The sequence below is a fragment of the Phycodurus eques genome, chromosome 7 (genome assembly GCF_024500275.1).
Source record: "Phycodurus eques isolate BA_2022a chromosome 7, UOR_Pequ_1.1, whole genome shotgun sequence".
In the NCBI taxonomy this organism is placed as follows: Eukaryota; Metazoa; Chordata; class Actinopteri; order Syngnathiformes; family Syngnathidae; genus Phycodurus; species Phycodurus eques.
The window spans coordinates 8,385,156-8,514,895 of NC_084531.1; the positions used below are offsets into that span (position 1 = coordinate 8,385,156).

Below are 129,740 nucleotides of genomic sequence, written 5' to 3' on the forward strand. Positions count from 1 at the left end.
CAAAGTCCTCAGGATGGAAGAGGGCCAGGAAGGGGAGTTCTCCTCCGGATCCGACGCAGAGGAACTGGGACGAGGGAGGAGCAGGAAGAAGAAGGACAAGGACGGAGCCAATGTGGACATTCAGGTCACAGACCTCCGCCAAGGCACTCACTGACTCATTCATCTGTTTTCTATAGCGTTTGTCCTCATTAGTGTCACAGGTGAGCTGTAACCTATACCAGATGTCTGGGTTAAAGGCAAGATTATACATCCTGGAATGGTCGCCAGTAAATGGCAGGGCACATAAAAACAAACAACCATTCACACTCACGTTCACATCATTCATTCCGACAATTTAGTGTCTTCATTGAACCTAGCATTCGTGTTGTAGTAGCCGGATTAAACCCCCGCGAGCACAGGGAGAACAAGGCTTAGATCCGAGGTTCTGGTGCAGTACTACCCGCACTGGTTGCCAGTCAATCACACATATACACATTCACACTCCTTCGACCCTTCCTTCCTCTCACCCATCAGTGATACTTGCTTGATAAAGTGGCCTCTGCATTAGGCTTTATGGCATAGTCAGTCAGGTTCACGTTTTAGCCAAGCAAACCACAAGTCGTAAAATCGGCTAATTAAATCTGACTCGAGTCAATTCATGTGACTCAAGACACATCCCCCCACTGTTGGTTGATTCATGTTTTTTTGAGGTACAAATAACAAGAGATTTGGGTATACAGTACATACGTCATTTGCTGGTTCCTCCAACAGGAAGTGAAGTTCAAGCTGCGCCACAACGTGTCAGAGTTGCAAGACGCTGTCAACATCAGCCAGGATTTGTCGTCCCGGCAGCAAGCTCTCCTCAAGCTTCTTCTCTGCCGGGGTCTCTACCCTCAGCTGTCTCTGCCCGATGAGCACAACGGCACCCGCAAGGATACCGAGCAGGTTGAGACCTGCCATTGCACCCCTGTATTTTCTCTGAGTTGCCCTTAATATTTTTGTTTGACCTTTACCCTCAGGTGTTCCATACGAAAAATAAGCAGGGGATCGTGATCCATCCCACGAGCGTGTTTGCCAGCGACCCTGAGGTGTTACATGTGCGGGATGATGCCCGAGATACGGGTAAGCCTCCCAAACAACCTCATAGGTGTAAATGGTCCCCACCTCCTCAGCTTTTATTAACCATAGAGGATGTGTTTTAGGTAACATTTTTACATTCCTAGCCATCATACAAGCGTACAAAGAATTTTACATGCTTCATAAAACTACACCGTGTCCCGGCCAGTTCCATTTCCTGTTCTATGGTTCCGTTTTTGTAAAAAAAAAGGATGATGATTGATGTCAAAAATGTTAGATTCTCTTTTTCTTTGTCCCTGACAAAAAGGACGAGACAGCAGCAAACATCAGCTGCTGGCCTTCGTCACCTTGCTGGAAACCAACAGGCCGTATTTGTCCAACTGTGTGCGTGTTCCTGCACTGCAGGTTAGTACTCACTGTCACCATAAACTACCTGCCCAACAATAAGGAAGAAGGATTCAACTGTTGTTGTTAGTATTATACTAATTATCGCTTTCTTGTTGTAACAGCGTACCGGTAATGTAAAGCAGGGTGAGTTGAGGGCAGGATAAATGAATGTAGTGAGCAGCATGTAGGTCATTGTAGCGGAGCAAAAGTACTGTTTCTTCTTAACATAAATATTCAATTAAAAGTAAAAATTCAAATTTTTCAGTTCAACTTGAATAAATTCAATTCATGTATTTATTTGTTTATTTTTGCATAATTTGGCCTTCCAGCTCATAAAACCCACAAAATCAGGAGTTCAATTTTTTTTAATGCTGCGAAGAATTCAGCCCAAACTTTGCAGGCCATAAATGTTTTAAACTGAGTGTCACACACTAATCATCCACTAAACCCAAAGCACCTGCACATGTTTCCCCAGGTGTCATTAAATTGCTTCAGTTTGGTTCAGTTGTCTCAGTTGGGTTCAATATGGGGAAGACTGTAGACTTGACAACTGGCCAGAAGATCATCATTGATGGTGGGTAAGCCACAAAATTTCATAGCTGAGGAGGCTGGCTGTTCACAGAGTGCTGTGTCCAAGCATATCAATGGAAAGTCTAGTGGAAGGACAAAATGTGGGAGGAGAAGATTCACCAGCAAGAGAAATGACCGTGGGCTTCAGATTATCAAACAGAGAAGATTCAAGAATCTAGCAGAGATCCAGAAAGAGTGGAACGAGGCGGGAGTCACAGTTTAAAAAACCACCACATTCAGACGCATCCGGGAGATGGGCTACAACTGTCGGGTTCCTCGGGTGAAGCCACTTCTGAGCCTGAGCCAACATAGGAAGCATCTCAACTGGGGCAAGGAGAAAAAGGACTGGACTGTTGGGCAGGTTCATGAACCTCTTTTCCGATGAAAGTAAAGTGTGCCTTTCATTCAGGAATCAAGGTCCAAGGGTTTGGAGGAAGACGGGTGAAGAACAGAACCCAAATTGCTTGAGGTCCAGTGTGAAATATCCAGGCAGTGAGTCATGATTTGGGGTGCAATCTCCAGTGCAGGTGTTGGTAAACTGCTTTCTTAAATCCAAGGTCACTGCAACAGTCTACCAGAATGTTTTAGAGGACTTCATGATTCCTTCTGCTGAGGATCTGTATGGAGATGCAGATTTCATCTTCCAGCAGGACTTGGCCCCCGCCCATACTGCCAGGAGCGCCAAAACCTGGTTTGATGCCCATGCCATCACAGTGCTTGATTGGCCAACCAACTTGCAAACCCCATTGAGAATCTATGGGGTATTATCAAGAGGAAAATGAGGGGCATCAGACCCCAAAACAAAGAAGAACTGGCATCAAAGAAATCTGGGCTTCCATAACTCCCAGGTAATGCCACGGCGTATCGAGGCAGTGATTAATTAAAGCAAAGGGATTCCCAACCCAGTATTGAACATTAACATATCGTTTTGACAATATCATATTTTGATTGATTTAATTTGACCCTAATTTCTTTGTTTGTGTCTACAAATACTGAGAAGAGAATGATGATTTCTTCACAGTATTCTAATTTTTTTAATTCCTGATTTCGTGGGTTTTATGAGCTGGACGCCCAAACTATGTAAAAATAAACAAATAAATACTTGATGTTTAAATTGTGGGCTCTGAATCTATAATCTAGGAAAGTTAACCTTTTGAATGGAATTATGGAAATAAATACTTTTCCATGATTTTCTAATTTTTTGGAAAGGGTCTGTGTATATATATTTGTATATACATATGTGTGTATGTATATATAAATAGAGAGAGAGAGAGGGACAGAGAGAGAGGGATTAGATTACATTTTGCAAGTAACTTGATAATTGTCAAAATTCTGTCAACAGGCTCTGCTGCTGGTGGCCAACTCACTGGACAGCAACGCCGATTGCTCCCGTCTGGTCGTGGATGGCTGGTTGGAGCTTCAGGTGAAGGTGCCCGAGGAGGCCCTCAGGGCACTGTCCACAGCACTCAATCTCCGGGCCGAATGGGAGCGCCTCCTGCAAGCCCAGCTGGGGCAGAGTCCCACTGCAGAGGTGTCCCGAAAGTCCATGCAGAAGCTAAGTGAGCGCCTTGTTCGCTTCCTGCTTTATACAGAGGTACAGTAATCCCCCACAGATTCGCCTATTCGCTTATTTTTTTTTTTTATAGCTCCGGTCCTCTGTTATTTGCTGAAAGATTCACCTATATGTGGCTTTCGGGCGTATTTTTATATTATAAGACCCTAAAATGCCACAAGATGTCGCCAAACCCTTGATAATAAGAAAGTAGTATTGCTGTGACAGTGTTGATGACCTTTGTATATCAGGGAGGAGCTAAGTTTAGCCTGGGTTGTTAGCCGGAGTTCTGGAGAGTCTTCACCGCATTGTTTTCACTGTGCTGAAATCCAATCATCTTTAAGCTATTTATTTTTATGGGTAACATTGTAAAATTTATTAGAAATTATAGTGAGGTCTTTTGCATTCACAGTTTGTTGTATTATTTACGGTTTAAATTATTAATACAGTGGTGGCTTGAGATATGAGTTTAACTAATTCAGTGACCCTGCGCTTATCTCAAAACACTTGTAAACTTGTAAAATGAATGGAAATACAATTAATCTGTTCCAGTCACCCTAAAAACACCACCATTTTTTTAAATGTTTAAAAAAACACACACAAGAAACAGTATAACAGTTGTCAACATACTTGGGCGCTGTTGTCAACATTTATTCATACGCACAAACCAATGTTTACCAAAGCTTTAGAGCATGATTGGGCAGAACGTCGGCATGTTAACGTACAAACGTTAACGTACAAGCTTTTTTAGGCTACATAATAGTATGTTGCCTGCTTGGGAGCAGTATGAAAGGTATGTGAACATACCTCAAGCTCTTCTTTAATGGACAGCCCACTCCAGTACATGTTTTTCCTCTTTTTTTCTTTTTTTTTTTTTATCCCAACACGATACATTGGCGCGATTCATTGTTGTTATTGTCGCCATGGTAACGGGTGTATCCGATCACGTTGACCGGTGACACGTTTTCTGGTCCCGCCTTGATTTGACAAGTTAAAGCCCAGTAATTGTAAACGATGGGATACAGAGGTATCGTAATAAATGTTGTGTAGTGTTGCCAGCGGCTGACCACGATATGGCAAGATTTTAAAGCAGTAGTCTGACATAGTGCTATTGTGAAAGACCAAATTTGGCATTATGTGTGCTGATCGATCTCCTTTCGAGTGAATCCTCTACATCAGTGGCTCTCGTCTTCTGCAGACATATCTCCTTGACTTCTCCGGTGATTTCTTGTCCACAGCTTCACATTGTTTTCAACATCCAGTTGGAATTATTGTGTTTTATTTGGGGATTTATGTTTGTTGTTAGCCCGTGTGGATGTGGTGTTTTCCATCGTATGCTTGATGGAGGCGGAGGTTGTATGAAACACTCAACGTGTCATTCTCTTTGTTTTATAGTTAATTTTCAAGTAAATTCCAACTGGTAGTATAAACGAAAGCGGTCTCCTGATCGGTAGCTAATTTTGTTCTCCCATTCTCTCACTGGGCACTGTGCAGCCTGCAGGCGTGTGTGCATGCACGTTATTGGTCATTGCAGTGGGGAGTCATACAGCAATGCCAATGTTCAATATTCCTTAGAATTAAAAGTGAATTGCTCTTAAAAGTGTGTACCGACTTGAATTATTTAGAGTGGAAATGGTCACAGATGATAAGATGAAAAGAATGATTGACAAGTTCTTTGTGAAGAATGTTAACTGAAGGCCTGATTCGTCCGAAAGTCCTATCCAGTTCTCTGACACGGAGCACTTTAAGCACCAACACTTTTCAGTAAGTTACCAGTCTTGTAGAAGTGTGCTTCAAATAAAGAACTTTTTGTTAACCAGATTGTTAGTTAATCATTTACCAGTCAATACTGCCTAAAAAGATAGGCACCTATTATAACTATGATTATTTGAAGTATTATTATTTGACTGAACCTGTAAAACTGCATTGCAGTCAAAAATTTGAGTGCACCTAACTTTTGTGCTGGTGTACCCACGGTGCAACTAGTGCAGAAAGTTAGTCTAGAGCCCTGATGTATTGCACATAAAGCTTAAATGAAAATTTTAGCGAAAGAACAAATTCAAAATGAACCGTTTTTAAAGATCAAGACCAAAATCCATACTTTCCTATTACGACTTGGAATATCAAATATTTAGGCATCAATATCTCATCAAATATTTAAATAATTTAAATCACAGCCCACCTATCTCACTTTTAGGGCGTATAGCTACAGTAAAAATGAAAACGCTCCCACAAATTAACTATTTACTTTCAATTATCCCATTCAAACCCAGATTAAAATTGTTCCAAATGTTAGACTCTGCCATTTAAAAATTTTACTCTAAAAATAAGAGAAAATAGAATCGGCCTGGCTACCCTTCAGAAAGGTAAAACAGAAAGGGGACTTGACGCTCCCAACTTCAAACACTATTACTTAGCTAGCCAAATACAGTACCTCATTAAATGGTTACCTACAAATGTTGCACAACAATCTTGGCTGAAACTAGAACAGATAGACTGCAATAGCACGAAACTTTCAGACCTCCCATTTATCAGCACAAGTCTCAAACGGCACAATTGTTTTAAGAATCCGATTATTGCAGCCAAAAGTCTAGAAACCACGCAATCTCAGTCAGCACAATATCATTCCCCCCCCAATCTGACACAATCTCAATTTTGAGATTAACAAAATACCCCTTTACTGCAGCACATGGCAAAAAAGTGGAATTGACTGCCTATATCACTTATTCAAAAATAATGCATTCATGTCAACATGAAATCTTATTCCAATAATTTCAAATTAGAGGTGGTAACTTCCTCGAATGCTATAAAGTTAGAACAACAATCCTAAAAAGATTCTCAGCACACGTGAATACTTTAGAACTACCCGTTTTTGTGTAGAAAATTGTAGAACTACTCCCACAAAACAAAAACCACCTTTCAAAAGTATACCAATTAAGGTAGGGTGGGGAGGGGCTTCCCCCCTTTTCTCTGTGGTCTGTCGGTCAGGCCGGGCCAGACCCGCAAGAGTCTAGCCTCTTACTTCACACATACTACAAATTTTTTTGTACTCACTCTGTACATACTCCGCACATTTGGCACACTCATATCTCATTCAGGGTCCCCTGGAGGACTGGCACTAGGCATGAGGGGGCGGGCGCTGGCGCATCTGTGCTGGGTTCCGGTCTGGTCGCCCTCACGCCCCCTTCTCTGTTCTGCCGGTCCTCCAGTTTTAATACATACTATACCCATCTGTGGGGGGAGGGCAGTGTTGGGCTGGGGAGGACACTGCCAGGTGTCCCGGCACTCCGGCCTGCTCTCTGGTCGGCAATGCCTTTCTCCTGCGGATTTTTAATGCACTACATACATTCGCACATCCTCTGGGGTGCTGGTTGGCCTGGGTGGGGGTGACGGTTGCGGGTCTGAATTCCCCTGTGACCATCTCGCCTCACCCCCACCAGTCTCTCCGTTTTAATGCCATACACCCCAACACACACAATCACAGTACAGGGATAATGGTGACCAATAGTATTGGTCACCATTATCAATAGTATTAGGGTGGGTGGTAGGTTTTCACATTTCTCTTGGCTTGACTCTGACACGAAACATTTTGAGGGGCGTCAGTTGCCTACGTTTTTTCACAATCCGCAGCAGGACTCTGTTTCTTGTCTTTCAGGAAACAACTCTTTCCCTGTTCTCATCTTCAGATCAATTACAGTCTGCAGCGCCTCTCTGCACTCCACACTCAGAACCTGTACGTCGGACCTCAGGCCGAGTTGGAACTTTCCCTCGGCGTCAGTGCCGGTGTCACGCAGCTGTTTCCGGGCGCTGAGGCCAAGCCAGACCCTATCAAGGGAGGCCTGCGCGTCACCAACTTCTTCACCTACAACTGTCTGACCGTAAGTAACGTATTGTGTAGATTCTGTCACACGGAGAACGCGCCAAATTGTGGCGTCAGAGGTGAAACAAAAGATTTGCCTGATTAATTTTTCATTCATTCATTTAGACATACTGTAAGTAGTGCTTTGCTGTTGTCGCATGTTAATTAACAGACGTTAACCTATATTTTACAGTTTTATGACAGTTAAAAATGATACTGAGAACATAGCCTAGACAGACATACATAGCCTAGACAGACATACGACCCTGGAGCAGGTTATTCCTACTTCTTTAATTTCCTATAAGGAAAATTGTTTCAAAAATACAATTGGAGGTTAGAGGTTCCAGTGTCAACAATAATGAGAGCAAATACAGATTAAATACTATTGACACTATTGGTCAGGATTCCAGGGACCTGTACAGCGATTGCCTGCGTACATTCTGGAGCTGTCCCAACTGTGACCTCTACATGCCCCTGACACCTCTGGAGCGAATGCAGCATGAGACGACCTGCAGGCCAGCAGGAGAACAGTCGGAACAGGATGAAAGGTGGCCGGCCTCTGTTAAACACGTTCCTTGTTTAAACACAAAACTAACCTGTGCGCACCAGACAATGTGCGCGTACCTGTTAGTATCTGGTTGTATCTGTATCTGTACTTAATGGTAATCTGGTTCACACGCATTGGTATCTGGTGCATGAGAATCTAATGTGCATGTGTTAGTGTCTGTTGCGTTAGTATCTGGTGTGCACATTTTAGTATCTAGTGAGCACGCTTTAGTATCTGGTGCGCACGTTTTAGTATCTGGTGTGTTCGTATCTGGTGCGCCACATTAGTATCGGTTGTGTTATTATCTGATGTACTAGTATCTGAAGCACACGCATGAGTATCTGGTGCATTTGTATTTGATGTGTTCGTAACTGTTGTGCAAGTATCAGTATCTAGTGCGTAAGTATCTGGTGTGCATGTTTTAGTATGAAGTGCATAAGTATCTGGAGCACATGCTTCATTATCTGGTATGTTAGTATCTGGTGCGAGTCCAATAGTATCTGGTGTGTTAGTAACTAGTGCACATGCATTGGAATCCAATGCACATGCAATAGTATTTAACCTGTTAGAATCCGGTGTGCACACGCTTGTCTAGGGTGCCCACAAGATACTAAGATTTTTCTACTAAATGAAATAACAATTGGTTAATTTTTTTTAATTTTTTTTTATTTTAATTTTTTTTTTTAGGGACGGATGTCGTCATGCCAAACTCGTCCTCCTCCAGTCTCTGCCGAGTCTACCACTGTGACATTTGCGACCAAGACTTGACGCTCACATCAACGGAGATCCTCAAGCACAAAAGGCAGCATATGTACTCTGTTAAGTAACTCATTAACATATTGATTCTCTTTAAAAAGCAGTCATGGTTTCACTGTGGTGAAGAAATGAACTTCAAGCAAGAGAGGAGCATTTAAAATATAGAGTGAGGGTTTAATAATGATACAAACCCACGATATATAACACCTCAAAGCAGCACATTGGCACAAAGTCAGAAGACAGCACGAAAGATAAAAAAAAAAAAAAAAAAAAAAAACCTGCCTCATAGGAGAAAAAAACCCCAAAAGAATCTGAATAAATATCTCAATAAATAAATAGTAACACAGGTCATGTCTCATTAATTACTTTGAAAATCATAGTAATAATAAATACTTTTGGAAATATGCACATAGGAAGAAATGAAATAAGAGAAATGGTACTGAATACAGAGTTACTCAGGTAAATCATAAGGTATTGATTACTCAAATCAAAAGGCACATTTATTAAGATGTAAGAACGGGGAGCCTGCAAGAGTGTGGACGGGAACGCCATCTGTGCGTGTGAAGCGGAAGTAACAAACGTGTGTGTGTGTGTGTGTGTGTGTGTGTGTGTGTGTGTGAGTGCGTTTGTGCACAATGGCTTCTTTTTACGGCTTTGGTCCATCTGCGTCTTCAAGTCAACCAGTGGACCTGCGTGCAATGTTGTGTGGAGGAGGATGCAAAATGGCTGTTTAGGTTCCTGGGGCAAACTATTATTTTTTGTAGTGAGTTGATTCACTCACAAAATGGATAAGGGTCAACTGTGTCAATGGAGGGACACAACTACAGTAATTTGAATTGGACCAAAATGTCGCTGTGTTCCATTTTGGTCGAGAGAGATAGAACTTTCTGAAACCATCTGAGATCTCAGTTTTCATTTTCAAGACTTTGCAGCTGCAAAGGAGATAGAAGAAGGAGAAATGCATAGTGGCTATATTTACGTGACTGACAGTATTTGTAAATGTTACTGACATTTTCAGTACTTTTTCATAACCCAAACAGAATGGGGGGACCAATTTTCAGGCTCGGGGGCTCACTGTCCTGTGTGTAAGGCAGGGGTTCTCAAACTTTTTGGGTTCAGGGACCCCCTTTACAGGGCAGAATTTTTCCAAAGATGACCTAATAATCCTAACGCTAATTACACATGACTACCACTTGTCAAAAGTTGTCCTTTTATCATCCATCCATCCATTTTCTGTACCGCTTATCCTCACTCGGGAGCCTATCCCAGCTATCTTCGGGCGAGAGGCGGATTATAATAAAGTTATTTTTCTACAAGAAATTAAGTAGTAATCTTTACAAGAATAAAGACATTTTGTTGTGCTGGCTCTTCTATTACATTTCCGATGCAGCCATTTTGGTGGGGTGTGAAACAGTCTAGAAAGTGGTTCAGTACCGTTTGCATTTGATTCCGTTTTAATTATAAAGGGTCCCAGAAATTACGTTCCACAATGTCTCACCCGGCCCACTTTTCAGTACCACTTTGTGGAAATTTTGTTTTAGTGGCTACTGTATATACAGCGGCATCTCAATATATTAGAAAATAGTGGAAAACTTTATTACAGAAGTTCAATTAAAAAAATGAAACTCATATATAATATTGATTCATTACACACAGCGTAAAATATTTCGTGATTTTATTTTTTGTAGTTTTGCAGTGATTTGCCATCTCAGGAAATCTGAATATTGCAAAATAAATTACAATAACAATTCTATTTGCTCCATATATTAGGTAGGAATTGGCCCTCTGAAAAGTATTTTCCCATGTGTTCAATTAATGTTTAATTTTTTGTAATTGAACTACTGAAATAGATTTTAATTTATTGAGATGAATATGTGAGCAGAAAATAATAACTTAGAATTTTTTTTTTTTTTTTTTTTAATAAAACTGTCATGCAGCTAGAATAGCGATGGCATCACCCAAAACTAATGGAGATTCATCCGTCCAAAAGTCTTATGGTCCCGTGAATATAGCCAGTGTCAGCTAAGGATGACTATAATGTGTTACAGTGGCGATTAAAAAAAAATACTTTTTTTAAAAAGAAAATGAGCACAAGGTGGAGCGGGAGTTTGAAGTAGCAGCTTGTATGTCTCTCTCAAAGCTCTCGTGAAGCTGTCATTTGCTGCTCACCAAGCCGCTAAATTAGGTACGCCAGTAGAAGTGAATGTAATCGAAATAGATAAATAATGGTTATTATTGTGGTTCCAACTAATGATTTATTTACTACTAATAATGTATTGTTTCAAATAATGTATTGTTTCAAATAATGTTTTGTTTCTATGTATGCCAGCAATGTATACAGGCAGGACAATGAAATGATCCTCCGTGAGATGGCATATGTCCATTTAATCTGGGTATGCACTTGTTGCCTTTCAGACAACAGAATATTAGCTTTGTCTTCAACTATATTTCACACCGAGTGAGTAACTTTGTGAGTAAATTGTGACGAGGTCGTCATTATTTTAGTATACAGTGAACACCAACATATTCGCAGGTCGGCATTTGCAAATTCATCTATTTTGTGGTTTTCTTTCTTCTGTTATTTGCTCAAAAACTGTGCTCAGCCCAAAGCTATAAAAGTATTACTTTGGCGCCATCTTGTGGCATTTTGGTGCCAAGGTGAGTATGTTGACGTGAATTGAGGAGCTTCATTTTGACAAAAGTAGTACTTTCTTGCCATTTTGTGGCATCTTGGGTCCAAGTAACTACCGGTATGTTGAAGTGTATTGAGGAGTTTAATTTCAACAAAAGTGCTTTGATGCCACCTTCTGGCATCTATCAGCAGTTATAATAATCCTTACCGGGGGGCATCAATTACTCTGGGATTTTCGCTATTCATGGCAGGGCTTGGTCCTTATCCCCCGCAAATAGGTTGTACACCTTTGGGACATTTTTGTTTGGTGGGGTGCTGTGAGATTTTTCTAATGGAAATATATGTCATGTCTCAATAGAGCTCTTGTATTGGATCTCATTTGATTCTCTGGGCGTAGCGTTGCGGCCTCTACCTATTGGTCACAACAACACATGACAGGAGTTGGTTACCACACTTTTCCCCTAACATGACGTACAAAAATATTCTTTAAGACAGTGTTCATTGCACTAGTTTTTTTTTGTTTTTTTTAAATCTTTTGGGTGGAGGTGTTGACGCACGCGTCAATGGATTAAGTTGGTTACGTTTTGGGGCGAGGTGATGGGAAGATGTGAAGGTGTTTTAACACGCTTTCTTTATTCTCATTACAGTGACGCATGGTGTTACGTCCAGTGGTTGTCATTGCCACTTCCGCCCTACTAATAATTGTCCTCATGCGTTTGTCAAATACATTTTCTCCAAGGCTTGGTCTCTCGTAGTTTTGTTTTTTTTCAGCCGTGAGGTAAAGTCAGAGGTAAAGGGCAACGTCTGTCATATGACACAGGCTAACACCGAACTCCTCGAGGACCTGTGAGTTTGTTTGTGCCACTGGAGGGGAGGACTCATCGTCATATTTGATAAAATACTAACCAATTACAGACACTCCCCAACTTACGAACATTTTGGGCACGCTTCCACAAGTCAGGATTTAAGGTTTCGCACCTTCAGTTTAGTACGAAGTTTTCCCACAACCCTTGCCAGGCAGCACTGAAGTCAATTGGAAGATATTAAGTGTAGTGAAGAGCAAGAAGAAGAGGAACCTGTTCCGTCCAAGATGGCCGAGACGAAAGTCATGGCTGAAGCATTTTCTCTTTTGGAGAGTCATCTATGTATAGTTGAGCATCAGTACCGGACCAGGAGTGGAGAGATTTTTGCTAAGGACTCCATATAATGCTACCAATGTATTTACAATGAGAAGAGGAAAATGATGCAAATTTCCTTGGATCATTTCTTCAGACCTCAAAAGGTTCCTTTAACAATAAAGAACCCCCCACTGAAGAAACCCTGACTGAACAAGCATTAGATGATGATGAGTATAAAGTTGACAACCCTGTCAATTGTAATTTTAAAGGTAGGACCATTTTACGACCGTCTTCATCCAAGCTTCCTATTCGAGTTTGCTGGTTTTGGATGAAGTTTTGGCTTGGGTAACTAACTGACTAAATGACTGGCGTAGGTACTAACCAGGCTTGAACATGCTTAGCTTCCGAAATCAAACAAGATTGGTCGTTCTCATGTATGGCCTCATGTTAAGACGATTTCATTACCATACAGTACAGAACTGAACTGTATTGCACTATCCATCTTCTCCTCACTAGGGTCGCGGGCGTGCTGGAGCCTATCCCAGCTATCATCGTGCAGGAGACGGGGTACACCCTGAACTGGTTGCCTGCCAATCGCAGGGCACATACAAACAAACAACCATTCGCACTCACAGTCACACCTACGGGCAATTTAGAGTCGTCAATTAACCTACCATGCATGTTTTTGGGATGTGGGAGGAAACCGGAGTGCCCAGAGACTACCCACGCAGGCACGGGGAGAACATGCAAACTCCACACAGGCGGGGCCGGGGATTGAACCCGGGTCCTCAGAACTGTGAGGCTGATGCTCTAACCCGTCGTCCACCATGCCGCCTGTATTGCACTATTTATTATTAAAACATTTTAATATTAGGAACCGTACACTACTGCAGTGATTCCCAGCCACTGTGCCGTGAGAGATCATCTTGTGGCATCTTGGTGCCAAGCAACTACAGCGGCTGAACTAAGTATTTAACACGTAACCATTTTTCTCATTAAATATATTTCCAAAGGTGCTACTGACCTGGAAATTTCACCAGGTGTCGGGAACAACTCAAGTAATCCATACATACAAACGAAAGTAGAACAAATAAGATCAGAAATTAGGTTGTGTGTAATAATGTGAAATGACACAGGGAAAAAGTATTGAACACACCAACTGGTCTTTATTTAATACTTTGTACAAAAGCCTTTGTTTCAATGACAGGTTGAAGATGCCTCCTGTATAGAGAAACTAGTCGCAGGCATTGCTCTGGTGTGATTCCATTCTAGCAGCTTTATTTTTTTTCTTTGAAACCAACAGAGTTTCCTTGGCAGTATGTTATGGATCATGATCCTGCTGAAATGTCCACCCTCGTTTAATTTTCATCATCCTTGAAGATGGCAGCAGATTTTTGTCAAGAATGTCTCAGTACATTTGCCCAGTCATCCTTCCTTCAATAATGTGAAGTTTACCAGTACCATTTGATGGAAATCAGCCCCACACCATCAGGTTCCCACCTCCGAACTTCACTGTTGGTATGGTGTTTTTAGGGTGATGTCCAGTGCCATTTCTCCTCCAAACTGGTGTGCATTATGGCTTCCAAACAGTTACATTTTGCTCTCATTCGACTAGACTATATTCTCCTAATATTTAACTAGCTTGTCCAAATGTTCTTCAGCAAACTTTTAACAAGCTTTGACTTTTTTTTTTTTTTCAGCAATGGGGACTTGCGTGGTGAGCGTGCATACAGGCCATGGCGGCGGAGCGCATTACTCACTGTTTTCCTTGTGACAACAGTACCTGCTAATTCCAGGTCTTTTTGAAGCGCTTCACAGGTGGTCCTTGGCTCTTGGACAACTCTTCTGATTATTCTTTGCAATCCTCTATCAGAAATCCTGCGAGGAGCACCTGATCGAGGCAGATTTATCGTGGTATGATTGGCTTTCCACTTACTACTCATTATGGCCCCAACCGTGCTCACTGGAATGTTCAGAATCTTAGATCTGTGCCTGAAACCAATGCCATCGTTATGTTTTGCAACAATTAGTTTGCCCATCATGAGATGTGTCTTGACTCGCAGATTGGCAATGAGACGTTTTTGCAGGCCATCAATTCGGACTGAACCAGCTGATAGTCATGTGCACTGACAAGGGGCTGGATTGCTCTTTGATTATTGATAGATTTTAGGTGTTGTCTTGGCTTTCCATGCCTTTTTGCACCTCCCTTTACTCATGTGTTCAATACTTCTTCCCGGTGTCATTTCACATTTTTACGCACTTAATTTCTGATCTTATTTGTTCTACTTTCTTTGTATGTATGGATTACGTGGGTTGCTCCCAACATCTGCTGAAATGTTTAGGACGATAGCACCTTTGGAAGTATATTTAGTGAGAAAAATGGTCACATGTTAAATACTTATTTCAGCTGCTGTATGCTGAAGTGAATTGAGGAGCTTAATTTAGACAACAGTTGTGCTTTGCTGCTATCGTCTGGCATCTACAGGCGGTTAACATTTTTGGCGAAGTGGTTTTTGAAAAAAACTCGCTGGTTTTTGCTATTTGCGGCAGGGCCTTTTCTCTTGCCCCAATCAAATAGAATTCACTGTAATAGCTTTGTGTTCAACTAAGCAGGCCGAGATTTCACAATAAGTACATTGGTGAGTAAATTGACATAGAATCATTATTTCATTTTCCTTACTTTTTGTGACATTTTGTGAGAATTTTGTAGTACAAACCCCAATTCCAATGAAGTTGGGACATTGTGAAAAAAGTATATAAAATGAGAATAGAGTGATTTGCAAATCCTTTACAACCTACAGTGCTGTGAAAAAGTATTGGCCCCCTTCTAAATTCTTATATTTTTGCAGTTTCCCCACCTTAATGATTAAGACAACCCAAAAAATGTAAATATCAGACAAATATAACCCAAGTGAACTTGTGCTTGAACAAGTGCTGTTTTTAAATGGTGATTTAATTTATTAAAACTATTCAACGTTACCTGGCCCTTTATGAAAACGTAATGGCCCCCTAAACCTAATAACTGGTGGGCCATGCTCAGCAGAAAAAAACTGAAATCAAGCGTTTTCTATAATTGGCAATGAGTCTTTCACATCTCGGTGGAGATATTTTGGCCCACTCTTCCTTACAGAATTGTTTCAATTCAGCAAAAATTAAGGGTTTTCAAGCCTAAACAGCCTTTTTAAGGTCATGTTGCTGCATCTCAATTGAATTCTGGACTTTGACTAAGCCACTCCAAAACCTTTTTTTTAATTATTTTTAAGGCCATTAAGCAGTTGACTTGCTGGGGTGTTTCAGATCCTTATCCTGCTGCAGAACCAAAGTACGCCAAGCTTGAGGTCGCAAACTAATGGCTGAACATTGTCCTTCAGGATTCTCTGTTCAATAGCAGAATTCATGGTTCCATCAATCACAGCAAGTTGTCCAGGTCCTGGAGGAGAGAAGCAGCCCAAGACGGTCACACTACGACCACCACGTTTGACTCTTGGTATAATGTTCTTTTTCTGAAATGTTTTGCTACATTTACGCCAGATGTAACGAGACACACGCCTTCCAAAAAACTCTACTTTCGTCTCGTCAGTCCATATAATATTCTCCCAAAAGTCTTGGGAATCATTCAGATTTTTTTTTTTAAGATGAGCCTTTGTTCTTTTTGGTCAGCAGTGGTTTTCTCCTTGGAACTCTGCCATGGATGCAATTTTTGCCCAGTCTCTTCCTTATTGTTGTGTCATGAACAATTACCTTATCTGAAGCAAGTTGTCCTGAGTTCCTTTGTGGCCTCCTGGATGAGTTTTTGCTTTTTCTTAGGGTTATCTTTGTAGGCCGGCCATTCACTCTCTGAATGTTTTGATTATATTATGCACCGTCGATGATGAAATCCCTAAATTCCTCGCAATTGTACATTGAGAAATGTTTTTATACTGTTGGAGTATTTGCTCACACAGTTGTTGACAAAGTGGGGAACTTGGCCCTATCCTTTCTTGTGAACAACTGAACCTTTTGGGGATGCTCCTTTTTATACCCAATTATGACACTCACCTGTTTCCAATTAACCTGTTCAACTGTGGAATTTTCCAAACAGGGGATTTTTGCGCATTCGTCAACTTTTCCAGTCTTTTGTTGCCCCCCAAAAAAATAACGTTCATCAGTTTGAACATTAAATGTCTTTGTAGTGTATTAAATTGAAGATAGGTTGAACACGATTTGCAAATCATTGTATTATGTTTTCCACAACGTCCCAACTTCATTTGAATTGGGGTTTGTATAAAATATATGCCTTGGCACAATAAAGGTTGAGAAACACTGTGCTACTGAGACTGTATTGACTAAGTTTTCAATAGGCACTAAGGAATACGTAGTGACAATATAAAAATTGCAAAATAACGTGTTACAAACAACCTTATGGAGCTTCATAAATTGGGCAGTGTCTGTAAAATGTTTAGTTTTTTTCTTTCCAAACTGGCATTTCAAAACAACATACACGTCATTATTACCAACCCTCATTCTTGCGTTAAGTCTCGGGGTCACCAACTGGACATCGGCTTGGATCCACAATGAAAGGCTCCGTGAAAGGTGGTCCGAGTGCGACACACCCCCAGTCCAAGAAGGCCCCCCCGGGTTGAAAAGAGAAAAAGCGGAATGCAGTGGAAGGCTTTGGGGGGCTTCAGAAAATAACATTGGGCCCCACGTCAGGGGTGCCCCTTTCACTTCTCGCCCGAAGCCTGGTCTCATCGGACCGCCTTGTGCTTTCCCCCGCAGCAGCCACACCGCTCGCCGCAACGCAGGCAAGCGTGCAAAGGCAGGTAGCAGCACATGCAGGGCACGAAGAGCGACAGGGCCACAAGGGCCAGCCAACGAGCACAGCATAGGGGGTGCAGATGGCCCCCCATGGAGTCGTCGCACGAGCACGGCTCCCAGAACTCGCCCTCGGAGTCCGACATGCAGTGGTAGAGCAGGCTCTCTGCACACCACACGCAGGTCCACTGGCGGAGGCAGTGCAGGGCCGGGTCCGGGGCATCCCTGCAGCGGCCCCGGCCGTTCTCCGAGGCGCTGAACACCGAGCGGCAGTACACACAGCGGGACGAGCACGACGACGATCCCTGCGGGCACGGGCTGTCATCATCGGGAGAGATGGCGCCCGGGTCCCCACAGGTCCCGCCGCCCCTCTTACGAGTCCGCGAGCGGGGCGTGGCCAGGGAGGTGTGTATGCAGCAGGGCGAAGGGGAGCCTTTGCCAGTCTCCTGGGGGGAGCCGGCCCCTGAGGACACGTCGGACACAATGTTGGGGATGGACATGCAGGTGGGTGAGGACGAGGACAGACGCTGGGCCGCCTTGCTGTCCAGACTCACCGTAACGTCGCAGCCCCCTGTGCCCACCCCGGACATCTCCTTCTCAAAGCGGACCACACACAGCTCGGACTTGTCCTGCAGGCTCCCCCCGCTACCTACAACGACGCCTCCAGTCAGCCCCCCAACCATAGTCCTAGTGACTCCTGCTCGTCGATAGTCCTCATATCCTCTGGACCCCCACAGGTCCTTGCAGGGATCCACACTGCGCAGGTCCCCCTCCTCCAGCAGGGAAAGGGTTGGCGAGAGGGGGGACAGTGGCGACGAGGCCGGGGGGCCTGCGGGTGGGGACGGCAGAGCGGGAGGCTGGGATGGTGGTGATGGGGGACTCAAGGCAGCGGTCATTTGTGAGACCTGGTGTTGTCCCGGCCTGGCGTGGATCTGCAGAGACAGTGTTGAGTTACAGAGTCAGGAAGAGAACAGCCCGCTGCTGCCGCGTTTCTTGTCACGACTCAAATGGGATCAGATTTCACCTGAGCAGAGGTCACTTTCATCTTCATTCCACATCCTGCATAACCGCAACAAACGCAGCACTTTCAGGTGTAGAGTTTACCCGTATTCTCCTTATCGTGCTCCCTACCCTTTGTCTATTTTCCAAGATTTACAGATCAGATCAATCCTTACCCTACTGATTTTTACACCTTTTTTCGAGCACCAACAGCTGCCGAGACAAGGGATTGCCAAACCTTTTAGATCCAGCGAGAAATTCCAAGGACCCCTCATAGTCTTTCCGTCATTTAGACATAATTAGCCCTCCTAAATGCGATGGAAATTATTTTTTGAACGTTTTAACTTTATGGCCTATTTAATAGGAAGGAATGTAAATAAATTCAATTGAATTAAACTCAGTATTTACCCGTTGTCGTGAGCTGACGTATGGTTGTCAGATTATCATATCAGAGCGTTTAGTTAATCTTAAAGTAGGGCGGAGTGATTGGTTTAGCATTTTTGTTTAATTGGTGGACTGGTCTGGCACTGCTATCATATGCAGGTATGCTCTTTTGAAATATATACAGGGTGATTGAAAAGTAACTCCCTATTTTAAAACACTAACACACTAACACTTCATTTATTTATATGTTGTAATATTTTTTCTCAATTTTTTTGTATATGTTCCATGATTAAAGGAGCAAGTCTATTATATATATATATATATATATATATATATATAACAATAATTGACAAATGTATTGCAAATTATTTGGTGTACCCAATAAGTTATGCCTCTGGGACCCCAGTTTGAGAACTACTGCCCTTGAATCCCTGCACTGGAAACGCGCCAGATCAGGATTCACGTTTCCAAACTGAACTGAACTGAACCGGACCACTCAGTGGAAACAAGATATTCGAGGACCTGACACTCAAAGCTTTCTGTGCTACCTGGGCAGGCGTCTGTGTGGTTCCACCAGATGTGAAAGCGAACTCCTCGGTCCGCACGAAGCAGGTGGAGGACGACTCGCTGGTAACAATGGTGATGGGCTTGGGAAGCATCTCCTTCCTGCTGTTGGATGACGACTCGCTGCCTGTATGGGACTAGCAGAGGTCACACATCATCCCGTGATTCAACACTTCAAAATCTTGAGAGGGTCTTATAGGCTGTCATTAGGGTTGACTCCTTCAAACTTCCTACCTTTGGACTTTTGGTGAACATGTATACCAGGTACAAACAGTTACCTTGAAGTCCAGTCTAGTATACATTAACAATGTTTTCATTGTATGAATCCTATATCCTGTCCTTGGGTTGATACCTTACCCCCTTGACATTTACAGTTTGACACATATGTGTACCTTTTTGGATGTGAAAATATTAGACCGTTTACCTTGGAGTCTTATACTTTGACAAATGTGGTACATTAGTCTAGTTTTACCAGGGCTACAGTGTCTTGTCCATGGGGGGTGGGGGTGGGGTCTACTTTACTTGACATTGACAATTTGGGAGTATACCTGTACCTTTTTGGTCCTGGAAAAGGTACAAACAGCCCGATGTCCCTGTGAGTACACCAGCATAGACTGTACCTTAAAATGGGCACACCTCTTTCATGGGGTCAGGGTCTAATCATGTCCCTGAAAAGCTACCTTCCAATGTTCTACTTTGGACTTTTACAGTTTGGGAACACCTGTACTCTTTTGGACCAAGAACATATTCAAGCAATTACCTTGGAGACCTATGTAGTACATTAGTGAAGTTGTAACAAACCTATGTTGTCTTGTCTCTGAGGTAGTGCCATCAAAGTTTCTACTTTTGTGTACCCTTGACTTGACTTTTAGTTTGGGAACATTCCTGTCCCTTCATGGACACGGAAAAGGCACAAACGTTTGAGTCCACATTTCAAACCACTGGTCACAATAGTAATCGTAAACAAAACTTGATTACTTGAAAGGACTACCAATGACACCTGATTTGGATGTTTACATGTCGGGGAAAATTCTGAGATTAAATGGGTTTCTAACAAATTAAACTGAGTATGTCCCTATTTCATTGGGTTGAGGTCAAATCATGCCTCTGATAAGTTAGTTACCTTCAAAGACTCCATTTCAGCACTTTTGACTTTCTTTTTTTTACTAGTTTGGGAATGTACCTGTAACCTTGTGGACCGGGAACTGGTACAAACAGTCACATCAGAGTCCACTAGGGTACATTCCAAGACCGTAACTTAAAATGGGTTAAATGCACACTAAATGCATTTAATTGGGTCCAAACCTGTCCCTGGGTTGTTCCTTTCAAATACTGTAAGTCTTCTTTTGGGAGCTGACCTATGCCTTTTTGGTACAAATTGTTATCTTGGACTCCACGAGCTTACCAGTAGCATTGACCGTACCTTATAATAGACAACGTTAATTCATTACCTTCAAAGGTTGTACTTTAGCAGTTTGGGAACATGCCTCCACTCTGGCTACATCAGCATAGATTGTAGCTTAATGTGGACTCTGGGTGCACTCCTAGTTTGTAGGGTCCAAACCTGCCATTGGGTTGTTACCTTCAAATGTTCTATCTTTCCACACTTTTTGGAATTTACCTCTCCCTTTTTTTTGGGACCAGGAAGAGGTACAAACAGTTTGCTTGGAGTGTACTAGGTTTGAAATTGACTGGACTGTTTCAGTGAACCTTTGAGGTGGTATCGTCAAAAAGGTTCTACTTGTGTAGCCTTGACTTTTGGCAGTTTGGGAACATACCTGTGCTCTTCTGGAGTCCACTGGGGTAAATCAGCATACAGCAGTACCCTAAAATAGACTCAGAGTGTACACCTGTTTCATGGGGTTCACTGATCCTATCTTTTAAGTGTTCTCATGTTCTACCATTTTAGGAACATACCAGTACCATTTGGGTAAAAAGGAACCATGGGGCACCTACAGGGACTCCTGAACCAAAATCTACTCACAGCTTGCCCGTCGTCCTCTGTGTCTGCCTCCTCCGGCGTGGAGGACGAGGGTGAGTCCGAGCCTGAAACGCATCAGAGGAGAGACATTTAAACTAGGGACGTCCCGATCCAAATCTTCACATCTGATACCGATACCGATATTGGTCAGATACGATATCAGCAATAATCATACATACTTTTACTCACTATTACTCACTATTACTATTACTCACATAGAATGATAATCAGCAACAGCAGGTATGAGAAAAACTGACCCATTTATTATTAACCAATGGGTAACATATAGTAACTTTAAAAATAAGAATGTAATACATCCATCCATCCATTATCTGTGCCGCTTATCCTCACAAGGGTCGCGGGAGTGCTGGAGCCTATCCCAGCTATCATCGGGTAGGAGGCGGTGTACACCCTGAACTGGTTGCCAGCCAATCGCAGGGCACATATAAACAAACAATCATTCGCACTCACATTCACACCTACGGGCAATTTAGAGTCTTCAATTAACCTACCATGCATGTTTTGGGGATGTGGGAGAAAACCCACGCAGGCACGGGGAGAACATGCGAACTCCACACAGGCGGGGCTGGGATTTGAACCCCGGTCCTCAGAACTGTGAGGCAGACGCTCTAAGAATGTAATACAATTGAATAAAATAAATAAAATATATTAGAAAATCGCCGGCACGGTGGGCGACTGGTTAGCACATCTGCCTCACAGTTCTGGGGACCCGGGTTCAAATCCGGGCTCCCCTGTGTGGAGTTCTCCCCGTGCCTGCGTGGGTTTCTCCGGCGACTCCGGTTTCCTCCCACATCCCCAAAACATGCATGGTAGGTTAATTGAAGACTCTAAATTGCCCGTAGGTGTGAATGTGAGTGCGGATGGTTGTTTGTTTATATGTGCCCTGCGATTGGCTGGCAACCAGTTCCGGGTCAAAGATGGCTGGGATAGGCTCCGGTATGCCCGCGACCCTAGTGAGGATAAACGGTACAGAAAATGAATGAATGAGAAAACCATGAAAAATAACCTCAATACAAATTATACTTTCAAAGTGCAAAATAACAATTGAGTTTATGGTGGTCTCAGTGTGTGCCTTCATTGTTGGGATCGCTGTTCCTGCTGTGCACATCTTGACCTCTGAGGGGCAGTGTGGTGCACGCAGTGAGATACACACTTGCAGTAACAACAAAGGTAGAAGAACTCACGATTGAATACTGTTATTTCACAAAGTTTGAAGAATATATGCCAGAGACTATAGTTATATTGCCTCTTTGTATATGTCTATACAGTGTTTGTGTACCAATATTCATTATTTTGAGATATAAGTGCCACGAGTTCAATGCTAATTTTCGTTAGCTCAGCAAAGGTGTTTTTCATTCATTGTGTGTTAGCTTTGAGCTAGCAATTTGGGTGAGCGAAAGCGAAGAAATTAAGTCTGGGATGTATTTGAACATTTCACGAGGTGTAATTATTCTGTTACGTGTGCTTAGTTTTGCAGTAAACTTCAACTGGAGTGTCAATAAATGACTTTAAGCAAGCTACATTCACTCTTACTCCTTACTACTATGTTAGCACTTTAGCGACCTGTTGTGATCACATGGGATCCGCATGCCGTCCGGGCGCTGCTCGCTAAACGTGCTGGAGTGGAGAATGGAATGGACTACTTGTATAAGAGCAGTAAAATCTGAGATTTTAGAACCAGTCCGATCCGATACTTATTTTTGCTGACATCGGACTGATTTTCGATCTCAACGATCTATTTTAAACCGTTCCCTGTGAATTGGAAAGAAGAAAAAAACAAATACTGGAGAGGGTGGGGTGCACGCCCACCTCGGTCCAGCTTGTCGATGACGGCCTGCAGACCCTTCTCGAAGGAGATGGCGTCGGCTGGACTCTGGAAGGTGAGGCCGAACTTGCGCTCGTCCACCCGCCAGTGATGAAAGATGGGGTTCACCTTGTTGTAGACCAGGCCCCTTTGCACAGCACACTCCAACACCGGCTAAATACACACACGCACACACACGAACAAACTATTACAACATGCCTTTGTGGATTCTCAGTCATCCAGGTTTTGGTCCTCCGCAAAAATTGAATGACGGTATGGAGAATTAAACAAGCCTCTTGGATTAAAGGTGACATGTCTTATCATGTCAGCGTTTATCAGAGACTTTATGAAACCAATTTATTCACATTCTCATGTTTTTATACAATGCAGTGCTATTTTACATACAATATTTGTGGGGGTTGAAATGGATTATTGTAATTTCATTGGGGATTTATTTATTTTTTTGTATATTCAAGTAAATTGAGTTATGAGCTTTGTCACGGAATGAATTGAACTCCCAAGTGAAAATAAAGAAGCCTTCTGGACTGGATTAAGAGGCGTGAAACAACCTTCAACAACCAAGGGCGAGTCCAGTTGCCTGCATTCAACTTTTTGCGAAAAGCCATGAGAAGCCCACCCCAAATAAATGAATAAGATGCATCATCATAATCATCATCATCATCACATTGCGCTCACCGCTCGGTCCCGCAGCCTCTCCCCGCGTACGACATACTCCCTCCGCTTGTTGCCTCGCCCCTTGCATATGACCACGTGACTGAGGCCGCCCCCGCCCAGTGGGACCCAGCCGCCGCTGGAGTCGTCACGTGTCATCACCACGGCGCGAACACGCACGCTGGAGGAGGCGGGAAAAGACAACATGGGAGCGTGTCACGAATCACTCCCTATACACTATACAAAGGGCCGGCCCTAGCCAATGTGGCGCCCTAGGCCAGATTTTATATGCCCCCCCCCCCCCCCCCACTCCCCCAGCAACGATTTACACAGGCTTACAAAAAGGTCAAATACCAGTAGTTTTTACCATTGCCTTGAATTTACAAGATAACATGTCGCAAAATTTCAAATAGAACATTTTCATTTCATTACTGCCAAACATATCATACTTGGTGTTGCGACACTAATGGGACAAACCAAAAGTAACAACAACATGACCTCTCTGTCTCCCATTTTCCCTCTTTTTTCTTCTTCCCTGTGTTCTTGACAGTTTTGGCAATGTTTCCAAAGTTCTCTGGGGTCACGTCAATAAATTTGCCCCGACCCCAACAGAGAGCGAACAGTATACCAATCAGCCAGAGGAGGGAGTATTTGCTATTGTCATTTTTAAAAACACTAATTGGGCATTTCTTTACATTTCAATCATTGTTGTCTATGTTTCCCATGTTAAACGTTATCAAGTGATTGCAAATATGTGCAGCTTCCCCACTTGAAAGAGATTGATTCAGCAACAGAAGATGTCTCCTGGTTTTTGCTCAATGACCAAGCAACATTTCCCTTTTATCTCATTTTATTTTAGCATTCAGTAGTTTGACAGTTCATCAAGAAGTTTACATTGTCTCTAGCAATGAGGTGCTTTAAGTGCATTGCCATCTGCATTTTAATTATTTAGAATGTGGAGAAATATCTACAAAAAGAACAAGAGAAAATGTGTTATTGTAAATCCTTGTAAGTAGTAAGAGAGAAACATAATATCCAAATTTGACATTTCTATAACATTAAGCTCCAGCCTTAAATGTATTCACTTTTCAATTATCTCTGCAACAAATGTGGCTATCACTGTTGTTGAAACGTTTTAGTTTAACGTTAAATAATTAATGTATTTCCATGTTATTATTGCCCTTTAACATTGTAACAAAACTTATGTAGTGACGGTATTTGCATCATGGCATATTGCTTTTCCAGTGACCATCAGTTGGTCACTACTTTTCAAGTTGCATTGTGGGATACATTGAGGGCACTAGATACTGTAGGCATGGGATAACCTGTGCTTTGAATCACTCACTCATTCCTCATTTTCATGTAGTTAACGAAGAAACTATATGGTGGGCTACATAGTTCGTTAAAAATCCCTATACAGTGGTACCGTGAGCTGTCATTTGGACAATTTTTTGCTTTGACTCGCGTGCAAAGGTTTGCGATACGAGCGCCGTGAACTCAACTCACTTCACAACCAGCAGCAGTTTGGCAGATCGTCGACTGTTCTTCAAGAGTGGCTTCAAGCTGTTTAATGCCACTCCCAGTTCCAGTTTACCGTCAATTTTGACAGAATACAAAGAGAATTTTCCACATTGTTTATTTAAAACAGTCACATAGCTGTGCCTTAATTGTCCATTTAGACCCGGGGTCTGCAACCTGTGGCTCCAGAGCCCCATGTGGGTCTTTCAGCGTTCTGCTGTCGGAAAACGGAAGCAGACTGCATTTTTTTTGGTTCACTGCAGGTGGAAGATTTTAGGATTGGCTTTCATTTAATCTGAGGAAGACTCAAACAGGTATGGACTATTTTGTTTGAAAAGTACGCTTCAACCAAGCATCTTTTTTCAGAGTTCAAAATGTTTTTGTTTCAAGCAGAAATACAATTCTGTTTGTTGCAGCAGTTAATTCTTGAAATGTAACACACTATGTTTTTTTTGTTTTATACATACTGCACAAGTACCCCAAAAATTATATACAGTGTTATCCTCACTTTAGATGTCAAAAGGGTTTTGTGGCTCCTTGTGTTTTTTTTTTTTTTGGTTTGTTTTGTTTTTCTTCTTCTGTGGGAGATGCTCCAAACGGGTCCTTGAGTATTTAAAGTTGCCAAGCCCTGGTTTAGCCTAATGCTAACAAACAACGCAAAACGCCATAGGCAGGCTAACGAATAGCATCGGTGGTTTCATGTCAACCTTTTAAGCAACGGATATTACATTATTACAATTGTTATTATTGCAATACTGACAAGACATATATTATTTATCCTTTGGGGGGGGGGGTCGGGGGAAGACTTGCTGTGGCTAACTGAGGCGTTTTCACCAGCTCCGTTCGTGTATATCTTTTTTTTTTTTTTTTACAAAGACGTTTCTTGGGGGAGAGACTGGAACCGATTAATAGGCATTTCCATTCATTTCAATGGCGAAAGATGTATTCTGTGTTCCAAGTGCGGTTGTGGAACTAATTCAACTAATATCTCAAGGGACCATTGTATAGTAATTATGGAGTCGGGAATGAGTGAATGATTCCGAACGCAGCGAGAACCATTCACTCATTCCTGACTCTCTAATCACTACACTGTGTTTTTTAGTGAACTATATAGTCCACTATATAAAAATCTCTATGTAGTAATTACCCGCTAATCACTAAATAGTGTTTTTATTTTTTTGTGAACTATATTGTCGAATGTATAAAAAATCCCTACATAATAATTAGACAGTATGAGTGAATGAATCTGAAGCGTATGCGACGTTCAGGCGCAAGGTGAGAAAATCACAAGAGGAAGAATGCACTGTGTTTCCCTGGCTACACATCAATGAACGCCGCGTGCACGCGCACGGAAACATCGCGATAATGCCATCAAACGACGCTTGGCCCCTTCCCCTCCCTTGCTCCTTCTTCTCTTCCATCCCGCCCCTGCTTAAAGCAAGCCATTAAGAAAGACATAGATGTTGGGATTTTTTTTATGAATGGAACGAAAAACAAGGCGAGGCGAGGCTGCTTTTGGCTTTTTCTTTCGTAGAATAAAAGAAAAAAAGGGACGGATGTGAGGGGGGGAAGGAGGATGATGAGGAGGAGGAGGGGAAGGAAGGGGAGGGGGGAAAATCACATTTCATTCATAAAGTTTGGCTTTAAAAAATCATAATGAAAGGCCGAGACACGTTGATAAAAAATAAAAAAATAAATAAATCACGACGCCTCTCGCTTTGAATGGCGCGACGATGCCTCCCTCATCCTCGCCATATTTTTGCCCCTTTTTTTTTTACCTTCATCCCTTTATCCTCCCTTTCCATGCTGCAATAGTCACATAGCAGGCCTCCGGTTTTTTTTTTTTTTTTTTTTTTTGAATTATTATTATTATCTTTGCTGCCAGTGCTGCAAGCACGTCCTTTTTCATTCATGTATAGATGACGTGTTAATGGGTATGTAGGCGGCTTTTGGAACACCAAATTAGAAGAGAAATTGACCAGCACAAATGGATGCAAGTTTTGTTATGTCATAATAATAATGTTAATAAATAACCGGATAGCGGTGTTGATTCCGGGGGACTTACTCGCCCTCCATGGCTCGCCGTTGCCCACTCGCCGGAGCCCACCGCGGCGGGCTCTCCTCTCGCTGTGCTCAGCCTCCTCCTCCTCCTCCTCCTCCTCCTCCTCCTCCGCCTCGCAGCAGCAGCAGCAGCGGCAAACGCACGCCGACGGGACTCACATCGTCCCCGGCGTCCGCTCGCTCGCCTCCCCGCAGTCGGCCTCCTCTCCGCCGGGGCCTCCTCGACGTTCTCTCGGCCGCCGATCAGGACAGGCTGGAGGTTGCAGCAGCCATTTTCCGCTGGCAGCATCCTCCCTCCCTCCCTCCCTCCCTCCTTCTCTCGCTCTCTAATCATTGACAGGCTCGTGCACGCGGCGCGGCCATGTGAGGCACAGAGGAATGGGAAATCGAGGAGATCGATTCCCACTTGGTTCCGCGAGGAGGAGGGTGTGGAATGTGCAGGACCATGGACAGCAGCCTCCATTCATCCGCGTTATACTCAAGCGCCACCAAGATTAGGGACATAGGGATGGATTTGGACAAAAGTAGGTATACGGTGCACTGGAATATCCTTCCTTCCTTCCCTCAGAGCTGTCCGTACACCAGTTCCTTGCTTTCTTCATATTGATCCTTACATCCTTCTATTGCTTTTGTCCATCCTTTCCAGCACATCTGCTTTTTATTCATGCATCCTTCCCACGATTCATTTCTTTGCTGAAACCAAATTTCTGCCTTCCTCATTGACTCCTTCCTTCCCTGAGACCTGCCTTTATTTTTACTTTTTATTACTTCCTTCTGTTACTTTTCTGCCTTCCTTCATTTGTTCATTCCTTCAGATCTCCTTTTTAATTAATGCATGCCTTCTATCGCCTCCTTTTACACCATCCTCCCTGCCTTCATGCCCTCGATTTTATTCATGCCTCCTTCCTTTGTCCATTCTTTCATCCATACATCTGTCACTTTTCTGCCTTTGTTCCTTCCATCTTTCATTTCCTCAGACGTGCTTTTTCCTCACCAGCCAATCACAGGTCACATAGTGTTCACATTCATGCCTATTGACAATTTGCAGTCTTCAATGAAACTAACAGGCATGTTTGTGGAATGTGGGAGGGAGCTGGAGTACCCTGACAAAACCCACAAACAAGCAATTCCAGCGTCAGTAAGAACTCTCACTGCAGCCATTCGAAGGACAAGACAGCAGGAGCCTTCTATTATTGGACGAGCACATCGACCCCTAAGGACAACCTAATGTCAATATACTCTTCATTGCAAAAAAAACTAGTGCATTCATACGACCGTCACCTACAAAATTCTGGGATTTTCAAATAAACTTACTCATAACCATTAATAAATATATATCTTAAGAAAAAAACTCACAGAAAAGCTATCTGGTAAGAGAATATTTTTTTGGCACACAAGCAAGCATTTTGCCTTGATTTGAGATAGTTAATCATAGTGGGGGGGGGGGGCACGTGAGAGACTGTTTAGAGCATTTGCCTCACAGTTCTGAGGACCAGGGTGTAATCCCCAGCCCCGCCTGTGTGAAGTTTGCATGTTCTCCCCGTGCCTGCATGGGTTTTCTCCGGGCACTCCTGTTTCCTCCCACATCCCAAAAACATGCATGCTAGGTTCATTGAAGACTCTGAATTGCCCGTAGGTGTGAAAGTGAGAGTGAATGGTTGTTTGTTTATGTGCCCTGCGATTGGCTGGCAGCCAGTTCAGGGTGTACCCCGCCTGCTGCCCGAAGATAGCTGGAATAGGCTCCAGCACTCCCACGACCCTTGTGAGGAGAAGCGGCTAAGGAAATGGTTGGATGGATGAAATCATGGTGGGATTGTACTTTTTGATGTTCCTTAATGAGTCACTTCTCTCTTGTTCCAGCTTTAAATTCTAACCTGTGGCTTTAAAAATACAGCAGTGGCATCAAATGAAAGAAAAACATGAGTAAACATTTTTCATTTTTAATCATTTAATTACAACTGGGAGTTAGTTCTGTTTGACTTTTACAAGATGGACGACATCATGTGTGTCATCGTAGAAAGACGGTAAATCTGGGCAAGTTTGGGGGTACAAAAAAAAGAAAAAACAAAGGTAATAGTAATCTGAAAGTGTGTATCCTGGATGGCGTGAGCCTGTTGGGGTCACACGATCATCTCCAGCTGCCTGGCGTACTCGATGACCTGCTGCGCCAACTCCGTGGACGGGATGCTGACCTCCTCCGTGCGCTGTTGCTGACTGCTGAACGAGTAGCAGCCGGCGGCGTTCAGGCTCCACCCGCGCTGAAAAACAACAGCATCACACATTTCAGCTTGTGCCACGGTTTTTAAACAGTAAATAGATGAGTTTCTCAGAAAATAAAACTCTACAGGGGTTCACTTTGTGCGTTGGATGTATGCCTTTAAGGGCGTGGCCTAGTGAGGGACATCAGGAGCTGGGTTGGCCACTTAGTCTGCATGTGAGCGTCAGGGTGTGAGTTGTGGTCGACAGCAGCTCTTTGTGAGTGTGCTCACTTTGTATTTGTGTGTTTTTATATGATTCAAAGCGCGATCGGTACCTTCTTGGCGTACTCTGTCATCTTTTTGGACGATGTGAAGAAAAGCACACGTGTGGCCTCTGTGAACTGAATCTGTTCGTAGGCTTTCTCGATACAGCCGGCGATCTCGTCACTGCACAAATCACACAGTCACACTTTCATCATCCTCTTCATATTACAGTCATACCTTGATTTACGCATTTAAATCGGCCTGTGACCAAGCTCGTAACTCAATTTACTCGTTATCCATTTTCCCCAACGAAGTGAATTGAAATGCCATTAATCCATTCCATCCCCAAAACAGTTTTTTTGTTTGTAATATAAAGAAAATAGTACTGTAAACTATAAATACATAATGAAACAAAAGATAAGAAGAAATAAAAGTTTTTATTTAGTGTAATGAAGCTGAAAGTCCTCCACTGGACTCGTGTGTGGCCTTTAAATGGCCGTGGCCTAATGAGTGACATCAGGTGCTCTGACTCCACCTCTGCTTGTCCATTTTCCCCCCAGATATGTGTAGGTTGATCTGACACGCCCATTTTGAGCTCCGTGCCCACAGCGACGCTAAGCTAGCGAGGTCAAAGTCGGCAGCAGAATCTATGTGCCTGGACGGCAAGATAAAAAAAGACCAAGGATGCCAATACATTGTGCTGCATACGATTGCATAAAACGCCGTACAATTACGACAAGGAAACAGGGAGTCCCTTTCACATGTAAAAACGTTTTGGGTTTTTTCTCCAAATGTTGTGCTTTAATAGCATACACTCTGGTGTTGACAAAATAGTAATTACTGGTATCACGATACCAAAATTTGGACTTATACTATACCCGCATAAAGTACCTTGATACCGGTACTAAACCGATATCACGGCAAAAACTTTAAACATCAGTTAAAGCAGTGAAATGAAAACTGACAAAACAACTTCAAATACTTTTATATTTATTTTTTATTAATTCAAAACATTACAATAAACTTGAAAAGTTATGTAATAGAATTAGCCCATTCTTACTCATTTTTAAAATAATTAGATCAATGCCTGTATTATTATGATGAATGTGTGTTTGAATGTATATAAACTTGTAAATCTACATAAAGTATATGTATGATTAGATATATACAGTCATGAAAAAAATATTAGACCACCCTGTTTTCTTGAATTTATTTTTCATTATTATAGTTGGTACCACTAAAAACATTTGACCTGAAGTATACATAAGCTTAATTGTGTTATTAAATATAATTGTGGTTATCAAGAAAACCATGGAAAACAGCTTGAGCCAAATAGCAGCTCTAATAAACTTTTGAGCTATTTTCATTGTCATCATTATATTGGTCCAAATAAAGGTACCTCTTAGTTGCACCTGGCATTAAAAAACCAACAAGAAACTGTAGAAACAAGGGGTCTAATATTTTTTCCATGACGATATTATTTCTATTAGTATATTTATATGTACTTTACTCATACTTAATATTGTGTATTTCAAGCTTTTAGTGGGAAGTATTCTTATACCATATTTGACTGCATTTGATTTCTCATTGTAAACAATACATTGTGCACCCACTCAGTGCAGTGCAGTTTTTCATTGCGTATGGAGCCACGACACTCAAAAAGTGGACCTTTTGGCTCCACTTGGATAAGTGGTTTTCCTTTTGATTTCGGGTGGATTTTTATTCTTCTCAAACTCCCTGATTTCCGGAGTGGTCTCTGACAACAAGTGCAGCCTGTATGACGCACTCCAAACTGGGCTTCCGTGCGGCGCGCTAAGTTGTCTCATGCTAACGATGTTATCAATCTCCTGCCGAAAACACTGACTCTCATGTGCATCGAATGCAGAGTTTCCCTAACAGCATAGGAGAATTCGCTGCCAATAACACTGACTTTGCTCACATACCCTCGTGAGCTGCAGACTCTGAGATTGCGTCCCGGTGGCTAACGTGTGCTAACTTGTCCGCACTTCATTACCCCAGCTCCCACACAGTCGCACGCACACAACTGAACGGAAGACAGGCAGTCATTGGGTGTCGGCTTTTTGGGTACTGGCCTTTAAGACACTATATAAATTTAGTTCTCTCACATAAGGTTTTTTTTTTCCTTTTAAACTACTGCTACAAAATTTTTTTTTTACCATGCTATTTATTTTTTATACATCAAAACACCTCAGTATGGTCCTGGTATCGGTACTTGGTACAACACCAATAGTAAGCCTCGTTAAATCGGTTGAGAAATGCACAAGTTATTTCAATGTCCATGCACTGCCTTCGATGGGAACGTCGATGGGAACGTCGACCACCCCAACATGGCTGCCACGTAGGCACGTCTGTTCCCCGGGCAGCTACAGCGCGACGGCGTATCTAGTGTTCATATCTACAATTTTTTTTTTTATCTACAATTTTGCTCACACAATGGCCTCATCTCAAGTTTCTTAATTAAGACTGAAAGCAAAACGGAGGTTTCTGTTACGCCTCTCTATTAAGGAGCATCTCAATTGTCTTAAACGTCCATCGAGGAGCTTCCACGGGCTAGCTTCAATCGTGGGATGTCTGATGTATCCTATGCAGAAGTCTTAGAGCTCCTCGATGGTGACGTATGAAAATGGGTGTCTCGTAAAAACTGAGCAGAACTTCAAATTAAATGGTTATTTTAGATTTAATTTACATATTTTGCTGTGTGTCTCTTCTATTTGGGACAGCATTTGATACCAAAATGACAAAAATTAGGCTGGCTCATGGTTACTCTGTACGCCTAACCGAGGATTTCAGTTCGTATAATAGGCTGTCATTTTGTCAAAGGCCTTTGGCTACATATGGAAAATAAAAACATTTTGTTGGTAGTACTTTTTTTAATTAATTTTTTTATTATTATTTTATTTCAGTGTGACACCAACACTTTACATATTTATGAGTCACTCCAAATACGCTCTGTGTGCGTGGCGGTGGGGGGTGGAGACTGACTTCGATGGACCAATCAGGGTTATCTTTGCATTGGCAAAGTTGTCAAGAGTAACAGTGGAGATTATTATTTGACAATTTATCCCACTTTAAATATAAAGCATAAAGTGGACATTTGTGGTGATGGTAATAATTGAGCCACGCAAACAGGTCATTTATGACACGCATCAATGACGTGTCGTCAACCTTAGCAAACATCCCCATGAACTCACGTCATGGAGGAACGATTTTCTCAATTTTTCCAGACCTCCTCACACCTTGCTCCTCTGTCAATATCCTCACTCCTTGATGAAATCTCTGGTGCGAGGAGTTAGTATGTAAACAGAGGAGCGAGGAACTAGGAAGTTGTAAATACTGAAATGAGGCCACTGTCTGCTCAAAGCTTCTAGCAAGTGTTTTTATTTTCTATTTGTGTGTTTGACCGTTTGTTCCATTTAATAAATTTCCCAAGCGACAGGTCGGAACTGAAAAAAAAAACCTCTCAAGTTGGGGCACTCGTAAGTCAAGGTACCACTGGACTTGTACTACTTCTCTCCTCCAGAGTGGACTGAAAGAAATGAGAAAACTAGTCGCCGTGGTAACCATGGGGTTCTTTACCGAATTGTGTCGAGTAGGATGTCAATGAAGAAGGTGTAGCTCTCAGCCGGGATGTTGCCTTTGGCCAGGAACACTTTGTTGTAGCTTCCCTCCATTAAATACTGGAACAGACGGCCAGAGAAGAACATGATCATCACGTCATATCGTCATTTAACATGATCATCATGTCATATCATCATATCTCTTTCTACAAATAACATCACTAGTTGGTCCTGAACAGTGTCAATGCTTGTTTGTATATATGTGCACTGCGCGTGGCTGGGCCCCAGTCCAGGGTGTACAAAACAATAACAATGTTGATTTAAAATATTTAATATACTCTGCATTAATATACTTTTAATCTAAGAGGCCCCTACGCTTGGCTGACATATGCGATACCTTGTTAATTAATTTGACAAATTCCAGTGTTTGCTTCATGACATTAACGATAGGTTAGCGCCGGTTTAGCATGGCTCGTATTCTCCTGTTAATTACTCCTGATCCTCCTTTCATGATCACAACCCTTGTCAGAATTGTATCTTATTCGCCGCCATAGAGGCAATGATTAATGATGTTTCGTGGAGCGCTATGTTAGCCACAATAGCAGCTCGTCGCTAGCCAGCCGCACATCAGACAGGCTTGAAGATATATATATATATATATATATATATATATATATATATATATATATATATATATATATATATATATATATATTTTTTTTTTTAAATAAACACACAGCACCTTGCTCGCTAACAAGCAAACTTAAGTTATTTACACAACCGCGCATTTCATCTCGTCCTCTCCGGATCGCGGACAATTTTCAAATTCATTGTAATGTCACAACACATGGGAGCTGCCCAGAACAAAATACGGCCAAATCGAAACACCTGGCACCTCTGATTATATAAACAAATAATTATTGCACTAGAAAACAGTGGTGTAGATGCTCGAAGACAAGGCAGCGATAGTTCATCTTTCGCTGCCTCGGCTTCCGGGAGGTCTCGCGGTTAGCCAATTGAAAATGCTGCATTGCTCCACTTGAATGCGATGCACTTATATTAAATGTTTGTTAAGGTTGCTTGTGTGTGTGTGTGTGTGTGTGCCCCCCGCACCTACATTTGAATGATTGGTTGCACTTGTAATAACTTGCATTGTCAACATTAACCTTGAGAAATGCAGCGGCATTTGACTGTTTCACGCTCTCCGCCATGATTGTCAAATCACTTGGACCGCCGACTGTGCGGGCAGCAGCAGTGTGCTAAATGAGAGAGATTTGCATGTGAGGTACTTCTTTGTTTCTATCATACAATGAAACCGCTTGAGGTCGCGTTAACTAGTTATGGCTAAAAAAGTACAGTAGTTGGGAAAAGAAAAGTCACGATGTAATCCCACCATCCCTAACCACTCAAACCAAAAGTAAACAAACTTTTACATTTGTGTAACGGTTGGATCGAATGTACAGTGCCAGGAAAAAGTATTTGCCCCCTTCTCAAATTCTTATATTTTTGCAGTTTCTCCTCTTTAATGTTTCAGATCATCAAACAAATGTAAACATCAGACAAATATAATCCAAGTAAACTTACAATGCTGTTTTGAATAGTGATTTCATTTAATAAGGAAAAAAAAAAATTCAAAGTTAGCTGGCCCTGTATGAGAAAGTAATGGCTCTCTAAACCGAATAACTGGTTGCGCTATCCTCAGCAACAACAACTGAAATCCAGCGTTTTCTATAACTGGCAATGAGTCTTTCACATATCTGTGGAGATATTTTATCAGCATCCATATGAAAAGCTGCATTTTACCTGTTCTAAGGACACGGGATGCCTGATGTACACATTAGTCTGAATGTCGCGCGCACTCAGACGTTCCAGCTCCGTGTGGAACTCGGATACGCGGTTTTGTGAGAGTAGGAAGAGCAGATTGAGTCCCAGAATCTGGTGCATGTAGGCCGCTTCCGGTAGCTCCTCCCTGAGCGGCAAAACCACAGGAAATAATAAATATAATAAAAATATTAATCAACGGCAGTGATTCCCAATGACTCAAAAAATAAAATAAAAAAACATTACTTGTAGTCAAAGTAGTAGCACTTGAGCTGGGCCATGTATCGCTCAAAGGAGGGGATGTCTTTTTTCAGGATGCTCCACAGGGCTCCAATTTCGAGAACATCACCTGAAAAAAAGCCACGTTCAGTATGAATGTGAATTTATTAATAGTTACGGGTGTTAATCATCGGAAAGTACTCACGGGCTAATATTAGCTGCTGTTTGGTGAACGTGGAGTCGCTTGTGGGTAGAAAGTTCAGCTCCAGTAACGACACCTACGACGTGGTAAAAAAATATAATTTGATATACAATAAATGGGAAGATATTCATCACGTGAGGATGTTTTTAATGTAACATAAATATTACAGCAATATTTGTACATTTAGTGTAATACGTGGTAAGTACAACATCCACTGCTTATCCTCACTAGGGTTGCAGGCATGTTGACAGTGATATATAAATATGTATATCAAAATATGTCTTAAACATAACATGCTAGCAAGTAGCGTTATATATACACACACACACAGATTATATAAAAGAGTCAATAAAGGCTCACATTGAAAAATTGTTTCGACCAATACATAAACACGAGAGAAACTTCAGACACAAAATGGCGTCCATGTGAATATTTTGAATGACAGTTGCCGAACGTAAACGTGATATTACACAGACAAATGGCAAAAATTACAACACTAAGTACAACACTCGTGGTGCGTTTTACACTAATTCTAGCTGTATAACTTAAGAAACAGACACTACTTGACTCGTTGAGGCTGGACGTTATTGCTGAGAGAAAAAATAAAATAAAATAAAATCCTAAATAATCACACCGCCTTATTGCTAAATTAGCAAACTTGGCCCCGCGACAGCTAACCCAAACCGAGCTAGTGAGGTGGTAGCCGACAAAACAGTAGGTGCTCCGGGTTTAACTCAAATTGTGTGAAAATAGCGTTTAGGCGTAGACCTCTACCTTGAGTTTAGTGAGTAGTTCGCCGCATTTAGTAAGATTTGGGCTTTTCTTGTTCCACTCGGCTTTCAGCGTCTCGTAGAGCCCCGCAGTCTCCCTCAACGCCATAGTGATTCTGCAAATTACAGCACGACCCCGGCCGACGTCATACGACTGACGTATGTCGTAAAATCAGGAAGTATTCGCATAGGCAACAATAGGCAGTCACCACAATCGGCTCAGCTAGAATCGGACGTCAACATCGCCGCCGTATTTAATGAGGAAATGCGAATGCATCGTGCTTGGAGATGTTTCAGCCATTTTCCACTCAAAGCCAGATCTCACGAGATTACCATTTAGCAATGATTTTTGATTGTATTTGACGATTATCTGAGGATTATAAATGTTTACTCACATACATATTTCATATTTAAATATTTCACATTGCGGTAAGAGCGTTACATACATTAGGTAGAAGGAAATGGAAACGCGCGTGAAAACTGTGTGTGTATGTAAAGGATGAATGAGAGCAATTAAGAGGAGCCAGATGAGGTGGCTGGGGCATCTGATTCGGATGCCTCCCGGGTGTGGTGTTCCAGGCACGTCCCACCGGGAGGAGACACCGGGGACGACCCAGGACACGCTGGAGAGACGACGTCCACCGCCTGGCATGGGAACGCCTCGGGATCCCCCGGGAAGAGCTGGATGAAGTGGCTGGGGAGGGGGAAGTCTGGGCGTCCCTGCTAAAGCTACTGCCCCCGCGGCCTGACCTCAGATAAGCGGTAGAAAATGGATGGTTGGATGGTTGGATGGATGGATGGATGGATGGACGGACGGAGAGCAATTAACTTTTACATTTTGATCGAAGAGATTAGTAGAGTGGCCAAAAGTTGGAGAGGGAGAATTTTGCTCAAGCAAGAGTACTGTTACTTCACTTGACGCAAATTAAAGTAAAATAAAATAGTCCTCCAAATTACAATTTGAATAAGAGTAAGTATTTCGTGGTGGGGAAAAAACAGCATGAAGGTCAAATTGGTGAATAACTTCTGATTTATTTACTTTTTAATCACACCATATCAACTACACCAAAGAATATATATGAATTTGCAAATTCATACATTACCTACCTAATATCACTCAAGCAATAATAAATTACATCTTTTTAAAATAACAAATTAAGAATAATTCAGCCACAAGAAATGGTCTTAAATTAACACTGTATACACTTGTGAAACAGCAAAAGTACGAAGTGGAGATCACGTAGGCTGGTATGTGGAGATTTTGAGGTGGACAAAGATGACATAGCTGTTCTTTTTATTGTAGTCTGTAAGGCAAATAAAGACTGAATGTGATGCCAGGGCAGCTGTGTCTCTTCTAAATGCAAGGTGCATGCTGAGGAAACCTTCCATATGTAACTGTTAATCCACTACATTACTCTGCGAAAATTTATTTAGTTAAATAATAATTTTTAAAAATAGCCACAACGTCACAACCGCCAATCACCCTGAACGGCCAGAGTTCAGATATTACATAAATGTAACACAGTAAATGTAGTGTCTTTCTACGCTTTGTTTGTTTTATTATTATGATTGATTGTGTTTTATCGTTCGATCTAGTGTACCGCACTTTTTTTTTAAAGCGCTTTATCAAGTTCAGTCCATTGATATGACACATCAAATATGGCGGACGCACTGACGTGTCGCCGCGCGGGCCAACCGGCTCAAAAAGCGGCATCTATTTGAAGTCTATGGCGGAGCGCCATAGAGCGGAGCGCCCATCCTCTTTGCCGATTGCTCAAGATGGCGGCGTTCGGCTCAGACCGTTGGCTCAGCGGTTTAGCAAACCACGACATTTTCAAGAAAATACGCGACAAGTTGGGCTCGGAGCCCATGACGTCCGAGCGAGCGGTCGCAAAGAATCTTATCTTTTGCTTGGGCGGCGACTTCTTCTTGTGGGACGACGCGGACCGCGTGTTTTACACGACGAGTCTGCGCCAGTTGAACACGGCGGAGGAGCAAGACGGTGGGAGCTTCCAGACGCTGATGTGTATCAACCCTCCTCGCTTCCCGGTGTGCCAGCTCCTTCTCAGCCCCACGCAGGGCCACGTAGCGCTAGTGGGCGAGCGGGGCGCCTCGGTGCTGGAGCTCCCGCAGCGTTGGGGCAAAAGGTCCGAGTTCGAGGGCGGGCGCAGCCTCGTCAACTGCAAGACCACCCCGGTGGCCGAGCGCTTCTTCACCAGCTCGCCGTCGGTGAGTCTCCGCCAGGCGGCCTGGTACCCGAGCGAGACCGGGGAGCCGCTCCTGGTACTGCTCACGTCCGACAACACCATACGCTTTTACGGCTTGAAGGCCCCCCAGGCTCCTGTCAAAGTGGTGCCCGTGTCGCAGTGCGATGACGACAGCAGCGTGCAGGTGCCGGCCCGCTCCTACGCGGCCTCCCTGGGGGAGGTCGCCGTAGCCTTCGACTTCGGCCCGGTGTCCTCCGTGAGGGAGAGGCCCGTCTACCCGCTCTACATCCTCTACGAGAACGGCGAGACGTACCTGTGCCACACCAGCCGGGTGACCACGGTGAGCGTGGGGAAGCGCGTGGGCCCCCTGCCCATGTACCCCGCTGCTGAGGACAACTACGGCTACGACGCCTGCGCCATCCTCTGCCTGCCCTGCGTGCCCCGCATCCTGGTCATCGCCACGGAGACGGGCATGCTGTACCACTGCGTGGTGCTGGAGTCGGACGACGACGACGCGGAGCCCAGGTGTGGCAATACTGTAGATAGGGCTTGCAAAGGGGTGGAACAGTACTCGAAAAACTAGTCAAAGTTCAGCTCAGGAGTTTTGGAAATGTTCAAGGTCAATTCATGGAAAGATTTCATATTTAGAGAACATCTATGGGGTGCCATTTGTAAAGCGGCTCGCTCTGAAAATAACATTTTGTCACATTTAACTTCAAACTGTGTTTAAAAATGGTGTGACTTTTCGAGAGTCACTTTCCTGCATGTTTACAACAATATTTATCAACTTTACATATCTAACCCTAACCCAGCCACTAGTATGACAGAGCGGACTGCTCGACAATTTAGATACTAGGCCACACAAGAACAAAGGACTATTGAAGTCATAAAATCATCACACACAAAACTATGGGATATAATATATGGCATAATAAAATAAAAGAGTATATAGACTATATTTTGTCATTTTGCCATAGCACATTTAACATTTAGATTTAACATTTAGCTATATATTGAACATTTAACATTTAGATTTAGCTTTATTTATATTTACATTTAACATTTAGATTTAAGATTAATATCTAGAAAGGGTGGAAAATTTCACAGTGAATTTTCGTAAATTTCCACAGTAAATTAAAATTAGGGAATTTTGGAAACCTTGAGGGTGAGGGTATTTTGTTTTGTCGTAAGCAAATAGGGTTGGTTTAGTCAGGACAGTGGAAAATATATTTTTCCCAACTATATTTGAGTTCCCTATTAATAGCACACTGTCAATTTAGTAAATTCCTGGTTTAGTAAATTCCTGGTTTATTCCTGTTAATTCCCATGGAAAGTTTCTAACTTTGAAAATTCCATCAAATTAGTAAATTCCTGGTTTAGTCCCGTTAATTGTAGATAAAATTTTGTTGTTGGTGGTCACATTGCCGCCCAACACCCCCAAAAAAGTATTTTTTGGGGGTGTTGTCCATAGCGGCATCAAATAATTCCCGTGGAAAGTTTGCAACTTTGACAATTCCCGCCATTTTGCAACCTTAGGTGGATAACAGGCGGGGTGCCGGCCCTCTACGTGTTCGAGTGCGTGGAGCTGGAGCTCACCCTCAAGGTGGCGTCGGCGGCGGGCGACGACACCGAGGATGAGTTGGACTTCACCTGCCCCATCCGGCTGCACCGGGACGCGCTGTGCCCGCAGCGCTACCATTGCACCCACGAGGCGGGCGTCCACAGCGTGGGTCTCATCTGGGTGGACAAGCTGCAGACATTCCTGCGGGCGGGCGACGAAGACAGGGACGGTCTGCCCGAGCTGGCGGCCGAGCGACGTTGCGCGGTGGAGCACATCGTGTGCACCCGGCCCCTCGCCGCCAGCCGCTCTGCCCCGGTGCGAGGCTTCCTCATCGTGTCGGACCTCTCGCTGGGAGCCACCATGATCTGCGTGAGCGCCGCCTACGAGTGCATCCTGCTGCCTTTGCTCAGCTCCATCCGGGCTCCCTCGCCGCCGTTGCTGTGCAGCCAGTCCAACCCGGGCTCGGCCAGCTCTCCTCTGCGCGGCCTGGCCGGAAGCTCCTTCGAGCAGCATGTCCGCAACATCCTGGCGCGGGGCTCCACCAACCCGCTCCTGCTCAAGGCAAGGCTTACGTTTCAGTCAGCACGCATTTTATTAGTATTTTTTATTAGCAGTTTTTTGATGTGCTTCTCCTTAGACATTTCTCAACAGATTTAAAGTTTTTTTTATTTTTTTTTGTCACAAAATTCAGCAAGAGAAATTGCTTTACACGTTTCCCAAATTTCAGCTTTTTCTAGAATTCCCCCCCACCGCATGCACGCGCACACACAAACCTCGTTCAAGTGAACGAAGCGAAAAAGTTCCCACTTTCCCATTCCAAATTCAAACTTTAGCTCATCCAGGATTACATGGTTAATATTTAGAACATTCCACAAATTCTAAAATTTTCTCAATCAAATTACAAAATTAAGAGATATTTGACACATTTAACTCTTTTGCAGGCGGCACGGTGGCCGACTGGTTAGAGCGTCAGCCTCACAGTTCTGAGGACCTGGGTTCAATCCCCGGCCTCGCCTGTGTGGAGTTTGCATGTTCTCCCCGTGCCTGCGTGGGTTTTCTCCGGGCACTCCGGTTTCCTCCCACATCCCAAAAACATGCATTAATTGTAAACTCTAAATTGCCCGTAGGTGTGACTGTGAGTGCGAATGGTTGTTTGTTTGTATGTGCCCTGCGATTGGCTGGCAACCAGTTCAGGGTGTACCCCGCCTCCTGCCCGATGACAGCTGGGATTGGCTCCGGCACGGCCGCGACCCTAGTGAGGAGAAGCGGCTCAGAAAATGGATGGATGGAACTCTTTTGCATTTCTTTACCGATCCAAACCATTCCAACTTCAAAATATTCACAAAGTTCAGGACATGAGGTATGGGGTTTGAGCCACAGACCTCTGGGTTTATAAGGACTGATCTCTGCCGCTCTTCTGGTCTGTTTATTCAAAGACTAGATTATATACAATTCACTCAAGGCACACTGAAAATTTCAGTGAAGTAGGTCAGTTGTTTCACTGAAGCAAATTTTTCCACGTCAGTACTTGAGTTCGATATGGACCGATTGTCTAATACGTAACTAGCATAGCTTAATGTGAGCTCACTACAGTCCACTCATTCTTTGGTTGAAATTACAAGACGACATTGAAATTTTATTAACTTCTTTCAGCAAAACAAACTGCATCAACAACATTGTCTTGTTTTTTTCCCTCCTTTTGTGGTAATTTCAAGTAGCAAGCCGTTTTTCTGTGAGGTCAACCACTTGACTCGGGACAGCAAGGAGGACCGCAGCCCATCTTGTTCTCTCCGTGCTTTTGCACACAAGACATTCTGAGCCCATACCGTCAGAAGCACCAAAACCCGCTTTGATGCCCATGCCATCACAGTGCTTGACTGGCCAGCCAACTCGCCAGATCTAAACCCTTTGAGAATCTATGGGGTATTGTCACAAGGAAAATGAGTGGCACCAAAACCAAAGAAGAACTGACAGCAAGCATCAAGGTAGTCTGGGCTTCAATAACTCCCAGGCAATGCCACAGGCTGATTGCCTCAATGCCATGGTGCATCCAGGCAGTGATTAAAGCAAAGGGATTCCCAGTATTGAAGATTAACATATTGTTTTGAAAGTAACATACTTTGATTGATTTTCTTCACAGTATTTTTATTTTTTTAATTCCTAATTTCATGGGTTTTATGAGCTGGAAAGCCAAATTATGTACAACCTCACTACCAATGAAGTTGGGACATTGTGTTAAACATAAATTAAAAACAGAATACAATGATTTGCAAATCATGTTCAACCTATATTTAATTGAATACACTACAAAGAAGATATTTAATGTTCAAACTGATCAACTTTGTTTTTAGCTAATAATCCTTAATTTAGAATTTTATGGCTGCAACACGTTGCAAAAAAGCGGGGACAGGGTCATGTTTACCACCTTTTCTTTTACCAACATTCAATAAACGTTTGGGAACTGAGGACACTAATTGTTGAAGCTTTGTAGGTGGAATTCTTTCCCATTCTTGCTTGATGTACAGTTTCAGCTGTTCAACAGTCCGGGGTCTCCGTTGTCATAGTTTACGCTTCATAATGTACCACACATTTTCAATGGGAGACAGGTCTGGACTGCAGGCAGGCCAGTCTAGTACCCGCACTCTTTTACTACAAAGCCGTGCTGTTGTAACACGTGCAGAATGTGGTTTGGCATTGTCTTAGGAGGGGCGTCCATGAAAAGACATTGCTTGGATGGCAGCATATGTTGCTCCAAAACCTGTATGTACCTTTCAGCATTAATGGTGCCTTCACAGATGTGCAAGTTACCCATGCCATTGGCACTAGCACAGCCCCATACCATCACCGATGCTGGATTTTGAACTTTGGGTCCATAACAGATGGTTCTTTTCCTCTTTGGCCCGGAGGATACGACGTCCACAATTTCCGAAAACAATTTGAAATGTGGACTCGTCGGACCACAGAACACTTTTCCACTTTGCATCAGTCCATCTTAGATGAGCTCGGGCCCAGAGAACCCGGCGGCGTTTCTGGGTGTTGTTGATAAATGGCTTTTGCTTTGCATAGTAGAGTTTCAAGTTGCACTTACGGATGTAGCGCCGAACTGTATTTACTGACATTGGTTTTCTGAAGTGTCCCTGAGCCCATGTGGTGATATCCTTTACACATTGATGTCCGTTTTTGATGCAGTGCCGCCTGAGGGATCGAAGGTCACGGGCATTCAGTGTTGGTTTTCGGCCTTGCCGCTTACATGCAGTGCTTTGTCCAGATTCTCTGAACCTTTTGATGATATTATGGACCGTAGATGATGAAATCCCTAAATTCCTTGCAATTGTACGTTGAGGAACATTGTCCGTAAACTGTTTGACTATTTCCTCACGCACTCGCACCATCTTTGCTTGTGAATGACTGAACAATTCAGGGAAGCTCCTTTTCTACCCAATCATGGCACCCACCTGTTCCCAATTAGCCTGTTCACCTGTGGGATGTTCCAAACAGGTGTTTGATGAGCATTCCTCAACTTTCTCAGTCTTTTTTGTCACCTGTCCCAGCATTTTTAGAACGCGTTGCAGCCATAAAATTCTAAATGAATGATTATTTGCTAAAAACAATCAAGTTTATCAGTTTGAACATTAAATATCTTGTCTTTGTAGTGTATTCAATTAAATATAGGTTGAACATGATTTGCAAATCATTGTATTCTGTTTTTATTTATGTTTAACACAACGTCCCACCTTCATTGGAATTGGGGTTGTAAAAATTAACAAAAATATACTTGAAATTGTTTAAATCGTGGGCCCTGAATCTATAACTTTGTGAATGGAATTATGGAAATAAACTTTCCTTGATATTCAAATTTTTTGGAAAGGATCTGTCCATAAGTCATCGTTTGTTTTATTTAACTTGCCCTTAGAGTGTATCAGTTGGATGTACATGTATGTAGCCATCCTACATAACATTGCCTATAAAACTCGGGACAGTACGTACATTTGAAAAGCAGGGAAATGGCGGAGTTAAAATCATTTTTGTCATAATTGCGTGGCTTCCTAGCGTGGCTCAACTCTTTGTGACTGGCTCAAAGTCAGCCTGTGATCATCACAAGCTCCAAAATAGAATGGACAATGTGTCAAAATATTTTTAGTTGCCATGTTGTTTACATGAGCGGAAAAGTTCTCCTCGTCGCCTTTCATTTTGCCTGCAGCCCTAATTAGGATATTTTACGTAGCTCCTCCATCTGCATCTCTTGACCAATCCACACCATTCCAACTTCAAGTCTTACATTCTGCAGTTGTATAATTCAGTTAACTCCACAGAATTTCAGTACAACTTCAGCTCTTCGTCATTCACGCACACTTTTTACAGAAATTGCATTTTCTAGTTTTTCTAGTTCTTTTGTCATTCTCAGTGTGATACCACGACTGGAATGTTAGCTCCCTCTAGTGGCACGTGCAGGAATAACTGCCAACTACAGTTAAGCTGTATCGAATATTTGATTACAATACATTTGCATTTAATTTTAAGTATTTTTCCATTTTTATTTAACTATTTTTAGGAATAAAACTTGCCTCGTTTTGGATGAATTTTTTTTTGTCATATGGTGGTACTTGAAAACCACTGCCATAACGTGACATTGAATGAAAAGCACTGCAACCAAAATAAAATGAATTATTCTCATTATTTCCTAAGGCTGGCGACGGGGAGCCTTCACCCCAGGAGCGCCTCCAGCTCCTAAGTCGAGCCACGCAGGTGTTCCGTGAGGAGTATATCCTGAAGCAGGACATGGCACGCGAGGAGCTCCAGAAGCGCGTCAAGCTCCTGCGAGGCCAAAGGGCCAAGCAGCTGGAGGAGATGGCGCAGTGCCGAGAGGAGCGCCAGAGCCTGCGCGAGGAGGCCGAGCGGTTGGCTGACAAGTTCGAGGACGCAAAGTACCGGCAGGAGGCCGTGGCCGAGCGCGTCAAACGCGTGCTGGCCGGCCAGCAGATCCGCCTGCCCATCCTGTCCAACAGTGAGAAGGACATGCGCAAGGATCTGCAGGCCATGGGGGAGCAACTCAGGCACTTGGACATCTGTATCAAGCAGGTGAAGATGAAAATGGAGTACCAGAAGACGCAGGTGGACAAGGATGCCCCTGTAGCTGCCCCCGCCCCCGGGAGGGCCTCCATCTCTTTGAGCGCAACACAGAAGAAGGTGGTGCAGGACGTGCTTCGTGAAGAGGGCCAGCAGATCGTGGACATGATGAAGAGGGTCAAGGAGATGTTTTGCCTCATCGCCATGAGGAGCTCCGACTTGTACTTGAGCAACAAGTGAGACGTTACCATTGTCGCAGACTTAACTTTTGATAACGCCCTGTTTGTAATGTCCCAAAATAAAGCATATTTTGGAGCTGTGTTTAAAATGGTAAGTTTGTACGTTGAATAAAAAAAATGCTAAAAGTTGAAAGATTCTCTGTCGTTTCTCTTTAGCAACACTCAGACATGGACAAAGTATTCACACTTCCTACTTATTTAGACGTACAAATATTTGGGTAAAGAAAGACTGTTTAAAGGAAAATATATATACTTAAAAGTAAAACAGTACAGACTGAAATCTACAGAAGTAAAAAAGTTTTTGTCAATTATATACAATACCTGTTTCAATAAATTGGGAGAAGAAAATGCAAATTTTTATATTGTGTTGTTTCAATGCATTTTAACTAACGTTCTGATACCATAATCAATACCCCTAATGATTAGAGACTTCATTGTTAGCAAACATAATTTTGGCAGAGAATCAAATATAAGTAGATCTGAAAAAAATTTTAATCTGGAAGGGCAGTTCACATATTGCAGTAGTCCTATATAGGGTCATTAACCATGAAAATGCTTTTCAGGAGGCCAATTGCAGTATCTAGATTAAAAACAATTTTATTTCTTGTTTATGTAATGTCCAGATTTCTCGTGACAGTGAATTTGGGGTTTTCATTTGCTGTAAGCAAATCAAAATTATAAACTGAATATATTTCACAGGGTGCACTAGTGAATCTACACGAGTTTCACTTTTTGAAATGAACTACTGAACATTGTGGCGAAATTTGCTTTCGCCACAATTTTAACTAGCCAAAAAAAAAAAAAAAGATTGAAGGTGTGGAATTTTGTTTGGTTCTCACGAGTCATTTTATGCACAGTGGTACACATAAATACAACAAGGTCCAGTACAAACACATCTATGTGAAAACAAGTTGTTATTCCAAAGAGGGAAGTAACGCGAATTAAAAGACTGAAGTTTGAGCACAATCCACAATACCAATCCATGCCGCCTTCAAGGTCTGTGGGAGATTTCACCTTCCTATTTTGGTTTTCTTTCCATCACAGGCTGCTACTTTAGGTACATCGTGTCCTGGAACGTGTTACTCGGCTGGTATACATAAGCCACTAAAATGCGACTGCTAACTTATTATTGAAGGGCCGAGGGACAGTTTGGTGTTCTGTCGTACTTTTATTGTATTTGCCCCCGCCCCCCACTGATATCAGTTTTATGTATTACATTCTAACCTTTTGTCCAGTTAGTGTTTATTTATTTATGTCCACCAGAGGTCACTCTACTCTCGTGACGAACTCGAACGGGGAACTGCAGCATCTCGTTGAAAGTGTTCACTTCCTGAGGGTGGAGCCGTCCCAATACTTTCGTCCACCAGAGCTCACTTCACTCCCACATTCCTCTCCTCTCCTTTCCCCAGAGCTTGTCAGCGAGGAATTCCCCGCGTGAACGCCAACGGACGGAGATCCTCCTTTTGTTGCCCTTATTCTGTTGCGTATTATTCTATATTATTATTCTTATTCTATTATTCTTATTCTATTATTCTTATTCTATTATTCTTATTCTATTTTGTTGCACGATCCTCCTTTTGTTGCGCTTATTTTGGGGTGCGGGGGTGATTTGGAGGTGTGTAAGATGGGGTTCCCTGATGTTCTGCACATCTGTTTTGGGACCACTTTTGTGTTTTTGGTGACTCAGCAGGAGGATTATGTAACAAGCTCCAAGGAAGATTTATCGAGTTGTTCCCATCTGACAAGCAGACTTGGCAATAGCACTCACAAAGTTTTTTTTTTTTTTTTTTTAAAAAGAAGTTATAAAAAAAACACAAATAAAAAAGTTAGAATTTGTAATGTACAAAAGTAAAAATGAAATGTCACTGTCATTTATATACAAACCTGTTTTGAAAAAAAAAACAATTCTCTGCACACCAAATGAATGTACATAGTTTTCATACTGAGAAAATAAAAAAATAAATGAAATCAAAATCGCATGTTATTGGATCAACTTTTATGCTCTCGAAATGTGTTCCCGTAGCTTGGTCAACGCTGTGAACTGACTAATGAGAAATTCGAAATCAGCAGGTGATAAACAACTACAAAATACTCTTTAGGCCCGCCGAACGCACCTGAACTGGACAATTGTAAACAAATTTCAGTCAGAGACTCACACCCGCGCACCAGGTGATTGACACCACCACATGTTGCAACTTGCTATGACTAAAAAAAAAACTGTCAACTCTGGTGTTCTTATCAGGAAACAACATTTTGAGGCGCCAGTTACAGTATACTGTATTATTTTCTACTGAATCGCAAACAACCGAGCGCGATTGTCGAGGAAGAAGCGGATTGCCCTGTCCGCTGTAGTTACATTATTATAATACAAAGAGCAGAAATGGGCGAGAAACAAAAGGAAAGAGTGTGGCTATCATCACTGTTAGTTGGAAACCTGTCATTTGGAAAAATGTAATTTTTGTTGTAAAAGCTCCTGTGATACGGCACGGCATTTGAGAAGAGCAACAAGCCCATTTTGACAAAGTAAGCAGTAGAAAGTACACTGTTGGACATTTCAACAGGTTTTGGCAATTGTTACCAGTAAGTTACTTTAAAAAAAAAAAAAAAAAAAAAACCTTAAAAGAGTAGGGGATGAGTAGTCTGAATTGGCTAGTTTTTATTTATTTATATAAACATTTTTTGCCATGTTCTTTAGTCATCAGGCCGACTGTAACTCACAGGCCCAAATGAGGGGCGGGAGGCATGCTGGTTTCATTCTTAAAGGTACAACGCGCGGCTTCTGTGTAGGAAACTTAACAGAGGATAGGAAAAGAGATATTAATAACTCTCGGGTCAGCCCGCCACATTCTTCACATGTGAGTCAGCGTCAGACCGAGCTAGCGAGCGAACGAGCCAGGGAGTCGGGAGGATTGCTCCTGTTTCTCATTTGCCTCCCTTTTCCACGGAGGAGGAGTTTAATTATCTGTCCTCCTCTGGAAAATGTGGAAAATTGAATGCAAACACACACACACACACGCACGTACAGAGCTCCTTAAGAGAGTGTAACGTACATAAATAGCGATGTGGATAGACTCCACTTTGTGCGGCTGATGTTGTGATTTGGGGGGTTCGGAAAAAGGTGGTATGCACATTTGGCCCAGGGGTCTGACATTAGTGAGTCAGAGGGAATGTTTATCAGGACTGGCTGCTAGAGAACATGACACACAGTGCAAATGACTTCCAAGTTGCTGCGATTCCAAAGCAAATTTTCTCCCATGGAAACCATGTAAAGGAAATACGGTGATGTAGTGGTTAGCACATTTGCCTCACAGTTTTGAGGTCCGGGATTCAAATCTCAGCTAAGGCCTTTTTGTGTGGAGTTTGCATGTTTTCTTTCTACAGGTATTTCCTCCCAAATTTGAATCAAAATGCACGTGTCTCTTTGAAACAACTCTAAATTGTCTGTAGATGTGAACATGAGTGGGAATGGTTGCACTGCATCTACCCACCTCTTGCCCAAACTCAGCTAGGATAGACTCCAGCTCACGCATGACCCTCATGATGACAAGCACTTTCGAAAATGGATGGATGGATTTATGACATGGGAAATGTAAAGTGTCATGTAAAGTCACTTGATTTAATTAAACCTTTATTAAGTGTACAGGCGATGTAACATTACCAAGTAACGTAATTGTAACTGTCATGCAAGTGTAGAAATTAGATGGCGTAAGCAAAAAAACAAAACAAATCTGGGTCATTTAGTGTCGCACATCTGTTTAGGATACATGCTTCCGATTGGAGCTCATTGGGGCAAAGAAAGAAATTCAGCCAAAATGGCTGCTTCAAACCAAAATGATCAACTTCCTGTTCATTTTTGGACATGGACCCTACAGACTTTTGCTCGTGTCCTGTGTTGATCAACACATCCGCCCACTTTCGTGTTAATCGGTAAAACTGGTTTCCAGGCTGCGCTATTGTTAGAGATTGATCCCATTTGCCACATTAGATGGCTGAGGCAAAAAAGTTAGCAAATTTAGCGTCGCCCACCTGTCTAGGATTCCTTCTTAAGCTTAACGTCGCTTAATGTTCGAAAACTGCGAACAATCGTCACCAAAACGTATGTGGACATCTCTACTTTTGCCGATTTCAACTTTTGAAAATATCAGAACGATAGCTCAAATATTATAATTTTATGGAGATTGCTGTCGTCAGTAAGCGACGTTAAACTTTTTTTTTGTATAGTGAGTGCTTATGGAGAGGAAAATGCTTAATGTCCATAAAATCCAAAATATTGGGGTAATGGTTCTGATATTTTCAGAGGTTGAAGTTGGCATAAGTAGAGATGTCCACATAAACTTTGGTGACGACTGATCACAGTTTTTAATGTTAAGTATTTTAGAATGTACGGAGGAATTTGCCCAAAATGCATGGCTCTAACCAAAATGGCTGACTTCTTGTTCAATTTGTGTCCTGTTATGAAAGACGGTCATTTCGGGTCGATCAGTGAAACTGCTGTTGGGGGAATTTTTTTCCCGAACTTTCCAAGGTACGAAAGTGAGTGAGTTTTTGGGGGTCACGTTGTGAGAGATTTTGACGATATGCTAGTCTCCCAATAGCTAGTGGAGGCAAAAAAATTATAATAATTCAGTTTAGCGTCACCCATCTGTCTAGGACAGTGATTTTCAAATTACTGCACTACTGATGGTACATGGGCTCCAATCTTGTGATGTGAGAAAGAATCCAAGTCCAAGTACAGTTCAATTGAATGGGATTAACAGATAGGCTGAGATGATACACAGTCAGGTTACTTTATTGCTGTAGTAGCCCACGCGAGGCCAGACGGCGCCGCTGTGCACAGTAGTCGTAGTTGTCTGCCTCTGTGGACGCTTTATTGCAATTGTTTGAACAGAAGCAGCAATGACACATACCCCAAAAAATACACACAAAAACAAAGTGCGAACAAAGCCGCAAAAGCATTCACGTGGCAAAATAGATGCTAACGATGCTAATGAGGCTACATACACAACAGGTGAGCTAATTAAGCGGCGTGTACGGCAAAAGGCTATATAATACTTGCTTAGTAGTTATGATAAATAGACTATTTATTTACCAGGAAACCACTTCATTAGGTACATTTGCACCATCTAATCAGATCCAATACAAGAGTGGAAGTAGACTACTAACGAACAAAGAAATGCTGCTTTCATGAAAACAGGGAAGTTGGACTTTTCTGACCACAGGCAAGGAAAAGTATTCAGAGTTTTGCTCAGTCAGGAACCAAGAAAGACCAAAATACATTTTTGGTGGAGATCTGGATGGGAATGTATTATTTTATCTATTGTGTCATTTGGTAAACTCCACCCCAAGAAGCAAAATGGCACAATCCGTCTGTTCCTTGCGTCTTTCTTACATCATCCTCCCATGAATTAGGCCTGAACAAAACAAATGCTACATTCAATAAAACTGGGGGAGTCGTAAACTTCCAACTTGGTGGAATGCGACTTGAATGTAAACAAACCATGCATGGCCACAGATGTTGTAAAAGACAATAAAAGATTCAATAAAAGTATTGTTCACTGTAATTATTGCTTATACTAGATATGGACATCTAACAAGTTGTTTTGCATGTAAATGCGTCTGTCTCTGCATTCATTTTTGGGAGTAAAAAAAAACCCCCAAAAAACCTGCAATCAGTCAAGCCATTCAGATTTTCCAGCAGCCTTGAATGTAGCACAGCAAATACAACTCTATTTGCTTAAATTGTTTATTCACAAACAAAACAAATATTAATTTATCACGATCCTCTGCCATGATTTTTGTTCACACTTAACTGGAATGTTCTGACGTCTCACCCCAGAAGCTTCAAGTGGGTTATTTCTGATTTCCCAGCGGTCATGAATGCAGCAAATCAGATACAAAATACACTATTTAAGTGCTCTTAAAATAGTTTGATGTTGGTGGAGCTCTGTATTGTACGGAGTTCCATCCTAGTTTACAAATATGTTTATGATTGTGGTTGCAGTTAGGCTTCAAGTGGGATATATCTGATTTCCCAGGGGTCTTGAATGGAGCTAAACATCTTTGAATATTATTATTTTTTTTTGTCTATTTCTTGCCACTTTTGTAAAGAGTTTGGCCTTTGCGGAGGTCTGTGCTCAACAAACAATTGGGGTATTATTGTGGTTTGGTTGAGTTCCAAAGGAGATATTTGTGATTTCCCAGCAATATTTAACGCATCAAAACATATACAATAAGTTATTTGTAGGATTTTTGTTCAGAGTATGGCCTTGGCGGAGGTCTGACCAAGTTGTATCCTTATGCTTTTAGTTCGGCAAGTGGTATGTTTCTAATTTCCCGACAGTTTTGAATGCAGCAACATATCAACAAAATTGTAAATTTTTGGTCTCATTTTGCAAAGAGTTTGGCCTTGGCGGAGAGCTGTGCTCAACTCAGCTCTTTACTAGTTTTACAATGGGTTTGTTACTCGGCCCCAAGTGGATATACTGAATGGATTTCTGCAGCAAAATAATAATAATTAAAAAAATTAAATAAATTGGCAGCACAGTGTTTCTCCCTGTGCCTGTGTGGGTTTTCTCCGGGTACGCCGGTTTCCTCCCACATCCCAAAAACATGCATGCTAGGTCAATTGAGGACTCTCAACTATCCGTAGGTGTGAATGCGAGTGCGAATGGTTGTTTGTTTATACAGTATGTGCCCTGCGATTGGCTGGCGACCAGTTCAGGGTGTACCCCGCCTCTCACCCAGAGTCAATTGGGATAGGCGCCAGCACGCCCGCGACCCTAGGATAAGCGGTACGGAAGATGAATGAATGAATGAATAAAAATAAATTGAATTTTGGATGTAGCTCTTGTTTTGAAGTGTGCAGGTGTATATAATGTCGCGGCCATCAAGTTTTTTTATTTTATTTATTTAAAAAAAATCCAAACCAGGGTCATTATCTTTTCTTCGGGACGCTCCACTGTGCTAAATTCAAATTAATATTTTATATTAGGGAGCGGGAGACAGGAGCACAAATCCCCCAAAGTAGACAACGCATGAGAAGAGTCCATCCATTTCTTCCATCCGGCTTTCCATCAGTCCAACATCACCATCATCCATCTAACTGCCTATCCCTGTAACCATCTGTCCATCCAACCACTGGTCTATCCGTTCATCATATTATTACGTATTATAGTAAGCCCCATATATTCGCTTTTCACTAAATTGTCGAGAATTCACCGAATTCATGCCTCGACGTATTTTTTTACTCTTTCTATAACGCCCAAGATGTCACAAGATGGTGCCAAAATCCCGCTAATAGGAATGTAGCAATTGTCAAGGAAGTATTTTGGAATAACATCTCAATTTTTTAAGATTGTTGGTCCAGGCACTTTCTTTTGGTTTTTAAGAGTAGTGTTGTAAGATGAGTTTGAAATTATATTAACACGATTTGGGGTCATCATTTGTGGTATATTTACTGTTTTAACTAATAATATTGGAAATAATAGTAATCCCTACAAACGATTCGCAAATTCACCTATTTATGTTTTTTTTTTTTAACCTATGTATACTTATTTGCTGAAAAACGATTCCGGGTTCTCAGCACATTTTTGTGCTCTTGCTACAACGCACTAAGGTGCCACAAGATGGCGCCAAAGCCAAGCTAAAAGGAAAGTAGTAATTGGTGTCAAGAAAGTATTTTGAAGAAACACATCTCAACTGTCCATATCCCCCCATGAAGAGTTGGGAATTACTGTATCCATCCATCCATTCATCCATCCAGCCAGCCATTGATTGGTTCACGCATCAGAGCCTTTCTGCCTGCGCTTCGAGGGTGGCACCAGGCGGCTGGGCAACTCCGGGGGCAGACCGTGGCCCTCCAACTTGACTTCGATCAGGTGGCTGGCCAGGGCAAACTCCTCCTCGTCCAGCATGCCATCCCGGTCCACATCGGACAGCTTCCAGATGCGGCCCAGCACGGAGTTGGGCAGGCGGGAGCTGACCATCCAGTCCTTGGCCTTGGTGCCGCTCAGCTTGCCCTCGTTGGGCGCAAGGTTGTAGAAGATCTCGTCGTACTTGGGCTTGTCCTTGGTCACCACCCACTTGTCAGGCTCGTCCTTGCAGCCGTCGCCCGCCTCCTCGTCCTCGTCGCCGAAGGGGTCGCCTTCGCCGAAGGGTCCGGCGCGGGTGCCCAGGAAGGCGCCGCCCTGCACGCCTGGCTGCTCGCCGGCCTCGAGCTCCTCCTGACGCAGAAGCGGCATCAGCTTGGCGATGTCCACCGACAGCAGCTCGTCCAGGGCCGCCATCAGGTTGGGCTTCAGGGTTTTGAACTTGCTGAAGTCGTGAACCATCAGTTGCTCCTGACAACCACAAGTAGAAGAAATCATTTTAGTAGAAAAACTGACCCAACTGAGCTGAATAGTTTGAAGTTGCAATGGTTTGAATCAGTGAATGAGTTAGTGAGAATTAGATCATCCATCTGTCGACGCATTGCTTCGTCCTTTTGTAAATCCAATGATCCCTTTGTCTATTCTTGTATACACATTCTTGCATCCATCTGCCGTCCATTCATCTGTCCTTATATCCTTCCATCAATCTTTCAATCTTCCATCTGTCAATCACTTAATCAAGCCATCATCTGTTCGTCCATGTATTCTTTCATCCATTATCCATGCATGCATGTGTCCACCCACTCATGCATTCCTCTCTCCATCAATGTCATCCATTGGTCTCTTTCCATCCATCCACCCATCCAGCTGACCTGCATCTTGGCGCAGTCGGGGAAGTCTCCGGCGGAGATGTTGTGCTGCAGTTGTATCTTGGAGAAGATGACGGGCAGCTGGTAGATGAGGTTCTTTTTCTTGTTGTCCTTCCTGAACACTGATGGCATCTCCTGCTTCAGGTAGCTGATAATGTGAGCGTGCACCTGAAGACGGAACACTGAAAGTTATTTTCTCACTGCGTAATATGAAATTCCTTCATGAGGTGGTCTTGAAACTCTTGAACCAGGGGTTCTGAAACTTTTTGGCCAGGAGAAAAGATTTCTCAAGGACCCTCTTATAATCCTAATGTCAATTAAACAAAATTGCCATGTGTACTCCTGAATGCTATAAAAAAAGAAGTTGCAATTTTCACAAGAAAAAAAAGGTATTTTTGTTTCATGATAAAAGTGTGTCTTTTTTACTTAATCTGGCGTACTCAAGTTGTCCTGAATTCGTCCTACACAGTCAAGCTCCAAAAACAAACACCCACCCGGACCAGGCGTGCCCTCTTCACCAGGTCGTTGAGCTTGCGCAGAGCTGCGTTGCGAGGAAGGTTCTGGATGTCGGTGAACAGGTCCTCCTCCTCTAGCTCGAACAGCTTGCGGTTGTCAGACACCATGAGCGGCTCGGACCAGAAGGAGCCGATGTAAACCCTCAGAACCTCAGGGGTGCCGAACACCTTGCCCAGGGACCACATGAGGGCGCCGTAGACCCTCATGAGCTGCTGGGTGCCCACCATGTCGGCCTTGTTGAGGACAACCCGCAGCTTGTCCTCGTTGCCCTTCAGCGCACCAATGGCCTCCGAGAACTCGTCCGAGATCTCCAGCTTGTGGGCGTCGAAGAGCAGGATGATCCGGTCTACTCGCTCAGCGAACCAGCGCAGCACGGCGGGAAAGTCGTAGCCTGCGGGCAAGAAGGGGTTAACAAGTCAGAGCTGGAATAGCCTGAGCCAACAGCCAAAACCTGTAAAAGTAATTGACACCCCACGAAAATTTTTTATTGTTGCCGATACAGTGGCGCCTGAAGAGACAAGTTAAATTTGTTTTGTGATCAGGCTCGTAACTCAAAACACTCAGATCTCAAATCCTCTTTTTCATTGAGAAAAATGGAAATTGAGTACCATTATTTCGTTCAGGGGCTCACAAAATTTGTTTATGTTTTAATGAGAAAACTAGCAATCTATAATATTCAACTTTATAAAACATTTACATAATTAAATAGAATGTAAAGAATTAAACCGTTTTTGTCACATTTTTTGCTTCAATTCAATGGACATTGTGCTGCAACACACTCAAGGAAGAGTTTCCCAGCTGACTCAGTAAGCTGCAGTAATATCAGTAATTTTTTTTGCAAAGGATTAAGAATGTATGTCTGTGCATATTGCTATATTGTCTGTCTATGTCGGTTGTGTCACCGTTCGTGTTCAACTATCTGTTGCTTAAATGGTTACGATGCCTTATTGATGCTATTCGTTAGCCTGTTTATGGCGTCTTGCACGGTTTGTTAGCAAGAAGCTAAGTGGACTGTTGTAAGGTCGTTGTTTGTTTTAAATACACATGTAATTGTCTTTGTTCTGTTTATTTCAGCAGTACATTTAAACTGGGCGTGCCAATAAACAGCTTGAAGTTGTTTTTTTTTGAAAGAATTGTTCACTGTCTGCCAAACTGTTACTTGTTGTGAAGTGAATTTAGTTGAGTTGAACTCAGTCTCACCATATCTCCTATTTCAAATTTTTGCTCCAAGTCAAAGCAAAAAATTGGCCGAACGATGGCTTGTATCTTGAAAAAATTTGAAGTTGGGTCACTCACATCTCAAAGGACCACTGCATTAATATAGTTGTACCTTGACTTCTAACTGCACCAACTTCTGAGTTTTGTTAATTTACGAGCCATCACTCAGTTGATTTTTTTTCTTTGTGTTACGAGCAAAAGTTTGACTAATGAGTAAACTTCAGACACTCCAGCGCTAGATGGGGGCAGCGAACTTAACTACATCTGGCCACCATCAGTTCACTTTACCTAGCAGTGAAAGTACAGTGTGTTTTACTGCTGAAAGTACTGCTGTGTTTTGTGCTCACGTTTTCTGTGTTTTGCTAAATTTCTTTCTAACAATAGGCCCTATGAAAGTGAGTTTTGAGAAGAAGAAAAATACCCAGACATTATTTTAATATCATTAGAGCTTTTTAGAAGATACACAGAAATAAAATGTATGAAATAAAAACCTAATTTTCTATTAATATTAAGCATTTTACAGTAAAAGAAAAAATATAACGCTTGCATGTTCTTAATATATAGTTAATTACAATTATATTACTTAATATATAACAATTATTATATACACAATTATATAGTTAATGCATCTAAAATGCATAATCTTTATTATATTAAAATAAATAACAATAATAAGGATTTTATTTTATAGTATTTTATTTTACAAAGACCTTAAGCCATGATTTAATGCTGCTGATTAATTTTTTTAAAATAAATGCCACCAGATGGAACATTCCCCTCAGCTGTGGATTGGAGGCATACTGTCACTGACGTGGACTGTACCAGCTCTACAGTATGTGGAAACAACAACATGATGTCATCTTTTTGGATGAATGTCTCACGTGTCGACGCGTGTAGCAATAAAGTGCATGTGACTTGTTCGACGTGTGACTTTTTGCACTCATTTCTCAACAGATTTGATGACTTTTTTTAAAAAAAAGTAGCGTGTTACAAGTCATGACTTAGCAGCAATGTTGGTTTCTCAAACATTTTGGGTTGAGAGACCCCTTACAGGGGAGAAATCTTTCCAAGGACCCACGTCATGATCCCAAAATATCCAAAAAATAACTACCACGTGTAGGCCTGAAAGCTATGGGAATTTGTTTTCAACCTTAACATTCATGACCTGTTTAAAAACAACATGACCAAATTTAATTGAATTCAATTAACTATTAATCCATTGTCATTAGCTATGTGTACTCCTCACACTAAAAAAAAAGTCCTCATTGAAAGTATAATCGAAATGCAATTAATCAATTCCAGCGTTACATGTTATTCATAAAGAACAATAGTATAAAAATCAGTACAATAGTATAAAAATCTGAAAATAATTTAAAACTGGTTTTATAGTGTATTTACTGTATGTACTGTATTATTCATGTTTTGGATGTATGCCTTTAAGGGGCGTGGCCTGATAAGTGAGATCAGGAGCTGGATCAGGTTAATTCAGTGTGAGCGTCTGGGTGTGAGTCATGGCCTACAGAAGCTCTTTGCAAGTGTTCTCATTTTGCATTTGTGTGTCTGCGTGTTGTCTGTTTGGCCCGTTCAATAAACAGCTCAAAGTGTATCGGCCAGCGAGTGGAATTATTCTCATGTTGTTTTGTCCAGTGGAAGGCAGTCACAGCGTCAATTGTGGAGATTTTCACCCAAAGTTTTCTCCATTCATACGTTACATAAGCAGTAATTTATCTACATTAGAAACGTTTGACATGAGGTAGGTTTACTGCTTCTAAGCAGTAAATATTTTGCTGCGGTCACCTTGCCTCACCTGTACCACATGACATGAGAAAAGAGCGTGGCAGACGGCATGCATGCAGGGATGTCAAATTTATGTGATGATACTTCACAACAATAGTGGATCTTTTATTTGGCCCACAACTAAAGTAGGGTGGAGTAATTGCTTCAGTATGTTTGTTTTATTGGTGTGCAAGTCCCCATATACAGGTGTGCACTTAGGGAAAAAAAAGAAAACAACAATCAATTGCAAATTATTTTGCGGACCACCAAATTATGGCTTGCTTGCATCCCATCCCTCCTTTCCTTTTCTGCCTTTCTGACCTCGGCTCACTCTCTGCTTGGCTCCTGAGAGGATTCCAGGCGTGTCGATGATGCTGATGCTCTCCAGCACCTGATTGGACATCTGGGCACACTGGAACCTGCAACACGAGATGGACGTGCATCAGCTAAAAGAGGAGTGGGCATGGACAGTGCGCTCTGTTCTTGGATCCTATTAAATGCGATCACTCACTAGGCCACACCTCTTAAAGGCACACATCCAACACACAAATACTACAGTACGCACAGGAAATACACTTTATAAAAACAGTTTATTTATTTACATTCTCTTTTATTATGCTTTCTTAGGTAGGTTTTATACAATATTGTGTTATTTTTGGCCATTTTATTAATTTCAGTGGGGGAAATTGATATACGAGAAAATTGAGTTACAACAAACTGAACTGAACTAATTAAACTCGAGGTACCACTGTATTTGTTGCATTAATTTAGCTGTTTTTTCCCTCCTATAATTGGTTACCTGAATTTATTTATTCATTTATATTTATCTTATTCATTTATCTCATTAAATAATTAGTTGATCAGTTGAGTGTGAGTAAAATAAAAAAATACATAACAATTTAACATTTTATTTATTCAAACAAATATTACTTACAAATTATGCAATGAAAAATGGGAATCAATAATTGTATTAGTAAAATGAATGAAAAAATATATGCAAAATATGTAAAATAGTTTATGTTTTACATGTATTTTTTATTTTCTTAATTTATTCATTCATCTCAAAAAGAAATGGGTAATGGGTAGTTTTAAAGTATACATTTAAAATAAATATGTATTTATAAATTAATCAATTTCAAATACAATACATTGTATCATTGTTTCATTTCTTTTCATTTTATTCATTTGGTTCATTTCATAATTGGTTAATTGATTCATCATAATACAATAAAAATTAGAATTATCATATAATTAAAATAAATTATTTCACATATTTTATATGCAATTTTTATTCATTCATTATATCATAAGCATTTTTTTGTCATTCATGAATAGATGATACATAGATTTTAAATAAAAGTTAAAATCATTACTGAAATAATTTTTATTCATATTTAATTTCCACTGCACATTTCATGTTTCATAAATTATTTGACTGTAAAATGGTTATTCATTACGACAAAATTAATGACAAATAATACAATCTGAACATGAATTATTGTTTTATTCTTGGAATAAACTTTTTAAACTTTGACAACTGAAATGTAGCCCAACCCTGAGCAAAAACCACAGAGGGCTTCGAGGGGAATGGAAAACGCCTGCTCCATTGTGTCAGGGAGCGCTCATGGCTTCGGACTTCCTGAATGGGAAAACGGCGTCCCCGATGCCAGAATCAAACAATAAGGCTCACTAATGATGTTGCGCCTCTGGAACAACAACAACGCCACTTCCTGTGGCCCGAGAGCTTAACGAGCGCCCCACTTCCCGACCCTCGCCCGGATGGGAAGACAAACAATGACAAACTCCTGTGCGGGAGTCCTGAGATTTCTCTGAAAGAGAAACTTCACTGATTGTTTTAGGTCTTGATTTTAACATTGCTTAGCTTATTTTTATGCTTCTACGACAGTTAAGAACGTAGAAAAATGACATTTTCTTCGCTTGCTTTTGACTCAATGTATTACTATTTTTACATTTTCACATTAACAGTGGTTTGTAGACTTGTAAGAATGTATTTAAGCATGTTCAAAAATGACATGCATGAGGCTTATCTGCGAGGCGAATCATCTTCGCTTGTATTTGACTATAGAGTGCGTGATTGTTTTTTCGTCTTGATATTAGCATTACTGAACTTCTTGTTATGCTAGTATAACAGTTATGAACGGAAAACAATGAAACGTGTGAGGCTCATCTGCAAAGCGAAAGTTCTTCATTTGCATTTGACTCGTGCATGATTGTTTTAGTCTCAATATTAACCGTAGTCAACTTCTTTTTACACTTCAGAATGTCGTTGGGAATGTTAAAAAAAATAAATGCGTGTGGCTCATCTGCGAGGCGAATCTTCTTTGCTTGCATTTGACTCGAGTGCGTGATTGTTTTTACATCTTTATAGTAGCACTGCTTTACGTCTTTTTACGCTAGTATGATCGTTAAGAACATCAAAAAATGGAATGTGTGTGACTCAAGTGCGTGACTGTTTTTAGGCCTCAAGATTAACGGTGGTTAACTTATTTTTACACTAGTAAGGATGTAGAACAGAATGTTAAAAAATGAAATACGTGAGGCTCATCTGCGAAGGGAATCTTCTTCATCTGCACTTAAGTGCGACTGTTTTTACGTCCATCCATCCATCCTCTGAAGCTCTTATCCTCATTAGGGTCGCGGGTGTGCTGGTGCCTAGCCAAGCTGACTTTGGGTGAGAGGCGGGGTACACCCTGAACTGGTCACCAGCCAATCACATTGTTTTTACGTCTCAATACTGTTTTTATTGTCTGTTTTAATTCCTACGGCATTTATGGGTACACATCGTAGTTGTATGTTTATGTTTAATTGGGGTTAGCATTATTAACGGATCCTTGGAAAAAAAATTCCCCTGTAAGGTGTCCCCTCGACTCTAAATGTTTCAGAACCGCTGCTTAAAATTGTCCATGGGTATGATTGTGAGTTTTTTTTTTTTTTGTCTATTTGTGCACTGCGATTGTTTGGCGCCCAGTCCAGGGCGAACCTCACCTCTGGCACAAAAGTCAGCTGGGATAGGCTCCAGCTCAACCCTGAAGAGGACAAGCACTATAGAAAATAAATAGAGCCAGTTAAGATTGTTAAAATGTGCCTTGAAAAATTACTTTTACACTTTAATGAATTAAAAGTAAGCTTATATGATGCAGACAGTTTGAGATTAACAAGTGTTCTGCTTTGCCCCCAAAGACAAACACGAAAGCGGGTGTCCCGGGATTTCTATGACAGAGCCATTTTGACTGCCTGCCTGGATGCTGGCCTGTGACGTCAATGGTGGAAAATAAAGACCAGGAGAAATTCTGTTTCGGGTTCTCCTAGCCTAACAAGTCCATCACTGGTTTTGTTTGTTTTGACACCCCACCTCACTTCTTTCATCTTCTGTCCAAACAAGACGCAGAAATGCTTCTTTTTACACTTGTAAGAATGTAGTTAAGAACGTTGAAAAATGAGCTGTGCGAGATGCACAGAAGCTGGGAAACGAATGACAATCATTCACGTTTGACTCGGGTGCATGATTGACTTAATATTAACAGTGGTTGCCTTATATTTACACTCGTATCGTATAACTGTTAAGCGTGTAATGTGACGTTAAACATTGCTTGTACGTTTAATAAAGAGGTGAAGGTTTTTCCCTGGGACTTACTTTTCATCAAAGATGAGTGATTTCATGGTTTTCTGTTTTTAAGTTAACAGTGATTAACTTGTTTTTACACTTTTGTGACACTTTAGAAATTGAATGTGTATCTGTGAAGTGAATCTGTTCAGTCCTGAGAGAAGATTCTCATCTCAATGGAAGTTTCATCCAAGGAGAAGGTTCTTGTTCTTAGAGAAGATTGACATCAGAAGAGATGGTTGAAGTCCCAAGGGAAGGTTTTAGTTCTGAGAGAAGGTTCTCATCCCAAGAGAAGGTTTTCATCCAAGAAGTTTTTGTTCTGAGAAAAGATTCCCCTCACAAGAGAAGGGTCAAGTCCCAAGGGAAGGTTCTTGTCCCAACTGACGATTTTAGTGCTGAGAGAAAGTTCTCATCCGAAGATAAGGTTCTAGTCCCAAGGGAAGGTTCGAGTCTTGAGAAAAGGTACTAGTCCCAAGAGAAGGTTCTAGGCCTCAGAGAAGATTCTCATCTAGAGAGAAGGTTCTCATCTTGAGAAAAGTTCCAAGGAAATGGTCTAGTCTCAAGTGAAGGTTCGAGTTCCAAGATAAGGTTCTCTTTCAAAGATAAGGTTCTAGTACTGCGAGAAGATTCTCATTCAAAGAGGTTTTAATCTTGAGGGAAATTTTTATTCCCGAGAGAAAGTCATTGTCCACACAGAAGGTTCTAGTCCTGAGAGAAGACTTTTGTAGAGAGAGAAGGTACTAGTCTTCAGTAAAAATCTCCTCCCAAGAGATGGATCTACACGGTGGCCTGGAAGTGCAAAACAATGTAACAAATTGTGAAACAATTTTACATTTCAGAAAACAAATGAACAAAAGCAGAAACACTTTTAGAAAAAAATGAAGCAAATTACAATTGAGACAACCTGGAAAGGGAACAGCCAACATTATTAGGAATCCAGCGCATTTTCCTGGAAAGGACACGCCCTGCTCCAATATTACTGGCTCCAGGACACATGCCACTGCACTATGATTGGCTGCTATATCCCGGCAGAACACGCTCTACTGCTTCCAGACGGTGAAAGTAGTATGCGACCGATTAAGTGTGGCGGCGTTAATATAAATGCCATTAACACTAAAGCCTGTTGAACACTGTGCAATGTGGTCAAACCCGACTGGACCGAACCATCGCTTGCAAATAAGATACACACGTTGCACATTGAGCGATTGAATATGTGGACGCCCTTTACACAGGGACCCTGTCTTATTGTTCATCAAAATCATCATTCAAGCCATTTACCCTGTTCTCACTCACTCTGCCTTGTTCAAATGACGTGGAAGGGTTGTTTACTCAGAGAATGTTTGAGCTTTTGCCACCTGGAAGTACGTCTGAGGTCATGGTGAAAAGGACTATACAAATAAGCTTGCCTTGTCTCTGTCCATTACACTTCCTCTTTGAGCTTTCATCGCACTCCCTCCCTCCTGATAATGTTCCCTCTCTCCTCTTTTCCACAAATAAGTCAAGGGGCAGAATTTTGGCAAGCACACTTGAAAAATTCCAAAGACCTGACAACATTCCCATCCATCTTAACCTCACCTGTTGAGGAAGGTGTTCCCAAAGGGGTTGAGCTTCCGGAAAGGCTTGTTTGGGTCCACGATGAGGGCATTCCCGGGAATGACGCTCTCCACCTCGCCGTGCATGATGGCGGTGAAGCAGTCGGTGGTGGGTTCGGGTCCCACCCGGCTGCCAGGAATTTCCTGCTCCAGCAGATACCTGTCAATCACACTCGGGTTATTTAACTTACCTCTGTGGTAATGACTTACTTCAGTGGTTTTACATACTTTATTGAGCCAAGGCACATATTTTACATTACACCACCAAACCAACATGTCACGAAACGTATAAAAGGTAATTCCAGAATTGTAGGACATTTTCAGTCTGCCCCTCACCCATTAAATTTAAAATAATCCATGCACCCAAATACAGAAACATACGCTTGCTGTGTACATTCATTAGTTGACTTGAGACAAGATGTAACCATCACTGTAGTAAAAGTGATCCCTAAATATGATTTAAAATACTAAATGCCCTAAAATGTTTTTTTGTCTTGTATCTTGATAACCAAATCACATACCAAACACAACAGATAAAATATGTTTTAAATCAGCTATTTTGGGGTCTGATTTTGTTGCTGTCTTCCTTGCAACTATTCAAACATTGTGTTGTATCACAAACATTTTAGTAGTAATTGTGCTCTGAAGTTGTGTCGCTCAACATACACTTAGCCCTGTTACTAAAAGCCATCAAGAGGAAGTTAAAATTGTAGTTAGTTAATAGTTAAGATTGGTATTGACCAGTTAGCAGAGCTAGCAGCTAACGCAGCAAAAATGCTAACTTTAGTACAGATATGCAACTCAATTGTAATGTTTATTGCATTAATTTAGCAGTTTTTCCCCTAAAACTGGTCAGTTAAAATGTATTTATTCATTTATATTTATTGTCGATTCATTCTTCAAATAATTAGTTAATGGACTTATTAATTAATTTTAAATAAGAAATATTAGTAAAATAAACAAAATCACATGTATACATTTAACAATTTTGACATTATTTGATTAAATAAATGGTTAATTAACTACAAATAAAAGAATCCAAAATGAAACTGGGTGAATTAATGATGATTTCATTAGTACATTTTGGGCGGCACTGTGAAAAACTGGTTAGCACTTCTGCCTCACAGTTTTGAGGACTGGGGTTCGAATCCCGGCCCCGCCTGTGTGGAGTTTGCATGTTCTCCCCGTGCCTGCGTGGGTTTTCTCCGGGTTCTCCGGTTTCCTCCCACATCCCAAAAACATGCATGGTAGGTTGATTGAAGACTCTAAATTGCCCGTAGGTGTGAATGTGAGTGCGAATGGTTGTTTGTTTCCATGTGCCCTGCGATTGGCTGGCAACCAGTTCGGGGTGTACCCCTCAACGCCCGAAGATAGCTGGGATAGGCTCCAGTACGCCTGCGACACTAGTGAGGATAACCAGTGAAGACAATGGTTGGATAGTACATTTTGTGTTAGTGAAATGCAAAAAATAAAGTTGAAACTGTTTGAAATATCAAAAAATGGGGAAAAATATATTTAAAAAATCTGAAAATTTTTCAGATTTTTTTTTTTTTTTTTTTTTTTTTAAAAGGCTCCATTTTACTACTACAAAATGTACTAATAAAATAATAATAATAATAAAAAAAATCAAATGAGGCCCTTAAGCACAAAATTTTGCCCACCTCTGGGTACCTTCTGCAATCTAGTGGAAGGGCATTTTGTTCTTCTACCTGTCACCATACGTCGCTAGCATAGGTTGATGAACGAAGATGCCTATTATTTGTTGCAAATAAATAATACCTTTCAGACCAGTGAAGTGATTGGGAATGATCAAGTGACTTACTTGATGAAGGTGGTCTTCCCGGTGGAGTACTGGCCCACCACCAGCACCATGGGCTTGTTGTCGAAGTCAGCGTCCTCCAGGCTGAGCGAGTGGAAGTCGTGAAAGCCATAGTACTGCTCCAGGGGCAACAGCTTCTTGCGGTACAGAGACTTGAGTCCCTCTGTCACCGTGCGGATCACCTCCGGAGCCTTCTTTACGTTCTTACGCCCCCAACGTGACATCTCGATGAGATCTTGACCTGGAATACAAAAAGCAAGAAGACGCTAGTCCAACCTTTTGGGTCGAGGGACCCTTTACAGGGGAGCGACTTTCCATACAATGTCACCGTTAAAATCAGATTTTAAACATTCTCTGTAGTATATGTACATTTCATAATGGTGTTTGGATAGTGGCTTTGATCCCGCAACTTTGTGGTTATGCATTGACGTTTTATTGTGAGCAGAGGTTCACCTCTTTTTACACTTGCATGACGTGGACCTACTCACAGTGACACAGGGAGCTTCTTGGATGCACAAGGGCTGTAATGTATTTCCTATTGAGGAATAAAAAGAAAAAGCTTCAGATGTTTCCTGTATTTGTGTGCGAAAGTCACTTCGTCGTCCTTGAGGCCTCGCTCCAAAAAGATCTCGTTTGAAGTGGGGAATAATCTACAGTGTGAACATTAGGAGGAAATAGTTAGATGATATTCCCAATATGTTAGGAGTGTCAGAAGTCATGCCTGGGGAGATTTGCTGCCTGCCGCATGCATTCTAATAATACAATTTAATGTGGCTTGCATCAAAAGGGTGTGAGATAAAGTTGAAATGTGGAAAGATAGCACACTATTTTTTAAATCAAAAATAAAAATGTAAAACAAATTGACGGTTACAGGACCACACTTTTTTTTTGTAAATTACTTTTGAATACATTAAAAAATTATGACACTTTTCTACATTTTTAAAAATTAGAATTGTAAATACATTTGGGTGTAACAAAATAAAACATTTTTTTAAGTTTATCGAAAATTTGAAAAAACCTTAACTTAAAATTGTAAATGCTGTATATTTGAACAAAGATTGGTCACAATTTAAAATTAAAAATTGTAAAGACATTTGAATGTTTGAAGATATCACTACTTTTATGAAAATATATTTAGGATGATTCTTAAAAATATTTAAAAAAAATCCCTTGAAATACAATTAGCTGCAAAGCACGTGTTGTGTTTCATAAACCATCTACATCCCACCCCGCCCCTTTCTCCGTTACATTTTTTTGTATGTGGCCCTCAGCAGAAAAAAGGTTTGGACATCCCTGCAATCCGTAAAGACCATCCCACTTTTTTTTACGCTTGGGCCAGGCAGGCAGCTGCTTATTAAGGAGTGCTGCACCTCGAGTGCAGATGTGGAATTTTTTTTTTGAGCCCTCCAGGAGGCTGCCTAGCATTGTCAGTGCATGCCTGGAAAAAGCTGGTGCTCCATGCTGGAACACTTTCAAACCCAGCCCATGCTCAGGCCACAGTTCATGATTTCAGTGCAAAATGAGTAAGACATTCCTTTTCACCCCCTCTGCTTTTTTGCCTCACAGCATCCACTGTGTATACAGAAGGAAAAAAGTTCCATTTGGGGATCCTTATTTTGACTAAAAAGGCGCCGCTCATTAGTGAAGGCAACTTCTCCATTTTTGGAATCATTAGTGGGGTGGAGTGAAAAACAGAACAATCGTGACATGTCACAAGATCCATGCAGAAAAAAAGTATCAACATGGCAAAAGCAATAACAGGAGACTTGTGAGAGCATTTTAAGGCTCGGGAATCCATTTGTGGCATGTAAGGAGGATGCGGGAAGAAAAGCTTTTCCACTGTATACAAATGAAATGAAAGACTTTTGCCATGCATTGCATATATGTCCTAAATGTATATGTATATATATATAATTTTTTTTTTCCTTTTCGCCATTGTACTAGAGCAGTGGTTCTCAAACGTTTAAACCAATTACCACCTCAAAACATCTTACCTAAATCAATCTTTGAGATAAAAAATATTCTTAAAAATGTAATGCATAATGAATTGTACACTAAAGTTAAATACAGCTGAACTGTACTTAAATGTACTGTACTGGATTAAAAAAAAAAACAAGTTTGAGTCAAAGTAGTTATGACCAGTTGGAACATTACATTGCGCTAAAAAACAAAACAGTACTTAAAATAAATCAAAATATATTGCACGTGAAAGTTAAGAAATTGTCCCTAGGTAAACATTTTAAAAATTTTACTTAAAAGTTAAATATAACTGTAACCACAACTACAATTATTGTACAACCCCAATTCCAATGAGGTTGGGACGTTGTGTTAAACATAAATAAAAACAGAATACAATGATTTGCAAATCATGTTCAACGTATATTTAATTGAATACACTACAAAGACAAGACATTTAATGTTCAAACTGATAAACTTGATTGTTTTTAGCAAATAATCATTAACTTAGAATTTTTTGGCTGCAACACGTTCCAAAAGAAGTTTGGACAGGGTCATGTTTACCACTGTGTTACATCACCTTTTCTTTTAACAACATTCAATAAAAGTTTGGGAACTGAGGAGACTAATTGTTGAAGCGTTGTTAGGTGGAATTCTTTCCCATTCTTGCTTGATGTACAGCTTCAGCTGTTCAACAGTCCGGGGACTCGGTTGTCGTATTTTACACTTCATAATGCGCCACACATTTTCAATGGGAGACAGGTCTGCACTGCAGGCAGGCAACTCTAATACCCGCACTCTTTTACTACGAAGCCACGCTGTTGTAACACGTGCAGAATGTGGTTTGGAATTGTCTTGCTGAAATAAGCAGGGGTGTCCATGAAAAAGACATTGCTTGGATGGCAGCATATGTTTCTCCAAAACCTGCATGTACCTTTCAGCATTAATGGTGCCTTCACAGTGTGTAAGTTACCCATGCCATTGGGACTAACACAGCCCCATACCATCACAGATGCTGGCTTTTGAACCTTGTGTCCATAACAGTCCGGATGGTTCTTTTCTTCTTTGGCCCGGAGGACACGACTTCAACAATTTCCAAAAACAATTTGAAATGTGGACTCGTTGGACCACAGAACACTTTTCGACTTTGTATCAGTCCATCTTAGATGGGCTAGGGCCCAGAGAAGCCAGCTGCGTTTCTGGGTGTTGTTGATAAATGTTTTTGCTTTGCATAGTAGAGTTTCAAGTTACACTTACGGATGTAGCGCCGAACTGTATTTACTGACATTGGTTTTCTGAAGTGTTCCTGAGCCCATGTGGTGATATCCTTTACACATTGATGTCAGTTTTTGATGCAGTGACGCCTCAGGGATCGAAGGTCACGGGCATTCAATGTTGGTTTTCGGCCTTGCCGCTTACATGCAGTGATTTCTCCAGATTCTCTGAACCTTTTGATGATATTATGGACCGTAGATGATGAAATCCCTAAATTCCTTGCAATTGTACATTGAGGAACATTGTCCTTAAACTGTTCAACTATTTTGTCACGCACTTGTTCACAAAGAGGTGAACCTCACGCCATCTTTGCTTGTGAATGACTGAGCAATTTAGGGAAGCTCCTTTTATACCCAATCAGGGCACCCACCTGTTCCCAATTAGCCTGTTTACCTGTGAGATGTTCCAAACAGGTGTTTGATGAGCATTCCTGAACTTTATCGTCTTTTTTGCCACCTGTCCCAGCTTTTTTGGAACACGTTGAAGCCATAAAATTCTAAGTTAATGATTATTTACTAAAAACTATAAAGTTTGTCAGTTTGAACATTAAATATCTTGTCTTGGTAGTGTATTCAATTAAATAATAGGTTGAACATGATTTGCAAATCATTGTATTCTGTTTTTATTTATGTTTAACACAACGTTCCAACTTCATTGGAATTGGTTTTGTACTTTGAAGTTAAATACAACTGAACTGTACTAGATAAAAACAATATTTCAGACACTATAACATTATGCACAGTTTGAACATTAAACACTACGCTTAAATACAGTGGACCTCCGCATATACGCAGTTCTGTATTCGCAAATTTACCTATTTGAAGACTTTATTTACCTATCGCCCTTTATTTACCTATTTTCAGCAAAGCGCCTCTTATTTGTGTTTTTCTCCCCCACGGCAATTATAATGGCTGCCAACTATTCACAGATTTTCGCTATTCGTGGTCCCCTGCGAATACTGGGGGTTCACTCAAAAAGTGTATTGTATTGTTCTCTGAAGTTAAATGCAACCAAACTGCAGTTCCCAAATGTAATTTAATATATATATAAAAAAAAGAAGAAAAAAAAAGTTGCAACCACTGTAACATTATTCACCGTTTGAACATTTAATTCAGTACTTCTTTGGCATACCATTAGAGGGAGGCAGCGTACCCAAATAAATATATATATATATATATGAAATAAATACCCAAACAAGTTTCTTTGTATATGACAGCAAAGAAAGGCTTAAATTTACCAGATGTTTCAGCAGAAACACACCATGTCAGGTAAATTCAATCTTTCCTTGTCCACAGACAAATTTAACAAGTGTTATGTAGTACGAAAAAACACAAAAGTCTGTAAAAGTGCGTTTTAACGTGTAATTTCAAAATTTTACATTCCAGCAGATTTTTAAATCTTTAAGCACACAATTACATAAAAAAGAACACATTTAGGAATACTAAAGTGGGTTATTACCTTGACGCTCCTCTCTGTAAAGTACTTGACAAGGGTGTACCCCTGGTAGACAAAACAGGGTGTATGTGAAGGTAAAAAAGGGTGTCCTTTTCGTTCCTTCTCCTGCGAGGCTTGATGTCGTTCCCTGCTCTTTTTTCCCCTTCTTTCTCCCCAGCCCTCTTCCTCACGCCTACTTGGATGCCCCTCCTCCTCCTATTCTTCCTCCTCCCGTTTTATGCATGTAAGCAGGGATGCCTGGCAACGCGGAGGACAGCCCAAAACACTCCAGAGGAGGGAGTGTTGTGAATAAACATTTGGGCGGAGCGGGCTTTTATCTTTTTATGAAATGACACACGAGGCCTTCACATGACATCTTGCTACTTGTGATACAGTAGTCCACTGCCTCCTCCACCCCTCCCCTCCCTAAATCAGTCTGAAGAGTTTAGGTGGGCAAAGTATGGCGCGGGGTGCCACATACAGCCCGCTCTGTTCTTTAAGATAGCCCACTGAGCATTTATTTACGCGATCGACAATTCAGTAATATTTTTCCTTTTGAAGTTTCTTCCCTAAAATTTGTGAATTAAAATGCATGTTAATTTGCAGTTGGAAGAATGAACTAGTGGTTAGCACATCTGCTTCACAGTTCTGAGGTTGGGGGATCAAATCCAGGTTTGCTTGAGTAGGTATTCTCTGGGTACTCCAGTTTCCAATCACATTCCAAAAACATGCATGTTCAGGCCATTGAAGACAAATTTGGCCATAGCCTAACCTGCCCAAAGTCAGCTGGGTTAGGCTCCAGCTCAGCCGCAACCCTAATGAGGATAAGAGTTTCACAAAATAATGGATATTTGTATTTATATTTTTTACTTATGCTGATTTATAGTAAATGATAAAACAAACAGTAAAATAAAAACATTTACATTCATGTTTAACATTTTATTTGACTGAATCATTAATTATAATTAATAAGACTAAAAAAGAAAACTTTCTATAGCGCTTGTCCTCATTGGGTATCGGCTGAGCTGGAACCTTCGCCAGCTGTCATGGGGCGAGAGGAAGAGCTCACCCGGGACTGTTTCCCAGCCAAATGCAGGACACGTATAGACAAGCATTCATACTCACATAAGGACAATTTTGAGGCTTCAATGAAGCTAACGTGCATGTTTTCTGAATGTGGGAGGAATTAAAACATGAGAAAGTACAAAGAAAAAAAGAATAAACTATCACCTAAAAGAATAAAACATTTCAAGAAAAAACATTTCATAAAAAAAAATAAACAACAGTGGTCAATTTATTTTTCCACTTGTGTGACCGTTAACTGTGCTATGTGATCTAAAACATTTGGGTTTTAGTGTTGAAATAAATCAGTTTAAAACAAAAATTTAAAACATTCATTAACTTGAAAAATATTTTTTTCATGAAAACCTACTTTTGTCATATATCCATTCATCCATCCATTTTCTGAGCCGCTTCTTCTCACTAGGGTCGCGGGCGTGCTGAGCTTATTCCAGCTATCATCGGGCAGGAGGAGGTACAACCTGAACTGGTTGCCAGCCAATCGCAGGGCACATACAAACAAACAACCATTCGCACTCACGCTCACACCTACAGGGAATTTAGAGTTGTCAAGAAAAATAAAATTTGTTAAAAAAAATAAATGTTCCTTACGCCATTTTAAAATTTTGTTTTTACCTTTTTCTCTTAACAGTGACACTTTTTTTTTACACTCAAATGACTGTTAAAAGGTTCCTCTCAAAGCATCACCTGCACATATAATAAGTTTTAGTTTGATCCTGGAATCTATATTTCCATTACTTCCCATGAGGGGGGAAAAAAAAGGTCCTAACATACAGAACCACATTGAATTTATGATGGTGATGAGCAGCAATGATTGTTACACATGTAATGACTCCAAAAACAAGGACGTGATTCATAAAAGCAAGGTTTAATTTACAGTTTTACTAAATGTACATTTCTTTTTAAAAAGTATCCTTATACACAATAAATACAATACAAAATTAATCTGTAATAAGATACTTCAAATTCTCTTGCTGTCTTTTTTTGTACATTATTATTGTTCCTTTTTCACTCTATGCCACCCCACCGTTTGTGTACGCTTGTGCTGCACTTGAGTTGGACTAGTCCACTGGGCTTGGATTAAAAAACAAACAAAAGTATCACATTAGGGAGGAAGGGGGAGAGGTGCGGGTTTAGGGATGAGCCTGGCCTGCCCCCTTCTGACTGAAATGTATCGAGGCATCGGAGGTTGGAGGTCAAACAAGGTCTAACTAACTTGCTTTAATATATATATTTAAATACAAATAAAAAGTGAGAATCTGTATGTTTTAACTTTGATAACTATAAATCCAATTCTGCTTTGTGGGCCTTGAAAAAGGTTATTTATTTTTAGAACCTTGTCATAGTGCTTGTGCTACATGCTCATAAGCCAATTGAATGTGTTTGTACGACACTATTTTGGACTGGCCGTTGTTAAAAACGGTGATTCCCAACCACTGTGCCAAGAGATCATCAGATATGCCGGGGGTAATTATGTAATTTCACTTTATTGGTCCAAAAATGCTCATTTAAATACTACAAATTAATCTTTGTTCATGTAAGTCAACGACCTTATAGCGACAGGCAAAACAATTAAATGTTCTTCCACTAGATGGCAGAAGGTAGATTTGTGTTCAACTAAACACACCAAGCTTTCACATGAGTAAGTAGAGTAAATCGAGACGTGAACATCATTACTTCAGTCTATTTACTTTTGGTGGCATTTTTGTTTGGTGCTGAGCCATTAGATTTTTTGAAATATGTGAACTGGCTTTGGTCATAAATTTTTTGGCCTTTTGGTCACATTTAAAGTTAGGAATCACTCTACTCGAGCATCAAGAATAAGAAGACCCTTTTAAAAGCAGGGATTTGTAACCCATATTTTTCCAGGTAGCTTTTCTGTAGACCTGTCAAAAGTCCGCCTTCAGAGGTAGAAGCAGGGCTGCAACACAAGACAATTAATGTGAAAATGAATGCCGGAATGGCAGGACAGGGGTGTGAATCACCACACTCGCGAGTCACTTCTCTCACCTGTTGTATTGAAAGCAATGTTGATGGTAAGTATTTTAGACTGGGTTCTCTGTCTAAAGCAAAGGCGGCCTATTGACGGATCTAGTGCTATGAGATTTTTCTAATGTAAAATACAAGACTCACAAAAAGTTAGGGATATCAGGCCTTCGAGTAAAATTTTAGGATTAACCTAAAATGCTTTTTCCCCTAAAAGAGCCTTTACAGGTAAATTAATTTGACTTTGCGTAAACCTTTGAATGTACAATTATTTGCTGTTGCACAACTTGATGTTCTGTAACAAGGAGCCGAACAGAATAATTCACAACAGGCGTTTGAGTCAAAGAAATTTCCAACATGTATGCCATTCTTTGGCTCTTCGAGTCTCTGTATCTCTGCTGCAACCTGCTGATGACACTGTGACTCTAAGCTCAGTGGTCACTTCCTTTTGAGATCATCCTGTTTAAAGGCGAGGTACTGTTGATCAAATGTTAGTCTTCATGATGTCAAAATGTAAAACAGCATGATGAAAAGGACTTAAATACAAATTCTAAATGAACCATGATATTTATTGGAAAAGACCGGAAGAGTCAGAAAGGCATAGAAGTGGACATTCTTGGGTATTTTCATAGATCAAACATGAATGTTACTATTCACATCCTTGTGAGAGAACAGCAAGTTGTGCAAAAAGTACTGTTTGGCATTCAAAAGTTAAGAGGTGGGGTTCACTTGAAAACTTCATAGTGCATTTTAGGTTCATCCTGAAATTTTAACAGATTTTCTACTTGGTTTTGTGCCGTGAGATTTTTCAAATGTAAAATATGTGCCTTGGCTCACTAAAGGTTGGGTAACTATGATTTGGAAACACTGTGGGGAGACACAATGGAAAGTGTGGCATGATCACGTGACAAAAGAAGGAAAAGCCCGGACAGAACAAGACAACAAAAACATATGACTGGAAAATTCCGCAGACAAACCTGGCAGAGTCATCAACCTTCCCTCCCTATTCTGCCGGGCGCCCCCCTCCCCTTGTCAGTTCATGTGGGACCGGGGGGCGGTGGGGCTGTTATCTGCTCTGCGTCTGCCGCACCAGGCTGCCGTTGTGGCCGCAGCCACTGACCTGAGGGTGCTGGGCCAGGGAGGACGACGTGGATGAGGCGGAGGAAGACGACGGGAGCCCCGAGGGTTTGTGCGGGGGGACCGAGCGCAGGTGCGTCCGGCCGTTACCGCCCTTGTGGTGGTGCCCGCGTAACGTGGGCTCCTGCTGCAGGTTGAGGATGTCGATGGCACATTGCAAATGTTCGTTGAGGGAGGCGTCGGGGGGGCTGCCGCTGGAGAAACTGGCGTTGTCCATGTCGGGAGAGTCCGACTTGCAGCGCTTGGCAGGGAGCAAAGGAAACTCCGGCGAAGGCGGCCCCGGCGCGTGCTGGTCCATCCTAAAAGTCCCCGCTTGCCTCTGTTTGTTTTTCCCGCTCGTCCGCTTGTATTTGGGGAAGTCGGCGTCCTGCTCCGAGCAATCCTCCCCGGTTCCCTTGACCCCCTTGATAGCGTGGTTGAACACGTCGTCCACATGGTGCAAGCCTGAGCTGGGGTCCCGACCTCTTTTCTCCACCTTCACGCTGGCTATGACCGTCCTCTCGTGCGCAGGGGTCAGGTAGGGCGCCGAGTCGTCGGCCCCGCCGCCACCTGGTACGCCTGGCCGGACACGGGGACTGACATTCTCCCGATAAGTCTTTCTGAGGGGGAGGCGGCAGGTGGTATGCGAGGGGGCGGGGGTGGCAGAGGCCAAGTTGTGGTGGTCCAGGGTGCCGTTCATTTGCGTGGAGGACGAGCTCTGAGAGGAAGAGGTGGCCAGGTTGGATTGAGTGGTCACCGTAGTGACCGACACAGGTGACTGGGTTCTGATGACCCCGGCGGGCACAGGAGTGGACGAGGGTTGGGATTTTGGTGTGTTGGGCTGAGAGGTGTGCACGGGGTCCAGGGCTGTGTTGTGGACCACCTTACCGAAGCCTGTTTGGTCCTGCTTGATCTTCAGCTTCAAGCCGATCCTCCTCCGAGCCTCGTAGGTTTTGATGGGGGGCTTGCTGGTCCTCTGCGGGAGCGCGTCGTCGTCGTCATCCATTTTAGAAGAGGTGGAGGAGAAGATTGATGATGCTGCAGTTGTGCGCGTCAAGGAAGGGCTCTGGCTGGCCAGTTCGGCCGCCCTGGCAGGAGGGGGGCAGCTACTGGACCATGACACCGAGGCCCCGCTACCGCCCTGCTTTATGACCAGTTTTGTCGGGGGGAAGGAGGCGGGAGGAGGGGCTACAGGAGGGACGGCGACAGGAACAGGAGCTGGCTCTGGAGACAGACTGGGGACAGGAGGGGGTTTCGGAGGGACGTGCGAAGGAACGGCCGGAGTGGGCGGTGCGGGTTCTGGCAGCGGTGGGGGGGCCACAGCGGCAGCTGATGCTACGTTGGAGGCGGGCTGCACCAGGAGCGACTTCTGTTGGGAAGAAGATAAACTCTCCAACAGGCGAGCGTTGGCCACAAACTCCTCTGCAATCACACACAATGAACTTAAGTCAGCACAAGTACAAGGAGTGTGGCACCTTAAACGGAGCAGTGTCTGAAGACTAGCCTTCTGCATGTTTTTGATTGGTTTGCTGCATACTCTAATAAAATGAAATGTGTCCCGCATCAAAAGGTTACCAAGAAATAGTTAAATGTTTAAAGATAGCACACTACTTCACTCTCTTAGAAAAAAAAATATGTATAAGAAATCACACGTTTTATTTTATTTAAATATAATTGACCTGTAGTCATCGGGGGACACTGATAGATATAGATATAGTTAAGGCTTGCATGTGCCAAGCAGACCAGGAGAAGCTAATCCACGCTTTTATCTCAAGTAGCCTTGACTATTGTAATGGTCTTCTGATTAATCCTCTTTTGGGGGAGTCCAAACAGCTGCAGCTAATTCAGAACGCTGCAGCTCGGGTTCTCATCAGAACACAAGAGGTCAGAGCATTTTATCTCAATTCAAGTGTTTACACTGGCTCCCAGTGAGCTATAGAATAGACTTTAAAGTTCTGCTACTGGTCTATAAACCACTGAATGGATTATGTTCTGATTATGTTAAAGAAATGCTAAATATAAACCCAGTAGGGCTCTTATAGCTTCAGAATTAGGTCAGATAGTGGAGCACAGAGTCCAAACGAAGTATGGTGACGTAGAATTTAGCTATTATCTTGCACACAAATGGAGTAAGTTGCCAACTGGAGCGAAGTCAGCCCCAAGTGTGAATGTTTTGAAGACCAGGTTAAAAAAAAAATATTCTTTTTTTTTTTTTTTTACAACCTCATGCTAACGATTGCGCTCTGATAAAGCATTTAAAAATCATTTAAAAAATATATTTTACTTTCACTGTATGTTTTATTAATTTTTGTAAGCGGTCTTTTATTTCTGTACTTTGTTTTCTAATGTATTTTGCTCTGTTTTTAAATGCTTTTAAACATACTTTTAATCATGTAAAGCACAGGGAGTTATCTTGTCTAAAATGCGGAACATAAAACTGCCTTGCCTTTTATTTTAAATATTTTTTAAATAATGGTCAATGAAAATGTGTCGCACACATTTTTTAAAATTTAAAATTCTAAATAGATTCACAAAGACAGATAGATACATACACACAGATATCACATTCATTATTTTAAATAGAAATTCTACAGAAGAAATGTCCATGACAATTTATATGACAACACTAAAATTCAAAAACTTTAAATACCCAAAAATTTATTGACAATTTGCCACGTTAAAAATTAGGAAAGAAATTATGTTACAACACAATTTTTCGCTCAATTATTTTTAAAAATTTGTTTAAATTATTTTTGAACAATTTTCTTTGTGATAAAAATTTTGCACTTTTTTCAAGAAAATTTGGAAATATATTTGTTACAAGATAAACTATTAAACATGTTTCAAGTTAAATGTTACAAAAGTTCACACATTGTTTTAAATAAAAAATAGATATCATAGTAATAATAAACTTTTTGTCACCAGTAACACCAAGCTTTCATTTGAAATTAGATTTTTTTTTTTTTCTTGAGCTGTCAGTTAGCCTAATAGCATAGTTGCCCAAGTCATTTTTAAATGACTCCAGCATACCTGTGACCCTAGTAAGGATAAGCGGTATGGAAAATGGATGGAATGGATAAACACAAGGTGAAGTGGGCTCCACTCTTGCTTCACGTTTTCTGCAGCTGGCCCTTAGTGGACAAAAGCTTGGACCGCCCCGCTTTGAAGGCAAATGCCCTAACAAATCTCACAAACCATATTTTTTCTCGTCATATCAGGTTTCACTGGATGTGCACAGCCTACCTGGTCTCTCCTTGGCCAAAATCCTGTCCTGGCTTAACGCAAGCTTTTCCTCTTGGATGAACATGCGGTCGATCATCACCATCTCCGCTGAGGGTCCAAGTCTTTGCTGTAGTTCAAACATCAGTTCAGTTTGGGGGACTCAAGAGCATGTGTACAAAGGGTCGATTCTGCTTCGGAGACTCACCTTTGACTCAGAAAAGAGCAGGTAGCGATATTTATCAAGCATGGCTTGCGTTCTCTTCAGCAGCAGGGAGGAGACACTCTCAAATTCAACATCCACTGTGCAAAACAAAGTTATTATGGCATTATCAATTGGCTTTATTTGATAAATCTTAATTTTATTTCATCTTCACCCGTTCCTGTTCTGTCAAAACACTTTGAAAACATGGTTTTAAAGGTGTTCTACAAAAAGTTTTTGCCTAGACTTACGAGTTTTTCAAGTCACGCGCCATTGCTTGGTTGATTTTTTTGCTTTGTGTTGGGAGACCAAATTCGAGTTATGAGGAAGCTTAAGATATGCCGCCATTTAAGTGGTAGAAAAAAATTTAGCAATTAAGGGACTGTGAAGCCCTTCCCTGTGGCAATGAGACCTCCAATCTCCGATGCACTTTCAACCATTTATTCAACAGGACAAACAGTCAAACACACAAAAATTGAAAAAAAACTGCAAGGAGCTGCTGTAGATCACGACTCACTTTTTTTGCACCAGAGTCCGAGTCTTTCATTAAGGATTTGCTGCTCCAGTCCCAATCCAATATTTCAACAATGCATTAAAAAAAAGAGTGCACATCCAAATGTTCTCAAATTAACACACATACATGTGTATGTAATATACATACAAAAATATAAGTGTGTATATATCTATATCAGACCCCTAAGTCAGACCCCTATGGCGATCAGGGATTTTTGATCCCTGTAATTACAAGGGACAGAAAATTGGTCAAAGAAATACGGCACAAAAAAAGTAGAACTACAAACTTAGTAAGGATAAAATGTGAATCTATCAAACCATTGTCTCCACTTATCCGCCTGTCGATCTCTCGTTCCATTCTGCCCTCACTCGTGAACCAGACCCCAAGATAGTTGAACTCCTCCACTTGGGGCAGGATCTCATCCCCGACCCGGAGAAGGCACTCCACCCTTTTTCGACTGAAGACCATGGTCTCAGATTTGGAGGTGCTGGTTTTCTTCCCAACAGTTTCGCACTCGGCTCCGAGACACTCCAGTGAGAGTTGGATATCACGGCTTGATGAAGCCAACAGAAACATATCGTCTGCAAAAAGCAAAGACGCAAAACTGAGGCCACCAAACCAGATCCCCTCTACGCCTCGGCTGCGCCTAGAAATTCTGTCCATAAAAGTTATGAACAGAATCAGTGACAAAGGGCAGCCTTGGCGGAGTCCAACCCTCAGCGGAAATGAAGCCAACTTGCTGCCAGTAATGCGAACCAAACTCTGACACCGTTCGTACAGGGACCGAACAGCCCGTATCAGTGGGTTCGGTACCCCATACTCCCGAAGCAACCCCCACAGGACTCCCCTAGGGACACGGTCGAATGTCTTCTCCAAGTCTACAAAACACATAGGCGAAACTGGTTAGGCGAAATCCCATGTACACTCGAGGACCCGGCCGAGGGTGTAGAGCTGGTCCACTGTTCCACAGCCAGGACGGAAACCACACTGCTCCTCCTGAATCTGAGATTCGACTTCCTGACAGACCTTCCTCTCCAGCACCCCTGAATAGACCTTACCAGGGAGGCTGAGGAGTGTGGATCCCCTGTAGTTGGAACATATGCTCCGGTCCCCCTTCTTAAAAAGGGGGACCACCACCTCGGTCTGCCAGAGGCACTGTCCCCGATGTCCACGCGATGTTGCAGAGGCGTGTCAACCAGGACAGCCCCACAACATCCAGAGCCTTTAGGAACTCCGGGGGAATTGCCACAGAGGAGCTTTTTAACCACCTCGGTGACCACAACCCCAGAGATAGAAGAGCCCGCCTCAGAGATCCTAGATTCTGCGTCCTCATGGGAAGGCGTGTCGGTGGAATTGAGGACGTCTTCGAAGTATTCTCCCCACCTATTCACAACGTCTTGAGTCGAGGTCAGCAGCGCCCCATCCCCACTATACACAGTGTTGATGGTGCACTGCGTCTCCCTCCAGAGACGCACGATGGTAGACCATAATTTCCTCTAAGCTGTCAGGAAGTCTTTCTCCATGGCCTCATTGAACTCCTCTCCCACGCTCGAGTTTTTGCCTCAGCGACCTCCGCTTGGCCAGCTGGTATGTATACATACACATGTATATAAATATATATATAAACATATATATATATATATAAACACACATATAAATATAAACACACACACACATACATATATATATATATATATATATATAAACAAAAATAAACAAACAAACAAAAAAATATATATATTTTTGTTGTTTTGTATAATATATATATATATATATATATATATATATATATATATATATATATAAGTAAAACAAATAAGCTCAGAAATTAAGTTGTGTGTAATAATGTGAAATGACAGAAAAAGTACTGAACCCGCCAACAGGTATTTATTTTATACTTTGTAAAAAAAAAAGCCTTTGTTTGCAATGACAGCTTCAAGACGCCTCCTGTATGGAGAAACTAGTCGCATGGATTGCTCTGGTGTGATTTTGTCCCAATCCTCCACACAAGCAGTCTTCAAATCTTGAAGGTTCCATGGGCTTCTTTTATGAACCTTGAGTTTCAGTTCTTTCTATAGATTTTCGATTGGATTCAAGTCAGGTGATTGACTTGTAGCTTTATTGTTTTCTTTGAAACCAACTGAGAGTTTCCTTGGCAGTATGTTTTGGATCACTATCCTGCTGAAATGTCTACCCTCGTTTCATTTTGCATCATCCACGTCGATGGCAGCAGATTCTTGTCAATGTCTCTGTACATTTGCCCATTCATCCTTCCTTCAATAATGTGAAGTTTACCAGTACCATTTCAATTTATTTCAATGGGGAAATTGATTTCAAGTTTAGTCACGAAACAAACTTGTTCATCAAGGCATCCTTCCATCCATCCATTTTCTGAGCCGCTTATCCTCACAAGGGTCACGGGCCTGCTGGAGCCTATCCCAGCTATCATCGGGCAGGAGGCGGGGTACACCCTGAACTGGTTGCCAGCCAATTGCGGGGCACATACAAACAAACAACCATTCGCACTCACGTTCACACCTATGGGCAATTTTAGAGTCTCCAATTAATGCATGTTTTGGGGATGTGGGAGGAAACCGGAGTGCCAGGAGAAAACCCACGCAGGCACGGGGAGAACATGCAAACTCCACACAGGCGGGGTCGGGGATTGAACCCCGCTCCTCAGAACTCTAACCAGTCAGCCACCGTGATCAAGGCACCCACCGGCATTTATTTTTTTAAATAAAGACAACTGAGATGCAATGTGGTACACTCTTGTTACCTTTCTGATAATCTTGAGACGAGTTGGCAGTTCCCTGGTAGAGATGATAAGGCAGGAGTCGGAGCAGCGTGTCCTCAAAGGAGTAGAAAGGAGCACTGTAGTTTGGGTGAAGCACTAAGCCTTGATGTTTCCTCAGCTGCTCCAGGAACCTGCAGAGGGAAGGAAAAAAATTTTAACTCCACACTCCCCCCCCCCCCCCCCTTATAAAAAAAATAAAAATAAAAAAGCACAAGGACATTAGATGTTAACATTACTTGTCACAAACCTGGCTTCTTTGCTGGGCTCCGCACTGAAAGGCACCTTCACTGTTGTCTGCAATGTGAAAAGAAAGAGGATTACGACCTTTCAACAGACAAAGTGGAACCATTATGGAAAAATGGCTTTTAATTGGTTGTATACAAATAGTTGGGTCTCTGGAGTGGCTGCCCATTCACCAAGTTCGAAATTAAACAATTGAGTCAATCTTTAATTATCTGCCTATTGCTCAAAATGCATCTATGAGAGCTGCTTCACTTCCGTCCCACTATTACAATGAAGCTAATTACCATTATAACTGCCCCACACCCAGATTTCTCCACACATAGCTAGGCCAGGAAAAGATCCAGAGCCACTTTCAAGCCATGACCTGAAATACCATCATGTAGAGCGGACATGTCAAGCTCCCAGCCCGCGGGCCACTTCCGGGATCAATTTGAAGTCAGCATGACATCGGCCGGCACAACGGCATCAGTCAAACATGTACATGTAATTCCATGCGCAGCGACGTCTTATTTGTATGAACTATACAGTACTCAGTATTGGGGGTGTGGGGGTACGACAATATGGTACCAGTTTCAAAGGAGCCACATGGCTACTTATGCATCCCCTTGTGCATTTTAAGTAATAGTAACTGTTAGTGCTAATTTTGGAAGCTCTGTTTGTTGTCGATTGAATGAAGACGCATTGCCGAAGAACCCGTGTCAGCGCAAATCTGACTGCAAAAACAGAGTGACTGGCAAACGACAAAAAGAATGCAGACAGGCCTCTTAGTTGATCGGAGGCAACGTCTACAGGAGTACTTTTCAGATTCTTATGAGGTGAGTGTTCATTAGCGTTATCTACGTTACATTAGTGTTTATTCAAAGCTTTGAAATAGATGAAAATGTTCCTCGTGGTTGTTACAGCACAAATCTGATGTTTTTCAGCATAGACAAATCACGTTTATCGGATTCGTACATAATAGAAAACTATATGGATGCGATTCACCATTATTATTCTTGTTTTCTGGGAGGTTTGAAGTAAAGCTGACGATGCGCTTGCTCTCAGTGTGACCCAGAAAATGAGCTGGCTTGAGCGCAAGCCGCCATTGTTTGTTGTTTAAGGGTAGCTATCTTAGTTCGCTCAGCGGCAACTGTCGTAATTCCGAACTCAAAATCACTGGATGATCGCAATTTCAACAAGTGCTGGCGATCATATGCTAGATTACTTTGGATATTGACAATTTGTGGTGTTCTTACTTCACACACACCAAAACCTCAGAGCATGATTCGACATAACGCTGGCATGTTTACGTACAACCAATAGTGCTAGCACTAGCTTGCTAGCCTACATAACATTTTGTTGCCTGCTTGCGAGCGGTATTGTATTAAATGTACGTGAACATACTTCAAGCAATCCTAGAATTAAAGTCTTCACCGAGCACTGGTGACCACCAACACACGTTTTTCCCCATTTTGTTCTTATAATACACTTGGCACGATCCATTGTTGCTGTAGTCGCCATGGTAACGAGTGTATCCGGTCGCGTTTGAGTTAACAAGATAAAGCCCATTGATTGTAAAAGATGGGATGTGGCGGTATCGGAATACAAGATTTTATTGCAGTAGTCTGACAATTGTGAAAGACCAAATCTGTCTTGTAGTATGATCCAGGCATTATGCGCTGTCTGTCTCAGACATGTTATGATCAGGCGATGAAACATTTATATGGTTTAGCGGTCATAAGGGAAGGGGAACTGTGCCAACAATGTGGCCTACGACAAAAATCAGTTTGACACCCCTGAGTAGAGGCACTTGTAGAGCTGCACTGAGTTGTGTTGGATCGTGCACAGTCCAAGCGCCACACAAACACAATGTAAAGTATGAAGTGCTACCTTCAGTTAAAATGGTTTTGTTTATCCCAGCTGAATTTGGTGCAAGACACAGTGTACACCTTGGACTGGTCACCAGTCACTAACAGGACACATATTGCTGGCGGAAACTTATGTCGAAATTTCTTCAATTTCATAATTTTTCACAAGTCAGTCCCCACAATTTTTACAAATTATTGGCCAACATCAGGTGTTTAAAATGGCTTGCTCTCTTTGACGATGTTTTGTTAATGGTGTAACAGATTTTTTTGTTTGTTTTGTGAAAAGTGACGGTTTTGGAGATGTGAGGTTTATGCCCAATGCCAGCGATACAGACAAACAAGCAATCTCACTTACAGTGCACCCAGAAAGTCTTCACACCCTTTCACATTTTGCTATGTTACAGACTTATTATAAAGCTGATTTGAGTATAGTTTTCTTTATTTAAAAAAAAGAAAAAAAAAAAAAAAAAAATCTACATAAAATATCCCATCATGACAAAGTAAAAATATTGTCAGACATTTGTGTAAATGTATAAAAAAAATTAAACATTCAAACATAATAGGTACATAAGTATTCACACACTTTGCTATGACACACAAACTTAAACTCAGGTGCACTTTACACTGATCAACCATGAGATGCTTCTACAACTTGAATGTAGTCCACCTGTGGTAAATTCAGTTGATTGAACATCATTTGGAATGGCACACAACTGTCAATATAAGGTCTCATAGTTGGCAGTGCATATCAGAGCAGAAACCAAGCAATGAAGTCTAAGGAATAGTCTGCAGACCTCCGAGACGAGATTGTATCTAGGCACAAATCTGGGTAAGGATACAAAAGAATTTCAGCAGCATTGAAGGTCCACACAAGCACTGTGGTCTTGATTATTCGGAAATGGAAGAAGTTTGTAACCGCCGGGACCCTTCCTAGATCTGGCCGTCTAACCAAGCTGAGTAACCGGGGAAGAAGGGCCTTGGTCAGAGAGGTGAACAAGAACCCTATGGTCACTAAGGCGGCGCTCCAGTGTTCCCTTACAGAGATAGGCGAACCATCCAGGTCAACCATTGCTAACGCACTTCACCAATCAGGCCTTTATTGAAGAGTGGCCAGATGGAAGCCACTTCTCACTAAAAGGCACGTGGCAGCCCCCTTGGAGTTTGCCAAAAGGCACCTTAAGGCTTCTCAGACCTGCAGAAACAAAATTCTCTCGTCTGATGAAACAAAAATAGAACGTTTTGGCATGAATTGCAAGCGTCATAGCTGGAGAAGAAGAGGCACTGCTCATCACCTGGCTAACACCATCCCGACTGTGAGGCATGATGGTGGGAGCATCATGCTGTGGGGCTGTTTTTCTGCTGCAGGAACTTGGCAGCTAGTCCAGATAGAGGGTAATATGAAACCTGCTAAATATAGACATATTCTTCAAGAGAACATGCTCCAGAGTACTCTGGAACTCAGACTAGGGCATCAATTCACCTTCCAACATGACAATGACCCAAGCCATACAGCCAAGAAAACAAAGGAGTGGCTTCAGGAGTAGCCTGTGAATGTCCTTAAGTGGCCGAGCCCGAGCCCGGACTTGAATCCAATCGAACATCTCTGGAAAGACCTAAAAATGGCTGTCCACCGACACTGCCCATCCAACCTGACTGACCTTGAGAGGATCTGCAGAGAAGAATGAGTGAAAATGCCCCAAAACAGGTGTGCCAAGCTCGTAGAGACACACCCAAGAAGACTTGAGGCTGTGATTGCTGCCAAAAGGTGCTTCAACAAAATATTAAGCCAAAGGTGTGAATAATTATGTACCCATTATGCTTAAATGTTTACATTTTCAATAAATTTTAACAACTGTCTGAAAATGTGTTTTTACTTTGTCATTATGGGATCTTTTATGTAGAATTTGTTTTAAAAGAAAATTATACTAAAATCAGCCTTAGAATACATCTGTTACATAGCAAAATGTGGAAAAGTGAAGGGGTGTGAAGACTTCTGGTAGCACTGTATATTTACATCTAGAAGCTAAATTAATTTAGTCTTCACTGAACCCGTTTTGTGAATGCGAGAGGAAGCCAACCAGCTCTCTACTCTTATTCACTGATGTCTAGGTCCCTCACCAGGCCAGCCTCATCTTTTTAATCCATACACACCCAAAGTCACAGGAACTATAGAAGAACGTGAGGGTGGCGACCGGAAGTGGACAAAAATACTTACTAGTTACTGTGTTTAATAAAAGAAAACCATCTGATTACTCAAATAATCAATGGGATAATCGGTAGACGACTCAGTTCTAAAAACAAAACAACATCAGCCCTAATGCAATTTCCACACAGGAAGGAACGATTTGCAACCAAAACATCTCGACTGTGAGGGGAACGTGCTAACCACTAGGCAATGTGTTGCATTGTTTGTAAGCATTTGTTGTAATTAAGGGGCCAAAACGTAATGTCTGCCATAGTGGCCTGTTCCGAACTCAATTGTTTGACAAGTATGTCTGTATAAATATAGATCCTCGCATACCTGAGGTTGTAGAGGAGTGGGGGGCTGTGGAGCAGGCATTTTGGTGACATTGGTGCCTAACACGTGGATCTGCATGCCACCTTTACCTAGAGTCATTCCTCCAACTGAGCTGATTACTCCAGGCTTTGGCTGTATCTGTACAGTACAATAAAGGCAAGAAGGTTATACAGTGAACACAACTTTATCACACAGGAAATATTTCAGACCCACTTGCTAGAGCTGTGGGCAGGGTTCGCACTCCCCGTTCACCACCTCGCCAATGGCGAATTGGAACAAGATGTGGCGAAGAGAATATTACCCACGTTAGCCATGCTGGCGAATCAAAATTGCCTGCATTCCTGCAGCCCTTCCTGATAAAAATTAAAGTGAGCGCAATCATTCTGCCATGTATAAACCGTGTTAGTAGTACAGTTTATTCCCCACACTTCATAAAATCCTTCAATCCGCAGTTCAGTCACTGCTGGCTATAATGCAGTCAAGCTCACGGGCTTTCCTGGCTGCGGGGAGCGGTCCATCGGGCAAGTCAAGACTTGATGTCGTTTGGTGCCTAATTGAAGCATGCATATTACTACGACGCCTGTTTGAAGTGTCGATGGTCAATGTGTCCTGCAATTCACATTAGTTCTTGTAGCTAGCTAGCCGTCTTCTTTATCAATGCACAAACCACTTGTAGTGGACACGCTCCCCGCAAACGGAGGTGACACAGTGGCTCCCCACGGTTTGATAAACTGCAGCCTTCGAAGCCGCCCTGCTGTGAGACTGCCCCCAAGGAAGACGCCTCGTGGTCCCTAAACTAATTAATATCTACCCTCGAAGTCTGAACTCCCAAGCATCAAAGGCCAGATGTTTCCACCGAACCACCTGTCTGTGAATAGTAACAATTGCTAAGACAAGGCGACACCCATTGGTGTCGAGAGGAACTGCAGGCGAACCGGGCAGACTCTCATTTGATGTTTAACCAAGGTTAAATGTCTGTTTTGACATTTCACGAACTCTGTAGAAATTTTCCAAATCCAAATTTGCCTTGGTGTCTGTGTGTCAACTTCACAAACACAATCGTGAGATTTTGAGAATTATTTGTCTTGATTTGACTCCCAGCAGTGAAATGTGATTTGAATCATAAGCAGTTGATTTGACAAAACTAAAGTATAAACATTCCATTTGCTTGACCTGTGAGTAAAGAGAGTACCAAGTTGAGGTTAATTTATATTAATATATGATTTTAAACCCATTTTATCAAATTTGTAGACAAGATTCAAGCTGATGAGTGTGGTCTTCTCCATCCCTCTTCGACACGCCCCTGGGGTACTTAACCCTGGTGCTCGCGTGTTTTGCTCTCCTCTGGTCTTGCTGGCAGTCCGCCAGCCGGGCTGGCCGTGGGCCACCCCCCTTTCTTTATTTGGGCACACGGCTCGTTAACCCCGAAAGCCGGGATAGAACAGACTTGGCTTCCCAGCCTAACCGTGGGCCATCACTAGGCGATCAGAGCAGCTACTATGAAGGTACCAGGTACACGTCTAGCCAAGCGGGATCGCTCTGAAATTGTCAGCAAGCCACACAAAAAAAAGGCAGGAAGAGAGACGGTCCGTTATTAGGTTGAGAGGCGGGAACAGATGCGGCGCAATGCTGAATTGACAAGAGAAAAAAAAAAAAAAACATTCATTGTAACACAGTCCTTTCTCTCCGCCGAAGACCCCAGATCTTGGGACCCAAGAGAAGAAAGTAAAATTAATTCAGCGCAAATCAGCGAGATTAATGTTTGTCTATTTTACTAACATAATGTTCGCCATGCGGAGCGATTTTGTTAATTATGAGTACCGTCAAACGAAGGTTCATGAACTAGTTCATAATATGGAATTTATTTAGGTTTTTTTTGTCAGCCAGAGCTGCAAGGAATTCAAAGTTATCAAAGTCCTTTCACCATGGTTCCTGTCATATTGTGTTGCATGTTTTTGTTTGCACATTAAGGACAAAAGTCGTGTTTTTGTTTAAATTCCACATTTAAAAAAAAAAAAAAGACAATTCAAGCAAAAAGTTATTTGTGTTTTGGAGATTGTAGGGTGAAAGCTGCAGCTGGCTACTCGTGGACTGAATGGGTGGCAACAATGGGGAAATGAAATGCCAGTATTTTGAGGGTTATAGCAACACACAGTTTTTGAAAAAAAAAAAACTATGAACTACTTAATTTTTGGAAAAGTGAACTTAGTTGAAATTTTTTAATTATGAACTGAACTAGTTAATTTTTGGAATAGTGAACTGAACTTTTAACTAGTTTGTGTAGAAAATGAACTTTCCCAACATTGTGTGTGGCTTTGTTTATTATAAAGGTGAAAAGTACAGTACGTAACCATAAAGTTACTTACAGGTGCTTTTGCTCAGTGTAGTCATTGTGTGACATATGACCAGTATAGTATACTAACATCTAATGATCTGTAAGTGGCAAACTCTTTAGTCAAGTCGGTGAAAAACGTGGCCAGAGAGGAGTAAGAGTAAAATGGGTCATGTACGCAAAGGAGGACTTTGGTGAAGTCAAATGAAGGAAATATTTGTTTTCTCTTGAGGTTTCCTAATTTTAGTTTTGTGATATATATGGAATCAGTAGACTGATATGGAAAAAAAAAAACATTGTGATAGGATTTTTTCCCCATATCGCCGAGACCAACAGCGGCTGAAATAAGTATTTAACGTCACCATTTTTCTCACCAAATATATTTCCAAAAGTGCGATTGACTTGAAATTTTCAGCAGATGTTGAGAAGAACCCATGTAATCCAGACATAAAAAGTAGAACAAATAAAATCAGAAATTAAGTAGTGTGTAATAATGTCAAATGACACAGGGGAAAAAGTATTGAACACATGAAGAAAGGGAGGTTCAAAAAGCCATGGAAAGCCAAGACAACACCTAAAATCTAATCTAGATTTAAACCAAGATTTCTGACAGAGGAGTGCAAAGAATAATCAGAAGAGTTGTCCAAGAGCCAAGAGCCACCTATGGAGAGCTTCAAAAAGACCTGGAATTAGCAGATAATGTTGTCACAAGGAAAACAGTGAGTAATGTACTCCGCTGCCATGGCCTGTATGCACGCTCACCACGCAAGACCACATTGCTGAGAAGAAAAAAAAGGCATGTCAAAGCTCATTTAAAGTTTGCTGTACAACATTTGGACAAGCCAGTTAAATACTGGGGGAATGTAGTCTGGTCTGATGAGAGCAAAACTGAACTGTTTGGAAGCCATAATGCACACCACGTTTGGAGGAGAAATGGCACTGAACATCACCGTAAAAGCACCATACCAACAGTGAAGTTCAGATGTAGGAACATGATGTTGTGGGATTGCTTTTTAGCAAATGGTACTGGTAAACTTCACATTATTGAAGCATGAATGGTCAAATCTACAGAGATATTCTTGACAAAAATCTGCTGCCATCTACGAGGATGATGAAAATGAAATGAGGGTGGATATTTCAGCAGGATAATAATCCAAAACATACTGCCAAGGAAATTTTCAACTGGTTTCAAAGAAAAAAAAGTAAAGCTGCTAGAATGGCCCAGCCAATCACCTGACTTGAATCCAATCGAAAAGCTATGGAAAGAACTGAAACTCAAGGTCCATAAAAGAAACTCACGGAACCTTCAAGACTTGAAGACTGCTTGTGTGGAGGAATGGGCCAAAATTACACCAGAGCAATCCATGTGACTAGTTTCTCCATACAGGAGGCGTCTTGAAGCTGTCATTACAAACAAAGGCTTTTGTAGAAAGTATTAAATAAATACCAGTTGCCGGGTTCAATACTGTTTCCCTGTGTCATTTCACATTATTACACAACTTAATGTATTATTTGTTCTACTTTGTATGTATGGATTACTTGAGTTGTTCCCAACATCTGTTGAAATTTTCATGTCAATAGCACCTTTGGAAATATTGTTGGTGAGAAAAATTGTGGCGTGTTAAATACTTATTTCAAGCCCTGTATCTGTGCAAACAGTGTTTCACACAGGACCGGAATCTATTTGTGGTGGTGGGTATCCAGTGGCTGGGTGGGGGTTTTAAATTTAAAACGAACACTGACTGAATATCCTATAATAAATTACAATATTTCAATTTAAAAAACAATGGCTTCAATCAAGAGAGAGCGAGAGAGAACTCGAATGTAAAATCAAACACTTACAGGGCTCTACACTAACCTTTCCATTAGGCGCACTGGACCATGCATGATGTGTAATGTAACTGGGATACCACAGCTTTGTATCTAATAAAGATTGACAGTGACTCGAGTTATATCAGCAAAATATTTTACTGTGAATATGAAGTTGTCTGAAATCAGCAGTGGCTGACTAAACAGATAATTTATTTTATATAATTTTAAGACAATGGAAACATGTGCATGTTCAAATAAAAGCAAAGCATAACAAAAGGCATGCATAAGTTTACATGTATTCTATGGTACAGTGAAACCTCAATAAAACGGACCCCGATATAACGGATATCGGATCAAACGGACCGTGTGGACTGAACAATGTGTCCAAAAGTGGTTTCCATTTGTCACTTAAACTGCCATTGACAAAGTCTGTTAGTTTCAGAATTGGCTGCTGTTGTTTACTGGCGCAATGCAGGCAGAGACCGAGGTATTTCCGGGTCACGGATGGAGGTGTAGGTAGGTGTGGATAGATAGACAGGCGCAGAGAGAGAGAGGCGCAGACAGACAGACAGACAGCGAGAGAGAGAGAGAGAGAGAGAGAGATCGTTTGGTCGACCCATAGACAGATAGATCGATCCAAATTCATAAGACGTGCCTCCAGTGCCTATGTGGCGGCCAAGTTGAATGTGTGGCATTGACACATAATTAGGATTTCTAGGCAGGACATGCCCCACTGCAACATGATTGGCTCCTGCGTCGCGGGAAGGACAGGCCACGCAGATGGCCATCCCAAACATGCATCACATTTGTATGAAATAAAAACAAAGAAGTTTGTTATGGTTAGCTTTATGGCTAGGGTTGGGGCTTAAGGTGTTAAAACGGTTTAAGGTTAGGATAGGGTGTTTTAGGGCTAATTAGTGGGAAATGTTAATGCCGCCACACTTAAGTCACATACTTCTTTACCTGTCTGGCAGCAGTGGGGCGTGTTCTACAGTATACAACAGACAATCACAGTGCAACAGCGCGTCCTGGAGCCAGTCATATTGGAGCAGGGCGTGCCCTGCCTAGAAACCATGTAGGAATCCTAATAACACAGCATTCACGTGGCAGCCAGATTGAAGCAGTGTTAACTCTGAGGAATACAAAACAAGCCTTTGGAGCCTGGAACATGCTATTTTTGGTACAGTAACTTTTTTTGTCAAGCCATTCGCCTTTGGCAACAGATTTGCGGATCATGAAAGCGACTTACCTATGATCAGTATTGTAAGTCAACAATGTCACCATGACCAAGCACACCGGCATAGTAAATTAGGATAAAATGCGAAACTTTCAAACATTTAAGCTGTTTTTTAATATTAATTTACAATAACTTTGTATTGTAGTGGACATTTTGGGCCACAAAAAAAAACTATGGAACAATAATTTTGTAATGTACAGTAATAAGGGAGCATATGTCCTCAAACAAAAGTGCTTCAATGTAACTGACAATCAGCTATATCGGACAACCCCCGCTCCTACTAGTCCGTTCTATCGAGGTTCCACTGTATTCTCTTTTTTTTGGGGGGGGGGGGGGGGGGGGGGGCTTTTCATAAATGCTGTACTTAAGAAACAACAGCATAACTAACTTAATATCCGCATACATGGGAGTTTGGATTAAGGGGGGAAAAAAACAATGAGTGTGATTTGAATATAAAACGTTTATTTGTTAACAAATGAGCAGAACTTGATTTTTGGTAACAATGTAGTCCTTTTTCAAAACATGCAGTACTGTACATAAAATTACAACTAAATACTTTTGGTGGAACTTTTTCAAAATTATTTTAATGACCTTAATTTATGGGTTTATGACTCCCACGGCAGTATGAAGTAGGATGCGGAGCTGACGCTGTCTTATATTAATGGTGGACATGAGACTGAACAGTTGCATACAGTGGGGTAAAAACGTATTTAGTCAGCCACCAATTGTGCGAATTCTCCCATTTAAAAGGATGAGAGGCCTGTAATTTTCATCATGGGTATACCTCACGTATGAGAGACAAAATGAGGGAAAAAAATAGAAAATCACGTCTGATTTTTAAAATAATTTATTAGCAAATTATGGTGGAAAATATTTGGCCAATAACAAAAGTCCATCTCAATACTTTGTTATATATCCTTTGTTGGCAATGATAGAGGTCAAATGTTTTCTGCAAGTCTTCAAAAGGTTTTCACACACTGTTGCTGATATTTTGGCCCATTCCTCCATGCAGATCTCTTCTAGGGCAGTGATGTTTTGAGGCTGTCGCTGGGCAACACAGACGTTCAACTCCCTAGTAATAAACAAGCCACGCAAAGATGCCACCCAGCACCCTAGCCTTGTACTACCGCCGCTCCCCGCCGAGGTAGATAAACTTGAACTCGCGAGACGCAACTTCACAGACACTAAGTAAATCACCAGCCAGAACCATCAAAAGCAAGACACAGACATTTGCTTTGCCATGCCGACGCTAAGTGAATTACGGCCGCCTGGAGCTTCAAAGCGGAAACCCAACGATGCAGAGTTGGACCCCGGACGCCAAGTTAATTAACTTCCTGCCAGCCGGAGGATTTCACCAACAAAGACGCCTCCATCCTGTTGAGTACCGCCACTTAAGAGTTTTAACATGCAACAGCGACACCCACGGGCGATAGAACAACACTACAGACATGGGTTCATAAAACAATCTGTGGCGGACTTGACTGGGAGTTAATATTTTAAGAACTTTACATGAACGCCACTGGTGACTGTATTGCTGCAAACTTGAATGTCTAACGTTGAACCTGTTGTTAACTGAACCAGATGAAATGTTTCACCCCATACCACAAATGTCACATGGAAAATAGTAGCGTTCTCCACACCAGACAACATTTGAAACATTCGTTACTGGTATTAAAGAGGATGAGCGTGGAACAACGCAAGGTGAGGAAATGGTCTTGTTAGCTTAAATCCAATCATTAATATTTTATTCCACTGGTTTCAAACCACAAAATAATCCTAAAATGGAAAAATAACACCAAAAGGCGGTCCAGCCACCCCTCTGTGGTACCGAAGGTGGTAGTAAGGGAGGAGGGGTAAAGGATAAAGGATGTTGTAGCAACAGTGGAGTTTGGAGTGTGACTGTTTGAGGTTGTGGACAGGTGTCTTTTATACTGAAGTTCAAACGGGTGCCATTAATACAGGTAATGAGTGGAGGACAGAGGAAAAGAAGAAGTTACAGGTCTGTGAGAGCCAAAAATCTTGCTTGTTTGTAGGCCACCAAATACTTATTTTCCACCATAATTTGCTAATAAATTCTTTAAAAATCAGACGATGTGATTTTCTGGATTGTTTTCCCCTCATTTTGTCTCTCATAGGTGCGGTATATATCTATGATGAAAATTACAAGCCTCTCTCATCTTTTTAAGTGGGAGAACCTCTACAATTAGTGGCTGACTAAATACTTTTTTTCCCCACTGTAAATATCCTTATGCGTTTCACAAAGATCATTTACACAACCTTAAAAGTGTATAATTGTCCAAAATGGAGTCGACTGAGTTTGGTCAACTTTGGTCGAATCGCCGTGCTTGGCGCTGCCGATTTAGTTCACTTTCTCTTATAGTGTTTTGGTGTCATAATCCCATACTCACAATGTCCTAAAGGCTATAAGTAGGCTTTGCCCAACAAGGAGTGGCGTTTCTTAGCAAAAATACACACAAATAAAAACAAAAATAACACGAGTGTGTGGTGACAAGATGCCATTACGCCGACTGGAGCATCACTACTGGCGTGGGGAAGGATCGAGTGTCTCAAATGTCGATGCCGCTGAAACCAGCAGATTGATTCTCAAAATTAAATAGCGATACTTTTGATACTTCAATCATATGAAGGACGGTATTTTCAGTAACCTATGAGAAAGGAAATCGGTGGTATGAATCATTAGCCGAAACACAAAAGGAGCATATCGTGGCACAATTTCCACACAGCAAAAGCCAAAATCTATTTGCAGCGACCAAAATTTAATTGTGGCAGCCCATCACAAATACACATTTATTTGTATATGTGGGAAACCCTGGCATGATTGGAACGTCAGTACTAAATAAATATTTTTATTTTATAATGGATTTATTCTTTGAAGCATTATTATTAATTTATGTCATTGCAATGCCTTGCTTTTAGTAAGGTTTGTACAGCGTCATAGCAACAAATGACATTTTACTAATAACTGGCGTAATATTTTCTTTCCATGTTTCGGTCATGAATTTTTATTTCAGTGCATCACTAGTGAAAACTCATGAAAAACAATGGTTATAATTGGAGATTTCCACGATATCGAGGTAAATACGTTGATAAACAAAATAAATCTGCGATATAGTGAGGAACACTGTAAATTTGAAACACAATTGATGTGAGATTCTGTGTAGGTAAACATTGCCCACCTGTGCAGGCTGAGTAAGGCTCACAGGAGCGACAGTCTGATTCACTTTGGCTCCAGCTGGTCCCTGGACTCCTGAGACTACCTGTAAGTCACTTGAGGCTGCAAACAAGATGAGGCAGACTGTCAGAAAGAACAGCTCCCTCGCATCATGAGGGCTTGATGGGGGCTTACCTATAGCAGGACTTGTAATGAGCACGGTGGGCTGCAACGGCGAGGCCAGCTGAGCGGGTGTTACGGCGCTGGCCGATGAGGTGATCACCGCTTTGTCGACAGGGACGTCTTGCTGCGTGCTAAATTGGCTGTTGGCAGGAGGCTGGGCCTGGGCCTGGGCCTGGACCTGGACCTGGACCTGGGCCTGAGCCTGAGCCTGGGCCTGTGCCTGTGCCTGTGCCTGTGCCTGTGCCTGTGCCTGAGCCTGAGCCTGAGCCTGAGCCTGAGCCTGAGCCTGAGCAGGCTGCTTGACCTGTAGCAGAATGCTTTGCTGGATCTGGAAGCACATCAGGACAACCAAAACATGAGATCCAAAGCAAAGTTGACACAATAACCCCAAACTATGAGGCCATTTTAGCTAATCAAAAGCCTGAATGAAGTATTCCTATTCAAGGATCACAGGAAAGTTCAGTGTCTAACTTTTTGCAACGTGCCCTTATAATGCCAATTAATGCATGGAATTAGTAGATGCATGAAACGTGCTTATTAAGCTATTAAACATACCATTATTATCATTGCAGATGTATTTAATGCCTGGTTTTAGCTACTGTTCTGTTTTATCTGTGCTTAAAAAAATCTAAAAAAAAAATCACATTCCACTATTAAAGAAAAGTTGTGGCTGACAGTTCTTTACTATGGATTTTTATTAAATGTATATATCACGGGCAGAACAAAATTGCCACACAGAAAGGCCTGAGCTGAGATTTGAACCCACGACCACATACTTGTGAAGCAGACGTGTTTGAAGTTAGAATGGTTTGAATCAGTTGATAAATATGGAGTTCAGAACTCAATATGTAAAGTATCTTAATTTGCGGATTTTATTGTGAAAATGTGGGAATTTTGTAAATGTGATAAATATTTCCATATACTATATGCCCTGAATGAGTTCATCAGTTTGAAGTTGGGATGGTTTTTTAAATGTAGTAGGTGAAAATTCCTCTAAATGTGGGTATTTTATTGTCAAATATGGAATTCTGAAAAAGTTGAGAAATTATTACAATGCAGAAATTACTTCATGATGTTCTGCGTTAGCTGATCATTTTAAAGTTGGAATGGTTTGAATTGGGCGATATATGCGTAAGGAGGAGGTGAATATGTAAAATGTCCGCATTAATTTGATAACATTGCCATGGAAAACGTAAAATGCTGAAAATTGTAAGAATTTGGGGAAACCACCATCATCTCCTTTTAAGTACAAGACTCGAATTAAGCGGTCTCGCGTTGCAGTTTGCAAGTTAAAATTCACATTTTGCACCTCAAAAAACACGTTGAAATGCAAAACTGCGAATCAGTTTTACCGCGGAGATGGACGCACGCACGCAGGGGCGTATGTGACACAACACACGTCAACGATGCGTGGGAAGTACAATGCAGAAGTGAAGCTATTCGGGTGAAGGAGCAGGAACACAGCGGGGAGATGCGACACCGGATTGAGGAGAGAGAAAAAGACAGAAAATGGCAAAAGTGTGGGAGCATTTCATATTAACGTCTGTTGCCAATCGCCATAAAACAATAATAAGAAGCAGCATTTCATCGTGAAATGCAAGGCGAGCACCCGTTCGTTGTAACACGGACCTTTCCCTCTGTCAAAGATGCCGCGTCATGGGACCTGAGAGACAGTGAAATTAACATAGCGCAAATCAGTGAGATTCACGTTAGTCTACATTAACTAACGTTAGCCCTGCGCAGCGTCTCAGTTAATTATGCGTACCGTCAAATGGGTGTGGCTTTATTTATTATGAAGGTGACAAGTACAGTACGCAACCAAAAAGCATCCGTAACATTACTTACAGGTGCTTTTGCTCAGTGTAGTCACTGTGTGACATATGGTCAGTATACTACCATCTGATGATCTGTCAGTGGTAAAACTTTGAGTTAAGTAGGTGAAAAGCGTGGCAAATGTGGCCAGAGAGGAATAAGAGTAAAATTTATCAGGAACCCAAATAGGAGGGTTTTGATGAAGTAAATATTTGTTTCCTCTCGAGGTTTTCTTTTTCATTCTAGTTTGAACAAATTCAACACTTCCAAAACTTGTAGTAGTACAAAGAATATTTGTCTTATTCCTAGTCAGCTGGTCTAAGATCATAAATGCACAACCGTTAACCTAATGTATTAATATTTCACAAAATGCTTAAATGCTAGTTGCTTAAGTGGAGATGCACAAATCCTGTTAATGCTTTTTTTTATAAATTGCCTTATCTTTTGTACACACCGATGACATCATCGTTAAAACATGGTGCCTCACTATCAGAAGATTTCCCAGGGTGCCTTGTTGTATAGTTTGTTAAAATGCTGTTTTATGTCAGTTAGTCCCCTAATACCATAAATAATGTGTGTGTAATGTGAATTTTAATAGAGATTATGTGTGTCCCCACCCGCAGCTTTTGTTGTCTCAACTACTTTTTATTATCATGCACCAGGAGTTAACGTGTTATCCGGGCACATGGCCTCTCTAGCTTTCAGTACATTGTGCAAGCCGGTTGATGTGCCAATGGCAACAGGGGAGGTGGAAAAAAAACCTTTGTAAAGCGGCAGTGTCAAAACTAGCACAGTCTCAATACTTGCACACATTATAGGAGTAGAAAAATGTTATCATTTGAAATGTTAACCTAAATATGATGTAAACTTATGAATCACGAGATTTAAAACTAATTGGTGGCTTTTCTAAAACATATTCACTCATACACCTCATTTCACTGTGAAGGGGTTTTCCTTTACTGTGCCCAATTATAATACGCACAATTGACTTTTTAAGATTCTTTTGGGAAAAAAAATTTGCATTACACAGTAGAAATTATAGTGCTTGTTTATAGTCACTTTTGTATTTAATGAGCTACGGCCAACAATTCATGTTTTTTATGTTTCAGGGACTACGGATGGAAATTTGCCCTGTCTAAATCAGGGACTTTTACACTTTAATCATGTAACTTTGCTTCATGTGTTTAATTCAGGTACATTATCCTGTCCAAATAAACAAATAAATACCTTGCAACGGGTCATGAATGAGCTGAATGGTTTGAATTGAATATGGAGAACTATGGAAAAATAAATTAAATTAGAAATTTCATTCATTTACATTTATTTTGTTTCATAGAAATTGTTCAGTTTTGGGAGTAGTATGGAAAATAATTTAGGGAATATCAAAAAATACTTTGTTATATGCCCTGAATGGGCTGAATATTTTGATGTTGTAAGTGACAAGGACAAAAAAGTGAGGAGGTTAGTAATAAATACAAAGAATTTTGTTGCATAATAATGCAATTTGTCGCCATTGTTGTCTGCATGCTCATCAAAATTGTCAAAACAATGGCGACTTGAAGAACATAAAAATCAATTGTGTGCAGGGAACTACTTTCATTTGTGCTTCATGGAGGTAAGAACCTTGACGGTCAGTATATACCTGGTGGAGCTTCTCCAGCAGCTGCTTCTGCTGCAACGAGGGCTGACTGATGGCTGACAGCGTCTGGATTTGCGAACCCAACAATGCCAGGTGCTGCTGCTGATCCGCTGTCAGGCTGTGGACGGGAACCTGGGCTTTTAACATGGCGGGGGCCGGTGAAGCAGTGGGAAGGGTGGCGAACGGGTGCGCAGTCAGGGGTTTGGGCGACTGTGACATAGGAGGCTGTTCCTGCTGTTGGTAGGGCGATGGCTGGGAGGCGGGCCGAGGCTGAGGCAAGAGCTGTACTTGGATTTGAGTCGGCTGCGGCTGGGCCACTTGGGTCTGCGAGGGGGACTCAGTGACGATGAAGAGGGGCGGTGGATGAGATGAGGGCGTGCAGGAGCGGGAGGGCGTTTGCGATGGTGGCTGGGGCTGCGAGGGAGGACGTGATTGCTGGTGGTGCGGCGACTGGATGTGCTGGCTCAGAGTCAGTGGTGACTGCGAGGGCTGGGGGCTGTCGGCAACAGGGGGCGCTGCTGTGGTACTGGTCAAGGCCGGCGAGGGGGTCATACCCTGAATCTTCAAAGGCTGCTGGTGTCCACTGGGGGGTACCTGTAGAGGTGGAGGATATAAAGTCATTTGGATCACACTAACTAGAAAGGGCAACTTCTGTGGAAGCTAAAAGCTGATATTGAACGGAAATACAGTAGAATTGATGGAAATATTGAAATGCAGAATGTGAGACTAAGTTGGACTGGTTTGAATCAGTCAAGAAATGTGGAAGGAGGGTGGTCAATATTTAAAATCTCTCTTGATTTTTTAAAATTTTATCATAAAAATGTGTACATTTTGAATAGCTCAGTATATGTCCAGAACGAGTTGAATAGCTTGAAGTTTGAATTGGTCAAGAAATGTGGAAGGTGGTAAATATGTAAAATCCTTCATAATTTGGCAATTTTCCTGAAAATGTGGGAATTTCATAAAGGTTATAAACAGCTCTGTATATGTCCTGAATAAGCTGAACATTACAAATTTTGAATTTTTTGAAGCTGTTGAGAAATGTGGAAAGAGGAGGTCAATATGCCAATTGTCTGCATAGATTTTTTTCTGGAATACAAAAAATGTTTCCCAAAGTCTCCCTAGTTTCCCCCAAAAAATTTTTCCCTAGTTGTCCTGATGAGATTGACATTTTGATGGGCAAAAACAACAAAGAAAAAGTGTGTGGGAGAATATACTTTTTTTTTTTTTTTTTTTAAATACAGGTAAATCTTTTTCAACTATATCAATTAATTTGAGAATGTAAAATGTAAAAATGTAGGATACAGTACTAAACGTGGTAATTTGAGGATTGAGAAAGTTTTTCAAAGATATCCTGAATTTTGTGAATATTTTTAAGTTTTGGAGATTTGTTTGAAATTAGGAAAGAGTTAAATTCTTCATCATATTCATTTAAATAGGATTTATTTAGGAGCGGAGGATTACTGCATCTATTTTCGTGATTATAAGATGCAGTCTCATTGTTCCAGAGTTGGGACTCATTGTTTCCATGACATGTGTATCACAGGACTCACATAGTCTAAAGTGTAAAATGATCTATGCTAATGTCAAACCTGGAATGCCCATAGATTGTGTCTCAATGGGGAAATATGCCCTCCCCCCCACACACCAAAAACATATTTTAAAAGAGAGAAAAAATAAGAGACATGATGATGAGCTGCGCTATTGCAATTGTGGAGTGATCTGGGATCACATCAACTTTAGGGATGTTTTGGGTTCCTTCGTTATCGGACTCGGGAGTTGTGAGGAACACTTGTCTTGTTTCAGTGCAACATAATCAGGTCCCATTGATTGATGGATTAGTCATTGACAGTAACAGCAAGTGAGTTGGTTACATTGAATTAGTTTCTAAAGAATTAAAAAACACAAGGCACTTGACAATTTTATAATGTTATTGTGTATGATACAGTAAACCCCGTGGGGGATGGGCACCACGCCCTGCTGCAAATGGTGAAAAACTGGGAGAAATTGATGCCCACCCCTTAAAAATGTTTATAATTTCTTATATTAATCATTTAAGCCATAAATATACCACCAACTATACTCCCAAAACAAAAATATAATTTCAAACTCATGTTACATAAATGACAATATGACTAGAAAAAAATGCACTTCTAGTGCACATGTACATGAACATGCAGCACAAAATCTTCGTAAATTCCACTAACAACCCAGTCTAAACTTGGATCCACCGCAACATGCGATGTTAGTGGCTCAGTCAAGATGTATTACTTCAACATATTTCCTTGACACCAATTATTGCTTTCCCATTAGCTACGGCTTTGGCACCATCATCTGGCAACTTGGAGTGTTGAGCGCACAAAAAAACGCAAATAGGTGAATTTGTGAATAGTGAACCACAAATATGTGGGGGTTCACTATATATAACAAGCATCCTATTTGACTTAACTTCAAAGAACGCCATTTGATTGCCAATCACACAGAACATTTTAAGAGATTAATAATAACAAAGGCTCATGGTTTCACAGCAAAGCAGTTTTAGTAACACAAGCAAGCTGCAAGCGTGTTAGTTATTTGCGCACTACTGTACAGCAACATGGAAACATGGAAGCAAGTACTACAAATAGCACGGTAGCTAAGGGGAAGAAAACTAAGTGGAAGTGGCGGCAGCAGCAAGTCTATGTGGCTTGACGTAGAGGGTATCTCTACCTGCTTTACCACTTCCCCCACCAACGAGTCACTTAATTGGCTGTCATGGACAGTGAGGGCCGGAGCTGTGACGCAGGCGCTGCTGACGATTACGGACGCCGGGACCCCAACTGGGGGGGTTGAATTGCCTTCTCTGTCCTCCGGCTAATAGTTAACCGTTCACGGGGCGAGTTAGGAGAGAAGGAATGACAGGAGGTTGGATGAGAAGCAGAATGGTGAACTAGAAAGATCAGACCACGGCTGTGTTTGGAATCATTAACTCATTCACTGCTCCCAAAGGGATTTTTATATAAAATACTATATAGTTCCCTCATTAGTCAAATGGAAGAACTTTTAAAAAAAAAAAAAAAAAAAAAAAAAAAAAAAAAAAAAAATACTACTCAGGGACGCTGTTAATTATGGCATTGCTGTCACATAATCAAAATGTACCAGCTCAACATCAGCTGGTTTAACTTCTGTAATATTGAACAAAGAAATAAATTAGAACAACATTACATTGTTTTAAGCCAAGTGAATTTTTAAAAAATTAACACATTTCACGAGAAACATTTGTCGACCAGCGTTGTGACATGCTGCTTATTACATTTCAAATTCAAATCATGAATTTGTCTCGTGTCGAAAAACAAAACAAAAAAACAATTGCTCCGAAAGAGGAAAATAATTGTTCTGTATTGGCGAAATGCATCATTGGACAAATTCCTTTTTGAGTGACCATTGGCTCTTCGCTACTTTTCAAAATGATTGAGGGCACTATATAGGGGATTACCTGTGCTCACAACAAAACGGCAAACAGTTGAAACCAGATGTTTACATAGACTACATAAAAAGCAACATCCCCCTCCCCCACTGCAATACATGAAATCAGCCTAAACTTTGTTGTTTAGGTCAATTAGGATTACCAAAATTATTTGTATTTGCAATATGCCAGTATAAAGGACTGTTCAGGCAATTTCTCCATTACTTTGTTCAAAGTCAGAAGTTTACATACAGTAAGATTACTTTGCCTTTAAACAATTTAGGAAAACACAGATGATATTTCTTTGTAAGCTTCTGATAGGTGTATTGACAAAATTAATTAAAGACACACCTGTGGATGTATTTGAACTCGGCACACGTGAAACACTGCTTATTTGTGTAGCATCATAGGAAAGTCAAAAGAAATCAGCCAAGATATCAAGACGATACTTGTGGACTTTCAGATGCCTGACGATGACATGCTCATCTGGTCATACAATTAGACCAGGGGTGGGCAAACTACAGCCCGCGGGCCACATAAGGCCCGTTGATCATTTCAATCCGGCCCACCAAAGATTGGTACAGAATCGCCCAAATCATGACTACATTCATTTGACCTTGTCCTGTAACACCCAGTGGTTCCACCAGGTTGTCCTGTAACGCCCAGTGGTTCCACCAGGTAGCGCAGTTGGTACATTGACTTGACTTTGGCTGTTTTGTTTTTACTCTGCTACTGCTCTGAACCTTTCTTCAACCATGATGGGCCAAAGAAAAGAAAAGTCGACAGTGAGTGCCGATGTTTAATATAGAATGGACTACTAAATACTTTTTCACTGAAGTCCAGTCAAAGGCTTTATGTCTAATTTGTTGAGAAACCATTGTGGTTTTAGAGAACTATAAAATCAGCCGTCACTTTTCTACCAAGCATGCTGATTATGCTAACAGCCAATCAACGCAGGAACTGATTGCTACGGCTCAGCGGTTAAAATCAAGCTTGCAGGCTCAGCGAAACACCTTTATCTGACAAACTGCCATCCAGGATTCAGTCACCAAGGCTAGTTTTTTTGATTGCATTCAAACTAGCAAAGACCATCAAGCTTCTTTCCCAAAGAGAGTTTCTGAAAGAATGCATGGTAGAGACAGCAAGTATCTTGCTCTCCTGAGAGCAAGAACAAATTTGAGATCTGCATATCACACAGGACAGTGACTCGCCGTGTTGAGCTAATTAATGTTGACTTAGCTAAGAAGCTAAATAAAAAATAAAAAAAAGCAGTGCAATTTATATTGTATATCTTTGTACTGGACGAAAGTAATGACATAAAGGATACCGCTCAGCTTTTAGTTTTTATCAGAGGGATTAAGGGCAATTTCGAGATAACGGAGGAGTTTTTGGCCATGAAACCCCTGAAGGGAAAAACGCGAGGAGAGGATTTGTATGACAGCGTGTCTGTGTCATCAAGAGGTACAAGCTACCTTGGAGTACACATGCCAACATTACCACAGATGGATTGCCAAATCAGTCAAGGATGGTGTCGTGGTGCACTCACCGAACTTTGGTGCGGGCAGCATGGGTTCAGTTCCCACTCAGTGACGGTTTGAGTGCTAATGGTTGTCCGTGTCTATATGTGCCCTGCGACTGACTGGCGACCCGTTCAGGGTTTAGTCCGTCTTTCACCCAAAGTCAGCTGGGATAGCCTCCAGCGCCCCACGACCCTGAACCGTATAAGTGGTGTTGAGAATGGATAGATACATTGCCAAATCTGACTGGAAAAACCTTTGGGCTGCTAAAAAGAGGCCAGCCCTGAGCAGGAGGTAATTTTCCTACACTGCATAATCCACCAGGAAGCACTGTGTAAATTTGGACTGCAGCTTGAGCATGTAGTAAAGTCAGTTATAAAAGTGATTAACTTTACTCGTGCGAGGGCATTTCGGCATTGTCAGTTTATTAAGTTTCTCGAAGAAACTGATGCTGATCACCAGGACTTGCTTTACCACGCAAATGTCCGCTGGTTAAGTTCGGGGAAAGTGTGCCATCGAGTGTGGGAGCTCAAACAGGATCTTTTTTTTTTGGCGTTACTGGAGAAAACTGACGATTTTCCTGAGCTGAGTGACACAGATTCGCTTTGTGATTTACCTTTTGCTGTGGACATACTGACACATATGAATGAGCTGAACGAGAAGCTACAAGGGAAAGACCAGTTTGTGCATGAAATTTGTACAAACAACAGAGCCTTCAAAACCAAGCTAGCTGTATTCTCAAAGCAAATGCCAAACAAGTCATATGTTCATTTCTCCACACTGGCTATGCTGAAATAGGCTCCTCGACCTGAAAAATACAGGAAATCACTCAATGACCTGCATGGAGAATTCTGCCATTGGTTCACTGATTTTGGAAAAATTGACAAGTCACTTCAGCTGGTGTCATGTCCCCTCACACAAGACCCTGAAACAGCGCCACGGGAGGTGCAGATGGAACTGATTGATCTCCAATGTGATACTCTCTTAAAAGAGAAGTTCACCTCTCAAACTGGATGAGATTTATGCTTCATTAAGTTTCCAAAAATCCGGAAGATGGCATAGAGGAGGCTGGTGATGTCTGGCTCTACGTGTGTGAACTGACTTTTAGTGTGATGGACACCAACAAAACATCCTACAGATCCCTGCTGAGTGATGAACACCTCAGATGTGTTCTGAGAATTGCCACAACAAAACTAACACCAGACTTTGATGCACTGGCAAAAAAGGTGAGTTTTTTTTTTTTTTTTTTTTTTTTTTTTATAAATATGCAAGCATCTGGTCCTGGCTTGGCCCGCCTGTCAAATTTTAAATGCCAATGTGGCCCTTGAGCCAAAAAGTTTGCCCATCCCTGAATTAGACCAGAGTATAAGCACCATGCAAACGTCGACCCATCATACCGCTCAGGACGGAGACGGTGCTGTGTCCCAGAGATAAACGTCCTTTGGTCCGAAATGTGTACATCACCCAAGAAAAAAAGTAAAAGACCTTGTGAAGATGATATTTCAGTATTTCGTCGAGTACCATAATTTCTCGTGTATAATGCGCACCCCCACCCCCCAAAAATGGTCAAAAGTCAATGGTGCGCATTATACATGGGTATAGGGGCAAATGGAAAGAAAAAAACCTTGCACATTTTATAAATGTATGCCGCCATCTAGTGTTTATGAAGAAGCTGTACACTTTTATTCCAAAATGCCACCGCCACCTAGTGGCTATAAAAAATGTGTAGCCTGCACTTTCATTCCAATATGACAGGGGTACGTATGACTGCATATATGTACAGTTGTGCTCATAAGTTTACATACCCTGGCAGAATTTGTGAAATATTTTATTTATGTATTTTAAATATGACTGAACAACCATAATTAATTTCTTTATGGTTATGTTTTGTTTAATGATTATGTTTTTCTGAAATGTTTTGACCGTTTAATTTGAATCCCATTAAAATAAAATTGAATCGGTTTCGCCTGACCCTTCTTGTTTTCTTTAAAGAATTGTACCCATCTTACAAATTCTGCCTGGGAAATCAAACATATGAAGACAACTGTGTGTTTTCTAATTTACTAAATAAAAGTAGGGCTGTAAATTTCTAAATAAGAGCAAGTAAATTAAAAAAAAGGATGAAGTGTTCAAACCAAGTCCTTAACTTCAGAATAATTCTTTGAAAAAAAACTAACACAGATAATACTTTATGCTTTGATCATATGGGTAGAAGCAAAATCATGCATTGTAAAAATGCATTATACATAAGTAGAAGGGTTTTCCAGAATTTTGAGGTCAACTTTGGGGGTACGTATTATACATGGCTGCGCATTATACACGAGAAATTAAGGGTACTCGATTTATCACCGCCCTGTCTACACTGAATAAGTGTAGCTGCAAAGGTGGAGCTTAATTACATCTCTGAAGAGTTAATCTAAACAGTGGACACCATTTAAATCCCCAAAGTTGTTAAATGTGAAAATTACTCTTTGGGAGTTAAAATTTACTCCCAAAAATGTAACCCTGAAAACTTTAACACTCCAAATTTTGCCGTGTTAAGATGCAAAGGCTGTTTTTTTTTTTTTGTAAAATTAATGCCTTATCTTTTATTCAGTGTAAATTGAAGAAATAAAAACCATACACAAAAGGAAACTAGTTGGTTGTTTGTTATCAAGTGAAAGGTCTTATTTTCTCTTTTGTATTCATAATTGCTCTTTAACCAATAAAAAAGATAGTTTATCCAAATACTTGATTATTCGTGAGCATTTTCAGTAGAATACTCAAATTCTCAAATATACGATAGTTGCAGTGCTACTTTCAACTCCCCCATTATATTGTCATGTTTTGATTTTTTAATAAAACCCTTGCTTCGGGGCCCTGTATGATTAACCAGCAAAAAAATTGCTCCTCAAAATTAGAAAGTTGCTCCTCAAATGAAGAAATAAGTATTTCCAGCCTTGCAGACCCAAGCTGTTTTCCATATTTAACTTTGGGAAGATGAGCATTCAAATCTGAGCGAAGCTCAATTACAGGTCACATAATAATGAGAAATCCGACCGTTTCAAATGCCAGATTGAATTGACCGACTTGAATAGCTTGAAGAGATTTTTGGCATTTCCAACCAAAATTATCATGCAAACCAGAAAGTACATCAAAGATCATCAAATTTAAATAATAGAAGAGGGATAGAAGGGGACCTTTAAGGATAACAAATTCAATGTTTTGTAGTGGCCATCGCAAAGCCCTGATTCAACTAAAAATTCATGGGCAGACCTGAAAAGGCATGGGCGAGCAAGGTGGCCAACAAACTTGACTCAGTTTCACCACTTCTGTCAGGACCAATGGGCCAAAATTTCTTCCAACTACTGTGAGAAGCTTTTGGAAGGATATCCAAAACATTTGACCCAAGTAATAAAGTTTAAAGGCAATGTTACGAAATACTAATTAAATGTATGTAAACATCTGACTTTGAAGAATGTAATGAAAACATTTCTTTAGGGAAAAAACTCTCGCATTATTCTGGCATTTAACAAAGAGAAATAATGTTGGTAATCCAAATTGACCAAAAACAGGAAAAGTTTAATCTACTTTAATGTCAGACAGTGAGGAAACAAAAGTGTGTATTTTTATATAGTGTATGTAAACATTTGGTTTCAACTGTAGAGCACGATACTGTATAGTGGATTGGGAGTGATTCCCAACACAGCCCACATTGTACCACTTTGTGCCAATGTTAATGAACGTTTTAAGACTAAGCGTGCAAAAAGGATTAAACTGACCTGCTGCAGGAACATCTGCAGAGACTCCTGGCTCAGGATCATGCTCGAGCCCTGGTTGGTGAACAAAAGCCTCCCTGGGCTGTGATGAGCCTGGTGAGGGACCAGTCCGACCGCGGTCACTGGCGAAGATGTGGACATGGACGGAGCGGAGGACGATACGGTGGTGACCGCAGAGGGAGCTTGCTGCATGGCAAGAATGGAGGCCTGCTGGGCGGCCTGGTCAGTGCAGGTCCCCAACACAGTGACACATTCTCCGGGTTGCCTTTGGGCCATTGTGGCTGCGCCGATGCTGCTGCTGCTGCTACTACTACCACTGCCACTGCCACTACCACTACTACTGCTGCTGCTGCTGCTGCTGCTGTTGCTGCTGCTGCTGGGGACTCCCACTGTCTGGGCTTGCAGGGCTGTCTGAAGGCTGACCGCAGGGCTTAAGGCCTCCACTTGACCCAGCATGGTCAGGGAGTTCTGGATCGGCATTCCCTGGATGACCGTCGGGCCATGTCCTGAGACGGTGTGGGTCTGCGGCTGGCTCTGCGTCTGAGCCAACGAGACCGGCATCTGAAACAGGGTGGGCGTTCCCATCTGGCCAGGCTGGAGCTGAATGGGTCCGGATAGGATGTGGGCAGCACCAGGATGTCCCTGGGAAGCCAACACTTGACCCAAGTTGATGTTCTGGTTTGCCGTTAAAATCTGGTTGGCAATGAGCTGCCCACCATGGCCCTGGCTGGTTATGATGTGACTCCCGGGATGTTGGGTCAAGATCTGCCCACCTGCTTGCAACTGTGGAAGGAGGAACTGGTGGTTCTGACCTTGCAGAACTGTCTGAGAGGGAATAACAATACTGCCCGATTGGTTTAACAAATGCACACTGAGAGGCTTGCCTGGCGCCTGCGCTGCTTGTTGCTTGAAAAGCGTTTGCTGGAACTGCGAGCCTTGCGTCGTGGCTTGAGTGCTGAGTACAACGTTCGAGCCGGGTTTTCCAGTAAGGAAAGTTACATTCTGAGCTGCAGAAACAGGAATTTGTTGAAGCCCAAGAGCCTTGGTGGCATCGTTCTGCAGATTTTGGGGCGCCGGCTGCTGTTGTTGTTGCTGCTGCTGCGGCTTGAAGAGTTTTGTTTGGAGGGCTCCCCCCTGAGGAGGTTTAGGCTGAATGGGTGTTGGTGTACGCTGGATAATCACATTGTGCATGATTTGGCCTTGAGTTTGAGACTGGGGTGCCATTCCCGAACTCAGAGGTGTGCTTCCAAAGCCCAAAAGTCCAGCAGGAGCAGTCATGGTGCCGCCACTGGTGCTGCTTGTACTGCTAACAACCGTGGCCGGTCCGTTTAAAGCTGGGGATCCCAAAGTGGTTTTGTTGCTTTGGATGACAAGTCCACCTCCTGGCGCCCCAACCCCTGTTTGAGTAGTTGCCCCTGAAACCTCTGTCCCAGACTGATGCAGCTGGTAGCCACCCATGGCTTTTGTCAGGATGGGCTGCCCAGACTGATTGATAGTCATGACTGTGGGTTGACCCACAACCTGAATCTGTCCAATCCCTAAATGTCCAGACTGGCTCCCATTAGGGAGAGTTTGAAGACTTGAAATCGGTTGAAGCGTCACATTCCCGAGGCCCACGGGCTGCATAAAAGGCTGAACGCTGATGGCCTTATTCATGACCTGTGGTTGGAGCTGAAGGCCTTGCTGAGCTAGCACGGAGCCCAGCATTTCAGCAGTAGCATTCGGAGGGGTAGCGTTGGCAGTTCGGGCTGACCCAGGAAAGATCGCCGCCGCCGCCCCCCCGACGTTGATGCCTACACCAACGGCTGCCCCCCCGGCTGCCGAGAGGCTGGTGTCAGGCAGCGTCTGAACCACCTGCGGTAGGCCGGGGATCCCAAAGGATTCCAGGTCCAGCTCTTCATTGGCTTCTTGTAAACTCTGTTCAGTGATGTTAGCCTCGGCCAAGCTCTGCTGCAGGATGTCACAGGGCTCGTGGTTCGTCCCGATGCCGTTGCTCCCGCCTTCCCCGTCGGGGGATGCACCCAGGATGTCATCATCCTCCAGGAAGTCCAGGTCAACACTGACTCTGGGCAGGCCTGCCGCCTCATTGGCCGAGAGCTGGACTGTAGGCTGGACCTCTGGAACATGGCCCTTGAAGCGAGGAGTAAAAGAGGATAGCTGAATTTAGGCGTGGGAAATTTTAACTTAAGGTTATGTGAATCTCACTATCCTCGCGCTACTGCTGATTTACTACTATATTCATTTTTTTAAGAGCAAAGTCAATTCACCATCAAGAACACAGTTGATTGGCATTACTTGGTTTAAATAAGACAAGTCCTGACAATCTTGGATAAAAAATGTACTGCTTTAAGATGATGGTAGACGATAAAACATAATTACACTGAAACAGGTCTGACTGCTCATCCGTCGTTCCTCAGGTGCGTAAATTTGCCATTTAACAATGAAGATAACTGATAATGTAAAATACCAAGGTGCAGCATTGATAACACAATACGCATTGTATAATTTGCATGTAGTGTTACTCATTATCATTAAAAGCAGGTGGAACCACAAATATGAGACTGCGCTCAATCTAGAATTTTCCCTTTTTTAATTTATATGATATGTATTGTGATTCATCTTATATATTTTTCCAAATAGGACTGATATGCGCACAATTGTATAGTAACATGGCACAAGACTGCGACCAAATTGGTTGCATATGCGACCTTTTTTTTCCAGCTAATGCGATTAAAAATGTCGTCTTCGCACTTGCGCACGCTTTAATGGTTGAAAGTTTCCCATTTCTCACTGCAATCTCTCCTCCTGTACATTATGTGTGAGAGAGAGAGAGAGAGAGAGAGAGAGAGCGAGCGCTCGATTGTTGTTATGAATTAAATGAGTTAAAAGCGACCGACTCGCTGCAATGTGATTGGCTGGCTGCTGCAAAATAATTAACTGAATAATTAAGCAATAGGACGCATACTATTATCCACATCGTCGCGTAAAAGCGCCCCCACATTTGCACGTCACAGACAGTCCATTACGCCGTTGTCTGGCCAGTGGCCACCTCGTAACTATATTGACGCTTCCCTGGCTGCTACTTATTCATTTTAAATGACAAGTGTGAGCCTTCAACTCATCTGCACTACTGGTGAGCAAGCTAGGTAGCCCGCACCTACCTTGTAAAGTCCAGTAAACTGGTAAACTCCTCCCGGCGCAATTCACCTACCGTTTTTCTTTTCACACACAAAATTATCAATGCTGCTAAATTTGTCACATGACTAAAACCAGAGGTCACATCTCAAAATGACGAAGGTGTGTGCATGTGTTGGGGGGCTATACGCTAACTACAAAGATTGGCGGCTTCATTTGTCTCTCGTTTTCATTTCACTCGTTATAACAAATACAGTCATGTGAAAAGGTTAGCTAGCAAATCTTTCTAAATTAAGTAACACTTTCAACCCTGTTTACAGCATAGACATAAGGCCAAAGTTAAAAAGCCCAAACTCCTTTAAAGTGGATTGTATAGGAAAACAAATTATCATTAAAATAAAGTGCAACAATTTCAATAAAAACGATTCAGCCATGGTCTGCTTGGGACTATGATTTTAAATAGGTACATTGGTTTGTTTTGCTATTAAATACATTGCAAAACAGTGTGAATAATCATAAACGGTACTTTTACAGTATATGGTGCTGGCACTCTTATGAAATCATTTTTAAATATGTGCCAATCATAGGGTTGCGGTAATGCTAAAAAATAAGTGGTATTCCCAGGTGAAGAGGGTTAGGAGCCCTCACTATAAGAGCTGGCCCCTCGGAGTCGAACAAATGATCAAATAAAAGTAGTCTTTTTTTTTTTTTTTTTTTTTTTTGAATTGACCCATTTTGTCTGCCACTGCTTGTTACAAACTTTTTGTTCACAGTAAAATATTTTGCAAATATATCTCAAGTCACTGTCTATGTTTACTTCATACGGAACTATGATATGCCATGATCATGCTGTGTCTAATCAAAAAAGGGTGCCACCAAATCATGCGCTAGTGCAACCAACTGTAAAATGTTGGTTACACCAGTGCAAAAGTTAGTGTAGAGCCCTGAGTAAGATTGTTGGCATTTCATTTCGAGAGTTACTCCCAGTTCTTCCCACCACCAATAAATTGAGGTGAATGTATACAGTGGAGAAGTGTAACTTCGGACATGTACCTCATAACTACAGACGCAAAAACCCACAGACAAGCAAATCAAAGCTTGTAGGTTTGTTAGTGGAGGGGATAGGCAGAGGAGGGATTGGTCATGCATGCCACACAAACAGATCGAAAACAAGGTGGAGGGCGATTGGGGGATTTTACTCACCCCGGTGGTAGAGAAGAACGAGCTGGTGGGATCAACCGAACCATCCAAAAGGTCGTCAGTGTCCAACTACAGACACACGCCCACCGAGGATAGGACAGACAGAACCCCCAGGGCCCCCCAAAACCAGCAGGCAAAAGTCACCAGGACAGGGAAAAATAAGACCAGAGAAGGAGGTGGTAGGGAGGAGGGGGAGGCGAGGAAGAGGACAGAACATAGAAAAGAGAACCAAGATTGTAAGGAACCAGCCAAAAGATTAGGGAAAGAGAGGCACAAAGACAGGTTTTGCAGACTTGGGAAGCGTTAGTTTCTCAGTTTTGTGAGTAAAAAGGGAAATGACAGGCTGAAACCATCAACAGTGCATTCAAAAAGCAAACAAAGCCAAAACAGTGGGAGGGAAAAGAGTAAGCAAAAAGGGATATGGCTGTAAGGTGCATCAACCAATAACCTACTAGTAGCAGTAGGCCTGAGCTAATATAGTCCTATTTAAAGGCAGCTTTATAGTTTAACCCTTGTGTCGATTGATGTTTTCCACTGCTCAACTCTGCTCTACTCACTGGTAGTTTTCAAAATAGTTTTCCCAGAAATTATAAATCTATTACATACTGAACATAGGAAGGAGACAAGCTAGCACAAAATGGCAAAAATGAGACTCGCCTGTATTTTTGCCTCAGCATGTGGTTATTGGTCAGGAGAGAGAATTTTATCCAATTAGAAACTGGGGGCTGCATGAAAATTGAGCATCGCAGCAAAACGGAGTATAATCCTGCAGCGTCCAGACCTAAGGCATGGCATTTAGGTAAGCTATCATTGGTGGGTAGGTTTATTGTTGACATTTCTAGCCATCTATCCTGAAAAGGTACAATTCGATGACAAATCTGCTCAACCAATGAGCGATCAGCCGTTGTCACCCATATAGTATTGGCTCGGCACACTTGGAGCCACAGCTGACTGACTACTAGAGCAGCAGTTTCCAAAAATTCCGGTCTGAAAAATTATTAAATATTTACCACAAATGTATCTTTGTTCATCTACCTACGACAATGACTTATAGCGACAGGCAGAACAGATAAATGCTCTTCCACTAGATGGGTGAAGATACAATTAACCTGTGTATACATCTGTGACCATTTATACAATAACATCTCCGTGTTCAACTAAAAAGGCCCAGATTTCATACAGAGTAAGAACATTTGTAGATATCATGAGATGAGATCATCAGTCCCATATATGGAGGGTGCAGAAGTAGGTATAGAGTTGTAAGCAATATACATCATCATCTTTATTCCTTCTTTTCAGACAACCCTGGCAAAATGCTAATTAAAGAGTGCCGGACAACAGAGAATTCAGAAAAGGTTCGACAGATGTGGACTGAAATTTATCGTGTAATCTGGAAATTGATTGATTGATTGAGATGTATTGAATTTTTCAGGCCAAAGAACGCTGAAGAAGTTCAACAGAAATTAAAACTAGAATACCATACCTACTTTTGTGGGATCTCTGTGTAAAAGAGACTTTTGGCGAGTCGAGTTGTGGGCTAAGACTAACAAGTGCCGTGTAGTGGAAACGGGTCATTAGCTGCTCTATGATTAACGGCTACGTTAATCGTACATCATTAGAGATGTATAGAAATTAAATATGTAAATATGGTATATTAGACTTATATAGGCCATTAAATATGATGTAAATATGGTACATTAGAGGTGTAAGTAATAATAAATAGAAAAATGTGCATAATGTGGAGGTCACAAGCATTTAAAGCAATCAGGGTCAGTTCAGGCCATCTAAAAGCTATCTAATGTTTATATTTGTATGATCGGTACAAGTGATATCAGTTCATCGTGGGGATTACATTCCAGACTCACCCACAATAGGTGAAAATCCGAGCTATTGAAACACCACATAAAAAAAAATTCTATATAGTATAAGCCTAAAAACTCCACTCCCACACAATTTGAAAACTTATTAAAAAATTTTGAACACATTGTAAATGTATGTCAACACAAACAAATTGGAAGGTATAAAATGTATAGAAAATAGTAATGTTTTATAGTTTAAGCCTTAAATGACCTCGCACACACTGTATCAAACCGAAACTTAAACACACATTGTTCATGTATTTCAAGTTTTCAACACAAAGAAAATATGTATAATAAAAAAATATCTGCAGTATAGCTGTAATATTATTTACTTCTATGTTGTCACTGCCCTGTGCTGACGTGTGAAATGGTAAGTATATTTTTTGCGAGTGTGTACATTCAGGTCATTTCAGGTGTTTCAGGTGTCAAATGTAAAAAGTTTAAAAATTATAATAATAAAATAAAATACCACCAATATCGGATTTGAAAATGCATGTACACACCAACATCTTAAAATTTGACCTGCAGCACAAAACTGGACCTGCAGTGTAAATCCAGCATTAGTTCTACCAATTTCTACAGGCACCTTCCTCCTTTTCAACATCAGGCCAGATAAAAAGCCCCAGGCGCTTTATGTCATACTCACATGGGTCTCAGATCCATGAAGAAAGTCATTGAGAGCTTCTGGGTCACTGCAAATGAAAACAAGAGTAGGATTCACAACCATGCATGACGACAAGTAAAAAAAATAAATAAGAGAAACACTAAGATAAAAGTTGAAAACTCTCTGTGGCAACTTACCAAATCACATCGAGAAGGCACCTCCCGTCTTCATCATCCATGACAACTGTTTAAGACGACATGAAACTGCTATAGTCATCACAGAAACACACAAAGAAATACATTGTACTGTACCAGAGAACTCGTACATGAAAAGAATATTGAGATTTCATCAATCAAGGTTTTGCATTTGCAGGACTTGACCAATTCAGCAAAACAACAACACAGTATTAAAATGATCGATAGTGAAATGAGTAGTAAGGCCAAACTAAGAAGGAATAAAAAAAGTCCACAATGAAGTAGCAATACTTTCCTAATTCATGTAACAAGAAAAAAATAGTCAAAGTTGTGATAAAAAAGAAAAACTGTCACACCACCTGAATAAAGTCATAATTAAAAAATAAAGTGAAAAGATTTCTAGGAATACTCGACAATGTTATGAGAAAACAGTCACGAAAGGCTTTGCGAAACTAAGTTTGCAATGTTACAAGAATAAAGTGTCAACATTACAAAAATGATGTATTACAATTACAGATATGTGAACAAGACCGTTTTTCTAAAATTGTTTGATGACGAAGTCATAATTTAAAGGAGGGAATACAGTGGATTTAAAACATCTACAAACCCCTGTTCAAATGCCAGGTTTTTTTGTGATATAAAAAAATATCAAGACTAAGATAATCATTTAAAAACATTTTCTCACCATTAATGGGACCTATAACCTGTACAACTCTTCAAATCCTTTAAGGGGAAAAATTAAAAACAAAATCTACCTGGTTGCATAAACACGCACACCCTAAAACTAATACTGTGTTGCAGCAAATTTGTCTTACAGTGTTTGTCTGAAAGGTTCCAGGACTTGCATCACAAAAGATATGTTTCAAAACCAAACTACAAACAACACGTCTTCCCCCTTAATGTGGGCCAGACGATCAACCAACACTTGTACGAAGTGATCCTGTGCCACCTGTGGTGTGTACTTGGTTCAGTCCATGAGAAGAGGCAAGAGTTGTGGCAGGACAACTCATTGCAGCAGCACCATGACAAGGCGCCTGCTCATAATGCCTTAAGCGACAGTTCCTGGCCGAGAGGAACATTGCTATGCTGGAGCAATTTCCCTACTCACCCAACATGACTCCATGTGATTGTTTTTCCACTTTCGCTCAAGGGGGTCATCAAGGGGACCCGTTTTGAAGACGTGGACGACATCAAGATGGCCATGACGCTGGCGCTGCAGAGGATCTTGGTAGATTCCTTCCAGGAGTTTCAGAGAAGGCTGGGAAAGTGTGTTAGACTCCAAGGGGATTACATCAAAGTGAAAAGTGTGTACTTTGGATTTGGAATAAATCTTTAGTCACACCAGTCCTTAAACAACCTCATATATTACAGCACTCAGTCTCTTTGGGTAGGAATCTAATAGTATGGCACATCTTCCACAAACACTTGCCCACTTATGTTTGCAAAAAACAATGCAAATATGCCACATTGTGAGGGCATCTTCTGTGCACAGCACTCTTCAGATCACCCCACAGATGGAATTGTTCAAAATTCCCTCCACCTTGACCAAGGCCCCAGTTCCAGCGGAGGAAAAACAGCCCCAAAGCATAACGCTGCGACCACCATGCTTCACTTTAGATATGGTGTTCTTTTGGGGGTGAGCAGTGCTGTTTGCGCCAAACATACCTTTTGGAATTGTGGCCAAAATGTTCTATCTTGGTTTCATCAGCCTATAACACATTTTCCTACGTGTTTTAGCAGATTTCAAGTGTTTTTGCTAAACGTATCCAGGCTTAGATCTTTTTCTTTGTAGGATAAGGCTTCTGTCTTGTCATACTACCCCATAGCACAGACATACAAAGTTGACAAATATTGTTGTCACATATACTAAACAGCCAGTACTTGCCAGAAATTTCTGCAGCTCCCTCAATGTTGCTGTCGGCCTTTTAGCAGCCTTCCTGAAGTTTTCTACTATTAGTCTTTTCATCAGTTTTGGAGGGATATACATTTCTTGGCAATGTCACTCTTTTTTCTCCACTTGATGGCTGTTTATACGGTTTTCCGTAATACATTTTGAAACTTTTATTGTACCCTTCTCCGAACTGATAACTCAACAATGAGATACCCTTGATGTTGTGGGTACTCTCTGCCTACCATGGATAGGACTACAAAAATGACAATAAAAGCCTACGAACACAGAACTTTAAATGGTGTCAGATGTTTCCTGACATGCATTTAACCGGAGTTTAAATGTGATTGGTTCTGAACACAGCCACATCCCAACTTATAAGAAGAGGGGGTATGCACATTATTATTATCTCACCTGTTTATTTTTACTTCCTCTCTTCCAATTGAGTTGTACATGTTAGTGGTCACATTAACGTTGCAAAAAGCTTTGAAATGATTCATCTTGGTGTCATTTGTTATATCACAAACATCTGGCACTCGAATAGGGGTGTGAAGACTTTATACTGCATATCCACTATATGTTTGTCCTCATTATATTATAATTTCCCATAAAAATATGACTTTTCACCCTCCTATTACAGCTGTATTCTCATGAATTGTTTTCCTTTTCAGTGTCGCTACCACTATTTCATGAGTTTGATTAGTGTGACACAAAACTATTTGGCAAGCAAAATAAACACATTACACCGTAGGGTTTACTACTTGTCACAATAGTTTAAATGAAATCAATATGTATAGATTTCAATTCAGAGTATCTGCATTTTACGCAACGTTGGCCAATTATGATATCATTGCCATTTTTGGGAAAAATACATTTACCATAGTTAGCTAGCTCTAACAGAAATAAAGCAAGCACAGTATAATAATCCAATAGTGGGAAGTAATGTAGTACTACTACTTTTCCTTTCGGCTTGTCCCTTTAGGGGTCGCCACAGCGCGTCATCCTTTTCCATGTAAGCCTAGATCTTGCATCCTCCTCTCGAACACCAACTGCCCTCACGACATCCATCAACCTTCTCTTTGGTCTTCCTCTAGCTCTCTTGGCTGGCAGCTCCATCCTCATCATCCTTATACCAATGTACTCACTATTTCTCCTCTGAACGTGTCCAAACCATCGAAGTCTGCTAACTCTAACTTTGTCTCCAAAACATCGAACCTTGGCTGTCCCTCTGATGAGCTCATTTCTAATTTTATCCAACCTGGTCACTCCGAGAGCGAACCTCAACATCTTCATTTCCGCCACCTCCGACTCTGCTTCCTGTTGTCTCTTCAGTGCCACTGTCTGTAGTCTGTACATCATGGCTGGCCTCACCACTGTTTTATAAACTTTGCCCTTCATCCGAGCAGAGACTCTTCTGTCACATAACACACCTGACACCATCCTCCACCCGTTCCAAGCTGCTTGGACCCATTTCTTCACTTCCTGACCACACTCACCATTGCTCTGGACGGTTGACCCCAAGTATTTAAAGTCCTCCACCCTTGCTATCTCTTCTCCCTGGAGCCTCACTCTTCCCGCACCACCTCTCTCATTCATGCACATATATTCTGTGGCCACCTCATCCACACGCAGCATCAGCACTGGGGCGCCCCAAGGTTGTGTCCTCTCTCCGCTGCTCTTCTCTCTCCACATGAACGACTGCACCTCAGTGCACCCGACTGTCAAACTCCTGAAGTTTGCAGATGACACCACTGTCATCGGCCTCATCAAGGACGGTGACGAGTCTGCATATCGACAGGAAGCAGAGCGGCTGGAGCTGTGGTGCGGCCGACACAACCTGGAGCTGAACACGCTCAAGACTGTAGAGATGATCGTGGACTTCAGGAGGCATCCTTCGCCACAGCTGCCCCTCACCTTGTCCAGCTGCCTTGTGTCAACCGTCGAAACCTTCAAGTTCCTGGGAATTACAGTCTCTCAGGACCTGAAGTGGGCGACCAACATCAACTTCATCCTCAAAAAGGCCCAGCAGAGGATGTACATCCTGCGGCTTCTGAGAAAGCACGGCCTGCCACCGGAGCTGCTGAGACAGTTCTACACAGCGGTCATCGAATCAGTCCTGTGTTCTTCCATCACAGTCTGGTTTGGTGCTGCTACAAAAAAGGACAAACTCCGACTGCAACGGACAATCAAAACTGCTGAAAGGATTGTCGGTACCCCCCTACCCACCATTGAGGACTTGCACGCTGCCAGAACTAAGACAAGAGCGTGCAAAATCCTCTCTGACCCTCCGCACACCGGTCACCGGCTCTTCCAGCTCCTTCCCTCAGGTAGGCGCTACCGATCAATGCAAACTACAACTAGCAGACATTCCAACAGCTTCTTCCCTCTTGCGATCAACTTCTTAAACACCTAACCTACAATTTCATTACGACATGCTGGCAATTTTTTGGCTTGAGTTTGTTGTCACATTTCTGTGGGGCCAATTATGTATTACTTGTGCACTCACTGTAGTTGTCGCACCATGCTGCACTATTTGCATATACTGGCCACTCATGCCAGAGTAGCATCTGCTCCATTTGCACACTGATGGAAGAGTATCTGCAACATTTGCACAACCAACATTGTCCCAGACTATCGTACTACTCGTCACTTTAAACCGCATACACTCCTTGAAGTTTCGGCGCCCTTTGCACAATGGTCATTGCACCGGACTACTGCAATATTAGTCATTCGAACTGCTCTAAGTGCTAGAGGACTGCATCTTTTTGCACAATTGTCAAAAAAAATAAAAAATTATTATTTTTTTTTAAAATGTACCGTCATTACCAGATAACTAGCAACCCTTTACTGCTCAGTGACTTTTTTTTTTTTTTTTTTTTTTTTTGTCAATGTCTTTCTGTCTCTAAAGTGTTCTGTAAATTGACTGTCTGTTGTCGTACTCGAGCGTCTCCAACTACCGGAGACAAATTCCTTGTGTGGTTTTGGACATACTTGGCAAATAAAGCTGATTCTGATTCTGATTATTTCGGCTAATCTTCATTCCTCTGCTTTCCAGTGCGTGCCTCAGTCTTTCTAACTGTTCTTCCAGCTGCACCCTGCTTTCACTGCAGATCACAATGTCATCTGCAAACATCATGGTCCACGGGGATTCCAGTCTAACCTCATCTGTCAGGCTATCCATCACCAGTGCAAACAGGAAGGGGCTCAGGGTGGATCCCTGATGCAGTCCCACCTCCACCTTAAATTGGTTTGTCACACCTAAAGCACACCTCACCACTGTTCTGCTGCCCTCGTACATGTCCTGTATTATTCTAACATACTTCTCTGCCACTCCAGACTTATGCATGCAGTACCACAGTTCCTCTCTGGGTACTCTGTCATAGGCGTTCTCTAGATCTACAAAGACACAATGTAGCTCCTTCTGACCTTCTCTGTACTTTTCCATCAACATCCTCAAGGCAAATAATGCATCTGTGGTACTCTTTCTAGGCATGAAACCATACCGTTGCTCGCAAATACTCACTTCTGTCCTGAGTCTAGCCTCCACTACTCTTTCCCATAACTTCATTGTGTGGCTCATCAACTTTATTCCCCTATAGTTCCCACAGCTCTGCACATCACACTTGTTCATAAAAATGCGCACCAGCACACTTCTCCTCCATTCCTCATGCATCTTCTCACACGCTAGAATTCTATTGAACAAGCTGGTCAAAAACTCCACAGCCACCTCTCCTAGATGCTTCCGTACCTCCACGGGAATGTCATCAGGACAAACTGCCTTTCCATTTTTCATCCTCTTTAATGCCTTTCTAAATTCCCCCTTTAGTGTCCAATTTGGCATACATGTCATCATATGCCTCTTGTTTGGCCTTTGCCACCTCTACCTTTGCCCTATGTCGCATCTCAATGTATTCCTTTCGCCTCTCCTTGGTCCTCTCAGTGTCCCACTTCTTCTAAGCTAACCTTTTTCCTTGTATGATTTCCTGTACTGTGATGTTCCACCACCAAGTCTCCTCTCCTTTCCTGCCAGAAGATACACCAAGGACTCTCCTCCCTGCCTCTCTGATCACCTTGGCTGCAGTGGTCTAGTCTTCTGGAAGCTCCTCCTGTCCACCGAGAGCCTGTCTCACCTCTTCCCGAAAACCTGCACAACACTCGTCCTGTCTCAGCTTCCACTACATGGTTCTCTGCTCTGCCTTTGTCTTCCTAATCTTCCTCCCCACCACCAGTCATCTTACACACCACCATCCTATGCTGTCTAGCCACACTCTCCCCTTCCACTACCTTACAGTCGATAACCTCCTTCAGATTACATTGTCTTCACAAGATGTAATCCACCTGCGTGCTTCCACCTCCGTTCTTGTAGGTCAACCTATGTTCCTTCCTCTTCTGGAAAAAAATGTGTTCACTACAACCATTTGCATCCTTTTTGCAAAGTTTACCAGCATCTGTCCCTCCAAGTTCCTTTCCTGGATGCCGTACTTACCCATCACTTCATCACCAACATCTCCATTAAAATCTGCACCAATCATGACTCTATTTCTGTCTGGGATGCTCAGAACGACTTCGTCTAGCTCCTTCCAGAATTTCTCTTTCACCTCTCGGTCACATCCTACCTGCGGGGCATAGCCAATAATCACATTATACATAACACCCTCAATTTCAGGTTTCAGCCTCATCACTCTATCTGATACTATTTTCACCTCCAAGACATTCTTAGCCAACTCTTAAAATAACCCCGACTCAATTTATCTTCCCATCTACACCATGGTAAAATAATTTAAACCCTGCCCCTAAACTTCTAGCCTTACTTCCTTTCCACCTAGTCTCCTAGACACACAATATATCAACATTTCTCCTAATCATCATGTCAAACCAACTCCTGAGATTTCCCTGTCATAGTCCCAACATTCAAAGTCCACACATTCAGTTCTAGGCTCTGTGCTTTCCTCTTCTCTTTCTCCCGAAGAACCCGCTTTCCACTTCTTCTTCGAATTCGACCCACAGTAGCTGAATTTCCACCAGCGGCCTGCAGGTCGACGGCGCCGGTGGCGGACGCTGTTAACTCGGGCCACGACCGATCCGGTATGGAATTCTTTGGATGAACGCTCATATTTGTTTGGCAAAGTTTTAAGCCGGATGCCCTTTCTGACACAACCCCTCTGCATTTATCCGGGCTTGGGACCCGCCTACAGTTTGCACTGGCTTGTGCCCCCCATTGGGCTGCATTCCCCGTAGGGAAGTAACGTAGTACAAATAAAAAAATATCAGCACTTCTCCTTTGTCAAAATAGAGCCATTACTTTTTTCAACCTCCACAGATGACAACAACATGTAATAGAAAAGACAAATAGAAGTAAAGTCAATGGTGATTGAAATCTTGGAGTCATAAGGTGCAAAAAACAGGGAGAGCAACGACATGGAGAAACATGAAGCATTCATGACGATGACGTAACAGATTCGGAGAAGCTAGACATTCCCCATCCATGGCCTTATATAAATTAATTGTTATAGGTGGTTGGCTCCAAGAATGATTAATGGTGAATCCAGTAGGCAAGCCTAAAAACCACCAGCTACTGGCATTAGAAGAAAGCGGGGGGGAAAAGCCCTGAAAATCCTATAATCTGAAAAAATACACATTGTATCTTTTTTCAGTTGATATTATGAGCTAATTTATCATTATTTGTTAGTCAGTTCACAATGTTACCAAAGCTATTTGAACATGTTTTGATAGCGTGCCCAATGAAATTTATTTCTTTTCGGAATGAGCACTATGCAAATTAATAAAAGCCGGAAACTATTTTGTGTGCAAAGCTTTGTTGAATTAGTATTTCTATTTTACCCGTCCTCTATTACACAAGTCGTACCTGTACTTTTACTCAAGTACAGAGTATGAGTACTTGAGCCACATCAGTGTGTTTTAAAGGCAAAGCGTCTTATTATGGTTGTTGTTGTTTTTTTGGTCATAGTTTTTCCCCCAAGTTAACGGCAAAGCATCTGATAGGGTAAGGCAAAAAGACAACAAACTGAAAACGCGCGGTTTCGACGCATCCCGAGCAGGTTTTGGTTGCGGTCTCTCGCCGTCGCCCCAGAATAAACACAAATAGACAAAAATACACCATCCAGTCTGTACCCCGAGAACCCAACATACTCGCCTTCTCCATAAAGGCAGCGGATATTAGCCAATTAGCGGCACCACTGCCCAGGATATGAATGAGAGACGCTGCTAGATCCATGCTAACTCGTATACCCCCCCCCCCCCCCTCCCCAAACATCTCAGCCTGCGTATAACACTTATTTGGGCACGTTCCGCTTACGAGTAACAACCCCAAAACCAACACAAGATGTCCGCGTGGCCAATAAAACTATCAACCTCCAACTGTAACGCTGGGATTTTGTCGCATCTCCTGGGCTCTGTTTGGTTAGCCTTAGCTGGTTAGCCTGTTAGCCCAAGCTAGGCTACCAACAATATTCGGACGTATATCGCTAGCTCGACAGCCTTTGACATTCAAAACAAACCGCCAGCGGAGGCGGTTTAAACGCCCGGGCTTGCACGTCCACACTCGGGCCGAGACGCAGCGCGTAGTTGCGACGTGGAAGACGGCAAAATGCGCACAGAGCTAAACTAGGTCTCCTAGTGAGCGAAAAAATATGAGTTAATGTTGGAATACTCTTGGATGGAGGGGGGTATGCTTGGGAATTCGCTGGGAGATAGGAGCATCCCGCTTTTGGCGGGCCGTGCGGCAGTGTGGCGAGTCGAAGCCGCCCGCCGTGCACGAAGCGTCGGCCGGCACGGTGCGTGAATAAATGCAGCTTTGTTGGAGTTATTGCGATTAATAGAGAAATTGCTACATTGTAACAAACTCACCCGAGACGATTGAGGTGCAGGCAGTGCGGGGTCTCCAGGACGGCCTCGCACGGGCTGCTGCACAGGACCCAACTACAGGCAGAGAACCTAGGCGACCTCCGCTTTGCCTGTTTTAAAATCGCCGCTTGGTACTGTTGTAATTTCCCGCCAGCGATTTATTTTCTTCCCTTTCTCTCGAATTTGGCTGAAAATGTGTTTAAAAATATATTAATTAAAAATCTCTATTTTTAAAGGGATTTATTCTTGCTAAACAAAGAGGGAAGACGAAATGTCAATAGGGCAGCACAGTGGGCTAGTGCAGTGTTTCCCAACATTCATTGAGCTCAGGCACATATACATTCGAAAAAAATGGACGGCATACCATCAATCAAAATGTCACAAAAAAGTAAAATATCCTAAAATATTAATGACTATATCTGAATTTTTTCACAGATTTACAAATTGTGAAATCTGACCTGTTTTGTGGAACACAAAGCTGTCACTATGCAGTGCCGTGAAAAAGTATTTTCCCCATTTTAATTTTTTTACATTTTTTTTGCAGTTTCCCCATTTTAATATTTAAGATAATCAAACAAATGCAACTATCAGACAGAGATAACCCAAGCAAACTTAAAATGTAGTTTTTAAATGGTATTTTGTCTGTTGTCGTACTAGAGCGGATCCAACTACCGGAGACAAATTCCTTTTGTGTTTTCGATGTACTTGGCAAATAAAGATGATTCTGATTCAATCAACCTACCAAGCATGGTTTTTGGGAAGAAACCGGAGTACCCAAAGAAAACCTACACAGGTTTCTCCCACTGGGAGAACATGAAAACTCCACACAGGCGAGGCTGGCTTTGAACCTGGGCCCTCAGAACTTTGAGGCAGATGTACAAACAAATCGCCCACCGTGCCGCTATACTTTGTATAAAAGTGTGAAATTTCATTAAAAAAAAACCTTGTCAAAAGTCCCGAAAAATCCCCTCTGACAGCTACGCCGCTTTGTCCATATTTGGCTAAAACTGCCCCCTTTCTTCTGATTGGTTGCCTTCGTGTAGAAGACCCACTTTTGAGAGCACACGTTTGTTATGTTGACAGCGCTGGCTCGGGACTGGAGGGGTAGGCAGAGATCTTTGCTAGTGACCTAGATAAGCTTGAGAAATTCAAATATCCTGATTTCAGGATTCTCGACAGAAATACGTCTGGACCTCAGGAATGCATGGATGATTTAAATTAATATTTCACATGTTTACTGAGGAACCATAGGGACAATATTACTTCCCAAATACTCAAAAAAGTTGTTTTGGTTAAATATGGCACCTTTAAGGTCATGCCACAGCATTTCAATTGGATTGAAGTCTGGAGTTTGACTAGGCTACTCCAAAACCATTTTTTTAAGGCCCTTAGAAGTTTACTTGCTTGTGTGTTTTGGATTGTTGTCCTGCAGCAGAATCCAAGTACGCTTCTGCTTCAGGACATGAACTGATGGCCGAATAGTCTCCTTCAGGATTTTCTGGTAAAGAGCAGAATTCATGGTTCCATCAATCACAGGTCGTCCAGGCCCTGAAGTAAAAATACAGCCTCCGGCCATCACACTACCACCAGCTTGTTTGAGTGTTGATATGATGTTATTTTTCTGAAATTTCTGTGTTACACTTACGCGAGATGTAACAGCTTCTAGATGTAACATAGCTTACAAAAAGTTCAACTTTCGCCTCGTCAGTCCATAGAATATTCTCCCAAAAGTTTTTGCAAAAATAAGACGAGCCTTTATGTTCTTTTTGGTCAGCAGTGGTTTTGGCCTTGGAACTCTTCCATGGATGCCATTTTTGCCCAATCGTAAGTGATTTAACGTTTGGTTATGTAATTTTGAGTATGTTTTTTTTCCTTAATAAATAAAATCAACATTTAAAAAAAACTGGATTTTATGTTTGTTTGGGTTATCTTTAGCTCAGGCAAGGGAGGCCTGCAGCTCTTTAGTTGTTGTTCTGGGTTCCTTTGTGACCTCCTTGGTGAGTCTTCACTGTGCTCTTGGGGTAATTTTGGGTGGCCAGCCACTCCTGGGAAGGTTCACCACTGTTCCATGTTTTCTCCATGTGTGGATAATAGCAGTCAGTTAATTCGTGATTTAACGTTTGGTTATGTAACTTTGAATACGTTTTTCCCCTTAATAAATAAAATAAACATTTAAAATCTGTATTTTATCTTTGTTTGGGTTATCTTTAGCTAATATTTACATTTGTTTGATGATCTCAAACATTAAAGTGGGAAAATTATGCAAAAAAAAAGAAGAATTTGAGAAGGTGGCAAACAGGTTTTCAGGAAACTGTATGTCGCTGGCCTACAGAAGCGTATTGCTGCTTTCACTATCACATTATAATGTGATACGTTTCATGTTATAACGTCATATGGTTCACGTTATAACGTGATAAATTACACGTTATAACGTGAAACTCTTCACATTATAACACAAATTTATTCACATTATAACACAAATTTATTCACGTTATAACGTGTAATTTATCCCATTATAACGTGAAACATATCACATTATAACATGAAAGGTATCATGTTATAACGTGATAGTGAACCTTTTTTTTTGGGGGGGGGGGGGGGGGGGGGTGGCAACAATACGCTTCCGTACTGGCCAGATAGATGAACAAAGATACATTATTTGTTGTAAATATAAATTAATTTTCTGACCAATTAAGTGGAATTGGAACATGTCCCAGGTTTTGAGTGTGTCCCGGAATCCTGCGTGGACTGCTCATCGGGAGTGCCAAGAGCTTTCCCGGTGGGCCAATGTGGCCGGAATTAAAACAAAAAAAAGTACTTTCACAGTTGTTAGCGATGCATTCATTGATTTGCAACCGGCTCGCGACGGATACGACCCTCCTCTCCCCACACTCGGAGATCATTGCTGTGGTCAGAGCAGTAGGTGAACTACACGCGTGTCAGGTAGGTGTAGGTGTAGGTAAAGCCTAGGGCATGGAGTTCAATGCCTGGATGATGTTATTAAGAAGAAGAAAAAACACCAACAAAGACGACGTAGTCACATTGGTGTGATATGTTCCTACAACGATTCACTTTCCTTTCCTATGTTTGAAAGGAATCACCTTTTTACCACTTTCTGACCCGATGACACATTCCATAAAGGTTAAGGAAAGGAGGTATAAAGGCTAAACTACTGTAGCTGGTTAGAAGATTTTGCTTTCCGCATAGGCCCTATGTCTCTTGCTCAAAAACGAAAGCGCTGATTGGCCGAAGAGGAAATCTGTGTATCTCCAATTGATTGCTATTCCTAACGTACGCGGGTGTCTGTCACAGCTAATTTGAAAGTGAGTTTGTTGAACTGTATCTGAAATGTGAAATTATATAGATTTGAATTTTCATCACAGATCAAATAATCTTGCATTCATTTTCAAGTTTATTTGACTTTAGTTCCAAAATAATAAATTCAATTTTAAATTATACTATTTAGATTCAGTTTTTCAATGCAATGTTTCAATTAAACAATGCAAATTTAAATTACTTTTCTAAAATTCAGTTTTTTAATTAAATTATTCAAGTTCAGCAATTCAAATACAAATATAAATGATTCAAATTCAGTTCTTGGTGGCACACATTTCAGCCCATAGCCTGTGCCCCAGTAGAGTTTTATGCCTTGAGTATCTTCTATTCTTAGACTCAGGTAGATTAGTTTGCAGAAATCAAACCCTATTTTAACAATAAATAATTTTTAGATACTTTAATATGTTACTTTGCCAGGACCAGGTTGATTTAAATACTGAAATCTAGTGCCCATTGATGAGTTTGATTTAGGGCCTGCAAATAGTCATATAAAAACATACATTTGCGTTCAATTTGGAATAAATTGGAAAAAAAACATGGTCCATGAAAACAAGTCCATTGTGCAAAGAGCTAGAGATAGGATCAAGTCACTCATGTGCAAGTCTTAAGTAAGTTTCAAGTCAGTTTGTCTTAGGGAAGTACTGTATACGGAAGCAAAGTCAGGTCCTGGTCAAGTCATCTCACTAAGCCAGTCTTTCATGCAATATCTGTTGAAGAGAGAAGACAGAGAATTATATTGTTGGTCATTTTATTGCACCGTCCTGCATGTATAACACCTCATCATGTCTCAAATCAACTACTCTGTACTTTACTTCCAAATCGAGTCTCAAGTCATCTAAACTGTAACTCGACACGACTCAAACCCAAGTTGTAATGACTCAAGTTGCTTGTCGTGGGAAGTCAAAAAGTGCAAATACTTCCTTACTGTACTTCAGTTGATTTTTCAGGTGTCGGTACTGAGCTTGAGTCTTAAGGTAATTTAGCATTTTTTGTTTGATTGTTGTGTTTTGCTCATGGAGAACATGATGTCATTTCATTCCAGATAATCCTGTCAGAATTTAGCTGGCAGCAAAACTGTGTCATGTTTTGTGTCAAGAATTATTTCTTGTCATCACGAGAGATATGCAAGTTAATAAATGAGGGAAACTATACTATATATACTTTCCAAAGTATCACTACTTCTAAAAAACCCAATTTCAATGAAGTTGGCATGTTGTGTAAAAGATAAATAAAGACAGAATACAATGAGTTGCTAATCATTTTCAACCTATATTCATTTGAATAAACTAAATTGAATGTTCAAACTGATGAATGTTGTTTTTGTTTTTTGTTTATGCGTAGGTTTTCTCCGGGCACTCTGGTTTCCTCCTACATCCCAAAAACATGCATGGAAGGTTAATTGAAGTCTCTAAATTGCCCTTTGGTGTGAATGTCAGTGTGAATGGTTGTTTGCTAATGTGTGCCCTGCGATTGGCTGGCAACCAGTTCAGGGTGTACCTCGCATCCTGCCCGATGATAGCTGGGATAGGCTCCAGCACTCCCGCAACCCTTGTGAGGATAAGTGGCTCAGAAAATGGATGAATGGATGGATGTTTGTTTTTTTTTGCAAATATGCTCTCATTTTGCTCTCAGCAAAAGACAAAGGAAAGTTCAGAAATGCTCAAAAAACACCTGTTTGTAACATTCCACAGGTTAACATGTTAAGTGTAAACAAGTGAGTGTCATCATTGGGTATAAAAGGAGCATCCCTGAAAGGTTCAGTTGCTCACAAGCAAGGATGGGCGAGGTTCACCACTTCATCACTGAATTCAATGTTCATACTTTGCATAATGTTACAGCGCATTAAACTTTTTTTTCCCAGTACAGTAAATTTGTTAAGTACAGTTCAATTGTATTTAAGTTTTAAGTTCAATACATTTGCATTTTATCTTTTAGAAAGGTTTATTTTCAAACATTTATTTAGGTACCATTTTTATTCAACGATTATGTCCACTACATTTGAATGGAACCACTATTAGCACATGTTTCCCCCTATATTTAAGCACAGTATTAATGTTAAAACTTGGCATCATGTTAAAGTGGCTTAAACAGTTTTTTTTAATCCAGTACAGTGCATTTGTTAGGCGCAGTTCAGTTGTATTGAACTTTTAAGTGCATTATATTTTTATTTAATCTTTCAGAACGTTTTTTCCCCCAAACATTTAGGTACCATTTTCATTGAACTTTTATATGCAATACATTTTAATTGAAACATTATTTGTGTAGTTTTTCATTTTCATCTATTTAAGCACGGTGTTAATGTTCAGACTGTGCATAATGTTAGAACATCTTAAACCTTTTTTTAAAAATCCGAAACAGTACAGTTCAGTTGCATTTAACTTTTAACATGCATAATATTTTTATTTAATCTTCTATAACCTTTTTCCCAAAAAATTATTTCGGCATATATTTTATTGAACTCTGAAGTGCAATACATTTAGATTAAATCATTATTTGTGTACAGTTTTTTTCTATCTTCCTCTCTCGACGCACAGCGTTAATAATGTTCAAACTTTTCATAATGTTAAATTGACTTACAATAATATTAATGATACGTTTAAGGAATATAAACTCTGCCTGTTTTTTAATTACCACTTGTGCCGAGTACGCTACTGTATTTTAATATTGGACATTATGAGGGTTCTTGGTGAACTAAGTATTTATTTATTTAGTTATTTGGAGTAGTAAAACAGTTCAATCTGAGATTCACTGATGGGTGATGGATGGGTGATGGATAATGTCGTTGTTGACAGTCCCTGAACACACCAGGACAGCGTTTCCGGTATTCCCATATCACGTGACAGAGGAGTTTGTGACGACTAGTGACAAATCAACGGCCGCCGCTAATGCTACAAGTTTGTTGACGTTTCGCTATTTTGTCACCTCCTCTCTCCAAACTGAGAGACTCGCCGCCAACATGGACAACAGCGGCAAAGAGAAGGAAGCCACTGCTTTGATGGCCGAGGCCGAGAAGAAGTTAAAGTCCTCGCAGTCGTTTCTCGGGGCGCTTTTCGGGTGAGTTGCCACTGTAGCCGCGTTAGCTAAAGGGCCAACTAAGCGGAAAAGGTGGTTAGCGATACTTGACCAGAAACATCTGGTTAAAACTCTCTTTATTACTCTCACTGTTTGTAGCATAAATGCGGTTAGGTCGTTATGGATCGATGGAAGAGATTTATGCTTAATGTGGTCACCACTTAAAAGACAAAGAGCGTATAAGCTGCATTTAGCACGAGAATGGCAAATACACACAGAATTAGTCAATGGCTTACTGTTGTGTGACTGCTTGCTTTTCATTATGCTCTTCCAAAGTATTGTGAATGATTAAGACGAATTATTTCAATACTAAGACGAAACATGGTCGTCAGATTGCGCCATCTAGTGGAGAAGATCGTACATGCCAGGGGGTATCAGGTCATCATTTTTTACAAGTGTTTCCCAACCTTTATTGAGCCTAGGTGCATACTTATTTTACAGGAGAAAAATCTCACTACACACCACAAAAAATAATTACAAAAGTTATGCTTAGTAAAATAATTATCACTTAATTTATCTGTGTGAAATGTGGGCCTGTTCACTTATTTTGTTGCATTGCCACTACGTTGTGCAATTTGTGATGGAAAAAAAGCTCAACCTTTTCTTTAACATTTACTAGGTTTTCCTCAAATATAACACTTTTTACAGTTACAACTTGTCATTACTGACATTTTAACATCTGACTCCTTTTTTTTCTGTCAGTCTTGACACACATTTAACTTAAATGTAGTAACACAAAGTATTTCTGTTATGTGGTGTCTCACGCCGAATGCTAGGGGGCACTGTAAAAGGAGTCGAGACAAAGAAGAAAGTAGATTCTGGTGGATATACGAACGTAGGATGCCATATAACCACTGTGTGTTAACGACAAACTAAAGGGAGTAAAAAGATACAAGACTGTTTCTTGAGTATATAACAGATTTATCAACCAAAACTGTCACAGGACAACTAAAGTGGTACTTCTTATCACACCTGTGCTAACCTCTCTTTACTTGACGTGCTGTCACGGCTTCGTGAGGGTCAAAACTCGGTGCTTGCCGGGCGGCTCGCGAGGTAGCCGCCACCCGAGCAAAGCATAATTTGCAGTCGGCTAAAAGGGTTGTGATTCGTGTTGACCTTCAAGTATCTCCACACTGCTGACATGGCTCCTACCCGGAAGGTATATGTCAGTTTGGTGAAGTGGTATGGGTGTCGTAGTATCGGTGCATTTTTAGGAATCCAAGAACGAGTAGAGACCTAAAGTATGGGCAATCCTGGTATCTGTAACAGTTCGTCCCTATAGAGCGTCATTAAGCAATATAAAGTCTGCGACAGTGTTGTAATACTGATCAACAACAGAATTGTGCAAATGATGCAGAGTGACAGCGCTACAAGGATGACTACAGTAGTAATGGCACTACATAGATGCTTAAAATACCACTATGAAATTACGAGTCAGCTGTTTAAGAAGACAATGATGAATATTAATAACTTTGTGTCGCACGCAGGGGTTCCTCCAAGCAGGAGGAGGCCTGTGACCTGTATGTGAGGGCCGCCAACATGTTCAAGATGGCCAAGAACTGGTGTGGTAAGATGATTTTCATAAACTTCAACACCTCAGCTCCTCTTTTATTTCTGTTTTAATACGGAATGTCCTCTTTTTGTAGCGGCAGGAAACGCCTTCTCCCAGGCGGCCCGCCTCCACCTGCAGATGCAGAGCAAACACGACGCAGCCACCAACTTCATAGACGCCGGAAACGCCTTCAAAAAAGCCGATCCGCAAGGTAAAATGGTCTCATCATGACATCCAATGGTACAATCAGACATTCCG

General features: G+C 41.6%; 7 protein-coding genes across 16 annotated transcripts in view; 3 read left to right on the forward strand and 4 right to left on the reverse strand.

The window, feature by feature from the left end:
* The window catches only part of dhx34 (DEAH (Asp-Glu-Ala-His) box polypeptide 34), a 30,272-nt gene extending 20,004 nt beyond the window's left edge, over window positions 1-10,268 (forward strand). The window contains exons 9-16 of one of the 2 annotated variants that reach the window (XM_061681145.1): window positions 1-124; window positions 751-924; window positions 999-1,101; window positions 1,364-1,461; window positions 3,356-3,607; window positions 7,252-7,443; window positions 7,827-7,969; window positions 8,657-10,268. The exon at window positions 1-124 is cut by the window's left edge and continues 146 nt beyond it. In XM_061681145.1, coding sequence (XP_061537129.1) covers window positions 1-124; window positions 751-924; window positions 999-1,101; window positions 1,364-1,461; window positions 3,356-3,607; window positions 7,252-7,443; window positions 7,827-7,969; window positions 8,657-8,798 — 1,228 coding nt within the window. In that variant the 3' untranslated portion in view covers window positions 8,799-10,268. Of the gene's footprint in view, window positions 125-750; window positions 925-998; window positions 1,102-1,363; window positions 1,462-3,355; window positions 3,608-7,251; window positions 7,444-7,826; window positions 7,970-8,656 lie in introns of those variants that run through there. The other variant, XR_009768874.1, reaches the window with a different exon arrangement.
* A 4,733-nt stretch (window positions 10,269-15,001) lies between these two features.
* spred3 (sprouty related EVH1 domain containing 3) lies at window positions 15,002-27,345 on the reverse strand. Of its 2 annotated transcripts, XM_061681146.1 has the most exons (6): window positions 27,280-27,345; window positions 23,721-23,877; window positions 23,030-23,198; window positions 21,203-21,264; window positions 19,203-19,355; window positions 15,002-18,203 (listed from the first exon to the last, which is right to left on the reverse strand). In XM_061681146.1, exons 1-6 carry the CDS (start codon window positions 27,288-27,290, stop codon window positions 17,205-17,207), a joined length of 1,551 nt encoding a protein of 516 aa, XP_061537130.1. In that variant the 5' UTR covers window positions 27,291-27,345; the 3' UTR covers window positions 15,002-17,204. The 2 variants fall into 2 exon arrangements, with proteins under 2 accessions (XP_061537130.1, XP_061537131.1); XM_061681147.1 differs by lacking the exon at window positions 27,280-27,345 and having other exon boundaries at window positions 19,203-19,345; window positions 23,721-23,855.
* A 1,870-nt stretch (window positions 27,346-29,215) lies between these two features.
* psmd8 (proteasome 26S subunit, non-ATPase 8) lies at window positions 29,216-36,486 on the reverse strand. 2 transcript variants are annotated; one of them, XM_061682520.1, is made up of 8 exons: window positions 36,332-36,486; window positions 35,561-35,633; window positions 35,383-35,485; window positions 35,119-35,284; window positions 34,482-34,574; window positions 33,335-33,435; window positions 29,809-29,920; window positions 29,216-29,533 (listed from the first exon to the last, which is right to left on the reverse strand). In XM_061682520.1, exons 1-8 carry the CDS (start codon window positions 36,434-36,436, stop codon window positions 29,396-29,398), a joined length of 891 nt encoding a protein of 296 aa, XP_061538504.1. In that variant the 5' UTR covers window positions 36,437-36,486; the 3' UTR covers window positions 29,216-29,395. The 2 variants fall into 2 exon arrangements, with proteins under 2 accessions (XP_061538504.1, XP_061538505.1); XM_061682521.1 differs by lacking the exon at window positions 34,482-34,574 and having other exon boundaries at window positions 36,332-36,481.
* A 1,598-nt stretch (window positions 36,487-38,084) lies between these two features.
* Window positions 38,085-45,525, forward strand: nup88 (nucleoporin 88). The gene is made up of 3 exons (XM_061681271.1): window positions 38,085-39,059; window positions 40,071-40,656; window positions 44,782-45,525. The coding sequence occupies exons 1-3, from the start codon at window positions 38,107-38,109 to the stop codon at window positions 45,400-45,402; spliced, it is 2,160 nt and encodes a 719-aa protein (XP_061537255.1). The 5' UTR covers window positions 38,085-38,106; the 3' UTR covers window positions 45,403-45,525.
* Window positions 45,526-50,174: 4,649 nt separating this feature from the next.
* On the reverse strand, window positions 50,175-69,546 carry ehd2b (EH-domain containing 2b). Of its 2 annotated transcripts, XM_061681273.1 has the most exons (8): window positions 69,374-69,546; window positions 65,173-65,219; window positions 64,688-64,925; window positions 62,849-63,025; window positions 57,970-58,067; window positions 54,633-55,045; window positions 54,142-54,306; window positions 50,175-53,740 (listed from the first exon to the last, which is right to left on the reverse strand). In XM_061681273.1, the coding sequence occupies exons 3-8, from the start codon at window positions 64,906-64,908 to the stop codon at window positions 53,180-53,182; spliced, it is 1,635 nt and encodes a 544-aa protein (XP_061537257.1). In that variant the 5' UTR covers window positions 64,909-64,925; window positions 65,173-65,219; window positions 69,374-69,546; the 3' UTR covers window positions 50,175-53,179. The 2 variants fall into 2 exon arrangements, with proteins under 2 accessions (XP_061537257.1, XP_061537256.1); XM_061681272.1 differs by lacking the exon at window positions 65,173-65,219.
* Window positions 69,547-71,278: 1,732 nt separating this feature from the next.
* Window positions 71,279-121,598, reverse strand: bicra (BRD4 interacting chromatin remodeling complex associated protein). Of its 6 annotated transcripts, XR_009768882.1 has the most exons (14): window positions 113,879-116,348; window positions 112,774-112,819; window positions 112,619-112,664; window positions 105,782-107,908; window positions 97,062-97,652; window positions 93,620-93,935; window positions 93,450-93,547; window positions 84,875-85,009; window positions 80,511-80,557; window positions 80,246-80,394; window positions 76,959-77,053; window positions 76,775-76,880; window positions 73,393-74,953; window positions 71,279-72,350 (listed from the first exon to the last, which is right to left on the reverse strand). XR_009768882.1 is itself a non-coding variant. In XM_061681267.1 (13 exons), exons 2-13 carry the CDS (start codon window positions 112,812-112,814, stop codon window positions 73,482-73,484), a joined length of 5,223 nt encoding a protein of 1,740 aa, XP_061537251.1. In that variant the 5' UTR covers window positions 112,815-112,842; window positions 121,526-121,598; the 3' UTR covers window positions 71,279-73,481. The 6 variants fall into 6 exon arrangements, 5 of the variants coding, with proteins under 5 accessions (XP_061537251.1, XP_061537250.1, XP_061537253.1 ...); XM_061681267.1 differs by lacking the exon at window positions 113,879-116,348 and adding an exon at window positions 121,526-121,598 and having other exon boundaries at window positions 71,279-74,953; window positions 112,774-112,842; XM_061681266.1 differs by lacking the exon at window positions 113,879-116,348 and adding an exon at window positions 121,526-121,581 and having other exon boundaries at window positions 71,279-74,953.
* A 6,108-nt stretch (window positions 121,599-127,706) lies between these two features.
* Window positions 127,707-129,740, forward strand: part of napab (N-ethylmaleimide-sensitive factor attachment protein, alpha b) — an 11,522-nt gene continuing 9,488 nt past the window's right edge. The window contains exons 1-3 of the mRNA XM_061682304.1: window positions 127,707-127,912; window positions 129,418-129,497; window positions 129,577-129,693. Coding sequence (XP_061538288.1) covers window positions 127,815-127,912; window positions 129,418-129,497; window positions 129,577-129,693 — 295 coding nt within the window. The 5' untranslated portion in view covers window positions 127,707-127,814. The remainder of the gene's footprint in view (window positions 127,913-129,417; window positions 129,498-129,576; window positions 129,694-129,740) is intronic.

Excerpts from the sequence above, each read along its gene's own strand:
- bicra (XM_061681265.1), bottom strand. Across the intron at positions 107,909-112,618 it reads TTCATGGATCTGAGACCCAT|GGCCATGTTCCAGAGGTCCA; the intron begins GTGAGTATGACA and ends CCTCGCTTCAAG. Across the intron at positions 93,548-93,619 it reads CATTACAAGTCCTGCTATAG|CCTCAAGTGACTTACAGGTA; the intron begins GTAAGCCCCCAT and ends TCTTGTTTGCAG.
- nup88 (XM_061681271.1), top strand. The coding sequence starts at position 38,107 with ATGGCGGCGTTCGGCTCAGACCGTTGGCTCAGCGGTTTAGCAAACCAC. Across the intron at positions 39,060-40,070 it reads GACGACGACGCGGAGCCCAG|GTGGATAACAGGCGGGGTGC; the intron begins GTGTGGCAATAC and ends TTGCAACCTTAG. Across the intron at positions 40,657-44,781 it reads CCAACCCGCTCCTGCTCAAG|GCTGGCGACGGGGAGCCTTC; the intron begins GCAAGGCTTACG and ends TTATTTCCTAAG.
- psmd8 (XM_061682520.1), bottom strand. The coding sequence starts at position 36,436 with ATGGCGTTGAGGGAGACTGCGGGGCTCTACGAGACGCTGAAAGCCGAG. Across the intron at positions 35,486-35,560 it reads ACAGCAGCTAATATTAGCCC|GTGATGTTCTCGAAATTGGA; the intron begins GTGAGTACTTTC and ends GCTTTTTTTCAG. Across the intron at positions 29,534-29,808 it reads TGACAGAGTACGCCAAGAAG|CGCGGGTGGAGCCTGAACGC; the intron begins GTACCGATCGCG and ends GTTGTTTTTCAG.
- ehd2b (XM_061681272.1), bottom strand. The coding sequence starts at position 64,908 with ATGTCACGTTGGGGGCGTAAGAACGTAAAGAAGGCTCCGGAGGTGATC. Across the intron at positions 55,046-57,969 it reads CAAGCAGAGAGTGAGCCGAG|GCTACGACTTTCCCGCCGTG; the intron begins GTCAGAAAGGCA and ends TCTTGCCCGCAG. Across the intron at positions 53,741-54,141 it reads CCGACTGCGCCAAGATGCAG|GAGCAACTGATGGTTCACGA; the intron begins GTCAGCTGGATG and ends TGTGGTTGTCAG.
- spred3 (XM_061681146.1), bottom strand. Across the intron at positions 23,199-23,720 it reads AGAGGCTGCGGGACCGAGCG|CCGGTGTTGGAGTGTGCTGT; the intron begins GTGAGCGCAATG and ends GTGTGTATTTAG. Across the intron at positions 19,356-21,202 it reads CAGAGGACGACGGGCAAGCT|TCCCATACAGGCAGCGAGTC; the intron begins GTGAGTAGATTT and ends GACCTCTGCTAG.